This window comes from Rhinolophus hipposideros (genome assembly GCF_964194185.1).
Source record: "Rhinolophus hipposideros genome assembly, chromosome: 6".
Taxonomy (NCBI): Eukaryota; Metazoa; Chordata; class Mammalia; order Chiroptera; family Rhinolophidae; genus Rhinolophus; species Rhinolophus hipposideros.
In genome coordinates this window covers 40,304,548-40,448,726 of record NC_138052.1, presented here as the reverse complement: position 1 = coordinate 40,448,726, position 144,179 = coordinate 40,304,548, and the positions used below count along the sequence as shown (strand labels likewise).

General features: G+C 35.3%; 2 protein-coding genes across 2 annotated transcripts in view; both read left to right on the top strand.

The window, feature by feature from the left end:
• IFIH1 (interferon induced with helicase C domain 1) overlaps positions 1-34,055 on the top strand; it is a 52,625-nt gene extending 18,570 nt beyond the window's left edge. The window contains exons 4-16 of the mRNA XM_081051419.1: positions 5,782-5,886; positions 11,693-11,913; positions 18,435-18,645; positions 19,724-19,941; positions 21,442-21,558; positions 23,256-23,379; positions 23,907-24,182; positions 24,754-25,013; positions 27,630-27,779; positions 29,252-29,413; positions 32,628-32,818; positions 33,335-33,428; positions 33,540-34,055. Of these exons, the coding sequence (XP_080907545.1) occupies positions 5,782-5,886; positions 11,693-11,913; positions 18,435-18,645; positions 19,724-19,941; positions 21,442-21,558; positions 23,256-23,379; positions 23,907-24,182; positions 24,754-25,013; positions 27,630-27,779; positions 29,252-29,413; positions 32,628-32,818; positions 33,335-33,428; positions 33,540-33,719 (2,309 nt within the window). The 3' untranslated portion in view covers positions 33,720-34,055. The remainder of the gene's footprint in view (positions 1-5,781; positions 5,887-11,692; positions 11,914-18,434; positions 18,646-19,723; positions 19,942-21,441; positions 21,559-23,255; positions 23,380-23,906; positions 24,183-24,753; positions 25,014-27,629; positions 27,780-29,251; positions 29,414-32,627; positions 32,819-33,334; positions 33,429-33,539) is intronic.
• Positions 34,056-62,728: 28,673 nt separating this feature from the next.
• Positions 62,729-133,846, top strand: FAP (fibroblast activation protein alpha). The gene is made up of 26 exons (XM_081051199.1): positions 62,729-62,822; positions 63,151-63,235; positions 78,144-78,242; positions 79,200-79,294; positions 80,225-80,299; positions 81,781-81,833; positions 85,209-85,281; positions 85,954-86,074; positions 86,958-87,112; positions 89,173-89,276; positions 91,151-91,286; positions 94,848-94,892; positions 102,389-102,493; positions 102,591-102,661; positions 105,065-105,118; positions 106,811-106,935; positions 110,964-111,011; positions 115,971-116,069; positions 116,540-116,609; positions 117,357-117,551; positions 122,118-122,172; positions 129,878-129,977; positions 131,019-131,083; positions 131,575-131,647; positions 131,910-131,983; positions 133,453-133,846. The coding sequence occupies exons 1-26, from the start codon at positions 62,817-62,819 to the stop codon at positions 133,552-133,554; spliced, it is 2,283 nt and encodes a 760-aa protein (XP_080907325.1). The 5' UTR covers positions 62,729-62,816; the 3' UTR covers positions 133,555-133,846.
• The last annotated feature ends 10,333 nt before the right edge of the window (positions 133,847-144,179 follow it).

The following is a 144,179-nucleotide window of genomic DNA, read 5'->3' as shown; positions in this document are numbered from 1 at the left end:
TAACTCCACACAGTGGCTTCCTAACTCCACACAGTGGCTTCCTAACTCCACACATGGCACCACACTGATAGCCTGAAATCAGCCATGGTGGGAATATTTACATCATGGAGATGAGAAAATACTTTTAAATTGTGGCCTTTTCCCCCCAAAGAGCTGAGTTTTGAAGATTTACCAGGATTCTCTAAAATGTATCTCTCAACATACTTTCCTCATGTCTGCTAAAGTCCACTTGATTTCTACAGCTCTTCCCGAAGGGTGCTTACCAAAGAAGTTTCCAATTTATCTTCCTCTATCTTGCCACCCCTAAACCTTGTTACTGCCAACACTGACTTCCCGTGGGGGTCTTCTGGCTTACCAGTCAAAACTGAGTCTGCTCTAGAAATTTTTGCCTCTATTACTCACTGACAGCAAATGAATCAGTCATTCTAGTGGGTATGGTTATCCCCATAGCCCTGTACTTTAATAACCGTCTTTCTATTTGTGACCCAACTCTGAAGCCTAAAGAGCACAGAGATACAATTTAAGCCAACATCCTTACATGCAATTCAAATTTAATTCTGACTGAAACATTTCAGCAATATAAATTCTATAAACAGGAGCAAGGAGCTCCATGGACAGCCAGTTATGTGGGCCTGTGGTTCTAGGCGAGTTTTTTTTCTCTCTCTCGCTCTTTGGGAAACTCATTTCCTAGAAGCTTGGATCCAGGAGAGAATATGCAAGGTGGGTGGAGGTGGCTTCTCTCCATTCTGTGGGAACACATGTTCCCTGGCACAGAGAGAAAAATCTGACAGACCAAAATGTGAGCGTGTGTGTGCGTGCACACGCACACATCCATATACATGGAGCTGAAAATAAAAGTCATCTATTTCCTCTCAAAAGAAGGTTATTTCAAAAGAAAGTGAAACTGTATTATTAATAGTAAGAAAGCAGGTACCCTTAAGAAGCCCATGCCATGTTTGAGTGTGTGCCCTTATGTGTACATGTGTTAGAAGTTTTAAGGGTCATCTTTAACATTCTAGGCTGTGGGGATTATGCAAGTAGAGAGAAGGTAGGAATCACGAAAGAGGTAACTAAACTGCATCACGAGGTCAGAACTAGAATAAACTTATGGTAACCATAACAAATGAAATTAGACTATTTGCAGACCACGTAAGCACTGCCTCTCAGGAGAAGCAGTTCTGTGGGTGCCCTTCGTCCTCAATACATACAGGGGCCCCTGGCCTGCTTTCTGCTGTACTACAAGGAGAATGTATGGCAGCCTGAGGCAAGGGGTAAAAAAGGAGAAACAGTCTACCGGCTAAGAAATGCACTGAGGCTAAAGATAGGAGGGACACTACCTACAGGAATAGAAGTAAGAACTCATTTGTGTCTTACCTAATGAAGCTTAGCTCTTAGGTTGAAAAACAATACACTGATCAACTAATTGTTAAAATAGCATTTTCCAGCAGAGGGCATACTTTACATTGAAATAGATTTAAAAAGGCCTTTTCAACCAAGTGGTTTTCATTTTAATTTTTTTTAACTTCAATGTTTTTGGTTTCTAAATGGTTTAAAAATATTTTAAAGTATTTAAGATCCAGAGGATGTTAAAAATGAAATTTCTCAAATTCTAGTTAATATTTCTGCCTTAGTAAAATATTCAAGTTGTGATTGTAAAAAGGAGGCAGTTTTTTGCCAAGGCTTATGGACTGGTCTTAGATACTTATTATCATTGAAAGCAAAGCTGTTCTTTTTTGTGTTGTTTACAAAATTATTGCAGAAAATCCTATCTTTTAACTGGATGAGTATCATTTTCCTTTATTCCAATAGAGTTTGATATGAATAACTGCTTTTTTTTTTTAACAGAAATAACCAGCATTTTCTAATTTGTTTAATAGCTAGTGTTGATGTTTTCCCTAGAGGAAATAACACCTATATAAAAGTTAACTGAACATATTATTTAATAAAACTCTAATATTCAACGTCTCTTTAAGCAGCAACTTTATGAAAATTTAAGATTTGTTTCTCCTCAAGTTTCTTTTCCTTGATCTAACAGAATCATTTTCATAATAAATTATAAAGTAGAAATTACTACCTATAATAAATTTAAAAAATGGTTAAATCACTTGTTACCAGTGGCTGAGCATAGACCTCGAGACCTATCTGCCTGACTCCTTAGCCCATGTTTCTTTCATGGCAACACCCAGTCTCCAACTGACTGTTTCAGTTGATCTATTTTAAAATTATAGACACATGACTTTATTCATTAGGACATAAGTTAAGATTGACATACCGTGAAAAGTATGAAGAGTGAAATAAGATATTACTATATAATCAATTGCAGGAATTCTTGGCTTATAAATTCAATAGGTTAATTTAATTTTGGCATTATGAAAGCACTTTCTTGATCTGGCTTTTTGAGGTGTGTGTAACATGATTTTTAAAAATGAATGCAGGAAGATAATCTCTGTGGAAAACATTCTCAATGTTATGGGAGATACAACATATTTTCTTTTATTATTAAAGTTATTTCCTATACTACCTCTATTTCTGTGAAATAAATATACATACATACGATTTGTATATATATATATATATATATATATATATATATATATATATATATATAATGCATAAGAATTTGCTGCCTAGGAAACAAAATTATTTTTGTGTTGAGAAATTCAAGACTTATGCTTAAAATGACAAAGAAATAGACCTGTATATATTCACTTTTGTTTTTGTAATAATCTCTAGCAGAATTATTACAATTAATTTTGTTTAACAAGGATAGAGTGTTCCTCTTTTATTTGTGTACAGGAAAAAAAGTTTCAACATAGTGTGGATATTTAAATGTAAAGTACATAAAAGTGTATGGATGAAATTAGAAATATTAGCAACATAAAACAGTCTTGCAAACTTTCTTTCTTGCAAAAATTAGTGGTTTCAACACTGATAGAAAATTTGACATTATAATGAAAATGTGTAGATACTTTAAACAATTTTATTTCACTTAAACGTATAGATACAGGATTCTTTGCTTCTTTACAAAGCTTCGCACAGATCATCAGCCACGCATGGTGTTGGGTAAAAGGCACTGGGATACTGGACATAGATTCAGAAAATAGGGACTCCCAGCTTTGTCCCATTCTGGCTGTGTGATCTGGATAATGATTTAACCACTCTGAGCTGTAGTTTCTCACCATAAAATTGAGGTGATAATGAATATCTACCACATAGGATGTTGAGAGTTTAAAATGTAATTTACATTACATTTGTGAAAGCACAAAGCTCAGGGTCTCCCTAACATATTACAGATTAATTTGTTAGAAATAATCCAAAAAATGAACTTAATTAATAATACCCTATTTTTGGTAGCAACTTTCTCTAATATTCATTAATTATTTGTGTACATTGAATTAAATAGCTCCCCCAAATCATATGTATGTTAGAAAAAAGCATGGGGAAAATCTTGACTTTGCATATACGTGAATCCGGTTTAGGATTATGGTTTAAATGCTAGTGATTAGAAAATAAAATGGAGATTAAATGTAATTGCCATTTGTATTACACTTAATTGGAAACTTAGAGATATTGTGTTAGATTTTAGATAACATTTGTTAGTATTTCTCAGTATTTTTGATATTTTATTCAATTCTCAGTACCACATTTAAAACAAGAAATGAAAAGCATGTCAAAATTGACTTTTTTTTTGCCTCAAAAATCTTGGTCTATATTTCTAGATCCAGAATTATCCTTGCAATGACATTTTCCTGATCTCATTTTACACCTTGCCTTTTTCTTACAAATCATATTCTCTTTTCATCAGTACATCTGCCCAAAACATTCTTCTACTTGACAGTTCTATCCCACATTCGCCTCTGAGCTTCTAACAAGGCATACCTCTGGGAATTGCAAAGTGCCATATTTAAAATCTCTCAGTGAGATGTATAGATTTTCCCATGTGATCATAAGGGAGTCCTCAAATCTGAGTTTTAGAGCTAATCTACAACAACTGATAAGCACAGTATTTTCACATTAGTGTATTTATGTTGTGCTAATGTACTTAAACAATGTGTGTGTCCACTGAGAATTTTTCTACAAATTTCTTATTAGCTTTCTTTTAACTTTTAAGAAAGTTATCTTACATATTTGACTGTAATTGGCTATAATTCCATTTTTTCTAAGCTAAATAGGCTTATTCAGATTGAAAGAAAGATATCGTAGACAGATGTCATAAATCCATTTATATGACATTCTGGAAAATACAAAAGTATAGGGACATAAACCCAGTCAGTAGTTGCCAGGGCATAGCATGAAAACTGACTACAAGGGGGTTTGAGGGGACTTTTGAGGTGATGGGAAAATCTTCATTGTGATGGTAGTGACAAAGCTATATACATTTGTCAAACTCATCAACCTATAGACCTAAAAAGAGTCATTTTTACAATGTATAAATTACACTTCAATATACCTGACTTTAAAAATATAACTGGTTAAAGAAAGAGAAGATACCTGTAGTTTTAAGGAGTTATACACTCTATTTCCAGAGAAGTCTTATTGATAACATACTATGTATCTGTTTTTCACCCATTTCTATTTCCAGTCCTAAATGTGTGACACCCAGACTAGTTTTAAATAAAGGCTACTTTAATATAATTTATTTAGTGTGTTTGGCAGCTTTAGCATGAAATAATAGTTATCTAATAAGTATTATGAAATGTTATTAATTATAAGAAGAATATTATTAGGTGAAACTCTCACCCTAGTAACGCACCAACTACTTGAATTTTATTTCATTTTCCATTCACCAGCAATTAAGCTAAAGTGCTAAGAGCTTATCATACCTGATATTACTTAACGGTTATCAAATCCTGTGAGGTAAATTATACTAGCCTCATTTTAAATGAGAGGAAGTTAGGGACAGAGCAACTGCAACTGTAATTTCACAATTTTTTCCGATTTCAAAGCCAACATTTGTAACCATGTTTCATTTATTTTTACCAGTTTAGCAATAGTTCTGATGCTTGAGGACTGAATTGCATAAATCCTTGGAAATAAACTGTAAAGAGGGGAGTCTTCCCCTGAGGGAAAGCAGGTTTTCAAAAAGAATTGATACTGAGTACTGGAAACAGGAAATCAGGTAACAAGTGCAGGTTATGCCCTCGCCACTCACACTAATTATAACTCTTTGATAGAAGCTTAGTTTAATTATAGTAAAGAAAAATATTTATTTCCAACCTCACATGAGCTTCTAGTACAACTGCAGTGGCAGGCTTTACAGATAGACTTTCTGAGCAAATTCTTTTTTCATGTTTTAAAGTTATGTTTATCACCAAACTGCTATTTTCATAACTAATCAGCAAATCCATGTACTTTACTACTTTTTTAAAAAAACATTATTAATTCCCTACTATTTTATGTGAAAATCACTCCATAGTTTCTGTATAATATTTCTCATTTAAAAGTCATTCTCAAGCCTATATCTTCTTTTCTGGATAAAATTTACATGTCGGGAAATGACCAAAGTCATAAATCCTTACAACTTTGCATCAGGTCTCGTCTTAGACGTATGGTTCTTTAAGTAGGTATATGTATTTGATTCACCACTCGGCAGCTTCTTAGCCATAGTGAAGTTTTGAAATGTAGCTTGCCAGAAACGCTTACCTTTCATTCATAATTGTCTGGGTGTGCCTTCCCTACTTGCATTGAACTGTACGTACTGTGTGTTGTAGAGGTGTGCAGTTAAAATACGTTTATTCTCAGAAATATTTCTAAAATATTTTAAAATGTTTTCCTTTGCAGAATCAGACACAAGTTTGGCAGAAGGAAGTGTCAGCTGCTTAGATGAAAGTCTTGGACATAACAGCAACATGGGCAGTGATTCAGGCACCATGGGAAGTGATTCAGGTACTGCCTAACTGTTGTGTAAACCTTAAAAAGTGTGAAATAAGACGCCATATAGTGGAAAGCATGGGGGCTGTTCATACCCTCCCTAATGTATTTATGCAATTAAAGCAATTCTTTTCCACAGTTGAAGTTGTTTTGGAACTTTGCCATTCGCTTTCTTTCAAAGTACAACTTACAAAAGTATTAGACTCAAGCTCTCTAAATTTGATCCAGTTCATATCTTTTTGGTCTGACACATGCCATGTTCCATAGAATCATGTCGTCTATTTTATTTATAAGATCTGTTTCAATTCATTTGACTTTTAAATTCTGTATCCAATTTGGCTTATATATTCCCAAATTCTATTTTTTTGTATTAAGATTCATTTTAAATAAAAAATTAATACTATCAATAAGATGAGTGTGACTCTGTAGGTAACTGCAGATAACAAGAGTCCCTCTTTAAATGAAGAATTAGAAATTACACATACCAGTATAGTTAAAAAGTTTCAATTTCTATAAATATATCTTGCATGAGATTAGAGTTTGCAAAATATTTTTGTCACTCAGTAAGAACCTTACTAGGTGTTTTCCAAATTACTCTCCATATTAGTTGAATATCCTACCATAGAGTGCCCCATACTTGAGCAATACTTCTTGTTATCAAATCTCCTAACTTTTGTCAGTCTGATCATTTCAAATCCCTCCTGTCTGTTCTTTGAATGTGCATTTCCAATATTACTGAGCTAAAATGTTAACGTTTTTTAAGAATGGGTTACGGGTCCTTGAATGTCTGTTACACACTTTTCTATGCGTATCTGTATGTTTGAAATATTTCATAATTAAAATTAACAAACAAAAAAATGTTTTGCAATGTGGCCAGTTAAGAAGCAGTAGAAAATGGGCAAGAAACAAATTATTCTTTATTTGTTCTGCGATTGAGTTATAGAAAACACTTAGAAAATATTGTATACATCAGATGATTCTGCATTCTTAGAAGAACTGTAGGAATTTAGATCTACAATAGGACTAATGGGTCAAAATAATTTACATAAAGATGTTCATCTGCCCTAAAAGCCTTACAAATTAGTGAATCACCTTCTTTATTTAAATGTCTTTTCTCTTAGTAACACTCCTGAATCCCTTAGAACAAGTTGGTTTGAGGAAACCAAGTTCACCAAATGTCAGTTATAACTTTAATTAAAAAGCATTAATTCATTTTCTGTTCCATTCAATCAGTGTTTAGTTTATCAAATTCTTTCCATGTGCTTATTTCTGTGGATTATATTTATTTTTTTATGCTTGTTATACAATTGTTTAATTTAATTATTAACATTTTTATGTTGCATTTTTGATGCTGGAACTCAAAATATACTCTAGCTAATATTTAACATTTTTATGGGTTGCTTTAAGCTTCTGGACCTCATCCTAAGTTTTGTTTGTCTACGTCAGGGCTTTTCAACACTATTCATTCATTCAGTAATTATTTAATGGCTGTCCTTTATGTTCAGGGCATTTTGTCTAGTTAGCAAATGTAGCTATTTACTGATTTTCAGTCCCCAATGTGGCATGAAAGACATGATAAATCTAAAAGCAACCTACTTTTAAAAAGCAAATACATTTTCAAAGGCAAATACATTTGAAGGCAAACATGTTTTCCATGGAAACCCACTAACTTTCTAGATGGGGTCAGTGCCTAGGAAAAAGAATTGCTTTGCATAGCGGGTAGTAGAATTCTGAAATAATAAAATTAGTCCTGTCCCTTATGTGCGTGATATAGGATGAAATAGAAATCAATTTAGAAAAAGGTTTAGATGAATTATGAACATTGAATCCCCAAAAAACATTACAATATTTTGGATTATATTTTAACCTTTGAGGTTGCCATCAAAGGCACATTATTACACGTCTTTTGTCCACCTTCAAAGGTTACACAATGGGCCATAAGGATAATGGACATGACCCAATACCATAACATTATGTTCTTTTGTGGAAGTATTACATTCTAGTAAAAGATAATCAGTGATACTTTTCAAGTTTAAATTATTCTAATTGCACTATGGAAGGCTTTTTGTTTTTCTTTTTCTCATTTTTCAAAGCGATATACAGCTTCTCACAAAGTAGCAATTTTTTGGCAATACACATTGATCTGATATGTGAAAAGTGTTTCCTTACTATTTTGAGGTAATAACTATTAATATTTGTCCAGCTGAAATGCCATATTTTTTTAAATTTTTTTTGTGGTTATATACTATAGGTAAAGGAATACTTTTTCAATTTCAAACACATGCAGTGACAGACCTTTTCTTTCCAAGAATAACTCAGCTGTCAAAATCAATGTGAGAATGAAATTTGCCACATGGTGTAGTTCCAATAGAATTTTATTATTTAAGCCCTATTTGATTTCATTTTTTTTGACCATTTGTATGGTATAGTATAATTTTAAGGTCTTCAATCAATATTTGTTGTAGAGGAAGGGCACAATGTTATTCAAAGCCCATTCATATTTTAAATACCGTTTTCATTATTGCATTTAATTGATTTTGCTTTTCAAGGAGAGCCAAAAAGAAAGAAACAACAAACAAACAAAACCCAAACATTTTTTCTTTTTTTTTTTTTATAAAGGAAATTGGCTCCTGGCTCATTGATACCAGTCCAGTTCTCACCTTCTGGTGACAGAGAAGAGAAAATTCTCTTTTCATTGCTTATGTGGATAAATTCTTCCATCCCTGTGTCAGAGGATGTGATAAGGCAAGAATCAGGCTGAATATTTAGCACTCATCCAGCTCTTTTGCTTTGGATGCTATTCTCACAATGAATCCAACTCTAATTTTTTCCATATTCACTCTGTGCTACTCTTTTAAACTTGAGGACATCCATCTAGTTCCTAGACTTGACTCAAAAACGTGGAAGAGTATTGAGCTTTCCATCTAATAGCCAGATATTTTTAGTGGCAGCAGGATAATGCCTTAGACTCTAAATTTGAGGATTAGGACTGTATTCTTAAGAATGCATGCTTATAATAGGCACCCAATAAATACTTACTGCAGAATGAATTAGTGGTACATGGCTAGTTAAGTACGTGGCAGTAAAATGTCATGACTTTGATTCTACAATTAAATTTGAACATGATAGCTTTTTCAACATTCTAAGTCTTCTTAATTTGTTAGTACAATAAATATCTAATATGCATAAGTGATACTGATGTTTGACTCATTTGTCTTAGTTTTAGGTTCCTGGGAAAAAGACTTTGAAAATTTCTCTGAGTTTCTCCTTTCAATTTCTGTTACCCAAGAATATAATAATAAACATGAAAAACAAAAGTGGAAAATAATGATATTTTAAAAGTACATGTAGCTGTTAGGAGGAAAGCAGAACTTTATTCTTTTTTTTAATCTATGCTGTGGGGACAGAGCCCCAGAAAGCAGTTTCCAGGCTCTCGGCCTCATGTGGAGAGGTGCTGGCTCAGATAGTGGATGGCGGTCAGCTGTGGCTGGTTGGCCATCAGCTATAGCCATTAAGCCATTGGTCACTGATATAACTGCTACGGCTATGGAGTGAAGGAGGAGAGTGAAGGAGGAGAGTGAAGGAGGAGAGTGAAGGAGGAGAGTGAAGGAGGAGAGTGAAGGAGGAGAGTAAAGGAGGAGAGTGAAGGAGGAGAGTGAAGGAGGAGAGTGAAGGAGGAGACTGAAGGAGAGTAAGGAGAGTCGAGGAGAGTTGGTCGGTTGGCAGCAAAGCGGACAGCAGGTCGCACGTCGTGTAAACCCAGCCTCCAGTGAGACCATAGTGGTACGACTTCCCTACCTATGGCTCCGTGGGTGTTCCTTTTTGGCCTCACCATGTCCTGCATTTTTATGTGGGGAGCGGGAGCAGAGACCCCGCAGGCCGCCACGCCGGACACCCTGCACGACATATGCAAAAATGTACCTAGAGTGAAATTAAGTAGTTTGCTAATTCTTTTAAACAAACTTCTTAGATTAACTACCAATTTAAAAGTAAAAGTAAATATCTTGATGTTGGTGGTAATTATAATTTAAAATACATATTCCTTTGCAAACATTGTGACTATTTTTGGAAAAGTTATGTTACAAAGGCTTGAAATATAGGTGGAATATTAGGATTTTGACCATCTACGAAAGCCACTTAACAGAGAAGTAATGATATTCTTAAATAAATTTGAACCCTTCCATGAATATAATAGAAGATGAATTGTTCTAATTGCTGTGGAGTTCACAACAAGCAGGGAAAGAAAACGTAAATGTGTATTTTTAAATGCTGGTGATCTTGAATGAGTTTTTTTTTGAAAATCATATTAAATGAATCAGCAGATGATCCAATGATGACTTAAATGTATTGCATCTGTGTTTACTCATCCATGCAGAAGGCAAATTTCCTGCCAGGTGAGTAGATGACTCTTACTAAATGGTATTTGGTGTGAATTTTCCTACCTGTTCAGATCATGCTATCACAAGTTAAAAACCAGTTAAATAGAATCATCCCTTTGCTGAAATGGAATCATCAGCAACTTTTTTTTTAAGTTAATGGGATTATGTTAGTATAGTTTTATTGCGATCGTTGATAAGAGAAAGAACACTTACTTCATGTGTAATGAAATACTGATAAGTGCTGTCATTTCATTTTTTTCTTATGATTACATAAGCATAAGATAGGCTTTTAAATTGATATAATATTTATTTTAATGCATTCCACATCAGTTATACATTTTTAGACCTTTCCTCCTCTGGCTAATATAAATAATATGGTCACTTCTAAACAAAATATATTTAAACTGAGATATGTGGTAATGATTTTATTATTCTAATGTTCATTAAATTAATGTATGTTAGTACTTTATCAGTATTTTAAATTTAGAAATCTAGGTTAATTGGAAATGTTTTTAATGTATTGTGCTTTGAGTTTCAGGAAAATATGAATGCATGGGGACATTCATATAAGGAAGTGATAAAGACCATAATTCAAAACCAAATTTGAAAAATTAGTCATAATTGAGTTTAAAACAACAAGATTGTTTTTCATGTTTTAATGAAAACCTCCAAATTAAAGGCTAGTATTGGAGGAGTTTTTCCCTTAGTCCATAAATATTGCTTCTGTTTAATCTGGTTGGCTCAAATGCCAAGAATAAAATTTTTTGGTGTTTTTTGGCCATTTTAAGATATTTTAGATAAGATAGATAGAGAGACAGACAGACAGAGAGAGAGAGACAGACAGACAGACAGACAGACAAAGACAGACAGAGATATGCTTTTGGTATTTGGCTCTCAGACAAAGTTTTTCAAATGAAGGGAAGTAGCATCAGCCTTATCTTTGCAATAAAAAGTAAAAGAGGATACAGAATAAGGAGGACTGAAGGTTCCTACTTACCCAGTTCCTCTTGATTTATAGGTGGAAAAGCTAAGAGAAACACGTAGGTCATAATGGCTCAACAAAGAAATGGAAAGTCTGGTGCATTAAGAACCAAAACTGCCAATCCTGCACCACAGCCCTTTCCGTAATTTCCGCTTGGCATTGCCCATTCTGTGAAAAGACCCCCTTTATTGCCCCCTTCCAGTTCTCCATCCTGTTAATTTACTCCCTCTGCACCCCCACTCCCCAGGCCACTTCCATGATAGAGTGCCTGAGTTGTATCCTGCAAATACAGAGAGCTGATACCCTTTTGGTGTAGAAAATAGAAAACGGATTGGTTTGGGCCATACATTGGAAAAGGAATTTCAGCCACAGAGGTGTATGTTCAGGCCTTCATTATTTTGTTGTCCATTTCTTTATTTATCTTTTTCCCCTTATGTTTCTTCCTTTTAACTTCCTTTAGATGAAGAGAACGTGGCAGAAAGTGCATCCCCTGAGCCAGAATTGCAGCTCAGGCCTTACCAAATGGAAGTTGCCCAACCAGCCTTGGAGGGAAAGAATATCATTATATGCCTCCCTACAGGGAGCGGGAAAACCAGAGTGGCTGTTTACATCACCAAGGATCACTTAGAAAAGAAGAAAAACGCATCTGAACCAGGAAAAGCCATAGTCCTTGTCAATAAGGTATTCAAATGGCACATAATATAACACTGTCTATTTTCATTTGGTTCTTTTGAAGCATGTGTATAGTGACATTTGTAACAAGGGATCACGCAGATTTAGTTTAATTAGAAAAATGTCAAAGTAAGTATTTTATTTTAAGTTGTTGTTTTTCCAGTTGTATAAAATATCAAAATTATTAGCCTTTAAAGTAGAATTTTTCTATAAAACCAGAACATTTAATGAAATGTAACTGATGTATAAAGAGTATATTTACCCAGATATTCTTTAAGGTTGACTGGTACGAATTTATCATTGCTATAAACATAAATGACCTCAAAATATCACAGGAATCTAGGATCAGATATTGTCTTTAGAGACTCTTTAACTGTTAGTCAAAAGTGACAAGTGCTCTTTATCCAGAAGATATATAATTTGGTTTGGAGATAAAGAGGAAAATTAAGTAAATATTTGGTTGATTTATAGCAAGTTAAATAAATAATAATTTTCAAAGATTTTTTTTTATATAATAGATATTATTAAATGCAACTGAGGTTTTCTTTAATAATTCATATCTTGGGGCATTTGAAGGCAGTCTTCGTAAACAGGTGTAAGTTTCCTTCATTTTAAACAAAATCTAGTGATTTGAGTTTTATTCAGATAAATGAGAGTTTATTAATTTATAAATTTATAAATTGAGGATATTAATATTTACCATTTTATGGAGTAAAAATTGAGTATACTTTTCTATGATCAGAAACAGTCTTTTTTTCCCATTACTTATGGTAACTAGATTCCCAGTTATTTCTTGACAGAAAATGTAGTAATAGACTATACAAGTTTCCTGTATTTTTTGGATTTCTGTTATGATAAAAGGTTTAGGTGCAACCTACTTTTCAGTACTAAAAAAACATACACAGAATCCATGATCTGAATGGTTTCCTTCATGTAGTTCCAAATGAATTTTGAACGTATAAGCTAAGCCTAACGACCTCTCCTTTATATTTGTATGCCCGTTATTAGAAGTTTTATTTCTTTTGTGGTCATGGTACATTAAATTTTTTTCCATAGTTTTTCATATATTCCCTTTATTAAGGATATTATCTTTTGGAATATAATAAATTTAGGTGTGAATATTGTTTCTATCTACCAGTAGTTTGACTTTAGACAAATTTCTTCATCTATAAAATGAATAAAATAATAGTACCCGGTACAGTTGTTCAGAAGTTTAAATTAGATAACCTATCTAAATCCTAGGAATGACTCAGTGGATATTAGTTCTTTCTGCTCCTCCTTCTTCCTCACCTTTATAACTAATGAAATGGAATTCCTTAAATAGTGAGCAGAGTCTTAAGTGTCAGGTCCAGAAAAAAGAACAAAGTTAACTGCATTCAAAACCACTTAAACTGATGTTCTTAATCCCCCTTGGACATTCTCCCATTTCCTTAAATTCATTCTCATCATCTACCCTCCCAATAAGCTCTTTTTCCCTACTTATCAGTCTCTCTGTTACACCACCTCCTCCAAAGTGTGTAGCCTCAAAACATAGGAGTTATTTTTTATTCGTCTGCTTCCTTTGCTTCCCTTATCAGGTGTATTAGAGTTGAAAGAGACCTTCAAGATAGGCTTTTATCCATTGCCAAGTGGTTCTCTCACCTCTGCTGAGTAACTTTGAATATCAAGGAGGTCCCCCTTCTAACAAGACAGATCAATCCATTCTTTGAAAAACTGACACTGTTGTTCAAACTGACATTTAGAAAGCCTTACATGTATTCATCAAAATCTGTTTGTGTGAATCCACACTCATTGGTCAGAATTCTTTCCTCTGTGATAAAATAGAGCCTGTTAAGTTGTAATTCTCTTGTCTTATTACAGTCCTTCACATAGAGAAGGCAGAAAGTGTCATATAGCTTCTAAGTTACTTTTTTGTTCCCTGGGATGAATATCCCCAGTTTTGTTTTTGTTTTTTAAATCTGTTCTTCATATAACATGGTTTCCAGTCTTTTCATCACCCTGAGTGCTAGTAGTTTTCCAGACATTTATCTCAGACCCTCTTAAAACAGTGTCCAGAGTAGGACAAAATACTATAGGTAGAGTCTTATCAGGGCAGAGTTTAGGAGAGATGTGACACAGCCCATGACTGGGTTTGCCTTTCTCACCAGTGCTGTCACCCACAGTCTCATCTGGAGCTTGCTGTAACCTAAAAAGCTGAAATTCCTTTTCATTTGAAAATCTGTTAAACCTCTCAAGTTATTTTTGTGCAGTTAATTTTTGAGCCTAAATACAATTAGTTTATTTCTTCATATCATTCGTGTTAATTGATTATTTCAGTTTTCATATGCATCTAATGCACCTTCCTTTTTATAATAACTTGTCTTCTCAGCGCTATATTCCATTCACAAATCTTTCATCCCATTGGATGTAGGTGATTTTAATGAACCCAAATTTGAAGCCCTGTTTAAATGTTAAATTATCCTCATTAATTACTCATATTGATTGCATTGTTGTGTAGACATTTAAGGACACGAGTCTTATTCCTGATCTGTTTTCCTATTGCTTTTCCTATTGCTTTCCCTAAGAATTACTAGAAGTCCCTTTTCTGGTTCTTCCACCTGTGTCAAATTTTTTACTTTATTATCCCATTTCTTTGAATTTTAAAGTAAATTTCAACTTTAATTCTTTTTGATTGAGTCAGGAAATCTCTGGCCCAGTAAGCGAATATAACCTGCATTCTGTATTTGGCCCAACAGCGAGATATTATAACCCTTTCTTTAAAAGGGAAAAATTCTGTTCCCTAATATCATTTACTTTCACTTCCCTTTCTCCATCCTTTCCAAAGTTATTGCCTTCAAATGCAGAGAAAAATGAAAATACCACCTGTGTTCCCAGACTTTCTATTTCCTATCTAGGGATTCAACATCATGAGAAATAAATCCCAAGTTCCTTCAGATGCTATGATGCAGTCCCATATGATTCAGCAGAAGTGGGTAGCAGTTGGGTTTGATTAGTCTTGGCAGACACTCTGTCATATCTCAAGAAAAGGCTCCAGGAGGACCACACACCTCCCAATTAGCCATATCAGACTTGCATCTGGCTTTCTCTGTATCCTTCAGCAGGAATTCAATACCACCCAGAGTAAATGTCAGGATTTCCAATACCTGCTACCTCCTATGACAACTTCTTTTTGTTTGTAGATGAGAAGATGCTGCTTCTTTGGAAGGTCTTGACTCACCCTTTACAGGCAGAACCTCAGGTCCCTATGTCACTCCATGGTATAAAGACTCTTAAATCTTTCAGTAGCATGAAGGTATTTAAAGATAAATGAAATGCAAAACGTGTCCTCAAGAAATCTACAGTCTAGGAAATGAGAAATGTGTATTAATGATATAATAATACTATGTTGCACTTTACATTATCTCATTAAAACCACACAGCTACTCTTTGAAGCAACAATAATTATCTCCATTTTACCCATCAGAAAACTGAGGCTCTGAGGCTTTAATTAGCCTGTCAGGGATGATCCAGCCAATAATCAGAAAACTGAGACTAGAACCCTTTTCTTCTAAAGTCAACTGGTCTCTTTCCACCATACTTACTGCTAGAATAAAAGGATGGATAAAATATCAGGAAAGTTTTCTGAATATTGGCAATATGTCAGCCTCTATTTCATTTAATTTTCACAACAACCTTACCACATGTTAACATTATCCTAGCTTTATTAATGTAGAGATTGAGATGAATGAGATGATTAAGTGACTTGTCCAAGGTCACACAATAAGCAAGTACCTGAAGTAATTGTTTTCAGAGCTCACTTTCTTTCCTCTGGATCATGCCATATCTTTCCACAACATTAATTTCCATTCTTTTCTTCAGAATACTTCCTTCTTAGATGATCACCTCTGTCTTGTATAAGTGGAATGACAAAAAATACAGCTGACCTGAATCCTTGAAGAACACAGGGTTGAACTGTATGGGTCCACTTATACACAAATTAAATATGTCAATTATCAACGGAATGTGTCAATTGACTGCTTATGTTTTCAGTAAGGCTTCTAGTCAACAGAAGGCTATTAGTAGTTCAGTTTTAGGAGAGTCAAAAGATATATGAGGATTTTTGACTGCGTAGGGGTTCAGAGTCACTAACCGCATTTTGTTGAAGAGTCAACTGTGGTTCTAGAATAATGAATCAGAAATGACTTTGTGGAATCAGAGATGACTTTGTGCTTCTCAAATTTTAAAGACTTAAAATTTCATAGGAAGCTTCATAGAAGTGCACCTTTCTGGACTGTCCCCAGGGATGATCCCTGGTTTCAGTAGTTCTGGAGTGGAGCACAGGAGTTTGCATTTTCCAAATCTCTCAAGTGATTTTGTGGCAGGTAGACCAGAGACTTCACTTTGAAAACTGAAAAGAAACATTAACTCAACATTTCTCTTCCTACCCTTTCTACCCTATGTTATCTTCTTACACTTCTTGATTTTAACTCCACTTTGCTTGGACTTAATTCACTTGGAATTAATTCATGGATTCCATTTTATCTTTCCCCCCTTCACATTCACGCCTAGAAACTTTCATCATTTCTACTAAATAATAATACAAATCAGTGTATTTCATATATTGTTCTCACCAACCTTATTTTGCATCTAGTCATAAGTGGGGCTCACCGCAAGTAAACAAATAAATATTACCTGCTTTGCAGGCCAGTGGGAAGATAACCATTGATTACATTATCTGGTAATTACGTTATAAAAATATAATGCATATTCTTTGATGCTTGTCCTTGAAATTCTTTCTGCCAAGTCTATATGCCATATTCTACAGCCTTGGGTTTCCAAGGATAACCTTGGATAACCTTCAAGATGGCCTGGTTATTCCATTCCCCTAATCCAAGAGGTATTTTGAATGACTGGTAATGTGTATTACTGAGGTATCAACTCATCCACTTTCAGCAGACTCTACAACATACAGAGTCAGTTGATATATATGTGTGTGTGTGTGTGTGTGTGTGTGTGTGTGTATGTGTGTGTGTGTGTCTGTGTATGTATATGTATATATGTATCGGGGGTGCCAAAAAATGTATACAAGTGAACACTTTGGTCAACATTGCTCAAACAGTAGTTCGCCGAAATCAGAAGTGTCTGGACGCTGATGGTAATCACTCTGACACCTCATGTAACTGCAGAAGTCAGACGTGACTTGTATTCAGCTTTTGTTGTCAGTATATATTGAGTATTACAATTTTAATACAATTTTTCCTTTCTTAAAAATGTATATACTTTTTTGTCATATATATATGTATATTGCTATCATGCAACAAAACCTTCTTTAACATTATGAATAGGTTTAGCTATTGCTGAAACGAGTCATTTCTAAGTTTAGTTGAAGCAAATGGCTAGAGTACAGAGTAACACCATCACTAGGCACTGTGAAAGCAGGCCTGAAGAATGTAACGGCCAGCCCTCAGACAGAACACCAGGTGTAAGGTTGACTCTTTCTGAAAGTTGTAGTCTTAAAGAGTGAGACCATCTTCCAGCTGCTTGCCATCAAAAATGAGCCTGTCCTGGACAGGTGGGGAATGCCCTCTTTATTTTGGATCTTGGCCCGCATGTTATCCATGGTATCACTGGGTTTCACCTCCAGGATAATGGTCTAGCAGGTCAGGATCTTCACAAAGATTTGCATTTTGACATGTTAGTGAATGTGAAGATACTGTGAATTGCCAGTCAGGTCCAGTCACCTCAACGTCAACACATGCCCAATAGACAATGCCAGTCTAGAGGTGAAAAGATTTTCACCTCTTTTGCAAAACCTCTTTGTTGCTTTTTTTTTTTTCCCCAGCCACCAAAGCTGTGTCAATGGTCCATTCCTTCACCTCACGAATGCCTTACCCTTTCACTTTTGGCTCCCTGCTCCCTCCATTCCTTTAGGCCTCTGGCCTGATCCCCAAACAAACAAGAATAAATCAACCATAAACGTGACACAACTCCTATGGTCCTATAAACTCCTATACTAAATTTAAAACACTCTGCTTGGTGTTGACAGCTCTTTATAGCCTGGTCCTGTTATACAAATTCAAAATTTATTACTTATGCAGGCTTAGCTTCATTTATCTCTTCACCGACCCACAGCTTACAAGATTAAAATTTCTTCTAAACCCTTCTTTTGAACAGTCAGTTGCTTCTTCCTCTTTGCTGTCACTTTGTATGTTTCCATGGGAGAATTATTATATGGTGTTGTAATAATTTTCTTTGTTTAGTCTTAAATTAGGTGCTCAATTATACTGAGTTCCTAAAAATCATCAAGCATATCTTAAAAATCTTTGTGTCCCAATTACAATGTGTACCTAATAGGCATTCAATAAATTCTTATTTACAGGTGGATGAATGAATGGAATGATGGATAGGTTGTTATGCATAATTAACTGATCATGTAAACACCTCTGTTAACATTTGATACATAGTAGACCTTTGATTAATTTGATCAATACTTTTTTTGTTCTGACAATTCTCTCTCTCTCTCCCTCTTTTTAATTTTGGCATTTTTAAAGGTACCGTTAGTTGAACAGCTCTTCCGCAAAGAGTTTCTACCATTTTTGAAGAAATGGTATTGTGTTATTGGACTAAGTGGTGACACCCAATTGAAAATATCATTTCCAGAAGTTGTCAAATCACATGATGTTATTATCAGTACAGCTCAAATCCTTGAAAATTCCCTTTTAAACTCAGAAAAAGGAGAAGATGCTGGTGTCCAGTTGTCAGGTTGGTTGAAGTGTTTATTTTTGAAAACAGAAAAAGTAGCATTAATATCAATGAGAGTAATGGAGCCTGTATTAATAAAATAATTTTAAAATATTTACTTAAAAAGATTAACTTTGATTTTTATTGTCTTTCATTGCTTAAGTTTTCATTAAAACTCTTCTTTCCTTAGGGGAAAAAAACAAAAAAAATGAAGTTTTTAATTAGATCACTATTCTGCATAAGAATATCATTATTACATCAAGCAATCCCTGGACTTTTCACTTACTTCTTAATTCTAGGTACTGACAAGTTTTTATATGCTAGTGTATCCTGTTACACCTGCCTTCTTCTTCACAGAACAAAAATGCAATCCTTTCTGTTTTGTAGGAAATGGGAATAGAAAGTAGGAAAAAGGAAGAGAAATAAGTACAAATAATCATAACAATTAAATGCAATGTTAAAACAAGGCAAAAATTTAAAGACTATACCTCTTTAAATACTATAGTTTTCATTTGATGTAATAAAAGTAAAATTCACCCACTTAAAACTAAACATTTTATTAAAGAATGAAAGTATAACTCCTGAGAGTTATGGGGAATAAGCCTGGGTTTGAATTCCATTCCATAACACATTTTAGATCTATAAACTTTTCAAAACTAATCTATTAAATGGGGATAATATCTAATAGGGATAGTTTCATGAACTTTTGTATGAACAGCTGACAAGGACAGTTGCTTGTCCTTATATTATATAAATATCTATATATAATAGATATTTAACTATTTTCCTCTTAAAAAGTAGAAAGAGGGCTGGGCCAGTATTCGGCGCAAGGAAGGACATACCCATAGCAACGCAGTTTACTAGGTTAAAGGTATCTTTTTTTTTTTTTTTTAACAGCACCTTGCTAGTATGGACAAATGAACCATTTGAATTCTCTATTTTTTTTCCTTAATGAGAATTTATTGGGGTGGCAATTGTTAGTAAAGTTGCATAGGTTTCAGATGTACAATTCTGTGATACATTATCTGTATGTCACATTGTGTATTCACCACCCAGAGTCAGTTCTCCTCCCATCACCATATTTTCGATCCTTTTTAAGATTTTTCCCTCATCATCATTGATGAATGCCATCACACTAATAAAGAAGCAGTCTATAATAACATCATGAGGCGTTATTTGAAACAAAAGTTGAAAAACAAAAGGCTTGAAAAAGAACACAAACCACTGATTCCCCTACCTCAGATACTGGGACTAACAGCTTCACCAGGTGTTGGAGGAGCCAACAAGCAAGCCAAAGCTGAAGAACACATTTTAAAAGTAAGTCATTAACTTTATGTACAACCAAAAAACCCAAAACTAAAATAAAAAGAAAAAAAGAAAGAAAAATGCCACTGCTTCTTGGGTTTTTAAGGAAGGTCAAGTTCAAGTGCCATAGAGTGCATAAAAGAAGGCATTCCATGATCACCAGTTAAGTGAAATCTAATTTCTTTAATTAAAGTAAATATATTCAATCTTCTACAAAACAGTAATATGCCTTAATAAATTAGGATACCGTACAAAATCTTTACAACACTGTTGATTATATTCCCCAAATAGGGTGTCAGATGGGCACTTGTCTTAGGGAGACCACTTCATTGACGGTGTAGATGCCTGACCACTGCACTGTACACCTGAAGCTGAAGCTGAATAATAATGAATGTCAACTATAATTTGATATATAGATAGGGATGTGGAGTACAGCATAGGGAATAGAGTCAATGGAACTGTAAAAGCTATATATGATGTCAGAGGGGTAGTAGATTGGGGGAGCGGGGTTATCACTTTGTGATATTTAACTATTACATTGTTTTGTACACCTGAAACTAATAAAAATAAAAATAGATAGTTATGACAGAACGAATCACAAAAATTATGAAGAGCTGATATAATTAATGAAAAGGGGCAAATGAAATACCTTTTTTTAAAATATCTACTCCTATTGCTAACTTAATGACCTATTTGATATAGAAATATGTATAAAAGTATGAAAGTTTCTAATTTTTATACTTCATGAATTTCAAAACTGCATATTTTATACTGCCTCCTCTTTTTTGTTCAGTGTAATTCTCAGATTCTGGGAAATTCAAATTAAATGGGAAAATAGGGATATAAGAATCTTTAAGTAAAAATGTATTACTTGTTAACTGTCCCCAAATGGTAACAACAAATAAAGTACTGTTGTAATGTCAAGTATTAAATGAATTCAGAATAACCCAAGAAATCCATCAAGGCAATTGCATTTGTACTTTTAAGTCTTTTACTTTAAGTTGAATTCAATCAAAATTATGTAGAGTAGACAGACAGAGGTATAATTATTAGTTCCAAGATACAATTTATTACTGGGATTAAGGATAAATTCCAATCTAGATCCAGGCCCATGAGCTTTGGCTTCTCCTAGCCTCACACTGTCTTCTTTTATGTGTAGAAAAGAGTGGTAATATGATCCATGGATCTCAAAATGAACTTTAAAATGCCTCATGTAATATGGTTTTCTCATAACCATTCTCTGCTGATCTGCAAGTTTCTATACTATTTCTATGTCAGCTTTTCCAGGAAATAGAATTAAAGAAGGGAATTATGCACCAATTTGATTTAGAAGTTCATTTTCACTCCATCAAGACAAATGTTATTGGTTATTGGATCAACAGGAAAGCAATACTAAAATACTATATTTAGCAAGTAATGCTACTTATTTCTTACATGAAAAAAAAGTCTACACTGAATCGATTGAAATGGAAAACTAATTATTTAAATATTTTAAAAATGTCTCTTTTCTAGATATGTGCCAATCTTGATGCATCTACTATTCAAACTGTGAAAGAAAACATTGGTCAACTCAAAGATCAAATAAAGGAGCCATGCAAAAAGTTTGCAATTGCAGATGACACCAGAAAAGTACATGCTTGAAATTTTATATTCATTTGATTGAAAGATGAAAAGATTGTTCTATATTGGCTATCTAAACGATATTTTTAAAAATTTTTAGCAAATGAGTTGTAGTTTTATAATTTTTTATTGATAGTGGGCCACAAAACACTGCTATGAATTCTCTCTCCCATCCTCTTGTTTTCCAGTTTATGGTAAGAGTACCTCAGTAACTGACTTCATGAGCCACGGCGGGTGAGGGTAGGGAAAGTTGCATAGCTAAACTATAGAAATTATACCATAGTTTGTTTTATCCTTTTTCACTTTCTCAGTGAATTCAGGATTAGTTTTCAAACATTCCACAGAGCCATTTTGTTGCTATCAGATTACAGTTGTCAATGATAATGAAAATTCTACCTAATTTGTATATTTACTTTCTTAGGAAAAACATTGACATGGTGAGAAAGAAATGAAATACTTTAATAGTACTTTCGAAATGGATATTTTCAGATAATAAATAACAACTGATAGTTTAAACTTTATGACCAGTACGTTATGTCAATACTTCCTTTTATAAAATGTATAAAGCATGCTAAGCTTTAGCTATATGTACTGACAATAAATGTAATCATTGAAAATCTATCTCATAAGGATGTTAGGATTAAATAATATGAAATATGTATAATAGATAATATTGTGTTTGAAATGTAGTAAGCACTAAACCAATGTTAGTGACCAACCTCCATAGATTGTGTTTTTATAAATTCTGGAAGAGTACTATCTACTCCAGCTAAACTAGCACATTTGACATACTTTATTTTTCTTCAATTTTTGTTACTTATTCAGTTTTACTTGATAAGTTTAAATGCACGTTTCTACTTATAATCATTAATAAATCAACTTTTTAAGGATATATTATTATTTTATTTATTTATTTTATAGGGAAGAGGACTGGGATTAAGTCACTGGGTATAACTTAGGCTATTTTAAAAAAAAATCTTTCATCTTACTCTTGAAATTAATTTTTAGCATACTTGTTATTGAAGTATAACACACATGGAAAAGTACAAATTAATAAGTGTACAATTACTGAATTTTTATATACTGAATGCCTGTATAACCCAAATCCAGATCAAGACACAAAACATTGCCAACACCCCAAGAATAAATATTTGCCCCTCTAGTCACCATACCCCAAGGACAAATATTATCCTGACTTCTAACACAAAAGATAGGTTTTGACTGATTTTGAACTTTATATGAATGAAATCTCATATTATGCATTCTTCTGTCTCTGGCTTTTTTCAAAATTCTCTTAGCTTTCTATTTTGGTATAATGCTGAAACCAGTCTGTCAAAGAGGAATGTTTCTTAAATTAGATTGTAGGCTTTCTAAATAAGTGTAACATTACTTTGATATTTTTTAAATTTATTCTTAGCATTCAAGATTTATGTCATTCATTAATATTTCTTTTGTAAAATTTTTAAATTGAAAATTCCAGAAGTGGTACATGGTGTTGGTGTGGCTGTGTCTTAAGGGTAGAGACTCTTAAAAGAAAAAATGATAAAAAATAAATGTACAAAGAGGTAATGAGAGATTAACTTATTATTTTGCCTAGACAAAGATTGTGAATCAAATTTATTATAACACAAAAATTATTTTCAAAATATAATGTTATTCCTTTAACAATATAAACATGTAAGAATACGTGTTTAACTTATTTTTAGGATCCATTTAAAGACAAACTTCTGGAAATAATGACAAAGATTCAAACTTTTTGCCTGATGAGTCCAATGCATGATCTTGGAACTCAACCCTATGAACAATGGGCCATTCAAGTGGAAAAAAAAGGTAATTTGGGTTTTGACCTGACACAGTCTATCCCATGTCTATGCCCAGATTTCAGATGACTATATTGCATAGTCCCAAGCAAAGTGAACAAATGGAAAGTCGAAGTAAGACAAGAATCAGCACATTCCAATTCTTTATCTAAGGAAAGAGGTACCAATTACTCCATTTTCTCTTTGTCTCCAGAGTCTTTCACTTATTGTATATTTAAAATATTAAAATAAATATTAACATCTCTGTCTCCAAACGCAAACTCAACTAATACATTTTTCATGCCATTCTTCTGACTCAGCATGGATCGGGCATATGTTTTTGCTGAAGCAGAACTCAAGCCCTAACTAAGTCAGGGAGTTGGAGAACTTGGCCCCTTTTAGAGCTTATGGCACATTTTGAGTCTTAACTTGCCCATTTCAAAAACAAGGTGAAGCCTATTGTAGAATCTGTATTGCAAACATATTCAGGTCCACAGCGCAATATAAAGGGGGCATGTTCAATCATTATTGCACTCTATATAATATATTCTTCTATAGCTGCCAGAGAAGGGAATCGCAAAGACCGTCTTTGTGCAGAACATTTAAGGAAGTACAATGAGGCCCTACAAATTAACGACACAATACGAATGATTGATGCATATAATCACCTCGAAACTTTCTATAACGATGAAAAAGAAAAGAAGTTTGCAATCCTAGATGATGATAGTGATGACAGTGGTAACGACGGTGGTAATGGTGATAAAGATGAGGACGATGGAAAGAAACCTTTGAAACTGGATGGGACAGATAGATTTCTCATCACCTTATTTTTTGGTAAGAAGCAGTGTGACATTTATTGCGTAGTCTCATTCATTTACCGCTTTAGCATGAACCTCAGCTTCTTTTTTTTATCATTATTATTAGTTTCAGGTGCACAAGACAAGGTAATACTTAGACGTGAAGCTGAACAATAATGAATGCCAACTATAATTTTATATATATAATGTGATGGCTCGGTGCGAGGTCGGAGGGATAGTAGAAGGGGGGATGGGAAGGGGGGTTCACAGTGTGAGGGATATAAATGAACCCCTGCTTCTTGAGAGCTCTCCAAAAGGTCCTTTAAAATAATTTTTCATTTTGAAAGAATAAACTTCACTCATACTGGGGCTATTTCTAATTGATGTGACCAGAGTAGCCATGAATTGGATGATCATAATCAATCATTTGGTCATCTGTTTGTTTTTGTCAAGATGACTGCAATAAATTTATTTATTAAACTAGCCTGATCATTTGGCATAAGAAAAGATTAACTGTAGTGGAACTACGTCTCAGTGCATTATTACATAAAATATTCCACTGTAATTATTCATATAGTTTACTCGTTTAAACTACTTATGTCTTAAAGATAACAAGAAAATGTTGAAAAAGCTGGCTGAAAACCCAGAACATGAAAATGAAAAGCTAATCAAATTAAGAAACACAATAATGGAACAATATACAAGAACAGCGGAATCGGCAAGAGGAATAATTTTCACGAAAACACGACAGAGTGCATATGCTCTTTGCCAGTGGATTACTGACAATGAAAAATTTGCAGAAGTAGGAGTCAAAGCCCACCATCTGATTGGAGCTGGACACAGCAGTGAGTTCAAGCCCATGACTCAGGTATAAACATCTTTTGGGAGTTTTTTTCTTATACTGCTATTGCTCTTCACAAATCATACAATCTTTTTTTCATCAATTCTCTCACCACCCCACAAATGATCTCACAGAATGAAGTACTTGTTCTTGAAGCAAAATGTGAGTTTAGTAGCAATCTAATCTGTGATACTTGATAGTCCAAGAGTTGTCCCAGCAGTCATTTTTTTTCCCCCACATACTTGAAGGAACGTTCTAAAATGAGTTTCCTTTGCAAAGTCATTGACATTTAAACTTAGTAACAAAATGGAAAAATGGTTGCAATATAATTATCAAATGGAAAAATCCAATTTCCACAAAAATGTGTGCAGTACAATTAGAATTATGTAATATACGTTTGCATAGCATGAGATCTGTAGGGGAATTCAGAAAAATCAAGACACTTTATATGTTAGAGATTTGAGATTGTGAGAGATTTTCTTTACTTTTTTAGGATTCTTTGTTTTGTTTTCATTTCATTATACTACTTATCATGTGTACAGTAGAAAACACGTGGGAGAGAAGAAAGGCACTTGTAGACATTACAAGTGTGGGTGAAACACTGTGGCTTGTTAGAGTAAAATGTTCTTCTGAAGTCATATTGATCCTGAATACGGTTTCCGGGCAGGATTTCCTGCCCATTCTCGGGGATTTTTTTTTACTTTCCCATTCCCAAATCCTGAGAAAAGTTGGTCGGGAAATTGGGAAAATCAGCTTCTTGAACCCAGATGATTGGTAGTATTGGCTGTCACTTTGTGGACACGATTCATCGTGGAGAACAGAAAACAGTTTGTATCCCAGGATTCGGGAATGGGAAAGTGGAAAAAAAATCCAAGAATGGGTGGGAATTCCTGCCCGGAAACCCTAACTGAGTCTTGCTGGACACAGGGATGCTTCAGTTCTGTTATGGTCACCATCATTTGGTTCAATGGAGCAAATTAAATCTGTTTTAGTATTTGCTGAAGGGAAATAGTTCTCGAAATTGTCCACTCTCTCAAAATACTCTCTACATGTACTTTCGTTAAAGTTGCCTCTCAAATTGATGCCAGTTCTCTGGTTTTACATGGTGTTTCATGGGTTCTCAAAGGAGTTGGCTTCCTCCTTTGTGATGAAAACTAGTTTACATAATGTGTTCTCTTGTTGTCCTAGCTTCTAGGAAGCTCTGTGTTAATCTCTGTGTTAATCCTTGCAAGTAATACATACATATTTTTTCACTCGTGTTCCTGTTTTTAAGTTTCCATTATATTAGCTTTAGTGTTATGACTTCGACTGTATTTGGCCTCAGTTCCTCTTTGGAAAAAAGCTGGGGTACAAATGGAAAGTATGTTTTCAAGATACTTTTTGCTCCTCGTCCATTTCAGACTTTGGGGTTGCATGCCACAATATAGAACACACCCCTTCCTTATTTCCTGTATCCTCACCTTATAATTTGAGTTGGACTGACTGGGAGAGGAGTTTGGCATCTAGGTAGTTGGTATGATTTAAGGGTCTGATACTGTGTCTGAAATTCTTATGATTAAAGTTAGTCCTTTGAATTAAGGCACACATTTCTTCTGCTAAAATCCAAGGACATGTAAGTTTTTATCAGTGGAGATGAGCACAAGAAGAAGTTATCAGAGTACACTGGAGAGGGGGCTTTCTGTAGGATTCTCCAACAGTTAGGAGTCAAATAAAGACAGATGCTGGCTCTGAGAAGAAAGGAAGTGGATGGGAGAACACACTGTCAATCTGACGTGTTTTTTTGATTTGTTTAATGTATGGGGACAAAAGACAGTGTGAATGTACATCAAAAGCCAACTGGACCAACGGCTTTGATGAGAGTGGTTATGAAAATAAAACTATACTCAGTTTATACTCACCCATTCCTCTGATGCAAGGGCCAGAGAGCATATTTAATTTCCCATATTAACTTTCAGAATTTAGAGGGTTTTTTTCATTTAAATATAGTTGTTTTAAATATGTTCTTAATAACTTTTTTATTTGTACTTATATCATCCCTTTGGACAGATAATATATTTATCTCTTTCAAAATTAATAAGGCACAGAACCCACGCTGTCCTTTAATCTTCTAGCTCTCCTCCCTGCAAGCAGCCAGTGTTTCCAGTTTCTCACATGTCCTTCCAGGAATATTCCATACATTTCTTGCTTGAATGACTCTTAAAGTGACCAAATGTGTGCAGTGTGTATTTTCTCAATGACTCAAAACTCAACAATTTTTAGAAGTGTCAGTGCATCTTATTCTCTGAATAGTAAAATTCTGAAGTTAATGTAGTGAAAAACAAAGCCCATTTACGTTTCTCATCTTCTCCTTTCTTCCTCCCAAGTTGCCCATTAATTTATTTCCTTGAGATAAATGATGATCTTTCCACTTCCAGACTAGAGGATGGAAATATTTTTGTTATTGTGTGATGATCCCAGATTGGAAATCAAATGTCTCACCATCATGTCTTTGTTCAATGACAAAAACAGATGGCACCAAATCCGTGTATGATCTAATCCTTTGATTTACACTGACCAGTTGCAGTTTGTTATTTCTTTTCCTAATTAGAAGATTTTAATGTGTTTAGCATCACAAAATTTGATGTATTAAAATGTTTTTTGCAGAATGAACAAAAAGAAGTCATTAGTAAATTTCGCACAGGAAAAATTAATCTGCTTATTGCTACCACAGTGGCAGAAGAAGGTCTGGATATTAAAGAATGTAATATCATTATTCGTTATGGTCTCGTCACTAATGAAATAGCCATGGTCCAGGTACATTCAAATACTCGAATATGTTACTTTTTTTATTTCGTGTCCTTATTTTAATTGTTTTATTTTAGTAAAATAGTACCCATGGTTCTTAAAATATAGCTGTTTTCCTACTAACAGAGAAATCATTTCACAATTATACAAATATTGAATTATCATGTCTATTATGTCAATTATAACTCAGTAAAAAAAAGAGAAATCTTGAAGAGCTGTGCACTACTGCCTTTTATAAAATTGTTGTTTAATTCATATGACAACCAGATACCTGTTGTATTTTTAAACAACTCTTGTTGTTATTTCTGTGTCCAAAGACTTTTTAGGAACATGACACTGACCCCATCTGTAAGAGTCAAAATAGGCCTCTTTATTCCCGAGATGTCTGTGAGTCCCCAGGTGGACCAGGAATCTACAGAACAGCATCCCACAAATATCTGACAAAGTAACACGCCAAACCTTAGGACGGGAGCCCTGCTATTTCTGCAGTTTCCTCCCTTATTCTTTCAACTTTTGTTATGTTTGAAATTTTTCATAATGATATAGTGGTGGGTGGGTGCGGGACAGACATACATACACAAAAAGAAAAATATAGTGAAATGTTGCAGTTTTCATTCAATTTTACTTTATCTCTTACCTACACTATGTTAACAATATAATTTTTACCTTTTGTTGCACATGTGCAGGAGTCGTGCTGATTAATAGATATACTATTATTTCTATAAAATTAACTAAATAATTTTTTTTAATATTTTAAATTACATTATTGAATGGAAGGCAGGTCATGGAAGACCAGGATAACCAGACTGTCACCAACTTAGGAAGTAATTGTATTTCAAGAGTTGATTTGTTAATTGTTTGTTACTCAGAAAGCATTTTTCATGAAGATATTATGGTTGATAGTTAATTTCCTGGGCCAGGCCACACAATTTTGTGTTACTCAAAATGTACCTAAATATCACTTTATAAAGAGAACTATAGAAATTTATTACCATGGTGAGCATGTTTTCATGGGAAAATGTGCTGAAAATCCAATGTAGGATGCCCGTAACAGAATTGCACTCTCCACAACCCTGGTATCAAGGTCAGAGATGCCCATTCTCCCCATTCATCACTCCTAGTATGTGGGGGTGGGGTCGGGACCGTGGGGCTCCCATAGTCCAAATCACTGATGATGGTTCCCAGGATTTGAGAGAGGGGCCCTGGGGAGCAAAAAGGCTAGACAGGATAGTATTGTGTTATTGAGGCTTTTGAGGGCTGGTGTGAGGGCCTGACCATCATCACTCAATAACATGCATTAAAATGCATTTTGAATTTTAAATGACTGATTTATAAGGAATAGATACTAATTAACTTTACTGAGAATAAAGAGATCATTTGAAGCCTGGGACACGGAGCAACAGATATCATTCGAGGACAAAAATGGGAGAGTTCACAGCAAAGAACAGCGCTTCATTTACATGATTTCTTTCTGTTCTTAGGCCCGTGGTCGAGCCAGAGCAGATGAGAGCACCTATGTCCTGGTTGCCCACAGTGGCTCAGGAGTTGTTGAACGTGAGATAGTTAATGATTTTCGAGAGAAAATGATGTATAAAGCTATAAACCGTGTTCAAAATATGAATCCACAGGAGTATGCCCATAAGGTATTGTTTTTGGCTGTCTGAATTTAGTTTTCACTTTAAAATGGCTGCATGTGGTTGCCATTGATATCTTTGTGGCTGAGTCTGTCTCCAGACAGAAATTCTACTGAAGTATACGTATGTTCCAGTTTTATGAGCTGTGCTTAGTTCAGATTCACATACAAAGACTTAAGAGTCATAGCAGGCAGAAATGATCAGGGAGCAATTTCAATGGAACCAACCATGAACTTTGATAATATAGTTTAAGCTGCCCTTGATCTGGAAAGATGAGTGCAACTCACCTAGTCAACCCAACCTGGTAATTTTTGTTTGGTCCAATCTGTTGGTACAGGCACATTTTTATTATTATTATTATTATTATTATTATTATTATTCCAGAAATATTTATGAAATGCATCCTGTGTGAGATGGAATGCTCTAGAAACAAAGAATATGAAGGCAAACAACACAGATAGACCTCTGCTGCGTGAAGCTTATATTCTAGTGTGTACACGGTGAGATTTGAGGAAAAGAAACAATAAACAGAAATAAAGCAAGAAATATATCACATGGAGATAAGTGCTGGAGAATTAGAATAAGACGATGTGGAATAAGTCACTAGAATAGTAATCACTAGACTGTGTAGTTGGGAAGACCTCTTAGAGGGGGTGACACTAAGAATAAATCTGGGATGGAAAGAAAATACATATTATGTCATCTAGCTGCATCTCAATTTACTAACATAAAGTTATTTGAGTGATGAGAAGAATGCAGTGAAGGAAGAAAGTATTTCTACAATATTTAGGAAATCCCCCATACCATTGAAGTAAAGCCTGTAAGTACTATAATAGCAAACAATCCATTTAGAAGAAAATTCACACCCTTGCATATGGGTGTGAATGTTAGTTTCTTAACATTGGAATTGGCTGTACCCTAAATAGAGTTTCATGAAAGGGATGCTTTCAAATTGGTGTGCGTTGTGCTATAACCAACTCCAAGGTTTCCTGGCCAGGTTTCTATACAAACTTATTTTTTAAAACCCCATTTAAATATAAGGCAATCTAAACATTTTGTGGTGTCAAATCAAACATGTGTGGCCAAATAATGACACTGGAAAGTTATTGCCTTACATTTAATGTTCTAAATGAGTGAAATCAAATAGGTGTTTTCAAAAATTGATGTTTCAAAACTAGTTGTATTGGGTAAACTCTTGAAAAATCGCTGGAGTTTGTGAGTTCATTTTTTCCAGATAATCTCTAGAACAAGACACAACCCCTTTGGGGGACCCAGAATGGACTACCTTTTCAGGTCTCCTTTGACTGAGTGATATGCCCTCCTAAAATTACTCCAGGTGGATGAACTCAGAGCAAGGCTGGTAATGACGTGGGGCACATGCCACTCTGTTCAAAGCCTCCAGCAGACATTGCTACTAGGTCACAGCACTCCTTTCTTCTGATTTGAGAATCCTCATTTACTCAATGTTCAGGTAACCACAAATAAATGGTGAGAGCTGACATATAGGTGATCTTAAAATGAAGATCTTAAACTGTTTCCCTGACATTAACTCAACAATTTTGCTACATTATTACATTTTATTTGGACTTAGACTGATGTAGCTGTGCCTTCTATCTATTTATAATAATTTCATTTCATGTTTTTGTTCTTCTGTTTCATATGCTTTACAATTTTAAAGCCAATCTTTTAGTTTCTGGTGTCCTGGTTACATATTCATACTCTGACCTGGGTTTTACTTTTATTTTTCCTGTCACACTCATAGGTGTGTCTTAATTGTCCATATGTAGTATGTGAATCTAGGCCAAATCATCTTTTAATCAGTTCACTAAACCATAAATATCTTACAAGAACAACCTAATTAAACTGTTAGGGGAACGAACACTTCAATTTGTTGTATTGTTATAATTTACATAAGAAATTAGACTTTGTACATCTCTGATTAAACTATTCGATAGCTTGTCACTTTGCTTGCAAGGTTTTGTTCTCTTTTCAGTGCTGAATATGGCTGCCCCGAATCAAGGCCTAAAACAGAGAGGCAAGAGCCAAAGATGGGCCATTCAGCTTTGGTCAGCACTGATGATTTACTTTTACTGAAAAATCCCCCAGGTCTTAAGGAAAACAATGGTTTCCTCCACAATATACCATAACTGTCATTTACAAGAGTTTTAGTTTGGAAGTAAATTATTCAAGAACCAGGATTTTCTACTGTGAAGTTGGATAGGTGTGAGAACTGGCCAGTCGCTAGTTCATGTTTTGTATCTTTCATGAACTAGTTTATTTCTGCTATGAAGTAAGTTTTGCCTCTAGTCACAGAGTCTGAATACATGGAGTAAGGGCCTATTCTCTCACATAAAGAATGCGGGCAACCTAGATTCATATGATAGTTCCATGAAGTCACGAGGACCCCAGGCCTCTTCTCTCTCGCTTTCTGCTCTCTGCCCTTTTAGTATTTGGCTTCTACTCAGAAGGTCAATGATAGCTTTTAGAATTTCAGCTGCCACATTCCCATTCTAGGCAGGAAAGATGAAAAAGATGATAAAAGCAAAACGTACACATGCCAGCTATCTGATATGTAAGGAACCTTTCTGGAAATACCACTTAACATTTTCTTAAGTTTCATTGACCACTGGTTTAGAAATATATAATCATTTAGCTGACATATGTCTACCCAGAATAAAATTGTAGTTCTGTTCTTAGGAAGAATGGATAATGATGGGAAACTCGTAGTTTCTGCAATAAACGTGAAGAGATTTCATTGAAGAGATTTGTTAAAATAGCAAAAGGTCTGGAAATTGTAACATATGAGGAAAAATAAAATAAACGGGGGCTTAGCATAGATAAGAGAAGACTATGAATACTATAATAACAGTGTTTAGTTCTTTAAAGAAATTCATATGGAAGTTTAGATTTATTTTATGAGGCAGAATTAAAAGTAGCAGGGGGTAGTTAGAGGGGGCGTTGTCTTGTTGAATATTGCTAAGGACTTTCTCACAATAGAACTTTTCTAATACAGAATGGGCTGTTATTTGAAGGTTCCACATTTCCATGAATATCGAAAGGTTTATGTACTAAATTCTTTGTTGGCCATTGCCTCATTATTTTTATTTCTAGACCATGGGCCAAAAGTATATTTTCCTGACTATCTAAAGTCTCTGAACTCAAGGAGATTTACTTAAGTGAAACTATGAAAAAAAAAACATTGAATATTCTTTTCTCGATGCAGATTTTGGAATTACAGATACAAAGTATAATGGAAAATAAAATGAAAATCAAGAGAAATACTACAAAGCATTTCAAGGACAACCCATCATTAATAAATTTTGTCTGCAAAAATTGTAGTGTGCTCGCCTGCTCTGGAGACCATATCCACGTAATTGAGAAAATGCACCATGTCAATATGACACCAGAATTCAAGTACGTCCAGGAAGACTCCATTTTAAGTTTCTTTATAAGAGCTGAACAGGTTATACTAAAATGTTCTTCCAAAATAGTACAAATTAAATTTATTATTTTTCAGAACTTCCCCTCTTTTAGCTCCCAATTATATCTCTATTTCAAATGTCTATTTTTCAAATATACTGCACTGAGGCAGGGAGGGAGAAGTATAAGACCCAAAACCATTTTGATCCAAGGCACATCAATTTGTGTATGCTCATATTTCTTCTTAAAGTTTTGAACAACTTAAATCCAGTTAAAGTAATCGACAAGCTTTAAAGAAGTTATAAAACGCAACATGCCCTTTGAGAAGTGCCCATGAAAGGGACATCTGCCTGAAGATCTGCAGAGCCGGGGGGAGGAGGGAGAGAAGAAAGAGGTGTGGGATAATACATGCATGTGGATGAGCATCAAGTTCAACAACGTACCCCCATGGGCTGTGTATTGGTTCTTTGCTAATTCTCAGGAATGTTTCTTACTCCTTGATAATTTTAGGGAACTCTACGTTGTGAGAGAAAATAAAGCACTGCAAAAGAAGTTTGCAGACTATCAAACAAATGGTGAGATTATCTGCAAAACTTGTGCCCAAGTAAGTGAGTTTTGGATTTATTCTTACTTGGGTTATTCTTACTTTGACCAAAAGGAATTCTAATTGAATGTGCATTTAATTTTTCCCCTCATTCTCTCTTTTGTTTTCCAGGCTTGGGGAACAATGATGGTGCACAAAGCCTTAGATTTTCCTTGTCTCAAAATAAAAAATTTTGTAGTGGTTTTCAAAAATAGTTCAACAAAGAAACAATACAAAAAGTGGGTAGAATTACCTATCACATTTCCTGATCTTGACTATTCACAGTATTGTTTCTATAGTGATGAAGATTAACATTTGGTTCAAGATTCTTTTAAAATATTATCAACTTAACACTTAATATAATTTGATTGATGTTTTTATTATACTAATGAACTGATGTGAGAATAAAATAATTGCTTTACTCTGAGATGAGTTGTATAGAGGATGACAGTATATCATGCTTTCAATTATTCATTTTGTTTATGGGTAGGGGTAAAGAAAATCTACCAATACCTAACACTCATTCATGTGGAGCAGTAATGTGGAGTACTGTGGGAAAAAATGCTGGAATATAAATAAGAATCTAAGGTACTACAGCCCTGTCACCAATTTTCAGAATAAAATTAAGCAAATCAATTCATCTTTCTGAATCAGTCTCTTTATTGGTGCAATGGTTATAATATTATCTGCCTTTGCTTTTATTAGTTTTCTATTGTTGCATAACTAATTATCACAAACTTAATGGCTTCAAACAACAGCCATTTATTATTGCACATATTGTGTAGCTCAGAGGTCTGGGCAGGGTCCTTTCTCAGGGTCTCAGAAGTTAACATCAAGGTGTCAGCCAGATGATTTTCTCATCTGGATGCACTCAGAAAGAATCACTTCCAATCTCTTTCAGGTTGTTGGCTCTTGTTTCCTTGCAGTTTTAGATTGGGATTCCTGGTTTCTTGTTAACTGTCCACTGGGGATCACTGGGGTCCTAGGGCCGCCCTCACCACATGGTTCTTTCACAGCACAACTATTGCTTTTTCAAGGCCAGCAGGAGAATCCCTCTCTCTCAAGTCTGCTAAGATCAAACTCTTAATTGTAATCACAGGGGTGACTATCTCATCCTGTTCACAGGTCCTGCCCACACTCAATGTGAGGGTAGTTTTCAGAGCATATACAGCAGCAAGCAGAAATCTTGGAGGCCATCTTAGAATTCTGCCTCCCATACCACTTGCCCAGTTTTTGCAACTAAATGATATATATACATATATATATATATATATATATATATATATATATATATATATATATACATATACATATATATATGCATATACACACACATATGAAAAATGAGAGCACTTTGAAAAATACAAAGCACTATAAAAGGCAAGATATTATTAAAAAGCAGCATCAGATGGCTTAAGCTTTCCTTCCATGAACATAACACCATGTTAAAAAGTTACCTAACAACAGGAATGGTGGCTAAATCCAGACTAGTTATTAATACCTACAAGATTACCTGTGTCAATGGAGATGTCCAGCGTTCATATAGGATTTAGCAAGGAGCAGATGCTGAATGTTATTAGAGAATAAAGAAGAAATGTCTGCTTTTACTCCTTCCTAGCAGCAGGCAGAAGAGTAACCTCTTTGTGGGCATGACATTTTCAGTGTTTCTGAACTAAGTTAGACCATTTGGAGATAGATACAGGGTCCAGCACTTCAGAACATTCTCACAGTAGACAAGAAGCCTCTTTTGGCATGGAAGACCCACGTGATTGAGACAAAGCCACAACTGATCATTTTAACCCCCACTCTCCAGGTTCACAGATGTTCTGGTCTACGGTAACAGTTACCTCCTATGACTAAAGAGAAATAAAGTGTTGGAGGGAGCAAAAGAAAATCTTCTGTGGTTTTGATGAATTAATTAAATTCAATCTAACAGTCACTTTAAATCTTGGTAAGTCTAATCAAAGATAAATATTAGCCAATCAGGGCTCTTGGGAATGCAAGAAGGCAAAAGAAGATTGTGGTATTCTTAAAATACTTTTTAAAACTCCAGCTGATGCCACATAAAGTATTGCTGTCTTCTAAAACATTTGGAAACTATGCAAGAAACCAAATGCATAAAATAGCTAACTGTGCTACCGGAACACATGTAGACTGTTTTTAAGGTGTCAACAAATACCAGGTTTTTTCATCATGTTTTCCAGTATTTTTTTTTAATAACAAAGTGCTACTTTTACTTCAAATTTTTAAAATACATGTTTCAAATAGTATAAAACTTAATATGTGACAGTACCTAAAAACTCAAACTGTGGTACATATATTTCATTCAAAAACAATTGTAATAATTATTGGATTTGATTGATATTGAACATTTAATACTCACAATATTTTAGGATCATTTACAGAATACGCTCGTGACATGTATACATCGGCCTGAAGTTGGAATTCCTGAGTTTCAGTACCTACAAAACCTTTAGTTAATTGGGTAAGCTCATCACATAGGGCCTGTGTTTCCTATCCTGGAAAATGAGAGATTGGATTAAATGATATCAAAGCCCTCTTACAACTCCAACATTTTCATAGTCCCTGCATCTGGCTCCCTGGCTGCTTTCATTTTCAGACCTTATCTAATACTTGCTGAGTACGTTACACCTATGAATCAGGTAGCTCATATCTGTTAAAGGACATTGCAGAGGTCTCATAGGACAGTTACACTGCCTACAGTCATATGTTTCAAGGCAGGTTTGAAGGCCTGAATTGTTAGGAAATTTTAGAACATGCATTTTCAAGCCAACCTGTGGATAAGACATGTAAAATTTTATATCAAAAGTTTGAGATCGTTTCAAACCATAGGAAATTAAAGCACGGTAACTTACATTTTATACAAATATCTTGAATGTAAGACATTGAGGCAACGCAAAAATGAATAAGAAATGGTTTTCCAAAGGTGATTAGTGCATGCCATAAGCAATTGCTGAAAATGAAAAACCCTATAAGAGTGGTGAATATTTTTTTCTCTGCAACTTAATAGTTCCTATATCAGAGTGTTGTGCCTTAGGGAAAAGGTGTCTGGTATTTTCAATTCAATTGAACGTAAAACCAAAAAAAATTTGGAGTTTCTCATCAATATTGCTTTTTAAGGTATAAGAGACTCTGAATATACTTATGGGGTGATGGGACAGAACAATTAGAGAGCGAGAAAATATTAGCAGTGTTCAACCCCAAAGTGAATTGCTTAGTGCATATTATTGACATTTTCTGCCATATGCTCTTGCTACAGTCTTTTCTTGTCACCTTGATCTGTTCTCAAACATGGGCCTTTGCACATGGTTAGAAGGCCTTCTTTGCCACCTCTTCAGCAGACATCCTGTATGTTCTTCAAAGACAAAACCCATGTGTCACTTCCCAACAGCTCTCATATCATAGTTCACGTTTTCAGAACTAGAATGGAGAGAACATACAGGGAAAGTAACATTCACTCACGCTGAGCATAGTAAAGTACATGTTTCCAAAATCTGGTAAACAATTACATGAGTCATAGCAATAAGAGAAAAAAATAAAATTATTTTATTCCCTTCTAAGAGTTATGAAGTTAATTTGGAATGACTATAAATTTCTGTCTTCTCCAGTTTGTGATTTTTTAAAAAATTAGTCATAAAAAAGATACAATTTTATATTTTTGTTTTTATGGGTAGACAATGAAGTGAGATAAACTTGGGTTTGTATCCTCACTGGCTTTGTAACATGAGCAAGTCACTTAATCTCTCTAAAACTATAGGGAATTAATACCGACTTGAGGGACTACCATGAGAATTTGGATATTGCATGGCACATACCTAGCAATTGGCACTTGGTAGGAATTAATACACAGAGTGTAATAATAGGAGTTGACAGAAAACAGCAGCAGTTCTAGCACAGCTATAGCTATAGCATAACAATGGGAAATTTTAAACTTACGTGTGTGTGATAGTAAGTAGGATATATACAGTATTGGAGCCTCACATCCAATGTTTAGCATAGATGGCTTATCCCAAGAAATAAGTAGTAGCTGTAACAAAACATGATCACCATAAATATGTATTCAGTGTAGCTAGAGGGAGGATTTAATGTCTAGATCTTCTATAGGCACAATAAAAACATAAGTATCAAGATAAATACACAAATCAACACTTATTTATTAAGTGAGTATAAGACTTAACTGGGTCTACTATGTAGATACAATTTTAATTCCATTCTGTCTTCATCTTCAAGAATGATATACAGTTGTGTCCTGGTCAGCAATTGAGAGAGAGAGAGAGAGAGAGAGAGAGATAATTTTTGTCCTGCATAAATAGTGGTTGTCTTTTATTTGTTTCTAAATCCCTAATTTTTTTTTATTTTCAGGTCATGGGTTATAAAATATGAAATACATATAGAAGGCATGAGAGAAAATTTTTATAAGTTTTAGATATTTTCTATACGGTATACCAAGTGCCTCTTTACATGAATTTAAGCATTCCATAAGCATCTCATTTAAAGATGAAATTGGACAGTGGTGAGCTCTATTAGTTCATAATTTTTAAATCTAAATTAATGATTAAATTAATGATTAAATCTAAATTAATCTAAATTAAAATTAATTAATTAAAAAGATTCCCGAAAATACATAGACAAATGAGAAGGGAAGAAGGAAAAATAAATTTAACTGAGTAATATACATACATATAATAAATGACCAATTATTTCCTTCGTATTTTCAATATTTGATGAAAAACATAAAATATTTTAAAGTCCTACTATTTGTAAGGTACTGTTTTTTTATGCGCAGAGAGCAGTGAGTAAAATAAGGATCTTGCCCACAAGATTTCTTACTCAATAATAAGGATCATTTACTCAATAATGAGTAAAATAAGGATCTTGCTTTTAGGATTCACTTACAGAAATTAGCCATGCTCATAAATATCAATAATATATGGAAGATGGTGATCAGTGCAATAAGAGAGGGATGGAGATATCACTTTCAACAGTGATGGACAATAGAAGATTGCTTTGGATTGTGTCCAGGAGATTTCTCAAAGTCTTTTCTGGGGTAATGCCATCTTGAGGGTTGGGATGTCAAGGATGAAGAGTGTAGAGATTTAAAAAAAGGATAACATGTGATAATCCATAAAAGAATTTCACCATAAAATATGGTTGTGATGACTTCTAATGAGAAAAGGAAAAGTCATTCTATGTTTAGAATAAAATATTTTTTGATGTAAAGTGTATAATAAGGTTGAGATAATTTTGTAGATATCATAATATTTGATTGTAATAAAATATTACAAATTCTGTTTACCTAAATAATCATAAAATAGTTAAACTAGTATTAATAAGATTCAACACCTCTGTAAGGGTTTTAGAAGGAAATAAAAAATGGACATGGGGACATAAGGAAAATAATAAAGATTTTTAAACATGGTTTGAGGAAGGAGAAATGATTAATTAGAAACTAATAGGAGAACTTCTAGGCAGCATTAGGACTGACTGAATTGGAAATGATAAATGTAGAACCAATGATTTAATAAATATTTATGTGTAAGATATTAGACTAAGTTTTGTTATATTTACTTTTTGGTATGTAAAAGAGAAAAAATCTGAATGTTTAAAAAATTTGATGGACTTAAAAAAGCTTTAAAATGTTATGGTCAGTGTAATCCAAATAAAGCTGGTCCTATTTGTGGCTTCTTTCAGCATGGGGTTGTATTTAGAACAAACCTCACGTCAACATCCAGATTAATTTAAAAAGTAATTTAAATATTTGTGACATGCAGAAGTTTAAAGGGAAATTACATATTATACAAAAATTTTCAAGAATTTTTGACTCTGTCTTTCCCAAAGAACTGTTCATGGTGTATTAGAACTACTTCACAACCTCTTTTACTCTTATCAAAACTCCTTAACATTACCTCCCTAAAATCATCTTGTGTCACTTTTTATCTCTCCTACTCTTTCTTCCAGTCTCTTCCTTTTACAAAGGAAATCAAGATGATTTTACTGTGTTCATTTCCTTTTCTCTCTGTGTTCCTTATCCCAGGCTTGATGGATGCCTGAACCACAAATGATTTTTCCACCTTAGAAATGTGCATTGGGAAGTGGGAAACTTTTGCGAATATGCATACTAACATTTTTAGTCCCTGAAACATCAGAAAATAACAGTGCCATTTATCAATTTATTGCCTCTAATCTTCAAATTCAACCTTTTCCCCTTTTCCTTAAGCATGCATCTGGGCCCTTTAACTATTTTTGCCTTGTTAGCATGGCAAACATGGCATGACATTAAAAAGTCCAGGTGCTAGAGAGTGCAGAAAGAAAGAATTTTGCCTCCTGTTTCTGGTTTGCTTGTTTGGCAAGCTTCTGCAGTGTTGGTTGTTTCTCTCCAGCATACAGTCCCTATAGTTCTTGTGGGTTTCTCCAGCACCAGGGTCTTGCATGGCAGCCAGCAATACTCAGTGGCCAGCAACTGCATCTTCTCAGGAAGTGAGGTTTTGTGTAGAGTGCCTCCAGGAAGACACCTCCTGGGCAGCTTTCCTTGCCACCCAAAGGGCACATTTCTAGCAAGCTCCAAAAGGCAGACATCTGGCAAATTCTGGAGGCACCACAGCAGTATCTGTGCTTTCAGTAACCTCTGATTGTCCTCTCTCACAAGGTCTGATTCTCAAGTGCAAGAGAAGTGGCTGCTTCGTATGCCTGCTGTTTCTACATTCTTTTATTTTTTGTTTTCTTTTATTTTATTTTACTGGGGAACAGTGTATTTCTCCAGGGCTCATCAGCTCCAAGTCGTTGTCCTTGAATCTGGTTGTGGAGGCTGCAGCTCAGCTGCAATGCCAGTTGCCGTTTTCAATCTTAGTTGGGGCACAGCCCACCATCTCATGCAGAAATTGAACCGGTAACCTTGCTGCTCAGAGCTTGCGCTCTAACCAACTGAGCAATTTGGCTGCCCTCTACATTCTTTAGAGTTCTTTTTACTTCTTATTAGCTAATCCTATTACTGCAACACCATTATGGTTAATAATTACTTATACTAAATTTACCTATTCATATTACTTTGTGGTTTCTCCCACCAGATTGAACTCAGGCTCACACAATAATATCTAAAGAAATATAAGGGTACAGAAGAAGTTGTAATTTTCAAATATTCAACCAATCTTCTGTGTAAGTACTGTATTTCACACAAGGCATGACTCACATGCCTTTGACCAATTCTGTAACCAAATAATTTAGAAACAGGACAGAATGTATTTTATAACTAGATGGTTTCATTTTCTGAATCCAAACAACCAATTTTATAATGCCAGTAGCAGAACCAAAAATTTCTATCTCATGTGAGAGACCATGAAATGAATTGCTTAGAGGATTAAACGAGAATATATATATATATATATAGAGAGAGAGAGAGAGAGAGGATTAAACGAGAATATATATGTTACAGAGAAAATAGTTACTTAAAACTGGAATACCTCTCAGAGAGAGAGAACCATCTTTGTTTTGGAACATCCCCCCACCCGGTGTGTTTGGTTTTGAATATGAGGCCTTTTTAGGGCTCCATGGGTAATTAATCAAACAGATAGCTAGACTGTTTTGCATAAAACAGGATCAGTTAGAAAGAGCTAGAGAGGAAGGGAGAAAATGTTGAAGAGAGAGAGACAGTCTCAGGAACAACACAGAAAGCTGCAGCCCAAGTAGAAATTACCCATGGAAATTCCACCATCATTGTCCCCAAACACCAGTAAATCTGCAGTTTGCATACTTGAATTGATTGTTATTTGGCATCAGGTGTCAGGGCGGTCTGGCGGGACAATATGGAAATGATGAAGGAAAAGCACACACAGGAAAAGTGGATGCAGAGAATTCCAGAAAACAAATGTTAAACATACTTTACAGCGACTGGCACAAAGAAAGTGTTCAATAAATATTAATTTCCTTTTCTGATTTGAGGTATAAGATGCAGTCTCTGACCTTGGGGAGATAAATTTATTGAGAAGTCAATGATTGTAGGCATAAAATTATCAGAAAATAAATAAATAAATATACAATTGTGTTGTATACAAATTGTAGGTATTGTATCATGAGAAAATCAGGGATCAATTAAAAAAAAAGCTTCTGAAGTAACGTGAATAAGGAATTTGAATAATACTTTGTGTATATTAGATATTCAATTTATATTTCTTTAAAATAATTTTAAAAAGATAAAAGAGAGGAAGTGTATTTTAAATGGAGGTAATGAGGAAGAAGGAAGAAGAAAAATAAACATTTTGCTTATCTATTGGAATGCCATACTGAATCTGAGCTTGACTGTGTAACCAATACAAAGTCATTCTAATTTATTGAGCAGTGGAGTAACATGTTTTAGAAAGATACCTATAAGGAGTTAGCAAGCTAAATTATATTAAAGAGTAAAACACGAAGCAAAAAGATCAAGGAAGGAGCTGGTTGCAGTCATTCAGGCTGAGGTGATGAAAATCTGGATTTGGTTATTGGCAGTAAGAATGGAAGAAATGAATGCTTCTGGATGAAATAAAATCACAAGCTGGGGAAAATATGGCTGTCATGGAATTGATGGCAATAAACAGAATAAATACAAAAGCAAAGGACAGTTGGTGATAAAAACAAATACAAGTAATTTCTTTACCTTATTTTTGCTCTCAGTATGACTCATTTCTGCTTGGTCATCATCTAATGCCACATGTGGCCATGTCCCTGGCATGTGGGAGTCACCATTTCATTGCACCCAAGAACTTGATCACTGGGTCCCAGCTGTTTCCTGGTCCACCCACACTGATCACTCAGCTGTGGTGAATACAAGTCCTTTGTCTTGAGAACAAGTTTTAAAATGAGTCAGAATCTCTTGATTTGTGAATAAAGTAAACCTTTAATTCCCAAATATCCAACCAATCTTCTGTGTAAGCACTGTGTTTCACACAGGGAATGACACACATGCCTTTGACCAATTCTGTAACCAAATAATTTAGAAACAGGACAGAATGTATTTTCTATTCTATTTCTATTCTAGAATGTATTACCTTTCTAGTCAGGGAAAGGAAGTGAGTTTCGGAGAATATGAAAAAAATATGAAAATATTTCTTCGCTCCCCCTTCTATGGCCTTTTCCAGTGCTGCTCTTTCTTAGGCTATTATGGCCTAAGATAATGATATTTTTGTCAGACTTTAAGATTATTCTAGATAAACTCTGTCCAATAAAACTATAGTGTGATACATACAACCCATTGAAAATTTGCCAATAGCTATATTAGAAAAGTTAAAAGAAACAGATGATATAACTTTTAATAACTTATTTTATTAAACTCAATATAATAAAAATACTGTATTGATGTTATCAGTACAGTAGTACCTCGGTTTTCAAACATCTCTGTTGATGAACATTTTGGTTTATGAATGCTGTAAACCGTATGAATGCCGTAGGAATGGAAGTAAATACTTTGGTTTTTGAACACGACTCAGAAGTCAAATATCTCACACGGCTTCGCCTGAGTGCAAGAGCCTGAGGCCTAGCTGTTGGCTGTTTTCGAATGTTTCAGAGCTCATGGATTACATTCGAAGACCAAGGTACCACTATTTAAAAATTATTAATGAGATTTGACATTATTTTTTTCCTATTAAATCTCCAAAATTTGGTATGTATTCTATACTTCTACCACATCTCAGTTTGGACGTGCCACATTTCAAATGTTCGATAGACACATAGGCTAGTGGCCACTGCAATGGATAGTGCAATTCCAGTCATTTTATTTTTTAAGAAAGACATAGATAAAATTAGGTCTCAACATAAAGTTTTAATTTTCTTCTTTCAAGTTGTTACCTAACTTTGAATTATCTTATTTTCTCTTCATTCTCTGACATCTTTTTACCTTCCTGGCTGTGCATATGTTTATATCTGATAAGAGAATTACTTGTGAGAATACATAATGGACACCCTGGTTCTCTGCCCTAATTTCCCCTGCAGAGCCAAGACCCCACCCCCTTGTGCCTGGGAGTATGGCTGCTGACAATTCACAGCTGCCTCTCTTGCTGGGTATTATCATTAGGCTGTGGGAAACCGCCACCCCTAAAGCATGCCCCCTTGAGAGTGGCCCAAAGCCAAATGCCTGATGAAGGGATACAAGCTTGTCCCCCTTTACTCATTTAGGATGCCGGTGAAGGACCATCTCAGCTCTTGAAGTTCCTGTAGGGTAGACTGAAGTCTCCTACAATTCTACAGTGGGTCAGCATCTCCCTCTGCCCCATCCTGCCTCCTCCACTTCCCTAGAGGTGTATCTCTTGAGAATAATCTCTTCACCCTCCTCTGTGATAGGGCATCAGCATGAGCCTGGCAAAGAAGGGCTCCTCCAGCGTGAAAGGGAGAACTTGGTGCATTAGAGTTTGTGCCGATTAGAGGAAACACCAATCCCTCAGCTGCCTAATGGTCCACATAGCCTGTCGTGCAGGGTGTCATACGGAGTCTCAGCTCTCGCTCCCCGCACAAGAACACAGGATATGGTGAGGCCAAAAAGAAACACCCACGGAGCCATAGATAGGAGAGTCACACCACTATATTCTCACAGGCTGCCGGGTTGGAGACACAGGAAGCAGGAGCCACACTATCTGCAACCTACTGTCCACTTCTGTCTGTCAACCAACCTCACTTGCTAGCTGCAATCCGCCATACTAACTGCAATCCGCGCTTGCTAGCTCAGCCACCATCTTCTTGCTAGCTCCCATTTGCTGCTAGTATAGCCACGGCAGTTATATTAGTGGCCAATGCCTCACTGGTTACAGCTGACTGCCAACTAGCCACAGCTGATGGCCATCCAATCACAGTTGATGGCCATTTACTACCTGAGCCAGCACCTTTCCACGTGAGGCCGAGAGCCTGGAAACTGCACACCTAGCTCTGTCCCCACACAGCCCCACAGGCTTTTCAGAGCCCACAGATTCCCATACAGCTTCTTGATTACATCAGCTTAGTTTTGCCATTCAAATTGATTAGTACACCAGGTTATCTATCACCGTAGATATACGTGGGGACAGAGTCCCAAAGGGCGATTTCCAGGCTCTCAGCCTCACGTGGAAAGGTGCGGGTAGTAGATCGCCATCAGCTGTGACTAGTTGGCCATCAGCCATAACCATTAGCCACTGATATAACTGTCGTGGCTAAGCTACAAGTGTGGATTGCAGTTAGCAAGAGGGATTGGTTGGTTTGTTGTCAGAGAAGCGGGCGGCAGGTTGCAGACTGTGTGGCTCCCACCTCCTGTGTCTCTAACCCAGCCGCCAGCGAGAATATAGTGATATGACTCCCCTATCTATGGCTCCGTGGGTGTTCCTTTCTGGCCTCTCCATATCGTGCATTCTTGTGTAGGGAGCAGGACTAGAGACCCTGCATGACAATATATAAATCTACCATGAGCATGGCAAAACACTTGTAAAAAAATAGTTTCACAATTCTGACACATGAACCTCACAAAGATTTTTTTGCTAGATCTCTAGTATTTCTAAAATTTAATCAAATTATTGCTCTTATAATTAGTTATAATATTCCAATATTTATATACAGTATATTTTAAATTACAAGTTGCTATAGAAATTATCAGAATGGGACACATGATTGATTAGATTATGCATTCATTGAAATTTCATGAATTAGAATGTCAAAAGTAGACATGGAGTTCAACTAACTCTCATTTTACTAATCCATAAATCAGATACTTTTCATATATAGCTGGTAATCTTTCCTCATTTCTCAGGAAAAACTGAATAGCTGCAGTAAAATTTCTCCTATTACTAATTCCCCATTTATAAAGAACAAAACTTGAATTCATGTTGAAAGACACCCTGAAGCAGTAGCACAAGGATTAAATGACCATTGTTAAATAACAATGGTTAATATCTAATTGTTCAATAAAAATAAGCTTAGCACTTTAGTGGTAACACCTGGAGATGCTCTCCTTGAGCATCATCTTATTTGGGTCCATAGTGAGCCAGAGGTGAGCTCCATACCTCTAGATCCTCCATTCTTTTTCCTTCCTTCCTTCCTTCCTTTCTTTCTTCCTTCCTTCCTTCCTTCCTTCCTTCCTTCCTTCCTTCCTTCCTTCCTTCCTTCCTTGCTTCCTTCCTTCCTTGCTTCCTTCAATTATTCCTCTCTTCCTTCCTTCCTTCAGACAGCAATATTTATTAAGCACCTATTTTATGCCAAGCATTGTTCCTATGTCCTTCTGATACATGAGTGAAATAAGCCCTAAATGGAGCTCTATGTGGGTAAAGAAGAATAAGCATATCCACAGACATATGTACATATACAGAAGGTGCCAAAACAATGTATACACATTTTAAGAAAGGAAACTGTATTAAAATTGTAATACTCAATATATACCGATAACAGAAGATTAATACGAGTCACATTTGACTTCTGCAATTACAAGAGGTGAGCAAAGTCGTTACCATCAGCGTCCAGACGCTTCTGATTACGGCAAACTACTGCATGAACAACATTGACCAAAGTGTCCACTTATATACATTTCTTTGGCACCCCGGTGTACATAAATTAATTAATATTACAGGATATTGGGAAGTGGTAAAATCTATAGGAAAAAGGAAGAGTAAGCTAGGAAAACTGGAGGTTGAGGGGGGGTCAATTTTAAATGAGTGATCAGCCTCATTGAAAAGGTGACATTTGAGCGAGGACTGGAGCCCATGTTGGTAATTCCCATTTTCTCATCCATAAATCTTACTTTGCTATCATTATCTTTTCTGATGTCATTTACTAGACACATAAGAAAAATTATTAATGTATTGGCTTACGACTACATAGATGTTAGGTCAGTGTCAGTTGGCTTTTTCATGGTAGCATGATTTATCTCTTGAAAACCTAAAAGGCCTCACTTTATTCTTGGTTGCATTCGGTAGGTTCCTAAATAATGTGACGTGTGCAAAAGTTCTCTGTCCTCCTCTGAGTTTTAAAATCTACTTTACTGTTTTAAAATCTACTTTCTAAAGAAGTAACATAACTTTCCTATCAGTTAGCCAAACTGCCTTAACTCACCACCACTAAGATACTCATTATGTTATAGTATTATTAGCAATTTTCTTTTAAACTTCAAATTTGCCATGGAAATAAGACTCAAGAAAAAAACATGTGTATTGATGAAGGGAAAAGACTGTGTCTGTGTCATGAGCTGGCAAATTTATCAACAGAAGATTCCAGGCTTACACTTGTAGACCAGGGGCCAAATGGGGGGTGGGGCAGGTGCGGGAGGAGTAGACAGTACTGATAGAGACCGGACAAGAATTGTAAGATCTTAAACTTGGCGTCATATACCTTGTATGCTGGCATACAACTTTTTTGACGTTTTGGCCCTCTCATCTAATTTTATTTTCTCACTGGGATACTACTTTTTGATCTTTGATGAAATGGCATACCAAGGTTGGGGTATGGTGGGAGTGGAATGGTCTTTTTCAGCAAGAAGGAGTGTTTTAAATGGTTCAGAATTGCTGGACATGGTGATAATAAAAAGCAGACTGATTTTACTGGGTTTTATTATTGTTTATAAACATGCTAAAGATGATGTACTCCCTTCCAGGAAGACTTAGCCACCACACCCTGCAATACCCAATGCTCTGAGGCATGTATTTCCTAAGTTTCTACTCAGTGTACACTTATTCGTACATAAACATTTTTTCTTCCCTCCACTAAAATGTGATTACATTATACATACTAAGCAATAGATTGTGGATGTTTCTCTATGTCGATAAATTTAGACCTACAACATTCATTTACATATGTTCCATAATGGATTTGTCTATTTCTCCCTAAATGGTCTTTTAGATGGTGTTCAGTTTCTAGATATTATAGGCCGAATTTCAACAGTACTCTTGTATTTACATCTTTGTACCCCTTATCCAATGTCATCCTTAAACTATTATACATTTGTAGAGGTAGAATTGCTTCCCCAAAGAGATGCATAGTTTTAACATTTATTCCTAAAGTGTCCTCCAGAAAGTTTGTAGTACTTTTCTCTACCATCAGCTGATCATGACAGTCCCTGTTTCTCTGCACTCTTTCTACCATTTTTAAAATCTCTGCTAATCCAATAAATGAAAAATATATCATTTTGGTATTTTATTTTGCATTTCCTTGATTTCAAGCAATACTTAACATTGCTATTTATATTTTTGTAATAATAGTTTTATATTTTTATAATTTGTGGATTTGCCTGGGTAAACTGCCTATCTTTGCCCTTATTATTTTTTTTTTTATTGTGCAGAGGAGTAAATTTTCAAAAGAAGGAGAAAAGATGCCCAGCACAATGTTACCTATTGTATGAGAGTACTGAGTGGAGAACACCTGCCAGTATTCATCATACGAATTTGTAGCTTTATTTTTTTAAACTTCTGAAATTATATGAAAAATCATATGGTTCTATTTTTCTACTAATGTAAATAACCTCCCTACTACAATGTGTCCTCAATACCATTTGGAATGACATGACAGGGACTGCTATGTGTACCTCCAATTTTTATTCTATTCCTAACATGAGATCTCTTGACTGCCTGCTTTGGGAGATGAGGGCACAAGTTTTTCTACCCTCTGTCTGCGTTTACCCCCTTCTACTTTCCAACTTCTGTTAGGCGTAAGTTTAATTTTTTCGATATGTAGATAATGACTAAATAATTAATAATTTCTGACTGAAAAAAGTTTTTCATGATTTGTCCATAGTGGATTATAAGAATTTAAAACTTCTTAAACTCTTTGACTATGTAAATACTGCTTTTGAGTGAAGTAGTTTGTTTTGATTACATTTCTTTCTCTGTGGGTTCTATAGTACTTCTCATTGAATCCATGCTCCGTAGCGATGCTCTTAAGATTCTACTTTTATGTTCCATCAATTATGTGACCATTGAGGCACTTGTTTACAAGTGGCATGAAAACAACCCAAATTTAAAAACAAATGAGTTACTCAAATGAATAAATCTGACGTAAGCAATGGCTGGAGACAAGGGCTCACACAATATTAACATCTGGTTTCCAGAAAACGTATTATTCACTTCTTGGCTCAGCTTTGCTCTCCTCTGAATGATGTCTCCAGTACTTGGCTACCTCATTTTGCTGAAAGACATCTTCAAGTTCCTTTTTAAGAAAGGATATTTGGGGTCTCAATTTTCTCAGTTCTCACTCATCTGAAAATGTATTTATTTCGTCCTATATATTTAACAGGCTTCTTGGCTAAATAGATTTTAGCTTGACAAGCATTTCCTCTCATAACTTTGAAAATACTCCGTGGTTTTACAGAATCTAATTAGCAGGTGGTTAAGTTTGTCGTCAGTCTAATTCTTGCTTCTTTGGTTGAGGATTTGTTTTTCTCTCAGGAAGAATTTAGAATTTTTTATTTGTAAATAATATTGCAGAATTTCACAATTATGTCTAACTGTGAGTCTTTTCTCATAGTCTGTGCTGGGAAGTTTGTGGGCCCTGAAGATGTACTTCTTTCTTCAGCTTTGGGAAATTATCTTGCATTCATTCTGTAATAACCCTTAACCTTCTGCTTTCTTTAACCTTTCTTCCTCAAACTCGTACTAACTGAATGTTGAACTTCTTTTTATTTTATATTTTTATTTAAAAAAATACAGCTAACATACAACATTATATCAGTTTCAGGTGCATACCATAATTGTTCAACATTTAAATATCTAAAGCAGTGATCACAATGATAAGTCCAGCAACTATCTAACACAATACCACGCTATCACAATGTTATTAACTATATTCCTTATGCTGTATATTACATCTCCAAAACGTATTTGTTTTACGTGGAAATTTGGACCACTTATTACCCTTCACCTTTCCCCCCTTTTTAAATTTTTCAATTAAAGTTGACATTCAATATTATTTTGTGTTAATTTCAGGTGTACAACATAGTGGTTAGACATTTGTATAATTTCAGAAATGATTCCCCTGACTCGTCTAGTACCCACCTGGCACCATACATAGTTATTACCATATTATTGACTATATTCCTTATGCTATATCCTACATCCCCATGACTACTGTGGAACAACAAATTTGTACTTCTTAATCCCTTCCCTTTCACCCATCCTTAAACCCCCTCCCATCTGGCAACCATCAAAATGTTCTCTGTATCTATGAGTCTGTTTCTCTTTTGTTTGTTTCTTTTGTTATTTATATTCCACATACAAGGGAAATCACATTGCATCTGTCTTTCTCTGCCTGACATCCTCCACTCAGCACAATATCCCCTAGGTCCATCCAGGCTGCTGCAGATGGTAAGAACCCATTCCTTTCCCTGACCGAGCAATATTCCATTTTATATATGTATCACCTCCTCTTTATCCATTCATCCATTAACGGACATCCACTCTTCCTCCACATCTTTGTTATTTTAAACAATGCTGCAATGGACATATGGATGCACACATCCCCTTGAAGTAACATTTTGGGTGTCTTTAGATAAATACCCAGAAGTGGTATTACTGGGTCTTTCTTTGTCTCTTGTTAAAGTCTTTGCTTTAAAATCTATTTTGTCTGGTATAAGTATTGCTACCCTAGTTTTTTTTGTATATTTCCTTCCATTTTCATGAAATAACTTTTTTCATCCCTTTAATTCCGTTCTGTGTGTGACTTTCAATCTGAAGTCTCTTATAGGCAGCATATGTAAGTGTTTTGTTTTCTTATCCATTCAGCCATCCTATGTTTTTCATTGGAGCATTTCTTTGATTTACGTTGAAATTATTAATAGATATGTAGTTATTGCCATTTTATTATTCATATGTTTTATCTTTTTTTCCATCTTAAATTAGTCCCTTTGACATTCCTTGTAATACTGGTTTAGTGGTGATGAATTTCTTTAGCTTTTTGTTATCTGGGAAGCTCTTTATTTGTCCTTCAATTTTATATGATAGTCTTGTTGGGCAGAGTAATCTGGGTTGTAGGTCCTTGCCTCATAACTTTGAGTATTTTGTAACAATCCCTCTGGCCTGCAAAGTTTCTGTTGCGAAATCAGCAGACAGTCTTATGGAAGCTCCCTTGTAGATAACTAACTGCTGTCTTCGTGCTGCTTTCAGGATTCTCTCTTTGTCTTTAAACTTTACCATGTTAATTATAATGTCTCTTGGTATGGACATGTTTGGATTCAGCTTGTTTGGGACTCTCTGCACTCCTTGGATTTATATATCTATTTCCTTCACCAGGTTAGGAAAGTTTTTAGTCATTATTTCTTCAAATAGGTTCCCAATCCCTTGCTTTCGCTCTTCTCTTTGTGGTATCCCTATGATACAAATGTTATTATGCTTGATGTTGTGCCAGAGGTCTCTTAAACTATCCTCTTTTTGTTTTTTCTGTTCTGATTGGGTTTTTTTCTGCCAGCACTCATGGTTTGGCCTCTGAAAAATCCTCTTGCAGTATGGAGTTGGGTGTGGAGTGGTCTCAGTGAGTCACCACAGTGGAGCAAACAGAGCTCATAAGATCAATTTAGATTCAGATTTGGCTGTAAGCATGGAGGGTTGTGGGGTGCGGAACTGAACACAGGAAAGATGGCATCCACCTGCCAGCTGCGCAGGAGAAGAACCCAACACAGGGAAAATGGTGACTGTCCCTCCAGTCCTTGCACCCAAAGTTGTACAACTCAGTCTCTCCCTATATGTCTCTAATGCCCACAGAGTCACTGTCCTCTCACCAGAGCCCAGGATGAGTGCCTTTGTAGTTCCTTTAAGAGTATGTGTGTGTTTCCCAGCAGCCTTCCATCCCACTGGAATTGTCAGAATCCCCACTGTTTTTCCAGCCAAATGTTGTGGGGGCTCCTCTTGCTGACACCAGTACTTGGGGCTAGGGAGGCTTGTTTGGGGCTGGGGTCCCTCATTCCTCCATGAGGAACGTCTGTGGCTGAGATTTCCCTCCTGGTTTTCAACCACCACATGTGGGCATTGAGACAAGCCTGTTTTGAATCTCCACCCCTCCTACAAGTCTTGACACAGCCTCTTTACATCCTTAGTTATATAGCTTCTGTTCAGCTAGACTTCAGATGGTTCTCCATGTTGATTGTTCTATAATTTAGTTGTAATTTTGATGTGTTAATGGGATGATGCAAGCACAGTGTTTACTCCATCATCTTGGTTCTCTGTGAATGTTAAACTTCTTGAGTTTATATTGTATGTCTCTTGTCTTTTCCATATATTATTCATCTTTGCTTTTCTGTTCTGAGAGATTTCGTTATTATTTATCAAAACCTGTATTGATTTAAATAAGTTTGGTAATCAGATTTTTTTAAATTGAGAATTTTGTTTATTAAAATATATCATAACAAATGTGATGTAACACGTCATAAACCTGGAAAATATATTTGCAAAGTATATAACCGACAAAGAATGTGTATCCCAACTTTACTAAATTCAAAATATTAATAAGAAAATGACAAAAACTATAAGGGAAAAGAACTAGAGGACTTTCCTAAACAAGAGTATCATAGATGAGTAAATATATAGATGATTACTTAAGAAGATTCAAACTCATGTAATCATGAAAATGCAAAGGAAAACCAAAGGAGATATCTTTTGTTTGTTTGTTTGTTTGTTTGTTTTATTAGTTTCAGGTACACAAGACAAAGTAATACTCAGACGTTTATCATTTATATCCCTCACACTGTGTGAACTAACCCCTCATCCACTACCCCTCTGACATTGCACTGAGCCATTACATTTACACTGTCTCTATTCCTAATGCTGTACTCCACTTCTTGTAAGTATATACATACATATATATATATATACATATATATGTGTATATATATACATATATATATATAAAATTATAGCTGGCATTCATTATTGTTCAGCTTCAGGTGTACAGTGCAGTGATTAGGCATCTACATCATCCCTGAGGTGGTCTCCCAAATGGGACATGTGTCCATCGGATACCCTACAAAATCTTTACAACATTATTGATTACATTCCCCAAATTAATTTTCAAAACTCCGTGGCCATCTTGTGGTAACCGACTTTTTTCTAATCCTCTCACCTTACCCCTTATGCCCACCCCACCCCGCCCATCTAGCAACCCTCAGTTTTTCCTCTATGTCTCCAAAACTGTTTCTGATTAGTTCATTCACTTATCCTTTTCTTTAGATTCCACATAAAAGTGAGATCATATGGTATTTGTCTTTCTCTGTGTGACTTATTTCACTTAACATAATGTTCTCTAGGTCCATCCATGTTGTTGCAAATGGTAAGTTTTCTTTCTTCTTTGTGGCTGCGTAATACTCCATTGTATAAATGTACCACAGTTTCTTAATTCAGTCATCTACTGATGGGCATTTCGGTTGTTTCCATGTCTTGGCTATTGTGTATAGTGCTGCAATAAACATAGGAGTGCATTAAGATTTTTGAATTAGAGTTTGGATTTCTTCGTATAGATACAGAGGAGTGGAATTGCTGGATCATAAGGTAGTTCCATTCTCAGAGTTTTGAGATACCTCCATGCTGTTTTCCATAGTGGCTGCATTAATCTGCAATCCCACCAACAGTGCACAAAGGTTGCCTTTTCTCTACATCCTCACCAGCACTTGTTGTTTGTTGATTTATTGATGATAGCCATTTTGACTGGGGTGAGGTGGTATCTCATTGTGGTTTTTATTTGCATTTCTCTGACAGTCAGTGAAGTTGAGCATTTCTTCATATGTCTGTCATCTGTATGTCCTTTTTAGAAAAATGTCTCTTCATGTCCTCTGCCCATTTTTTAATTGGGTTGTTTGTGTTTTTGGAGTTGAGTTGAGTGAGTTTTTTATAAATTTGTGATATTAACCCGTATCAAATATATCATTGGCAAATATCTTTTCCCATTCAGTAGAATCCCTTTTTGTTTTATTGATTGTTTCCTTTGCTGTGAAAAAACTTTTTAGTTTGATGTAATCCCACATGTTTGTTTTTTCTCTTACTTCCCTCACGCAGGGGGATATATCACTAAAAATCTTACTCTGGGTAATGTCTGTGAAGTGTCTTCCTATATTTTCTTCTAGGAATTTTATGGTTTCAGATCTTACATTAAAGTCTTTAAGCCATTTTGAATTTATTTTTGTACATGGTGTAAGGAGGTGGTCCAGCTTCATTTTTTTGCATGTGTCTGTCCAGGTTTCCCAGCACCATTTATTGAATAGACTGTGTTTACCCCACCGTACATTCTTGCTTCCATTGTCATAGATTAAATAGCCATATAGGCATGGATTTATTTCTGAACTCTGTATTCTGTTCCATTGATCTATGTGTCTATTTTTATGCCAGTACCATGCTGTTTTGATTACTGTAGACTTGTAGTATAATTTGATGTCAGGTATTGTATACCTCCCACTTTGTTCTTATTTCTCAAGATTGCTGTGGCTATCCGGGGTCTTTTATGGTCCCATATATATTTTAGGATTATATGTTCTATTTCTGTGAAAAATGTCGTTGGCAGTTTGATAGGAATTGCGTTGAATATGTATACTGCCTTAGGCAGTATGGACATTTTAACTATATTAATGCTTCCTATCCATGAACATGGTATGTGTTTCCATCTATTTGTAATTTCTTTCATTTCTTTCTTCAGTGTCTTATCATTTTCTGAATACAGATATTTTACTTCTTTGCTTAAATGTATTCCCAGGTATTTTATAGTCTTTGGAGCAATTGTAAATGGGATTTTTTTTTTTAAATTTCTCCTTCTGATGTTTTATTATTGGTATATACAAATGCAACTGATTTCTGAATATTAATTTTGTATCCTGCTACTTTACTAAATTCATCTATCATCTCTAATATTTTCTTGGTGGAGTCTTTAGGTTTCTCTCTATATAGTATCATGTCATCATGTCAGTATAGTATCATGCATATAATGATAATTTTACATCCTCCTTACCGATTTGGATGCCTTTTATTTCTTTTTCTTGTCTGATTGCTGTGGCTAGAACTTCCAGTACTATGTTGAATAGAAGTGGAGAAAGTGGGCAAACTTGCCTTATTCCGGATCTTAAGGCGAATGGTTTTAGCTTTTCCCCATTGAGTATGATGTTGACTGTGGGTTTATCATATATGGCCTTTATTATGTTGAGATATGATCTCTCTATTCCCACTATCTTAAGGGTTTTTATCATAAATGGCTGCTGGATTTGGTCAAATGCTTTTTCTGCATCTATTGATATGATCATGTGATTTTTGTTTTTCATTTTGTTAATGTGGTGTATCACATTAATTGATTTGCGGATGTTGAACCACCCTTGCATACCAGGGATGAATCTCACTTGATCATGGTGTATGATCTTTTTAATGTATTGCTGAATTCTGTTTGCTAATATTTTGTTGAGGATTTTTGCCTTTATATTCATTAGAGATATCGGCCTGTAGTTTTCTTTTTTGGGGGTGTCTTTGTCTGATTTTGGGATAAGGGTGATAGTGGCTTTGTAAAAACTGTTTGGGAGTCTTCCCTCCTTCTGGATTTTTTGGAAGAGCTTGAGGAGAATAGGTGATATTTCTTTTTTGAACGTTTTGTAAAATTCACCTGTATGGCTATCTGGTCCAGGGCTTTTGTGTGTTGGTAGATTGTTGATTACTGATTCAATTTCCCTGGTGGTAATCAGTCTATTCAGGTTTTCTGTTTCTTTTTGAGTTAGCCTTGGAAGGTTGTACACATCTAGAAAATTGTCCATTTCTTCCAGATTGTCAAATTTGTTGGCATATCGTTGCTCATAGTAATTTCTTAAAATTTTTTGTATTTCTGCGGTATTTGTTGTCACTTCTCTTTCATTTCTGATTTTATTAATTTGGGTCTTCTCTCTCTTTTTTTTTAATGAGTCTGGCTAAAAGTTTGTCAATTTTGTTTATCTTCTCTAAGAACCAACTCTTGGATTCATTGATCTTTTGTATTGTTTTTCTGGTTTCTATTTCATTTATTTCTGCTCTGATCTTTATTATCTTCTTCCTTGTGCTTCCTTTGGGCTTATTTTGCTGTTCTTTTTCCAGATCCCTTAAGTGTGAAGCTAAACTGTTGATTAGTGATGTTTCTTGTTTCTTTAGGTAGGCCTGCAATGCTCTTAGGACTGCTTTCACGGCATCCCATAGATTTTGGGTCGTTGTGTTTTCATTTTCGTTTGTCTCAAGATATCTTTTGATTTCTTCCTTGATCTCATGGTTGACCCATTCATTATTTAGTAACATGTTATTCAGCCTCCATGAATTGATGTGTCTTCCAGTTTTTTGTTTTTTTTCCTATAGTTGATTTCTAATTTCATAGCACTGTGGTCTGAGAAGACAATTGGTATGATTTCAATTTTCTTAAATTTATCAAGACTTGTTTTGTGGCCTAACATATGGTCTATCTTGGAAAATGTTCTATGTGTGCTTGAGAAGAATGTGTATTCTGCAGCTTTGGGGTGAAATGCTTTGAAAATATCGATTAAATCCAAGTGGTCCAATGTATCATTTAAGGCTGCTGTTTCCATATTTATTTTCTGTCTGGAAGATCTGTCCCTTGTTGTCAGAGGTGTCTTGAATTCCCTACTATGATAGTGTTACTGTTGATCTCTGTCTTTATGTCAGTCAATATCTGTTTTATATATTTAGATGCTCCTATGTTGGGTGCATAGATGTTTACTAGGGTTATGTCCTCTTGTCAGATCGATCCCTTTATTATTATATAGTGCCCATCTTTGTCTTTTAATATATTCTTCATTTTAAAGTCTATTTTATCAGATGTAAGTATTGCAACTCCAGTTTTTTTCTCATTTTCATTTGCATGAAATATCTTACTCCAACCCTTCACTTTCAGCCTGTGTATCTTTTGATCTAAGGTGAGTCTCTTGTATACAGCATATACAAGGGTCTTACTTCCTTATCCACTCAGCCACCTTATGTCTCTTGATTGGAGCATTTAATCTGTTTACATTTAAAGTGATTATTGATAGGTACATAGTTATTGCCATTTTTAAATTTGTAATTAGATTGTTTTCATCTTTCTTCTATTTACAGAAGTCTTTTTAGTACTTCTTGCAATTCCTTTAGCTTATTCTTTTCTGGGAAGCTCTTTATCTCTCCATCAACTTTAAATGATAGCCTTGCTGGATAAAGCAATCTAGGTTGTAGGCCTTTGTTTTCCATTACTTTGAGTATCTCCTGCCACTCCCTCCTGGCCTTCAATGTTTCTGTAGAAAAGTCATTTGATAGTCTTATGTGAATTTCCTTGTATGTAATCCTCTGTCTTTCTCTTGCTGCTTTTAGGATTCTCTCTTTGTCTTTAAGCTTTGCCATTTTAACTATAATGTGCCTTGGTGTGGGCTTGTTTGGGTTTATCCTGGTTGGAACTCTCTGCACTTCCTGGGCTTGTATGTTGGTTTCCTTCATTGGGTTAGGGAAGTTTTCAGACATTATTACTTCAAATATGTTCTCAATCTTTTGCTTCCTCTCTTCACCTTCTGGTATTCCTATGATGCATATGTTGTTGCGCTGGATGTTATCTCAGATGTTTCTTAAACCACCTTCATTGTTTTTTATTCTTTTTTCTTTCTGTTTAAGAATAAGAGATCATGAAGCCATTATGCTGGAAAACTAGATTAACTCTGGTGCACCGAATCCCAGCTAGCTCCTCTAGTACTCTCCATTAATAGTTTGATAATAACTCTTAAAATTTAATACCCTGTTTTTTTTTTAACCTGAAATAAATGCCCATCTGCAGACAGTTCTGCATCCAGACATGAAGAATTCATGTATAAATGCCCATCTAATCCCTTATTTTTCAGCCCATTTCTCTCTCCTACCATCAGTGGTAAATGTCTTCTCAGTTCTGGAACTGGTTTATGCAAGTTCCTTCCTAGTTGTGTCCAAGGCAATTGCTGTTTCTTTTCTGCTTTATCCACCGATGATACTCTCTCCATTCTCTCCATTGTTATCTGTGTTATCTTTTTCCTCTCTTTACAAGGAGCATAATAGAGTTTCAGAAGGCAAATAAATTTGTATGTAAGTACAGTCTACCACCTTGAATTGGAAATCTCTCTACCTCTTTTATAAAGAATTTATAATGTGATTCAGGTTATTCCTTACCCTTCCCAGGTAGTGTCATGATTTAACAGACATCTCAAATGACACCCTAGCCCTCATTGTCTGCCAACTAAATATCAAGATACTATCTCTTCTTTCCTCTACCTCACTTACCCACTGCTGGATCCATCCACACCCTAGGCCTCGCACTGAAAGCTTAAACCAAACCTGCTGCTTTCTGGTATCAACTTATTTTACTTCTACTCTATCACTCAGTTACTGCTACAATGCATGCTTTTGGACTCCTCAAGATATCTAATAGCCTATCTAATCTCTTTCTTCTTTTTCAACCCCTCCTAGATCCAGCCTCAGTTACAAGTCCCATTGCTGTACTTATATATATATAGCCTCCTGTCAGAACCTAAGACATTGACCAATCAAATTGTGTTATAGAATAAGACTGTCCGCATTCATGTTACATCTCTAGCACCCACATAGTTTATGAGCACATAGTCATGAGGATAACAATAGTACTGATGTTCTTAGGATAAAATGAGATAGTATATGTAAAATGCTTAGGAAAATCTCAGGCTCAATAAAAGTGTTCAATAAATATTAGCTAGCAGTAAAAATATTCCCTAATCTAAAAATACTAATAAAATAGCAGTGTGCTTTAATAAATTATATCAAAATATATGAGGTGTTTACAAATTCATTTTATACCATTTAATCAATCTTCCTATTGATTAACCACTTCTAAGGAGGTGTAATATTAATTTTTAAACTACATTGAAGCACCCAAAGGAATAGGTTGTTTCTCTGATATTTCTTTTTAAATCCATCTTTGATAGTTAACTCTCTATACCTCCAAGGAGAACTTACCCTAATTATTATAAGATAACGAACCACTGACATCTAATTATAACACTTATTAATGTAGAAAGTACCAGTTACAAACTGGGGAGTATGTTGCTTCATATTTGCCCTTATGGGACGAATAGAAAATAGACCAGTTTCAATAAGTACATTAAACTCTGTCTTTTTTCACTGATGCTATTATGCCACTTCTTCCAGATCTATAAATATCTGATAGTTATTATGTGCTTTGAAGCTCTTAGGACTCTACCTAGCTTGGATCTTAAAATATCTTTGATGATGGGTATTATGATGAATCCCTTAATTTAAACAAGTCCCCAGACGAAGACCTTTAAACCCCAGGCTCCATGTTACTATTGTTCTGATTACCAGATCTAATTCTAACAAAACTCTAACCAATGTTTTGGACACTGTCCCTCTAGAATGAGACTGTGCTATTTTGAGACATGTATAGCAATATCCTCTGAAGATGTAAGGGTTATATATATATTTTGGTTCTAGTAATTCTACCATCGAACCCTTAAGATGTCTCTCAATAGAACAATCAGTGAAATGTCAATTACTGTTTTTTGTTTTTTTTTAAAGATACTTTTTACTTTGGAATTAGTTTCAGGAAGTATCACAAAGAAGTAATATAATAGTAACACTGGGTCGTGTTTTAATCATGAAAAAGTCACCTAATTTTTCTCGGCTCCATTTCCTAATCAGTAAAGTGAGTTTTTGTATGATTTAAATGAAATAATGTAATCGAGCACTTTCATTTCATGTATATGTGGGATATAAAATTGTAAGTAACAAACAAACAAGACAAACAAACAAACAAAAACTCATAGACACAGAAAACAGTTTAGTTGTTACCAGAGGGTGTGGGGTAAGGTGTAGAAGAGGGTAATGGGAGTCAAATACATGGTGAGGAAAGGAGAATTGACTTTGGGTGATGAAAACACAATGCAACATAGAGATGCTGTATTATAGAACTGTACACTTGAAACCTATAGAATTTTATTAACCAATGTCACCCCAATAAATTCAATCATAAAAAATAGGAGAGTTTGCTAAAATCAATGGATACAAGTTTGGTATGCATAAATCAATTATATTTCTATATACTAACAATTAACATTTGGAGATTGAAACTTGAAAGGCAGTACCATTTATAACAGCATCAAACAATGTAAGATAAAAAAAATAAATAATGAATAAAGCACTTTACATATAACAGTAAACAGAAAATATGTGTTGAATGTGATAGATCAAATGGGTAGCCATGGTCTTCTTAGGATCATACTCTTATTTTAAAGAGTATAAAATCAAGGTTTATGTTAGCTCTATTCCTGCCCTCATACCCCTTACTTATTATTTGTCCTTAAATAATATATCTTAGCTTTTGGTTAATAAATTCATTTTCCTTTCTTTATCTCCCTACCCCTAAGTAAAAAGACAACATTCTTATTTTTGCTTTCAGCATGATATTACCTTAACACTTTAGGAATGTACAGCTGAATATGTTTGCTGGGAAAACATCTAAATCAAATTTTTTTTGTCAGACACACAATGGCTATCACTAAACAGTTCTAGAAAGCTCTTTTAGAAAGCTAAGGATTTATGTTCTAGTTATCTCACCCAGTGGACTGACCAGAATGTAGTCATATTCTAAATTCAGCCTTATAATGTCCATCTCTAAGAAAAGCTCAGTTGAGCATCTACTATCCTAATACTTGCTCTTAATTTCTACAGGCTGAATCTGTACTTCCCACTTTTATAGCATTAGATTAGATCCACAGTTGCTTTATGAGAAAAGTCCCAGTCCTGACAAAAACTAAACTTGAGTTAAGGATTATAAACATGTGCTGTGTGCACTCTCTGTTTTTCTCCGTGGGTGGATACAGAAATCAACCACTAGTCAGGGCATACTTTCCTACTAAGCACAAACCCAGCTTCATGTTTGTTCTCAGCAAGAGCTCCAGGAAAAGAAAAGAAACAAATATGTAAGAACTTAACCTGCCATGCTTGTCCTAGAATGTAAGCTTCCTGAAAACACAGACTTTTCATACTTGTTTCATACTTGTTTTCATACTTGTTTCAACTTTTTCATACTTGTTTTCTCAACAAAAATTTTAACTGGATGCTAACTAACCGTGTAAACTAAGAATAGTAGTCAGTTTGCTTAATGTTTAAAAAACTGTCAGCATAAGCATTTTCATTTTAACTCTAAAAGGAGAAAAAAACAGTAAAGATATAATAATTTTAATTATAATTAAAGATGTTATAATATTCCTACAAATTTTTGTAGGAATGCCTGCTTGGAGAAAAATTAAAATACATTATCTCAAAAAATGCATATGTGCATAGCTCTGTTATAAGCAATATATCACTTACCCATGAAATCAAACGGAAACACTCTTGAAATCTTTATTTCTGTAGTTAGTCTCATTTTTCTCAAAACAGTTCAAATCAGTAAGTTGTAGTGTTAATCACCCCCAAATAAACCCCAAAACAAAAATAAATAAACATGTTTCAGATTCATAATTTTCTCCCTCACTAAAAGTTTCAATTTAAATTTGTCCCTCTTAAAGCACCCCAATATCTCTGTAGATCCTGCTAAATATTCATTTAACTGTGGACACCCACACTTGTGTGCAATCCTAAGTGGTACACAAACCAGTCACATGTCAGTGCAATTTTAATTGCTAAAGCAAATACTATATATTTTAATTACACCCTAATCATTTATTACAGTCAGTTTTTCTTAAGAGCTTAAAGTCTTAGAAATAACCCACTAAAAAGTACTGGTGTGTGGGGCTTTGGCAGGCTGAGACAGAACTTCTGAGAACACGCTGTGTGAATTTCCCAAAGAAGGCAATTAATCTGAGGGGACCCACATGGGAGCAGTTAAGTTGGGACCTCTCTGGTGGCTTTTATCTTAGATTTTAGGATCTTACAATCACATGGAGATGCATGCAGTTGTATAAGTTGGACATTACTCTTAATGATTTCTTCAGTTTGTAAAGAGCTGGCCCCATCAACTGCAAAGGAGGGGGACACATCTAGGAGCGGGTGACTACATCTCTCTGCCAGTAAGTGTTTAATGACTCATTTTCCTCAACAGAATTTTCATAAGGCTGGAGTTCAGGGAGGGTTGTCTGGAGAATGTCTGAGAGGAATTTCACAAGCCACCGTCCTGCTGTTTGCTGGAGAAAGCTTCCCATGATAGCCAGACTTGTTGACTAAAGCAAACAACAACAGGTTTTGATAACATTTCCTCATTACTTTTTATGAACAGTCCATGAAAGGTCACCATGAACTTTGTTTTAGTCAGGTTGAGAATGTTATAAACTTGTAAAGAAGAAAAGTATTGGTGGAAAAACTAAAGACACAGTAGGTTAACAACTGTGTTTACGTGGAGCCACAGACTCTATCCATGTGAACTGCATTGAACCAGCCAGAATACTCCAAGAAACTGTTGTGTGTATGGTTTTCTTGTTTTGTCTTTTTTTTTTTTTAATTCAGGCAACCATTTTACATATCTGTCAATTTGACCAATTGCTTTGGAATTATGTGAATTGAGCCAAAATGAAATTGTACATAAGACTTCCTTCTCTTTTCAGATGTTTTTGTATTTATTTTAAAGGCTTTATAGTTACTAAATGTTCTCTCTCAGAAGATATTCTAAAATGAAAGCAAAAATATCACTTTTGCAAGCCATTTCCATTCTTCCAAAGGACTACTGGTAAATTATTCTTACTGATCTTTCCATTTTTCTGGCCTGTGCATACACACCTAACCCATACTAAATTTCACCAGATGGCATTTTATTTCTTTCAAGTAAAGCAGTCGTGGGTTTAGACAGTTGAATTTTTAAACTTCTGTATTTACTGAAAGTGCATATGGTGCTATATGGACAAAGAAATTGTGCTGAAAGAGAAACATTTCTGTCTGCAGTACCTCACAATCTCTCAGAGGAAGAAAAAAAGTACAGTTATGTGGTGTATTCCTTACAAAATTTTTGCGGCTTTAATTTTCCTCCTCTCCTAAAAATTATTTATGTATATGTATACTGTACACACCTGGAAGTTTGTATTATTTTAAATTGTTCTTTTGGTTGCAAACAGAAAGGATATACAAAACTTAATAAATTGCCAAAGTCATCCGTGAGTGATTTCTAGAAGAAAATGAAACTTTAAACTTGAAAAAAATATGTTTGAAACCTCTGTACGTCATCATAAGCAGATGTTGGTGTAGAATTTACAAGGATGAGAAGGCTGTAAAACCTCCCTTGAGCCACTCACAGTTCATTTCAAGACCAAGAACGCCCCCAAAATCTGTTTCTAATTTTACAGAAATCTTTTGAAATTTGGCACGGTACTGGAAAGTCCGTGGAAAGAAAAAAACCTTGTCCTAGCTTCAGCTTCCAACTCCGAAGACAGACTTGCTTCCTTTCAACGGTTTTCACAGATACAGTGACCCACACTCTGAAGTCAGAATTAGCTAACTTTCAAAAACATCTGGAAAAATGAAGGTTAGTATGCACAACTTCAGGTGTTGCTAAAGAATGAGGGCCCGCTGAAATGAGTACGATCAGAGTTTTCTATTGTTTAGAAGGTGAGGATTTGTACTTAAGTATATACTTCCTGGAGTGGGTTAGGAATGGGAAATTGTTCTAAATATATTGTAGAAACATTTGTCCTTGCAGAACTGGAAAAATTCCAGCAATTAGAGCCAGATCGGTGGAAGACAATCAAAAGTTTTGTGGGGAAGGAAAAATAGGATTTAAGTGTAAAAAACATCTTGCCATTTCTACTCTTTAGCAGAAATTGTGTATATCTAATTTTCTTTATTTTGTGTAGACATGGTTAAAAATTGTATTTGGAATTGCCATCTCTGCTGTGCTTGCTTTATTGGTGATGTGTATTGTCTTACGTCCTTCAAGAGGTAAGAATTTTCTCTAATTTTCTTTATCTGCCTTGGCAAATGCACTAACACATGGTCATTACTGATTGAACATTTCCTAAGTGCTTATTTTCCAAAGTACTTCTGTTATTTCTAAGAAGACTTATAAGCTCACCGATATGTTGGTGTGCAACCAGAGATAGTGAGGAATTCAAGGCAGGGGTAGGAAGTGATTTCCAGCATTATTTCAGCAATAGAAAAACCTAAGCACTATTCTGTATCACCCCCACATCTCCCCAAAATACTATATGCTAAATTATAAGTTTTGACAGGCCTTTAGAAACAATATTTTTAACTAACATTACTTTTCATTATTGGATTGCCTCATGAAAAGTGAAAATGAATAAAAAGGGAAAAGTTAAAACAGAACCTATGTTTTATTATTATTATTATTATTATTATTATTATTATTATAAGTATTTCAGAAAATTTAGGGAGGCAGTCTAGAATAGAGATCTTGAGAATAATTGTATGGAAAAACTGAAATTGTTGTCTAAATGTAGTAGCGACGAACACTCAAATTAGAAGATAAAATATTATTAAGCAAACATTATGTTTAGTGATAGATTCTATTATAAAGGGCTTAGATTAACATTGATCTTCTGCTATTGAAAATTGGAAGATACTATGGACTGATAATGGCGCTAGTTGGAATTTAAATTAAGACTTCATCTATAAGTAATTCAGTAATATTAGAGAAACAGGTTTTGTGAAACTATTATGAAGAAAAGCTCAAGTTCTAAACAAGAAAAGAAATATAGTAATAACAGGTTTGTGTCTTGGGGTCTAGGGAAAGAGGAAAAGTTTGTATCAACAAATATTAAAAGCTTATGATAGCTAAGGTGGGAAATATCTTTGGTTAAAAATTAACTGTCAATAAAGGAAGATCAATGACAAGCCTTTAGCTAAAGAATGTGGGAATCCTAAATGATTTGTTGCTTTAAAAAATTAAAGTACAGAAAATATTTTTTAAAATTCAAAATGCTCATGGGATTTTTCCAGAATTACAAAATGAAGAGGTTAACCAATAAGATGAAGGCAATGTTCTTGTATGTTCAGTGTTGATCCGTCCTTATTCCTGCTCTCTGCTAGCACACGATTATTCTGAGACCATTAAGATATATTGTGTGCAACCGTTTTTTTTATATTTTTTAAGTTAAATTTGTTTTCAGATCTGTGTCTCACCTCTTTGGTTTGAGGGCCATATTTCCTTCACACCAGCAATTGTCAGGTGAGAGATTAGGTCCTACTGACTTGTGGAATGTGAACCCATTCAAAATTAGCTCCTGATTTTAAAATAAATTCCCCAGTACTTGAAATTGACACTTTGCTCCCTCAAAAATAAATGTTCTAAGGACAAAAAGTGTATGGACTTTATGGTGAGCCTTATTCCATGTCCACCAGTAAGAATCGATTCTTTGTACTTTGGAATCTGAGCCATAGTTTCTAATAAGAAATGTAATTACCCAAATAGCTAATAATTATAATTATAAAAATATCTATGTGTGCATAAGTATATGCACACATAGATATTTGTGTAATTATATATAACTCCAGTCTTGACCTTCTTCCCAAGTTTAGACATGTATAATAGGCACATAAATGCGTGTTATAAAGTACATATCTTATAAAAATCTTATGCCATTTATAACATAGTTCTCTGTTTCAAATAACATAATTCCCAGAGCAAAGTAATTTCCTGATGGAGAGAGGTAATCAAGTTAAACTGTAGGTGAAATTTTGTTACTCATTCGTAAACAGAAAAATGATGATAAAGCTGAGAACTATATGTTTTGTCCATATCATTCTCTTTCTATTCTAAATTGAAGGAAGAACTCGGAATGTCACTTAAAGGACTTGTACAGGGGACTATTCACTCCCCTACTTTCCTGGGCAGGACCAGGGTTGAGGCCCCCTTCCCTTGGAGTCAATGGTATAGATAGCCCTGATGTTACGTGGCTCCTTCTGACTTCCTTTCTTCTCACATCCCACTCTTCAATCATCTTCAGTTTGGAGCTTCAGGTCCAGTTTTCTCTCAGGTCTGCCCAGTGCCTAGTAAGAATAGGATCTAAAATGGCAAGTCAGGAGAAGAGAAGAAGGAAGGAGGAGGAGGAACAGAGTATTCAAAGCCAAGTGAGCTTCTAGTTACCTTTCCCTAGAAATCCTATTACCTCACATTTGCATTAGAAGCCCTTGTATTCTTAGCCCAGGATTCGTGTGTCAGCAGAATAGTCTTCCTTAAGAAACATTCATTCATGTATTTATGTCGTAATGAATTAAGTTCCACTACCTACCTTCCCATCATTGTGCCAGTTGTTGATGCAACAAAGGTGCAGCAGTCTAGATTACCCCTGAAAGGCAGATTGACAACCCAGTATGGAAGCATGGCCATCACCACAGTAGGGGGTCAGGGTTTATGTTGTTTCCCACCAAGTCTAAGTGAAAAAATTAAAGAAAGGGGCTTTTCCATGACGGTAGAGAGTCCCAAGGACACCAGCCTCAGGATTAAAAGAGCTGTGGAGGATTTAGGCAGGATTTTAGGAACAAATAGAAAAATGTGGTGGTGAAATGAGAAAGATCCATTTAGATCAATCCTATAATAATAAAAATAAGGGACACCTTTTTTTGAAACTTTCAAAATGTCCCATGTTTATTTTCGCCAAATGGAAAACATACATGGGTTTCTACCCCTTAGTCGCAGCCTGTACTCATTAGCCACAGCCTACTCCCCTTCAGCTGACTCCTTTTCTAATCTCCTGCCTCCTTTCACTTTTTCTTTTCTTCCCAAGCACCACCACTTTTCCTGCGTGAAGATGCAACCAGGCTGACAGTGAAAATTAAGCTCCACACCTTCCCCTAATTTTCAACCCCAAACACACAAAACTTGTTTCGAAAGATTTACAGAGGTGACAGAAACTCCAGAATTTCAAAAGTAAATTTTATATAGTCTTGTTTCATGATTCATACTTTCTGAATTCCTGGACCTGAAGTTGTACAATTCATTTGTTAAGGAAAATGTTGCAGTTATCTGCCCTCTCCCTGAATTCTGTTGAGTGTAGAGTTCCTCACATGGTGATGAGGAAACAATAAGTATTAGCTGTTCTTTTTCTACAATTTCTAACATTTAGTAGCTACTTACTAAATGATAGCTCGAATTTGATTGTATTCCTCATCCTCATAAACATACTACTATATACACAAAGATTATAACTAGGCGCTTCGGTGTGGTGTATTTCAATTTTAACTATGTTCTTAATTCTGAGGGGAGGAGGTCTTTATCCTTGGGTATAATCCCTGTTCCTATCCCCCACCTCTTTGGATCAAAAACAACAATTTTTCAGAAAATTTTGTGTGCACAGCACTGAAACAGGATATCAGCAGCTCTGAGGCAAGAGCAAAAAAGTAGAAACAAAGGGGCAAGATAAAGGAAGTTGGGGGAGGGGTAGAGTGGAGAAGAAAGCAGAGTGAAAGAAAAAGAGAGTGGGTATGCAATGTGGAGAAATTGTAAGGTCTTCTGGGCAATGTCTTCAGTACCTTTCAGTGAAAGGACCGCTTAGTCTAGCCTCAGATATCCATGAAATCCTATCTTTAAATACTTTTCCTTTTATTGTTGTTTTGAGCCTGTTGTGTTTTATACAAATTTGTATTAGTTGCAATTTTTACAAATCAGAAGATTTCACATAAAAATTTAGATTTTTGGCTTTCCTTGAAATATTAGATCTGGCAGTACCAGGCCCATCATTATAGCTGAGAAGCAGTCATTTTTATGTGGGCAATGCTTTCTCCAGTTTGCTAGACATCACAACTTTCTATTTTATTATGCATAACATACCATATTCATTTATAATATCTGCCTGACTTTTATAAACATTGGATTTTTAACCCTTGCACTGGAGAAAAGTATAAGATGCCTCTTGGGATTAAAAATAACAACCTACTGAATATGAAAAAACTGAGATTAGCATCCCACAGTTATCCATTATCCACCAGGTCCAATCCAGTGCGGCTTCTGAACACTTTGTTTATTTGTCCAACAATTATTTATCGATCAAATATCAGCCAAATATCAGCCACTGGTCTAGGGCATGAATCACAAGGTCTCTACCATTAAGAAAGAATGGTTTGATTATAAACAAGTAAACAAAAAATTAACAGAATATTTCAAATTCTTAAAAGTGCTGTTGAGAACAACTGGAGTGAGGGTTGTGTTAGATATCTAGGACTGCCATAACACAGTACCACAGACCGTGTGCTTAAACAACAGAAATTGATTTTCTCACAGTTTTGGAGGCTAGAAATCAAGATCAAGGTATAGGCAGGTTTTGTTTCTCCAGAGACTTTCCTTCTTGGCTTATAGATGGCTGCCTCCTTGACTTGTCCTCATATACCCTTACCTCTGTGCACGTGCACTCCTGAAGTCTCTTCCTTTTCTGGTAAGGACACCAGTTATATTGGATCAGGGCTCCACCGTTATGAGTATGTAAACTTAATTGCCTCCTGAAAAGGCCTATCTCCAAATACAGTTGCATTGAGGGTTAGAGCTTCAACCTATAAATTTTGATGGGGCAAAATTCAGTCCATAATAAGGGTGATTAATGCAGGCTTCTCTAAGATGATATTTGAGCTGAGACCTTAAGGACAGGGAGGACACAAGCTGTGGGGTAAATCCTCAATGCAGACAGAAAAGTAGGGACAAAGGCCTAGAAGCAGGAAAGTGGGGAGTTTGAGGAACCAAAAGGGGACTGATAGCTGCGAGGTCAAAATTATGTAAAAAAGTAACAAAGGAGAATATGTATATACATATGAATTTACGATTATACACACAAACATACAAATTGAAATGATTGTATACTTAGCTAAGCAACGCGTTATATGATTTATTTCAGAAGGTATGTGAAATCACAGACAATTGAGATAGAGCAGAAAACAATATTTTGTAAGAAGAAATATCATTTAGAATGTCTGTATTTTAGGCAGAAATCCATTGTTGTTATTGTTATTATTATCATTATTGTTACTATTGCTACTACTATCACCTCAACAACCCCTTTTTGTAAAATAAGGTATATGTCAGATGAAACCGTCTTCAAAGGAGATGTGACTACGTTTCTGTTTTTAAGGCTTGAAATTTTCCCAGTATAAACATTTAGAACTGTGAAACAGATTCCCTCAAATATCTTAAGAGTTTTAAGCTTGTTATTCACTGTTCTTTTGGAGGAAATATGGGAAAGTCTAAAGGTTTGAAGAAAAGATTTAGAAAGTTCATGAACATAAAAGAGCTTTTGAGTTGAGTGTAAATAAATCAACTTTGCAGATTATATTTCTCTAATGTGCACTTGGATTTTAAAATCACAGGGAGTGAATCTTGGCAAATTTTCTTTGGGTTTTGCCAAATTCTAAACAATTTAGAAAATAATCCAAATCTTTGGATGTTTCCCATAATGCAGAGGAGATTACCTGTTTCTGATTTCCAAAGCAAATTGTGTTACAACTTATACAAGAATATCTAGTCATAGATATACCTTGAGAAAAACATGTTCTAAAGCTCAAATCAGGGATGTGGAATGACGGCAAAAAAGTTTTAGAAAACCAGAGACAGTACAGTAGGCACAAATTGAGATATTTTCATAGGACAGTCAAATACTTATCAGCCTTTTTAAACTCTATCACCTATTATATGTAGAACAAAGAACTTTTTGTTCATTTCAGTATCCTCGTGAACTAACAAAACTATGTAGTAAAACAGACTAACTTACAATTCTTATTAATCTTTATTTCTATTAATAATAGAATAATAGGATTTCTTAGTGTCTAAATTAATTTTTTTTAATGAATATTATGATTTTTGTGCTTGGTAGAAAAACTGGTATGACACGACTCTATGAAAGAATAAAACAGAAAAACTATGCAAAAAATCAGATAATTTAGATGAAATGGACAAATTTCCAGCAATATATAAAGTACCAAAATATACTCAAGAGTAAATAGAAAACATGCATAAAACTATAACAACTAAAGAGATTGATTTAGTGATTTAAAAATTTCCCACAAAGAAAATCCCAGGCCCAGATGGCTTCACTGGTAAATTCTAACAAAGATCAAAGACATATTATTAGCAATCTTTCACAAATTCTTCCAAAACACAGAAGAGAAGAGAACACTTCTGAACTCATATTATAAGGCCAGTATTACTGTGATACCAAAACCATGCAAAGAAATTATAAGAAAGAAAGTTATAGACCAATAGTAGTTACAGACCAAAATCTCTAATGATTATAGGTGAAAAAATCCTCAACAAAATACTAGCAAACCAAACCCAGCAATATATAAAAAAGGAATATACATCAAAACCAAGGGGATTTATCCCAAGAATACAAGGTTGGTTTAACATCCAAAAATTAATAACTATAGTATTAGGTTGGTGCAAAAGTAACTGCGGTTTAAAAGGTTAAAAATAATTGCAAAAACTGCAAATACTTTTGCACCAACCTAATAAATCATGTTAATAGAAAAAAGGACCGAAAACCATATGATTATCTCAACAGACATAGAAAAATGATTTAATAAAATCCAGCATCCTTTAATTCTTAAAACACTCAGCTGACTAGAAATGGGAATTTCCTCCATTTGATACAAGGCATCTACAAAAAATGCACAGCTAGCATCAGACTGGTGAAAGATTCTGTGCTTTTTCCTAAAATCAAGAACAAGACCGCATATGTACTCTCACCACTTCTGTTCAATATTTTATTGGTTGTGGTATCTAGGGCATTTAGGTAAGGAAATGAAAAAGTATCCAGATTGGAAAGGAAGAAGTAAAACTATCTCTATTTGCAGAAGACAGGACTGTATTCATAGGAAATTCTAAAAATTCACTACAAAACTTTAGAACTAATAAACAGGTTCAGAAAAGTTGCAGGATACAAGATGAATATATAAAACTTAATTGTAATTCTACACATTCGCAATAAACAATACAAACAGAAGGTATAAACATATGGAAAGAAATCCAAAGTTTATAGATCAAATAGTAATATTTTTAAGATGGCAATACTTCTTCTATCATTATATATTTGATCCCTTTTACCCTCTGAAACCTATGTAACTTTACTAACAATTGTCATCCCAATGAACTTTAATTTTAAAAAAAAGAAACTATAAAAAAAGAAAGATGGCAATACTCCCTAAATTTATCTACAGGTTTAATGCAATCCATATCCAAATCCTGGATGACTTTTTTGCAGAAATTGAAAAGCTGATCCTAAAGTTCATATGGAAATGAATAGCTATCTGAAAAAGAACAAAGAGGAATCATACTTCCTTATTTCAAAACTTCCTACAAAGTTTACAGAATCAAGGCAGGATGATACTGGCATAAGTATAGGGTGATGAAATAGAATTGAGAGTCCAGAAATAAAGCCCTACATATATAGTATATTGATTTTCAACAACAGTACCGTAACAATTTAATGGGGAATTTTTTTCAACAAATGGTGCTGAGTGAACTGGATATCCACATGTAAAAAATGATGTTGGACTCCCTTTTTCACACCACGCATAAAACTTAGCTCAAAATGGGTCAGAGACCTAAATGTAAGAGTTAAAACTACAAAAGTCTTAAAACAAAACACAGGAATAAATCTTCATATCCTTGACTTACGCAATGTTTTCTTATATATGATCAAAAGCACAAGCAACAAAAGAGAAAGTACACAAATTAGATTTCATTGAAATTTAATAATTTCAGATGGCAAAGGATATCATCAAGAAAGTGAAAACAATACCTACAAAATGGGAAAAATAATGCTTACATATGATATACCTGGTAAGAGACTTGTATCCAGAATATACAAAAAACACTAACAAATAAATAATGAAAAGGCAGATAACCCAATATAAAATGAACAAAGGATAGACATTTTCCAAAAGCAGATATACAAATGACCAATAAGCAGATGAAAAGATACTCAACATTATTAGTCATTAGGAAAATGTAAATCAGAACCACAGTGAAATGGGAGGAATGAAATTGCAGGTGGAGCAATTAGGTATCCATTGTGGCCTACCTCGTGAGAAGTGGATTGGCCTGGGGATGCAATAGAAATAGAGAAAAACAGAGTAGGAAGAAATTGTGGCAGTAGAGTTGTCAGGCTGTGGGGACAGAGTCCCAGAAAGCAGTTTCCAGGCTCTCGGCCTCATGTGGAGAGGTGCTGGCTCAGATAGTGGATGGCCGTCAGCTGTGGCTGGTTGGCCATCAGCTGTAGCCATTAAGCCATTGGTCACTGATATAACTGCCGCGGCTACAGAGGGGAGCCGAGGAAAGTAAAGGAGGAGACTCAGGAGAGTAAGGAGAGTCGAGGAGAGTTGGTCGGTTGGCAGCAAAGTGGACAGCAGGTCGCACGTCATGTAAACCCAGCCTCCAGTGAGACCATAGTGGTATGACTTCCCTACGTATGGCTCCATGGGTGTTCCTTTTTGGCCTCACCATGTCCTGCGTTCTTATGTGGGGAGCGGGAGCAGAGACCCCGCTGGCCGCCCCGCCGGACACCCTGCATGACACAGGCCTAGGTGTTGAAAGAAGGTGATAAGGAAAGAGGGAGGTCAAGGATAACTCTCAAGTATTTGAAATGAGAAACTTCATGGATGATAGTGCCACTATTTGGAGAAATCTGGAAGGGCAGTAGGGATTCTTTTCTTCTTAGCTTTAATGATTTTGAAGTGCTTATGAGATAGACAAGTGCAGATGTTAAGAAGGAAATTTAATATATAAGGCTGGAATTCAGAGAAGAAATCCAGTCGGGGTCAGGTGTGGCAGTGGTGGTGGGGATAAGTCAGCCTAAGGATATGTAATAGAAACCTCAGGAGAGTGAGATGGCTAAAGAAAGTCACTCTTACTCAGGCCCCAAGCAACACTGATATTTAAAGTAGAGATTAGAGCAAGATGAGCTGGCCAAGGAGACTGAGTGGACCTAAATTTTGAAGTATAATCATTGTATTGTTTGGTTCTTGATCTTATTTTTTGTTTGTATTGTTGTTGTTTTATTAAGCTTGTGCTTTCACTTTAAATCTTAGTATAGTGAAAAAGTGCCCAGCCTCTAAAATCAGATGGAGCTGTGTTTAAGCTCCAGCTCTGTTACGTATTAGGCAAGTTCCTTTAGCTCCATAATTTCCATTTTCTACTCTGTAAAACGGAGTTAATAATAGTACTTATCTTAGAGAGTACCTGTTAGGCTTTAAGAGTATATAGAGTGTTTAAGTGCATATAGAGTGTTTAGTACTTATAAAATCTTGATAAATTATAATTTTTCCTATTATTGATTTAAAGTTACTTCAGATCCATTTTTCTCAAAGTTGTCGGCCTTTGCCCAAATATAATATTAGTTGGTAAATAGTAGATTCCACACCCTAATATTTCCTATATTTGCCCCTGAGTGCTCACTCCAGACACAAACATGACCTGCAATGGCTGGAGAGCCTCATAGACAGCATCTCTGCAGAGCCAATGGAAAGACAAACGCCGGTTACCTGGGAACCCATGTCACTTTCTTTGGGGTGGCCTCATAAGCATTAGTTCTGGATCAAGTACAAAAATGAGAACAAAGGGATCCATCAGTCATTTGTGTGCCCACTTTAATAAACCCTATTTTCTCAGTTAGTTTGTGATGACAATTAGAGCTAACATCACATGCTTCTGCTCTAACACGTATTCCCAATTTTTCTGGACTAGAAGATGAAATGGCAGAAATAGAAATAGAATCTTAATGAAGAATAAGCCCAAAGTTTTAAGAAATAATTAGAATACTGAATCATTGCTTACTTGTGAGTTGTTTCTGTGAATTGTAATTTCTTAGATTCATAATTGAAATAATTTTCAGCTTTGCTTTAGTAAGTGAAAAATGCAAATAATTAAAGTATGGTTAATTAGAGTGTTTAAGTAGTGTATGAGTAACTGTTAAAAATGAGCCAAATTGAATATAAGTGTACTATCAAGAATTAAGTGTTAATCAAGTAAGTGTCAATTACGTATGGAAGAGAGATATGCTTTCTGAATTCATTTCTACTTCTGCTCGACTATTTAGAGTTTAAAAATTGTAGATGTGAAAATGAAACTTTCAAAATAATCAAAAGATTGTATTTCAATATTAAAACATTATTTGGAAAGGGGCATGAAACATATTTATTCACTCAATAGTCATTAGTGGAATATTTTTCAAGGGGCTGGAGCTTGTTTAATGTGATTAATGCCAGGGAGATACATTTTTATACTGATTTACACACACACATATTCTAGAAACTAGAAAACAGTGACCCCCCCCCCATGCTTTCCCAGCAGTCTTAAGTCTAATCTGGGATGGAATCAGTCCCCTTGCCCTTTCTCATTCCTCAAGGATCAACAGAAGGAATGTATTTAAGGAAGAATCTATTCGGACATAGCCTCAAAAGGGTGTACGAGAGGACTAAATAGGGCCATAAACATTACAGAAGACCATTATCATTTCTTGAAGGCTGTTATCAAACTTAATTGTGGGGAGTGTTTGTCCATGATGTATGAATTGCTAGCAGGCCAGCCCCACTCACCTACCTGGAGTTTATAGGCAAGGAGCAATTCCAATGACAAATACAGAGTGCGGGGGAACTAAATAGATTCAGTGAAATCACTAAATTCGGATTTTTTGCAGAAGAATCACCTGGAGGACTTGGTAAAATGAAAACTACCAGGGCCTCATCCCCAGAGATTCTGTGAGATAATAACTTGGAATCTGTTTTTCAAATAAGCACTCCAAGTAACTCGGAGGACTAAATTCTGATACCTATTTAACCGAGGGTATGTCCAGGTAGAAGAGTGTACACATGAAATTTATAACATGAACAAGGAGGCAGAGAGTAAGGACAGACATATATTTCAGGAAAAATTAGTGAAAATGAGTTAACATAAAATCTGTCTGGTTAATTTAGTGTTTTTTTTTTTCATTTAATAAATATATGTCATGCTCCCACTATATGCCAAGCACTGTCTTAGCTGCTGGGCATATAATAGTGAGAAAAATCACTCTGCCCTCAGGGATAAAGACCTACACCTTATACAATTCACATAAATATAGAGACAAAAAAGGTTCACGTTCGATACATTGAGGTAAGTGTTGAGATAGCAATAAGCCAATGGCATTTTCACAGAGCCCAAATGGAAGGTCATTTCTGCTGGTGGCTGATATAGGGGTCGAGCCTGATAGTGTAGTGAAACATTATCATGTTTATAATCTTCCTAGATGTACAACGAAGCAGAGCTTGGATTAGAAATTCTAAGTAAACTTTATAACCGTCAATATGGGACCAAATGCAACATATCAAAGCACACACATCACTCCACTGCATTTATGAACATGTGGTCATTTTCAGCAGAAAGAGAAGAATGCCTAATTGTAATTCTTCCCATCTGATTCGGTATCTCTCTGAGCCCGGCCTGACTTCAGCATAACACACTTTCTGAGCTCTGGCTACACCACATGTGAGGTTAGAAAGAAACACCTACCCCAATTCTGAGCATGAATCTTATTTCCACATAAATATAGCTGGCTCCTCTGGATGTTTTCTATACATTGACTCATTACCTCTTAGGTTCTGGTGGGGCTTAATATCATCATGGTAATTAGTAGTACAATTAATACATGATAAAATTGCCAGACAGATATTTTGAGTCATAATGTGACATATGCTAAGTTCTCTGTAAATATTATTGGCATTTATAACTACTATGAACACATTTAAAATAAGTGAATAACTAGGAAGTAATATGAAATATACTCTCTTGTAACTTTTATGTATAATCTGAGATTCTAAAAGAGTAAATAACTAATCCTTGAAATCTTTTTGAGAAATCCGATAAGGATCAGCATGATCATTAATGATGTGAAAAGAAGATGAGTAGAAATTTAAAAAATAATTTGAGACTCTTGATTTTCAATAAATTTTATTTTTCCATATACACAGTATTAGTGAAAACTGCTTATGATTATAATTGTGATATTTCAGTTATAAACCCATACGATGAACAAAATATTCCCAATACAACCAAGTTTCACTGTATTAGAATAAAAGTAAACATTAACTGTATATGCTAATAGCCTAATCTGAAACTGTTTTTCCCAGTAAAACTGGGAAAAAACGAAACATCCTATTGGTCAAATTAGTTTGGGAATCACGGATCAAAAATATTTATTTGAAGAATACTGATAAACTATGACAATCGCAAAAGCTGACATGTATTGATGGCTTGTCATGTGTCAACTATGGAGCTAACTGCTTCACTTGAATTAGCTCACTGATTTTAGCTATGACTTTCTCAGTCAAACATAATTGCAAGTAAGGAAACTTATATGCAAGATTAAATAGGAAAATCTATTATACAAGTCATTAGCCATAATCAAAGCATTATTTATGCTGAAAAAAACAAACAAACAAAAAAGAAATCACCAAGGTTATCCTCATTTATTGAATTAATATCATTTTTTAAAATACCTAGTTTTAGGGGGTATTCGCAATAAAGGGATTCACTAAATTTTAAATCTATATGTTCATGATTGTGTAGACACAAATTAAATGTATCTCAAAAAGAAAACAATTTCCACTTGACTAGAATTCCCCCTTGACTACATTAGAAATTGGTTGCAATTTGCTCTTAGGAGAGTTAAATAAAATTGAATTAAAATACTTTGCAATTATTCTAATGCTGTTGTAGTAAAATGGTATTTTATTCATTAGTTGGGGCTTATAAAATAAGTGGTATGAATTCTGCACAAGACTATTTAATTAAATAGAAAAAAATTCATTATAAGTAAATGTATGGCATGCACAACCTTACTTAGGATTCTAAGACAACATAAGAAAATGATCATTTTCTAAAAAATAGAATAACCTAATGTTATTAAGTATTTTGTGTGTCTGGTTGCAAAGGGATTCACCAGTCACTTGTGTTTTTATAGCCACCAGAATAATTTTTAGTAAATTAAAAAAGTAATTCATTTTTTTAATCAAGTGTGTGGAGTATACATCATTCAGTGTGAATCAGTTAAAATAGCAGACAATGCTATTATCCAGTTAGTCAATTGGCTCTTATCACATGGCAGTACAATTTATGTAACTATAAGGTTAATAGAACATGCTGAGTGTCAAATTTCAAAACTTACTGTGATAACCCTGGAAGGTATTATTAGCATTTTCTAGTCTAGTTTTTTATATTATAGGTAAAAAGGCTGTGGTGTCAGAGATTGACTTACCAAAGCCATATAGAAAATTAGTAGTAGAACCATTCTGTAAAGAAAAGAGCACAAATTCCATCCAGCCACCCATCCGCCATCCTTCATTTTATGTGTTCATTTATTCAATAAGTGTTGGTTATATACCTATTATGTGCTAGGCACTAGGGAGGTGATGGTGATCAAAAACTAGATGTGGTCTCTGACCTTATGGTGACTTTTATAGAATACGGTGGGAGATGGAGAAATATTAATAATCACTCAAATATACACATAAGTACAAAACATGACAAATGCTCTTTAAGAACATTGTCTATGACAATGAATAACAAGGGAGCCAGACCTAAACCAGAGAGTCAGGAAGGGTTTCCCAGAGTAAGTGGCCCCTATATTGAATATTAAAGGCTGAATAGAAGTTAGGAGAAGAAGGGAGAGAGAAAGAGATACAGAATCCCGAGAGAAAGAAATGAATATTTGGGGAACAGAAAGCACAGCATGTTTGGAGTCTAAAAAATAATGAAAGAGGAGCAAGATGGGGCTGGAGAGATAGGCCATCCATACCAGCTAAGGCACACAATCTAGACTAACATTTTTGGTCTTTATCCTAAGAGTCATGGAAAGCTATGGAAGCGTTTAGCAGGAAAATAATGCTCTCATCTTCAACAGTTTTATTTTTACAATGGAAATGCCAGATTCATAAAAGCTATTCAAGGTATAGGACTTTTTTTTTTTTTTTTTAAGTTTTGGTTCTGTAAGTGATGACCTGGAGAAGGGGTAAGTTGGGAGGGATGGATAATAGCAATATGAACATGAAGGAGGATTGGAAGTTGGTTGCCATACTATCCATCTGGGATATCTGTTTCAGGGCTCTATAATGAGTGTGTTCTGAGAATAGTCATGTTTGAAAAACACAGTTGTTTTGGAGGATTTACATACAGGTGAAATTTGCTTGTGGTTTATGAGCCACATTAGGTTAGCTTTCATATGGAAAACCTCTACTCTTGAAATTTCTAAGATTATTTGTCTAGATGATGTGGTTTTCTTTTCTTCTGGTCTACTTTCTGTTTATAAAAATCCCTAGTCAGGATAAGCAATTCACTAATTCACTCATGCCTCTCTTGTGACATCTGAAGGTAAGGATTCTGGCTGATCTCATCTGACTAACTGGAGTGCAAAAATACATCATTGATAAATCAGTGGAAATTCAAGCCAAGTGTATGTGAGAAAATGCAGTAAAATGCTTAAGAGGCTAGGTATTTAGTCAAACCCACATAGTTTGCAATCCCAGCTTAGCAAGGCCTAGAGTTGTTGGAACCTTATTTAATTGTCCTTCTTTAAAATCTGTGGCAATTCTTCACTGCCTGAAGCATAATGCCCCTGCCACTCATCATGGTCCTTGTCTACACCCTTCACTCAAGATTTCCCACCCTTCCAGGCAATCTAACTACCTCTCTAAGCCTCAGTTAACCTGTCTTTAAAAAAGAAGATAGTACTTATAGCTATTGAAACAGGAGTTAAACAAGTGTTTCACAAATGGCAGATCTTTTCATTACATGATAAAGAACAGATGAGAGAGGGGCTTAGTATTTATTGGAGTTATTCTTTTTAGTAATAACTTGTTTCCTCTTCCCCCAAAGTTCATAACTCTGATGGAAATACAGCAAGAGCACTCACATTGAAAGATATTTTAAACGGAACATTTTTCTATAAAACATTTTTTCCAAATTGGGTTTCAGGTAGGTAAATTATTATTATTATTATTATTTTACCTTTGGGTTTTAAAATGTATGTTTTATTTTGCTTTTGCTTTTAGTGCCAACACATCTCTGTGGTGACAGAAGCTGAATCAGTTGAAATGGAAAAAAGAGCAATTATTTAGATAAGTCAAGTGGTCAGAAAAGCATTTTTGACAGAACCATTTAGACTGGATTTCCTAGTAGTAAAGGGACCAATAGGAGTGTATCAGAAAAGTCAAAGTTGAGAATGTGTTGTTAGACTTCTCCGAGCATATGGTACAGGTATTCAGAATGAGAGATAAACACCTATTTAGGAGAGGTCATTAGACTTTTACCAAAAAAGAAATCCATCATTAATCCGGATAATGAAAGAAATAGACAAATCCCACCCTAACAACAAATTCTTTAAGGGCCATAAAACTGATTATTTGCATACGGTTTTCAAAAGGATGTTGTCATATAAGTCTAATCAAATAAATGGTAAAGTCAACTAAATCGTTTATGACATTATAGTTGATCTCTAAATTGCCACTAAACAAAATTGAATATTTTCATTTTTCTCTTTAGAAAATAAAATGCACATAAAATAAGTTTTAAATTAAAGTGAACATTACCCAAAAGAAATGTATATTTTTATTGCAAATAAACCTACCATTTAAAACTAATGTAACCTTTTATAACAGTGAAAACCCAATTTTATTCCTAAGCACCTTGGACTAGTTAGAATAAGGTTGCTAGTAGCAAAAATGGCATTTTAGTGGAAAGTAGAAAAAAAGTATCCTTTCCTTCCTTCCACTATCAACTTACTGTTTTAAATATGGCAAAGCAATATGTGCTGGACAGAGAGGAAAAACAAAGTAAGTCTGTGAAATGAGAGATGTTTCTCTCTGTTATATATGTATTTCCTGTGAAGGGAGGTTATTTCAAGTTGTTTTTGTTTTTCCTTCTTGCTTAAAGGACAAGAATATCTTCATCAATCTACAGATAATAATATAGTATTTTATAATATTGAAACAGGAGAATCATATATCATTTTGAGTAATACCACCATGGTATGTATCCAACATTACCTTCCTCCTCAGAAAACTTTGCCCGCTCTTCACTGACCAAGAAACAGTCCAAACACTTACCAATGGATCTAAGTGCCTGCCCTCTCAGCTCCACCCCCACTATAGTTTTCCTTTCATCCTCTCTTCTAGTCGCACTAGACTACTGCCCTTGCCTCCTGTAAATCACCTATCATCTTTCTCCCTCTGTAGAAATAGTATAGTATGAGATAAAAATTAAGAATTCAGTCAGGTAAACTGAGGTTCAAGTCCTAGCTCTGTCACTTACTAGTTACAGAAACTTGGCCAAGGTTCCACACTACACCAACCTCGTTATGCCTTAGTTTCTTCTGAAAAGTAGGAATAATAATACCTCTTTAAATTCATGTAAGAATCAAATGAAGTAACATTTGAAAGTGCTTGGGACACTGCCTAACATCTCATAAATGCTCAATACATGGAAGCGATGGTACATAGGCACACACTACTCTGTTCTCCTGGACTCTCAATCCTCCTACGTTTTCTGCCCTCAGGAGCCCACTAATCTTAAAGCCTTCCTCAGATGACACTCTCTTTCTCTGTGCAAGCAATGATACTCTCATTTGGATTCAATCACTTCTTCCTTAATGTTTTTGTTCTTCTATATTTATATCTTTTTTATAGAACCAATTTGTAATATAAGTTACTTATTTATAAGTTTAACAGTATAAGCTTCTTGAAATCACAAAATATATCTTTTTTCTCATGGTGTCTAGACACCCATAGTGTCTAGTAAATTTCTTTATGTACAGTAGGTACTACCTAAACATTTTTAAATTGCATTGAAGATATATGTATGCAGGAGTATTACAATGATATGATATTCTTTTAGAATGACAAATTAACATGGTTTGGCTAATTTTTTCTACATTCTAATCAGCTTCTTCGTAATTTCAGAAAAGTGTGAATGCTTCAAATTATGGCTTATCACCTGATCGGCAATTTGCATATCTGGAAAGTGATTATTCAAAGGTATTGATTATTTAATTTGGGTATATCTGGTAATATCTCCTACTAAGCCACAGTTTGGCCTATAAGTGTATGAGGAAGCAAGAGTCTATCTTTATGTCTAAAGAGTCAAGAAGTTAATCTGGGTTCTAGATGAGCCCAAAAAGCATAACTGAAACATATACAAATAATTTAGAATTGAGCATACTCGTCTGGTTATGATCAAGCAGCAGAAACTACTTTCCTCTGGGGAAAAAAAACTTTGTTTGGGGGGCACCAATATTCATCAGAAAAGGGAGAATCATTCTCGTATTTCAAGAGCTATTTAATATTATAAATCATTAGTTAATTCTTACATTTTAACCTCATAAAGTTTGTTATTAGTGAAAGTGGAAAAATCAAGATGTAGCTTATTTAACTCACTTACTCAAGCAAGATAATATACAGTCAGTGGCAGACCAGTTTAAATCTGTCTTGGAAATCCTACTGCAGAAAAATCCCACCAAACCAGACCATATACCTTTATTTAATGTCCCCCACCTGATGAAGTTGGCGAAGTTAATCATCTTATTCTTTCTATTTATACATCTGCAAGACGATTTTCTTTTTTTGCAAAATAGCAAAATAATTTACTATCAAGTTAAATATCTAATAATTACTTTTGATCAAGAATCTTTTGTTTTAACTGTCATTTTTCATATCCTATTTGAGATACAAAACTTGCTTAATATTCAGAATGAAAAGTCAACCTTGACCCTCAGTACTTGTTCAGTTGGCTGATTATTTTCCAACAGACCAGGTCCTAGTACCAGCAATCTTCATGAATACATATTTCAACCTGCTGGAGCTTCTTTGACAAGAGTTTGAAAGCCCTTTTAAGAAACAAAATCCAAAATAATAATTGCATTATTCACTAACCACAATACAAATATGAGAAAAAGAGTAGTTTTTTTTTTTTAAGGAGATGAGCTATATCTCTCCTATTTACTTTTTCAGTTTCTATTATTCTTTTTGAAAAAAACAACATACTCTATTAAAGAGGGGCAAGCATTTTGCAATAAAACTATATGTTGAATGAAATTCTTTTTACATAATTTTAATGGGCATCATGATAATTGCTCAGGTGCGTGGCAGTCCTTCTGGGCCATGGAAATCAGTGGTTTTACTTCAATCAAGGTAAAGTATAAGTGGAAAACTCTTAGGACAGAGTGTGTCAAAGAAAAGTTTGTTATATTAAGAAATGTCTTTGGATGTGGTTTTTATGGAGTGAGGGTTGAATTGTTGCTGAGATTAGTTCTGGAGCTTAGACAAACAGCACAAAAATCCATAGTAAAATTCTTTAAATGAAGACTCATTGGGAATTGAACATGTCCTTCCTAGTGTCTTGTGAAAATAGTTTTTTTTTTATAATTCTGAACCTTGAGTTGAATGATCTATGATTATGCATTACTGATATAAGCTTTTTAAAAATCATAATTTATCTTTGCCTCTCTTCTTTTTGACAGCTTTGGAGATACTCTTACACAGCCACATATCACATCTATGACCTTAGAAATGGGTAAAACTTTATGTCTGTTTATTAATACTACTTAAATCTAATACATAGACTTTTTCATTACAAACTCTGATTTGAGGTTAAGACTATGTTACCTTGTTACTAATCTTAGTTTCTTACTTCTTTACAATATTTGTACACCCATATAAAGAGAAATTCAAGGAAATATTTCTATGGAATCTTCACCTCTTTTTATCATTTCCATTAATATTTTTATTAATATTTGGCTAATATTTTGCATTTTTATACACCATATATTTTCCCCTTTAGTTTTGAACACCAAATTATAAATATACTATTTATGGAAATAAACATGTAGTAAAAGTACAAAAACATTCATGGGAATGATACAGTATTTTTAGGAGAGTAGTTACATCATTGGAAGGAAACAGAAAGGAGGGAGATGCAGAATTCCTTGTATGTGAACATATATTCCACTAGTCAATTTTAAACTAATTGTTTTTAAAATGGCAAACCATTAATATTTCTTAAATTTAGATGGTAGATAAATTATCATCTATTACATTATTTTCTTTCTTTGAATGTCTATTTGAAATATTTACAATTTAAAAGAAAAAATAAATGAATGAGTAAGTCGGTGAAGGACTAAGAAAGAGAATTCCTGGCAGAAAGAAAATTATGTAAAAGCACAAAGGGAAGGGAAAGCATGGAATTTTTCAGGAAACTGAATGTAGGTCAGTTGAGTTGAAATTGGAGGAGGACATGCTGACTAGTGGGAAGTGGTGTAAGGTTGAGAAGGTGTTGAGGCCAGGAAGCATGGGCCAAACAATAATGAGGAAGCCATTAAAAAGAGTTTAGATTTCATCTGATGACAATGGGGAATCACTGAAGGATTTTAAATGGGAATGACATGATCAGATTTGTACCTTAGAAAAATCACTCTGACTAAAACTGGACAATGAATTAGTTTGGTCACTCATCTTAATATGATACCCTATTTGCTATTATATAAAAGGAAAATAATTATATGTCTTGAAGAGGTATTGAAAAATCTTACGGCCTAGTTCCCCTTTTGTCTAGTAAGAGCACAAAAATAAAAAATTTTAAAAATGTATCTACTTTTACATTTTCAGAAAAGAATGACGCTGATCTCCTTAAACTGTCAAATTAAGAAATAGGAACCGGTACATAAAATAGAATCTAAATTAATCTAACGTACACTGAGTTTTTCTTCTTTCTGTATTCACTTTGCCACCAAATTCATGAAGTATTTATTGAGTACCTACTATGTGAAAAGCATATATGGGAGGATACAGAAGAGCTTAAGGTACCAACCCTACCCTCAAGAAACATTTAAGACTAGTGAAGTGGAAACCTTACTCTTTCAGTACAGTTTCTTAAGGCTGTAATCATTTTCTTATTTCTCATTTAATTATTTTTGAACTCTCCAAGTCCTACCTATGTTGAGGGTCACCAAATTTAACAGCATTTCAAAAGAATATGGCAATACTAATATTTTAATTATGGTTTGTATAAGCTTTATGGCCTAGAATCATTTTAAATATTTAATTTTTGTGCAGCGAATTTAATCAATTTGCTGTTGTTGAGTTTTTCTTTCCTTTTTGTTTTCTTCACAACTGTTAATTTGTCAGATTGTGTTTTTTTTTAATCAGGCAAATATACTATACTTTAGGAAGTGAGGGGTGACAAATTTGTTGAGATTCAAGACAAGATTAAATACCAATAACTCCAAGTCATCTACGTGCCTCTGAAGAATATAAAAATCTACTACAGAGAAAATGGAGATGGTTCTGGTTTCCAGCAAGGGAAGGAATACTGAGGAGATGACAGCCTTTGTAAATAAAGCAGCCTCCTCCACTTTCTCATACTGTTAATTATTTAGAAAACGCAGAAAATAGCAGCTGTGGTGACTTTCCAGTCATGAAGAGACTATGCCCTGAGGTTTTTTTCATCTTGGTGCTGTCTACATGATTGCATCTATGATTCCACAGCATATGGAAATGTAAGGCAATGTTGCAATGTCAAAGATAACATGAGCACTGACTTGAGACAGAATTGTAAACCAGGTGGAAAGCATCTTCTCTGGGTCAGTTCTTCACCCATGCCCTCGTATGTCTTCAATATGTTCTGGACCTTCCATGGTCCAGGTGCTCATAAAGTGACCTGTGGCAGTCAGCATTCACACTGCAGCACCAATGGTCTTCCTCCTCCAGGGGCATCAAACCTGGTCGGTCCCGTGCCATGTTCCCTTGTTTTTCACTAGGCCTCCTGCAGCATGACCAGTAAATTAAATCAAGGTAATATGTGTTACAAGTCTTCTCAAACTTTATAAAATGAGGAAATTAAAAATGTCAGGAATATGTCAGGTCCAGATATATTTTGGAGAGGGAAGCCCGAGAGTCTTTCTTCAGTCTCCTCATATTATACCTTGGAGGCATGTTTTATTTTTGTCTCCACAGAAACATTCTTGATTAAAACTATTAATATAATCTTAAAGAAGATAATAATGAAAACTTAAACATGATATCCTATGACTCTTCAACACATAAAAATCTGAACACATTCTTGCCGAAGGACTACAAAATCTCTACCGTGCAAGTCAGTCAATTGAGTATTTGCAGGATGACTCCAAAGATCAAAGTGAGATTTTTGACCAATAAGATATTTGGAATTTCCCCATGGGTGGAGGACTTTGCAAGCTTAAGGCATATTGCCCAGTATACGATCTGTTTTTCAGTTTAGCTTGAGATCAGATGTTCCTTTCCGTTTCTGATTTCAAGTCAGATCCCTGGGGAGATTGTCAAATGGCATCTTATCTTCAAAAACTTGAAATGCATATGCATTCACAGAGATGGGGGTTGTGAACGAGAATGTGGAAGAGTACATATTAAAGTTAAGCACCATTATAGAATTTCAGAGCTGGAAAGCACTTCAGCAACCAACTCAGTCTGGTGTGTACAAATTTTAAACTCTTGAGGGTTAAAGACTTGAGTTTAATCAGGGGTCTGCCAAGAACTAACAATGTGGTTTTTAAAAGTCATGTCATGTCTCTAACCTTATGTTTATTTTCTACAAAATGAGGGCATTCCATTAGATGATTTCTAGAGATATTCCCACTTTCACAATATCTAAATCTTTAATCCGTTCACTTCATTCTAAAGGTCAGAAAACAGACGCAGAGAAGTTAAAGACTTCTAAGTAACTAGTGAATTACTGCAAACTACACCCCATGTCTCCAGTCCCAAATTGCCACATTCGTTCTGTTAGGTTTGAAGAAGCAAAGAGGATGACCCTTCATTTTTATTGTTTCTTTATTTTTTTCTCTTTATACAGATTTTTTTTTCATTGAATAACAAGGTTTATTTCATTTTTTCTTCTGTTTTTCTTTCCTTCCAGAGAGTTTGTGAGAAGAAATAAGCTTCCTCATCCAATTCAGTATATATGCTGGTCGCCTGTTGGGAGTAAATTAGTAAGTGTTTAAATTATAGAAGTGTTTAATCATTTCAATAAAAGAGGAGCCATTTGATTTTGGCCTTTGTTAAATTTCCCTGCCCAAAAGGAAAAAAAAATACATTTATCACTATTTTAGTGGTGAAAAAAGAGAAGAGTTTTGATAAATTGAAACCCATTTGAGAATTCCGCAAAATCTCGAGCTCATGGATAGACTTCTTTAAATATCGCAGTCAGAAACTTTATCCTTATACTCAGCCAGAATGCGTTGTGCCAGAAAGCTCAGGAAAAATATGGTTTTCACAAGTTTCCCAGACTAGCTTCAGACAACATGAAATTTTGTCCAAGCTCTTATTTAACGACTCTAAATAAAGATTAGATCTGGCTAGCTATTAATATTCAGAGATTTATTTGACTTTCTGTCAATATACATATTTATTTGGGTAATAAAACAACTAACAAAATGGTAGACTTTATTCTTTATTTGATACAGACTTTAAAAGTCATAATCGATGTTAATGTGAGTTGCTTGGGTTTTTTTGACCTACTAAAATGATATTTTAATTCGGAATCCTTTTTGCATCTGGATTACCATTCTTTTTAACTAGGTGAATAATTAACACAAATATACAGACTTCATTGCATTTCTTATGGAATTTCCCCTTATTAACTGGTTTACCACCACTTCCAGGCATATGTCTATCAAAACAATATTTATTTGAAACAAAGACCAGAAGACCCACCTTTTCAAATAACATATAATGGAAGAGAAAATAAAATATTTAATGGAATCCCAGACTGGGTTTATGAAGGTAAGCTATATACTTTTTCTACTGCTGCAGTTTGGGGCTTTTAATTGACAATAATTGCATACATTTTGATGAATGGCATGTTACTGAGATGAATGGTGGCATTTCTGAAAGCTGTTACCCAGGTTATTAACAGGATATAAGTGTTCTGAAAGAACAAAATCTTGTTGTCAGGCTGATAAAATTTATTTTTATGAAGTGGTAGTGATCATTTATATTCCAAAAAATATATGGTTCTTAGATGCTGTGTTAATACATCTTCTCAGGTTTTTTTTTTTTCCTTGAGAAATAAATCTTTTTTTCCCAACTAAACAACTGAAAATATTATTATGTGGGAAAATATTCTTAGTGTTTTATACTTTTGTGAATTTTATCCTCTTTGTAGGTAATGTAAGATGAAGGACTTCAGTGGACTTTAATAAAAGGCCTTCTAGTCCTTGTCTAGTAAAAAATATATAACTAAACTTTTTTTTTTTTTTTTTTTTTTTTTTAGTATTGCCAGGAAAGAAAGTCAACTTTCAATGTTTAAGTCACTCTGTAGTATGATTACAGTGCTCCTTGTTTTGGCTTTTTAGATGACTATAAAAAAACAGAAGCTGCCACAAAGGGAAAATTAATTATTGTTGATATGTTTATTATTTATTTTAAAAATTATGTTTCTGATCAATGTCAATTCCTAAGGAAACTAACTGATGTTTGATAAGGGATATAAGGTTAAACTGCTCCTCTAAACCCAGACTATTTATCTTTTAATATTTAAGTATGTCACATCCACATCAAAAAAATGATTTCAGTTAATGTATATATACAATGTATTTTGAAGTATATAGAATGATTTTAAGAGTAAGCTGTAATTGTAATTAATATGCTAGTGTTTATTTTTCAGAGGAAATGCTTTCTACGAAATATGCTCTCTGGTGGTCTCCTAACGGAAAATTTGTGGCATATGTAGAGTTTAATGATACAGAGATACCAGTTATTTCCTATTCCTATTATGGCGATGAGCAATATCCTAGAACAATAAATATTCCATATCCAAAGGTATGTAGAATACTTTTAGCAGATGCTTCTCTTTCTTTGGTGTCAAAATGAGCAACCAATACCATGAATAGAGATGGGATCAACAAGTTTGGAGAGCTTTTTATCCTTGTGCATTGTAAAGCAAACATTGTACTCTGCTCTATTATTTATGTGGACATCTGTTGCTTTGGACATCTGGTTGTGCTGGATGAAGTAGTCTTTGCTAAATCCATTGCAGAATCTTTGAAAAACATATGGTCTAGATATGGAGGAAAAACAAGCTTATCTTAATTTTAATTTTCTCATATTTCACGCTCCAAATTCAGGGAAAAGTTCTCTTTTCCAATTCCCTTTTGAATTCTCATGTAAATGTATCCTAGAATGGGAAATACACATTTTGAGCTTGATGTTCCTGTCCGGTAGAAGCAGGCATAAGTTATGATCTTTTCTGGACATATGAGGCAACTTGTGTTCGTGAGCCTAGTTCCTTCGTTGAATGCATTAGACAGGGTGTGAGCCACAAGTTTCTTGCATAAACATTCTAGCACTCTCACTGTACATACTTATTCATTCCCATGTCTGAAAAGGCCTGTATGTGCAGTTGGAAAATAGCCAGGGCGCAGTGGGGAAGCATCATATCTTAATTTAATTTAGTCAAGAAATCTGAAAGGGGAACAAATCATAATTTTCCTCTTGTACAAGGAATGAAAGTAATTTTAGAATGCAGTTCATTGTCCTTTCATCCCCATTGTTTTTACTTGCCAAGGGGAAAACTGTCATGGATGGGTACAGTGGGTCCCTATATGTGACAAAGATGAGATGGCTGCACACACATACACACGAGAGGATTCCGAAGTGAGCCAAAGTAGCCATAGTAAGAGAAATAGAAATTCCAGATAGTCTAAAATGTATTTGTAAAGCCATTTGAGAGTAGTCAATGGATAGGAGATGAGTGTTTAAGTAGGAAACCCCTCAAGGGCTGTGCATATGTCTGAAAGTTAGAGATGTTTGGAAGTGAGAGATGTGATACGTGGGACCCAAGATGTAAAAGGACTTGGATAATTTAGGAGAGCATAAAGGAATGGGAAGAAATGAAAAAACCCAGAACTGAGGGGCAATTGACACTGACAGAGAAGTTGGGACCAAATTTTCATGTTTCTTTGAAGACCGAAGTTGCTGAACCATCTGACATTAGCCTAAGACAGGAGACTACTTGGAAGAAGTAGGAAGTCCCAGCTAAATCTTAAGTGTAATAAGGAGGAGAGAGCCTGGACAATTCCTTAGATAAATCCAAATAGCACGAGGAGCATTTGAGACTACTTACCTAAACTTTGTGGATTTAAATTGTTTGATGAGTGTAAGATTCTCTTTTTCTGTGGTAAAATAACAGAGAAACTCTAAAAAGCTGTCTGGGTATGAATTATACTGTCATGTAAATTTAGGGAATATAATAATGAGTAGAAAGCACAAAACAAGAAAAGTGTAAATCCCATGGACCTTTATTTGTAGGTGAAATTCCCCTAATTTGGGAGTGGAAGTGTAGAGTGGGGTGGGAAGACCATAGCAGTAGTAATGTGACCAGCTAGGAGACTGAGTGATGTTTGTCTGATCAAATTATAGGGTAAAAGCAAAAAGCGTTTTTCATTATTTATTCTTTACATTCCTCTCCCAAAACCAATCTGCCTCTGCACTCTCCCTTGCACATAGATAGATGATTATCATAATTATCTTAATAATAATAATAATAATAATAATAATAATGGGAACTGTCTGTCTTAAAACTCAGAAAAGAGAATAGCAATTACAGAACAACATTTTCATATCCAAAAATTTTCTCTGGGAATCAAAACTCCCTCACTAATGGCTTAAAATATGTTTCACTCTGGTTGACACAATATTTGTAATTGTCCTGCAAGTAAAATTGAAATGAAAGTCCTGATCATGTTATAATTAGAATGTTTTCAACAGTAATATACTTAACGTTTTTATCTTACAAAAATATGCTAAATTCCTAAAGTGTTCTTAAAATGTTGGTGGTGATTACAATGTTATGAGCTGATATACCTTCATTTTCTTGGCAGGCTGGTGCCAAGAATCCTGTTGTTCGGATATTTATTGTCGATGCCACTTACCCTGAACACATAGGTCCCAGAGAAGTGCCCGTTCCAGCCATGATAGCCTCGAGGTATATTAATCTTAGATGCTTTCCATATTTTAAACTGAATTTTAACACAAACTCTGAATCAGTGTTTACATTTCTTTTCTAGTGAGTTTTTGATGAGTAAACAAGAAACAAAAGTAAACAAATTAAATTGGTCGGCAAAGCTAAAAACAGACAAAAGTAAAAATCAAAAATATGTTTCTTAAATTGGCTTTAAAATAACAGTTCTTTTCACATGTATAAAAATGACCATAGTGATCAATTTCAATGATAAGACCCTCAGATACGTAAATGTCAACCTGGGAGCAATAGCCAGGTAGTAAAACTTACGTAATTTTCTCAGCCTGGCTTTTTTCAAGTCTGGCCTATTTTCTTTCCAACCCAGAATTTGTAGATCACGCTTGTCACATGTGCATGGCAAACAAGAGAATATAAACTAACCCTCTGCGTTTTTCACTAAGATGCAGGCTATTTGCAATTACTGGTTGTAGAATTAACTATTTGGGGGTTAACTGTAGGCAGACAGCAACACGGAGCATTCTCCCTTCTCCAGCATGGTGTCCTGCCCTGTGTACATCTTTTCTGATTAGTCCTGATTATGGCAACGTTCTAACCCTCCATCAATCCTTGTGGTCATTCTGGGTGAAGTGGATACAGGGAAGGGGTCCCCAAACCCTGCATGGTGGGCCTCCTCACCACTTCCCAAAGCCTACCAGACCAAGGCTTTGCTTCCCTCCTCCTGTCTCATGAAGAACAGTCAGCCAGGACTGAATGATGCATCACTAATATGGAAAAGAGCCTCGTCTGAGGCTTCTGCTGGGTCTTGCCAAGGTGGATTTACGCTTGGATAATCAAAAACATCTGTATTTTTCGAATTATCTGTTATTCCCCACTCTAATCTAGTTGGTGAAAACTTGACTAAATAAATCTCTTTTTCGAAGTGTCATCCTCTGTAGGAGGCAACTAAAATGATGTAAAGAGCACCATAGAAAAAGTCAAGAGGCTTGTTTGACTATTTGTAAAATACTAACAATATAATAGTAATAGCTGACATTTTTTGATCACTCACTATGTAGCAGGCATAGTTCTTAAATTTTTAAGTGCTCTTGACAAATCTTTATAGCAACCTTTAAAATTGGTAATATTATTATTCCCATTATATATAGAAACAGAAGCACAGATATGTTAAATAACAAGCCTAAGGTAGTATAACTAGTAGGAGAGAAAGCCAGAATCTGAGCCAGAGACCCATTCCAGCTCTGTGATTTATTTTACATCAATGTCCAAAACCTGTGGTTCATTTACATTGATGCTTTCTATCTACAAGTTCATCCTCAGAGCCAAGTAATCATTGCTGCCATTCATTGAAATCCACTATGTGCCAAGCACTATTTGAATTACTTTGCAAGCATCACCTCTGATTGGTATACTCATCTGAATTTCATCTCCTGCTCATGGTCAGAGCTGAAACTTGGCTTCCAACACAAACCTGCCTGGAGAGAAAGATGACCTCTCACCATGGCCCCATCTCAACCAGTTAAAAAGTGAAAAATTGAATTCCCCTATGCAAAATAGCCAGTATAATGCTTTTTCCCCTCTAGACTGACCAGTAGCTTTGCCCTGAAGTCTTAAATTCTTTCCTAAGATGTAATAATCCAAAATGGGGAGAAAACTCAAGTATAAGATAATCCCATTAGATGAATGAACTCTCTTATAAATATTCCTTAAAAGTCAGCAGGTATATTTAAACTTTCTCTGCAGATAAAGTTTTGAATTCTTTATCTAGGAATACATATTTTATGAGAATAAAATGCATCCTTTAGGAAACAAATATTAATAAATTATTTGAATGTGATATTGGTTTATGGTTGTGACTGTCTGTTTTGATTTATTTGCAGTGATTATTATTTCAGTTGGCTCACGTGGGTTACTGATGATCGAGTATGTTTGCAGTGGCTAAAAAGAATCCAAAATGTTTCAGTCTTGTCTGTATGTGATTTCAGGGAAGACTGGCAGACATGGGATTGTCCAAAGGTAAGTTATACTAAAACCACAGAGGAGTATAGCTGAAGATGAATGTATACGAGTGTGGTTTATTTATAGCTGGCATTTTATATTATAAAGCCAGAATTACTGCATTCAATTCCTGATTGCTTTGCGAAACAAACAAAATCTCTATTCACAGGTTCATTCTTTTTATTAAATAAATAAGATATCTCTTGTTTTCTTGAGTGATTTTAGCATTGGTTTTGAATAGAGAAAAAAATAGATCAAACAATGTGACATTGGGAAAATCAGGTATCTATCTGGTTCTGAATTAGGATGGAAAATCATCCTTTTGAGATTATAAAACTGGCCATCAAAAAAAGCAAAATAATGAAGATGAAATGATAAGCTGGGTCTATTAGGGAAATAGATGTGCTCTATTCAAAGAACCAGAGACAATATGTAAATGACAGCATGTTCTATTCAATGTTAAAATTGAAAATTAAAAATTCAAAGGAAATGGATATTATCAAAAGAAAGCCAAATATTCCCATTTTAAATCAAAAATAGATAATTAAGAATATAACATAAAATATTAAATCGAATTAACCTGCTATGCTATCTTAGGAGAGTGCCTCATGCTAAACTAATTTTAGAGAGAAAAAAAAACAAACTTGAAAACTAGGTATAGATTTATTGTTGAGTTTTAATTATTTTTATTGCTAAAATCCAAATATAATCCGTTGAATGAATGAGTCAGAAAATTGCTTCACCGATCTAAAAACTTAAAAATAAGCCTGTTTATAAGCACACACATTAGATACTAAGAAATACGAAATATTTTCTTTAAATAGGAAATTTGATGGGTATATTTCATGAGATTTCTAATTATGAAGATATGTCTCATTAAACCAAATACAGAATAAACCTATTTCATAAAGTGAAAAAAGCACAGAGTAATCAAAGTAAATCACTGAATTGCATCTAGAAATTAGGACATTATGTTTTGCAAGGAAGAAGTCATGTGAATCTGTTTGGAAATATATCAGGACTATAATAGTCAACATTACTCAGGCTAAAAATATATTTTCTTTTATATCATTACTGTGTCTGTAACAAGCTTGACTAATTTTGATGGAATATGCTAGAAGCTTATTTTTATCTTATTTATATTTTGATATGCAAAACAGAAAGATGTTGGCTTTAATGCAGAATCATAGGCAGAAAAAAAAGAGGATAGAATAAACTTGATTGTGTTAGCTAATTAGAAAACACTGGTTGGATTAGTCAGCTTTGAGTGAACATGTCTTTAATGTTTTTGTTTAATCTGGATGTTAGAAATGATTGCTTTAATTTTGTTAGTTTAAAACTATACGATTGGTCATTTAGATATTGTTTTTAATTCTTAAAAAAATCAGGCATTTAAAAACTATGATTTCTTTGGAATCTAAAATAATAATTTATCAAAACCTAAGACAACTTTAATCCAAACTGACAGAATATATAAGATGCTCATTCAATGAGATCTGGATTATGGACTTTAATTTTATGGCAAAAAAAAGAGTGATTACATTTAGGATACCAGATTAGAATAACCTCAGGATTTCAAAACAACCTCTTTTTCAAAATAATCTGATGAATACATGGAACATGTTTTCAGATTTAAGAACAACAGAGTATTGAATTTTCCAGCAACCATACTCATGATTGATGTGTGTGTATTTTGAAAACAAATAACATTTAAGTTAAGTGACCTGGCAACATTTTATTCATGTTGGAAGTCATACTCAAAATAAAGAAGCAAAGGGAACCGGCAATAGTTACTCATAATATAATTATATTAATGAGATTTATTAAGAAATTTACAACTTTAAGAAGAAACATCTTTCATATTATCATTCCTTCTCTGAAGAAGGAATTAAAATTAATTTTATCTTTCTGGCTAAAAATAATGAATAAAAAAAGTTTCACTATTTTTTCAAGTCTTGTCATGTTCTCTCTAAGGAACTGGCCTGTCTATAGGAGAAAATCCATACTATGTTTTTAAAATGTATCATTCCCGTGCATTTTTTGACAGTGTTTTGCTCATGGTTCTCTTTCTACTTCACTGACTGTTCTTTTCCTTTCTAGCTCTTCTTCTGACTTCTCTAGAAATCCTATTATTCTCCAAGTTAGGCTAACAAGGTAGGCTAACTGCTGTAACAACAACAAAAACCCTCTAATAATTCAGTGGATTAATACAATAGAAATTTTTTGCACATTCATGTATGTACTCATCCAATAGTTAGTCTAGGTAAGCAGGAAATGATGATGGGTGGGGAATAGGGTGCTCTGCTCCGCACAGTCATTAAGGAACTCATGTTGATGGCACTTCTGCTATCTTCATCCAGCGGCATCCAAAGCTAGTCCAAGGTTGTTCTAACCTGACCATCAACATCCATCTGGGGAATGGAAAAAACAATAGAGGATCGTGTTCCAGAGGCTTTTATAGGTTAGGCTTAGAAGTAGCATGCGTCAGTTCTGCTCTCACATCTTTGGTTAGAACTTATCACATGACCACATCCAACTGGAAGGCGCCTTGGAAAATGGAGCCTTGCTGTAATCCTTGAAAAAAGAGGAAAAGGTTGCCAATTATTTTACAGTCTTTGTCACAACTCTGTACTTACTCTCTTTAGGTAATTTGTATCTATACCAGAGGTTTTAGTTACCACTTGCCCCTCTAATTCATTTTGAGGATTTGAACCTTTAAATATCTCTGGCTCCACCGAGCTTTCTCTGCTCCATCCTCACTACCACTACCTAGATTTGGTTGGGTCTTCATCACCCTTTTCTAAACATTACAATAGTCTTCCTACTTTCTGCCTCCTACCATCTTTCCCACTTCTAATCCAGTCTCCGTATCATGTTCATAATTATATTGTCCAAATTGTGATTTTGAAATCCTCCAAAGGATTTACCTACAGGAGAAATCCAAACTTCCTAGGGTGACAAAATATTTCTCCAACATCTTGCTGATACTTCTGCATCCTCCCTCATCTTCTAACTCTTTTCCATAATCACCCTTCTCTCAACATACTGAGCCACCTGTAGTTTTCCAAGCTGACCTGCTCTGTATGCTGTTCATTCTACCCAAAAGCCTGTTTATCCTTTTATGCTTATTAAATACTTGTTAAATAAATGATTGATTGTATTAAGCTAAAATATACACCAAAATAAGATTCAGTACAAATTTTAAGATTCCTAACAACTTCATAAGACTGAGAATAGAAAAAAATTAACCTAAACTTCACTGTGAAATGCCTTTTTACCTATATGACACTAAATGCTTGAGTGGTGCTAGGCCTCCATTGATGTGATAATTTCATGAAAAGTTTAACCAGAATTATGAAAGGTTTGCAATAAGATCCAGACCTTAGATTAACCATATTATTCAATAGTGCTGTTGTATAAGACTTTGAATATAGTCATCTTAAATTCAGGTGTGAAGTTAGTTGACTAACAATAGTACATTCTGATGAGGCAGCATGACTGGTTCAAATGTCCAGATTATATTTAAGAAAAACTGTCCTCCTAATACTATGTTTGACATGATATATATTTTTTTTCTAGGCCCAGGAACATATAGAAGAAAGCAGAACTGGATGGGCTGGTGGAGTATGATTTTGCTATCTTTTCTTTATATTTTAATGAAACCTTGACAGATTCTCAGATATCAAAAAACTATTTGAAATATTCAAATTGGCACTACTTGTTTTAATAGAAAAAATATCCAGGTAAAAAACTCAAAGGTAGTGGTCCCTGCAGCAATAATTTGCTAGACAATTTTAATGTTTCTATACTTGGAATTCTATTAAAAACAAGTTATTCCTCATGTCTCAATCAACTTTTTCAACTGACTCTCTGATATTCATAATATTACTTCTTAAACAAATACAATAAAGTTTATTTTTTAAGGGAACAAAATCCCTGATCTGCTTAAAATAATCTTAATAATCATTTGCCATTTGAATCCAGGAAAAATAAATACATTGGGTATCCTTGGTAATTTAGAGATAATCTACCTTAAATTTTATTGTTCACTGACATATACACATTCATTCATTCTAGTTTTTAAGTAAAGTGGTATCAAATAGGTAAATGTGTATTTTGTTATGGTTTGTGATCACTTATACCTGGATATTTTTGTATAGGTTTATTCAATGATTTATGAGGATTTTTTTGTGCAAAAATTACATTTTAGGAAAATATCAATTGCATCTTAAATTCTATATGAAAAATACAAAATAAGACAGAGAATAAGTGGTGTATGCTTGTTTCCACTTAACATAAACATATGTTTGAATTCAACAGCATGGGTGGATAGGAGGGAAGGCTCTTTCTCTGAGATTTGGACACATGCAATGAAAGAGCAAATGCTTAGGACTTGGTTTAACACATTAACTCATGATACGAGGACAGTAAAGAATTCAGAAGTCAATTCTAAGTGATAAGTCTTGTAAAAATTCAGAGTTAAGATTGGTAGGGAGAACATAAATTATGAAGTAAAAATCTTCAGATATTAAAAACTCTGTGGTACACTTTTCTGGATCCAGTGATTTTATCTTCCATATATTTACTCTGCCTTCAGTTGTACTCATTAACTAGAGAATAGCTGTTACTTTGTTAATTATATACAGTAAATGTAAAATATGTTCTAAATTAGCAGGTCATAAGTGAGTAATTCAGAAAACAATAATGCGGAAGTCCTATTTGAACTTCTTCTTTGCCACTGTACTGAATAACAGAAAAAATTAGGAGTGTTCAGTGAAAGAACAGGATTTTCTGAGTTTTTTTGATTCTTGGTCAATCAGAAGCTCATCTTCCAAAAAGGTAATTCCTATATCAGCATTTGAAAATTTGAAGAAAGGGGACAGTTAATCTACGAATTCACTTCTATTATAAAGATTTCCAGTATAGAACGAGGGGAAGAAAGAATACTTAAAATGTCCTTGAGTTGTTGCTCTCCATGATGATAATATAACTAGGTATACATAAAGTAACATGTATGATGTGATTTTACAAATAGATAAACAATGATACCAATCACCTTCTTAAAGACATGATCTTAAGAATCTATATACATTTATTCTGAAAATGCTACCAGTGTTCAAAACACTTTGAGACATTTTAGAATGGGCATCTTTTGAAATCTCCTATTTATAAGCATCTTGAAGTCAACAATTTCATCTTATCAGTTTTCAATCTGTGTAGCAATCTTAGTAAACATAGCTGAATGAATGGGTAAATGAATAAATTAGTTAATTAATTGCCTTCAAAATCTGTAGAAACTGCTTTTTAAATACCCTCAGTGGAGAAACATATTTGTCCTTTGAGGGAAAATGAGGTCCCTACGTTAAATCAAAAGTCATGCCAAAAGAAATCTAGTAAATAAATGAATTATTTATCTACAACCCATGATTTTATGCTAGATGATTTTAATATCTGTAGCTTTAGAATTCGTTTGGGAAACATTATTTTTCTTATGTATTAATCTCAATCTCTTAAAATTTGTCCAATAGTCCATAATCTTTCTAAATACAAGAAAAATTGTCAAAATATTTTGCAACGATAGCTTTCAAGAGTAAGATTATATTTTCCCAAAGAAGCTGCTTTGAAGAGGTCATTCATTAGATTTTATAAGTTCTGACATGTTTTTTGAAAAAGTCAGGCCACAGCTTTATATAGTCATAACCCCTATTTCATAGTATGCTGTATAGCTCCCTTTGACTAAAATTAAACCAATGACTTAATAAATTTACCCAAAAATAGGTCTTTCAGACATTTGTTCAGGTAATATTTATAAGGTATGTAGACAAAGTATACAGGTTAGTCATATTAGTATAAATTTAAAGAGAAATTCTTCCTTTAGAATTTATCAAAGAGATTTAAACTGAAAAGGACCTTCAGAGATTACCTATGAATCAGAAAAGTGAGATTAAATGACTTGCTAAAAGTAATTCACCTGTTATAGGCACAAAACTAATAAATAGTTTCTGGAGAACTTTACCTATCACATGCTTCCCTCTATCATGTGATAGTCAGCGTCTTAATTTGGGGCCAATAGCCTAACTTTTTCTTTGGTATTCTATCAAAAAGATAACAACAAATTCACTTCAAATAAATTTCATTTTGCCCTATGGAGAACAGACAAAAAGGAGGATTTACTCAATTTTAGAGAACAAACACAAAAAGCATAATGTTTTACGCTGCAAAGCCACATTTAAATTATTTCAGAATAATTAAGCAGTACATTACATCTCCTTTCGGCTGTTAGTGAAATCTTTTGGTTCAGAAAAATAAATTTTCAATTTGATCCTTGAAAGTCTGTGCTTCTGACTGAACATGGACCCAGCTTAGGCATCAGCTTTAGTAGGTAGGACCTCAGGTCATTTGCCAACCATGGCAAGAAATTATCTGGTGGTAAATAATCTGACTTTCCAAATAAAATATTTTAAATGGCTTTGCATATAGAGATGAGCAATTTATCAGAAAATCTTTATGTAGATAAAGGGACATGTGAAGAGGCCTGGTTAAAACTGAAGACCACCTAATTATGTGATTATCAAGGGTACATGGGATTTGTTGCAAGAAGCACTTATCTCAGAATGCATTATGGACCTAGCTCTGGCAAAGTGAATGAGGAAATATTTCACACTCTCTTTACTTCACCCAAGTTACCTGTTCCTCTAAAGCAGCTGTCTTAGGTGTGTGCAATAAAAGGGGCAAAGATAACAGTCTTTGCTTAGTAAAAATATTCTTCCTGTGTGCCTTTCATTCTAATAACTTAAAACACAGCACTCTGCCTTGTTATTCTTTTTAATTTTTCAATGAAATGAAATTTTAAGTTTTCATCTAGAACAAAACCTTTTTAAGAGTTTCTTAACTAACTGCAGATGGCACCTTAAAACATTTTGTGACCCCAGTTCCCTTTTAGCAGTTAAGATAATGTACAGCTCGTTTTCATCTTTCACCTTGAGGAGTGAGAAGGAGCCATTATAAAGTGGTTAATAGTAAGTAAGTATATCATCATTTGGCAAAGGGGATGCAGTGTCATTCTAAAATGAAAGAATGATTTGTCAGACATACACTAATGAAATTCTATCCACAAAATTGCTAATCAGTGTTTCCTCTTCCTGGTACTCTTGGCTCTCAGTTTCACATAGAGGCATCCATCTTAATGAACAAAATCCCACCAAGACTGGTCTTATTAATGAAACTAATAGGGGAGTCATGCAAGTGGACCGAATGTTTGAATTATTCCATTTTTCATTTTTTTGAAGATTTATCATTTCTATGCCAAAATGAAAGGACTTAAGACACTGTATTAGTTTTCTAGGGCTGTTGTAACAAATTACCCCAAACTTAGTGACTTTAGACAACAGAAATTCATTCTCTCACTATTTTGGAGGCTAGAAGGCCAAAGTCAAGATATTAAAAGGGCCACATTCCCTCTGAAAGCTCCAAGAAAGAATCCTTCCACGGAAATCGTTAGTAAAAGGCGAAAGATTTATGCTATCTGAAGAGAAATCGGAGTATAGATGATGTAATACAGAATTGTACATGTGAAATCTATGTAATTTCACTAACAATTGTCATCCCAATAAATTTTTTAAAAAAAAAGAAGAAGAAAAAGAATCCTTCCTTGCCTCTTCCAGTTTCTGGTGGCTCCTGCCAATCCTTGGACTTCCAGAGCTTGCAAATGCATTTCTCCAATGCCTGCTTTCATCCCCACGTGGCTTGTATCTCCACATCTCTCAGTATCTCTTTATGTGATCTCTTCTGATGAGGACACCAGTCAGTGGATATAGGGCCCTTCCTAACCCAATATGATCACACTTGACTCTTACTTTGATTACATCTGTAAAGACCCTACTTCCAAATAGAGTCTTGTCTAAGTCCGTTTGGGCTGCTATAATAAAGTGCTTTTAGACTGAGTGGCGTATAAACAACAGAAATTTATTTCTGACAGTTCTGGAGGCTGGAAGTCTGAGATCAGTGTGCCAGCATAGTTAGGTTTCTGTGTAAGATCTCTTCTGGGTTGCAGACTGCCAACATCTTGTATCCTCATATGGCAGAGAGCCGACCAGAGGAAATAGACTCTCTGGTGATTTTCATAAGGCTACTAATCCCATTCCTTGGGGCTCCACCCTTATGACCTCATCTAACCCTAATTACGTCCTAATACCATCTTATTTGGGGGATAATGTTTCAACATATGAATTTTGGGGAGACACAAACATTCAGTCCATAACAGTCACCCTCTGATATTCTGAGTGGAAATGAATTTAGGGGAATATTATTCAGAATACTACAGACACCACATCAAATAAACTGCATTTTAAAAATTATGCAGTCATATTCATCAATTTTATGAAAAAGCATCAAGTATCAGATCACGCATGGGACCATCACTAAAGAGGCTGACAGCACTTTGCTTGTTTTCGCCTTGCTCAAAAGTGGGTCTCAGCAGTCTATTCAATGAATGGTGCTGGGAAACCTGGACAGAGACATGCAAAAAAAAATGAGGCTGGACCACCTCCTTACATCATATACAAGAATAAATTCAAAATGGATTAAAGACTTAAATGTAAGATCTGAAACCATAAAATTCCTAGAAAATATAGGAAGAAATTTTACAGATATTACCCGCAGTAAGATTTTTACTGATATATCCCCATGGGCAAAGGAAGTAAGAGAAAAAATAAACATGAGATTACAACAAACTAAAAAGTGTTTTTCACAGCAAAGGAGACCATCAATAAAACAAAAAGGGATCTTACTAAATGGGAGAAGATATTTGCCAATGATGTATCCAAAAAGGGTTTAATATCCCAAATTTATTAAAAAAACTCACTCACCTCAACTCCAAAAACACAAACAACCCAGTTAAAAAATGGGCAGAGGACATGAAGAGACATTTTTCTAAAAAGGACGTGCAGATGGCAAACAGACATATGACAAAATGCTCAACCTTACTAATCATTAGAGAAATGCAAATAAAAACCACAATGAGATACCACCTCACCCCAGTCAAAATGGCTATCATCAATAAATCAACAAACAAATGCTGGCGACGATGTGGAGAAAAGGGAACCCTTGTGCACTGTTGGTGGGATTGCAGATTAGTGCAGCCACCATGGAAAACAGTATGGAGGTATCTCAAAAATCTGAAAATGGAACTACCTTATGACCCAGCACTTCCACTCCTAGGTATCTATCCGGAGAAATCCAAAATTCTAATTCAAAAAAATTTATGCACTCCTATGTTTATTGCAGCCTATACACAATAGCCAAGACATGGAAACAACCAAAATGCCCATCGGTAGATGACTGGATTAAGAAACTGTGGTACATATATACAATGGAGTATTACGCAGCCATAAAGAATGAAATCTTACCATTTGAAACAATATGGATGGACCTAGAGAACATTATGTTAAGCAAAATAAGTCAGACAGAGAAAGACAAATACCATATGATCTCACTTATATGTGGAATCTAAAGAAAAGAATAAATGAATGAACTAATCAGAAACAGTTTTGGAGACATAGAGGAAAAACTGAGGGTTGCTAGATGGGAGGTGGGTGGGGATAAGGGGGAAGGTGAGGGGATTAGAAAGCACAGTCAGTAACTACAAGATGGCCACAGGGATATGAAAGTCGATTTAGGAAATGTAATCAATAATGTTGTAAAGATTTTGTAGGGTATCCAATGGACACTTGTCTCATTAGGGAGACCACTTCAGGGATGATGTAGATGCCTGATCACTGCACTGTACACCTGAAGCTGAAGCTGAACAATAATGAATGTCAACTACATGTTTATTTATATATATACAGTTATAAGAAGCGGAGTACAGCATTATGAATAGAGACAGTGGAAATGTAATGGTTGTGTGCATGTCAGAGGGGAGTGGATGAGGGGAGAGGGGTTATCACTTTGTGAGGGATATAAATGATAAATGTCTAACTATTACATTGTTTGGTGCACCTGAAACTAATAAAAAAATGTTAAAAAAGTAATATGGAATAAAAAAGCGGTTCATGGAAAAAAAAATGGGTCTCAAACTGGGTGTCAGCAGGATCTGTGTTTGTAGCTAGAACATACTGGTAGTATTTTCATTGCTGTTGCTTCATCAGATCTAAAGTAGCACAACATCTTGGTTCACTGTAACATAGAAGCACTCCGATAGAAAGAGCTGGTTTGGGATTATTTGTGGGAATATCGACTCTGTGTAATATAGAGTAGCTCTTTCCTCAGGTAGCTCGTTCACCACTTTACTGTCCTTTAGAAACCCGATGACCAGCATTGTGAAGAAGCCAGCAAATGTAAGATGAGCCTATATCTTTTAACGGGAGAGACTACCAGCTAAAATTGAGTGTGAGGACACTGGCAGGGTTTCCATTATCTGTACTAGTCAAGATGTTGAGATGTGGCTGGCTCTGCTCCAGGGCACACCAGCTGAGTGTCAGGGACTCCTTAAGTCATGGAGCAGTTCCCAGCAGGGACCCTGGGGAGAGGTCAGGGATGGGTAATGAGGTCTGCTCTACTCCCTGAGCTCAAGGAGTAACCTCCCTTGCTTGCCCAGGGTAACATTTTCTCTCAAGTCCAGAAGTTTTTCCTTACCGTTGAAAACTGTGGCTAGCATGTCATGATATTTTCATCTTTAAAATGCCTTCACTAAATAAATCATTGGCATTAGGTGCTTCCCATCAGACAAATCAACAATTAAAAGGACCATCAACTTTTATTCGAGTCACACATTGGTCAAATACCCCATATTGTAGTTTGACTTCGTTAAATATCAAGATTCATGTGTAATTCCTTTAACTCTATTTCAAACCACAAAATCTCAGAACATAGAAATTCAACCAAATTAAACATTATAAACTCAGGGTTATGTAGTAACAATTAAGTAGTAATTGGAATGTGTCAGCACCTTTTAGAATCACTAGAAAAGCTGTCTATCTGAAAGGATGGAATGTCAGATCTGAGTGATGGAAGGTAGGAGAGGCAAGGCATTCTGGTTCCTATACACATTGCGTTTAAAATATCGATAGTTTTAGTTTGGTTTGTCTTTTGAACATAACCTGTTTTTTGTTTTTTTTCAGTTCTTTGTTTCAGCACCAGTTTTCAGCTCTGATTCCACTTCATACTACAAAATATTTAGTGACAAGGATGGCTACAAACATATTCACTATATCAAAGACACTGTGGTACGTTCCTTCCAACATTTATCTCCTCAAAGATCATTCACTTGAGGTTGCTCAAATAACGCTCAGCTTCACACAACATAATGTTGTCTTTTTATAGGAAAACGCTATTCAAATTACAAGTGGCAAGTGGGAGGCCATATATATATTTAGAGTAACACAGGATTCACTGTAAGTATTGCATGAAGCATGTTGCACCATTCAGGGTTTAATTGGCACTGATGGACGTACAAATGATACTACACCACCTCTTTTAGTTAGGCGCATTTTTGTTAGTTATTCTATAGTTTAGTTCAGACAGCTGTGATTTCATTAAGACTGCACGTTCCTTACTAACTAGTGAACATGAGTTCCTTTTGGAAAGACTATCTACTAGGTGGTCATTTATCTTCTGACACTTAGTAATTAACTGTACAATTAAAAAAATATAACTGGTTCTAAGACAAATTTTACTCTTTAGCACTTGAACAATGAACAAGCTTGAAAAGTCTGTTGAGTGCAGCCCAGGGATATAAAAAATTTTCATAACGATTCACTGTTATATAAATTTAAATGATTATCTATAATAGCTATCATTTATTGAGCAATTACTGTGTACCACATACTGTAAAGTAGAAACAATTATTCCAGTTTCACAGATAAGAAAAAACAATATTTGGAAATTTAATTAACTTGGCAAGGTGACATAATTGGTTAGTGGCAGAATTAGGATTCTAACTTAAAACACGTTGAATCTAATGTTCTTACTGGTTATGTTGATACAGGACTTCTTCCTTTCAGTTCTTTCTTTTTCAGTCCATCCTGTGTGTTCTCTAAATAAACTACTTTAAAATAATCATTTATGATCAGACTTCTCTAATCAACAATGTACAGTTCTGTTACTCCTAATAAAGTTCTCTTACTCCTCACTCCTAATAAAGTCCAAATTCATAGAACTCTCTTATAATCTGCCTGCCATTAGTTGGAATTCTAAGGGCCAAAGAGGAGGATCATTAGTCCAGGCTCACTGGACAAAACCTATCAGAAACCCATTGCCAATCCACGGAATTCTTTGAACAGTCAGCAAAGGAGTTTGGACATTGTGTGTAGCAGCCATTAAAATCGCCTATGTAAGAGTGACAAGATAAAAGCAATGGGAGATTTCAGACATAACATGTTTAGGAGGTAGGAGAAAACTGGATACAGGAAGCCCCAGCGATAATCATAATCTAGGCCTGAGATAATAAAGGCCTGAACCAGGATAGTGGCAATGACATGGACTCCTTGAGGGAAAAACTATGCCACGGGCTTTTCGCATCCTTGGCCCTTGGTATACTGCCTGACACAGAGCCAGAGTTCAATAAATAACTGCTAAATGAATGAGAGCAAAAGTAGATAGACAGTGAAGACACATGGAGGCTGAAGAGGACTGGTGAATTAGTGGCTGTGAGGGAGAAGGGAAAGGAAAGAGAAAAAGTGAACTCGGTTACACGTGTTAGAGATAAAGACAATAGTGAAACCTTAGGCATAAGAAAACTGCTGGGGGCTGTTTGGAAAAGACACTGAGTAGTTGATTCTCAGGTAGTTTGAGATGATGTGGGAAAGAGGAGCACAAGTGATGATTGGAGTCATGTGAAGTTAGTGAAGACATGTAGAAGGATGCTGGTTTAGAAGATAAATTTAATACTATAAGTGGGTTATATTCTGCTGCCTTTTCCTTTTACTTGGGAATAGCAAGGCTTTTATGACAGTAGGGCAGAGAAGTATTAGGGCTGGTGGACAGTCCTGAGAATTAAAAATTGGTAACCAAACCTTGGTTATTTCAAACTTCTCACACCCTGTAACGCTCTGCCAAGAGAGACAGAAAGAGAGAGACAGAGACATAGAGAGAGAGAGAAAGAGAGCATTTGTAATATTTAGATGACTCACAGAGGAGTAAAAATCATGCTGCTAAATTGGATTTCCCACTCCATGGCGGATTAAGACAGATTAGAACAGGGACCCGGACACTTAAATAAAAGTATGTTCTCTTGTGACTTGTTTTGCATCTGCGTAATTTCACATGCCCCTTGGTGTGGATGAGTTTCCTGATTTATAGCAAACTTATGTACTGTCAGAGCATCTATAAAATAAACACAAAATGTGTTCAGAATCATAAACAAAATTAAATAATGTATCATAGAGAAACCAGTAAGCTGTTAATCATTGAAAAGGAAATGGGTCATATTAATTATTTAAATATTCTAGTTTATTTTGCATGGCTCATAACTAATGAATCAGAATATAATATTCCTATAACAAAAAGAGCACTCTGTATAATTCACTCTCTCCTATGATTTGAAAGTCAGAGGAAGTATCCAAAATTCAGTTATAAACAGCAGTGATTTATGTACATAAGTGCCAATTAATAAATAATCTCATGAACTATTTATTAATAATTTGTTAGTTTACAAAATAATAGTTCATTTATTAGCTATTAATATAGTAGTTTAGATGAACATTGGACTATATTTTTAATATATTAGTAGTATATCAGCAATCCTATCACCATTTAGTTATCAATAATTATTTAATAACTTCTGAATATATTTTCAGGTTTTATTCTAGCAATGAATTTGAAGGCTATCCTGGAAGAAGAAATATCTACAGGTAATGTATGTCAACTCACTCTAACATTTTTATATTTTTATATTTGTATAAAAATCTTCAGAGTCCTCAGGATATAGAGAATATTTTTTAAAGTCTGAAATACAATAAAAATAATTTATGAATTAAAATAAAACATTCAGAGACTGTTGTATATTACATTAGTATAAAATTATATACCCTCAAAATATTCACTAACTCAATTTTTTTTCCAAAAAGAAAAACAAGTAAATTCTAATGCTGATATATAAACATGACACTGAATAATTCAACTAAATTTAGAGGAAATTGAGGATATTCATCATTTACATTTATTAAGTTCCTACTGTGTACCAGGCATTGTATTTAATCCCATAGTGGGTGATTGCCTTTAATACTCAGATGACTCACTTTGTCATAAGCCTATTATGATTGGAAGGAATTTATCTCTGTTCCTAAATTAGTGTTTAAGTTAGCACAGTGGTCTCCCAGCTGATTGGAATGGTGCCCTCAACAGCCACTTTTGGATGAAGGAATAAAAACAATAGTTACCGTAGGCTGGTAGTCTACTATATGCCAGGTATCTTTTTATCTGCTTTATATATTAATGTCATCTAATTCCCACAACAGCTCTATGAGGCACGTGTTATTATTGTGACCCCTTACTATTTATTAACAGCCTACCTAACATTTCCAAGATCACACCAAATTGTGAACATGAATACTAACTGTAACCAAGAAAGGAAGACATTTTCACTCTGCTGCATTCCTCTGTTCCTCCTTGGATCATGGATCCTTATCCGGTGGGGAGAATCCCTCTATGGGGCTAGCAATGTGTACGGCCACCCTCTACCATGCCGAGGGCAAGGTCAGCAGCAGCAGCAAAAGGAACGCTGCAGTGGCCACAGGTAACCTTGTCAGCCACAGTGTGTCTCTGACCCTGCCCCCGTCCTGACATAGTATCACCTAGTCTACCCCAAAAGAGATTCTGATTCTCAAGGTTTGGAGAAAGGTCTGGGAGTCTGTATATTAAAGCAAATAATCCCATTCAGGAACCACACAGGGGACTCTGCTAAGGAAAGAACCACACAGGGCCCTTTGCTGAGAGCCCAACATGCTAAGTATAGGTTGGCTTGTGTAGGAATGTGCGGAGGGAGCATTCCCAGGAAGAGCTTACATGAGTCCAAATTTCCTGCCAGATGGAATGGAAGGCACAGGAGGCCCTTAGAACCATGGTTTCTTCTTTCCAATTTGCTTATTACTAATTTCTTCTCCCAGATATGTAAGAACAACGACCTCTTTCCTGGTGAGACTGCCATATTCTCTTTGTATGCTTTCCCGGTGGGAGTAAAAAGAGAGATGGGAAGAGGAGTAAAAAGAGAGATGGTTGCATTTCCAACCACTTTGTAAAGTATAAGAGATGATTGGCTATGGGAAGTGATTACACCATGCCCATTCGAGGTGTTAGATACTTTTCCACCCTAGGAAAACTGCAGAGGACATCTCCTTCAAGGCTTATGCCTATTCAGGCAAAGATGTTTTGAAATTCAGGCTACATTAAATTACTGTGATTCCCCTTCACTTTACAAGACACTGGCACCAGAAAAATAGAGTAGGTTTGATGTCAATATGTAAATTAGTCATTTTACATGGAGTAGTACATTCTGAGAAATACAATCTCAAAATTTGAACTTTTATTTTCTTTTTATTTTCTAGAATTAGCATTGGACGCTATCCTCCAAGTAAGAAGTGCATTACTTGTCATCTAAGACAAGAAAGGTGCCAGTATTACACAGCAAGTTTCAGTGACTACTCCAAGTATTATGCCCTAGTCTGCTATGGTACGTAATGGACTTAACACAAGCTCTGCCACTTCACTGCCACTCTTGTCACCCTTGTCACCACCACCTGATTTACCCTTAACTACAGATTATTGAGCATTTGTTATATGTGAGGATCTTATCTACATTATCTTATCTAATGCTACGGAAAAACACCAAAGGAAGGCATTATTGTTGCCATTTTTTGCAGCTGAGAAAACAAAGCAACTTGCAAAAGGTCCTCACTGATGGAGCTCTGCTCACTGTAAATCCCGAGCCCTTACCCACCACGTGCCATAGCACCATCAGGTTGTATGCAAACACTATGTACCAGCTATCACAGTAGGACTTCACCAATATCATAAAAAGAAGCATTCTTTGATAAAATGGTTACTGGATTTTGGCCCGTTTACCCAGACAAATGTCAAACTCCTACAGCCAGAGTAAAGAACAACGAACGGCCTAGAAACCCGAGCTCTCCCCTTGGAGGTCAGTAATTCTTTGAACTGTACTTTCAATGGCAATGGAAAATGAACTTTTGTCACCTAGTATGTCTTTTCTAAATTTGGGCAACAAAATAAGTATCCATTCATGTATTTAAAAAGTCATAAATAATAAAATAAATAAAACATTTCCAAGTTGTTTAGGCCATGTGTACATTTACTGGATAATTTCTATCCAAATAATTTTATTTTATGCATAACATTTTATACCTTGAATATGTGACAAGCAATAAAAAAAAGGTGAAATTAGGCAATCAGTAGACCCATGAAATGTGCTGGGGTTTCGGTAGTCATCATGGAGAGTTAGAAAACAGACTGGGAAATGTCTACTTCTTCATTCTCTTCCTGTCCCTCCAGTTAATCCTAGTGGGGGACAGAAAATAGAGGAGGCTATGAAGAACACATGTCACTTTCCTATTTCTGGTATGAACTTCCCATGTGGGGGGTAGGTGACTCAGAGAACAAATGGAATCTGACTGGTTGAGATTCTTGCCCAGTCATAGAGAACCCTGAGGTTCTCTTTGCTTCCCAGAAGAGAAGCCATTCTGACAGGCCACTTCCCATGTGGGGGGTAGGTGACTCAGAGAACAAATGGAATCTGACTGGTTGAGATTCTTGCCCAGTCATAGAGAACCCTGAGGTTCTCTTTGCTTCCCAGAAGAGAAGCCACTCTGACAGGCCACTTCCCTCACCCCAATCACATGGCCTCAGAACCTGAGCCCCAGCTCATTTGACTACATGGAAATGAATACGCTTTTAACCCAAATGCTCCCTTCAAGAAGTCAGTTTGATACTGCTCTTTCACAAAATGTTTGGTCAATCGCATCTTTGAAAAGTCAAGAGATTGTTGTTTGACACCGTATGTGTGGTTATAGCACTTAAAGGTATATATTAACGTCCCTCTCAAGTTATATACAACATTTTCAACCCAAGCTATATACAACATTTTTCAACCCAAGCTATGTATTCATGCAACATATATTGAAAGCTTATATGCTAGGCATATAGTGTCACTGAACTAACTGCACTGAATCATCCGTTTGTCTATCTTTCTCTCCTTAAGGCAGAGCCTGCTATCTTTTAATGCTTATATTCATAAGGCCAAGAAGAATGGCTAATGCATAATAAGCAGTGAATGCCTGCTGAATGAACATAGGTGTTAGAAAGATCAAAGCATTTCTGCCTTTGGCAAAGTCTACCCAAAAACTCATTCTTATGCTGATATATTTACTGATAAAGACATCAGTGAGTGACCTTATGCATACATATATACATTTATATCTATATGTGTTCTACATTTAACCCTTTTTGAAAACACTACATCACTTTTTATACCACTTTGTCTTCTTAATATTTGCGGAAGCCTGAGTGCCCACTGAAGAGATAACGAAGCAAAGACTAAGCTCTCATCAAAAGTTGGTGGAAGAGTCCTTTCTAGAACTTGAATTGCCTGACTTTTCCACACTCACTCTTGCTCGGCAGTATGGTAATTTCCCATTTAGCAAAAAATATACTGTGTGGGAAGCATCACATCGTCTGGTGTTTTTGAAGCTCCAGTAAAATGAGTCACTGCGCCATCATAAGAAAAACCTTGAAATCTTTCCCTTTAGGATTAAGAGTAAAGCCTCATTATGTAACTTCAAATTTTCCAAGAGAGATGATGAGTAAATCCCAGATAATAGGATTAAAATAGGTAAAATCACATTTATGATGTTGATGGAACAAAAACAATGCAAAGGAGAAAGTCTAGACAACCAATGCTTATGCCACTAGGATCACACCATCAGGCCATTTGTGTCAAGGGCACTCAGCCATTAGTTTGTCTCATAGTTTGGGCAAAAAAGACATGCCAGTTGTCACTTCTGGAACTGCATACCCATGAAAATTCCATAAGGTGCATGCTGATTGACTAAAGTCAAGAAATTCAGATATATGTCTCATTTCCTTACATCCTGACCAAAAATATAATGTGTGCTTGTTCCTTTTAATAACTTTGAAGAAAAGCTGAACAAAATGAAAATCTCTGAAATTAAATTCTATAAAATTCCGAAGCTCCACACAATGAAGAACTGCTGGTTTTTGAGGGATGCTAATAAATAATATCCCTTCTCCTTACTCCTAAGTTACACTGAGGCATCAGGAAGGAAGTCAAAATATTAGCTTTATTACCTGTAAAGGTTAGTTGGAAAATGTGGCTAAGTTGTGTAACTTTCTAATATTGCACCCCAGAATTCTAGTTATTCACACAAATATGGGTACAACTGGACAACCATTGGCTTCCCTCATGGGGCCTGACACTGTCACACTTACAGCACTTAGGGACAGATCAAAGCATGTTCTCTGCAGGCGAAAAGATGCCAGAAAGAAGGCAGAAGATGGAGTTACTTATTCCTAGGTCATTTCCCTTCTGCTGGCTTGAGACAAAGGGTGCTACTCTAATGACGCTCCCTCCACAAAGAAGGAAGCAAGCTTCTGAAGTTCAAATGCACCTCTACCCCTAACCTCCATGTTTATTGCTTTTAACTCATTGATTGCCTAAGCAAATTTATCCTTTCAAAGTCTATTTCCAGGTATTATTTAATCTGTAGTTTAAGAAAGTAATATGTAGATCTTGTTAAAATAGCCAGTTTCTGCACAGAGAACCTGAATTCCATGTTGGAGTATAGGTGGACACTGTTGTGCCACCCAAACCTCCCAACTTCAGGACTGAATCACTCATTTCACCAGCTACTGAAGAGTTCTGGTGGCCGACAGCCCACAGCTCACAGCTGAGCCCACACCCAACCTGCAGGGATTGCTCTCATCCCAGGCTATAGCCACTGGCTGCTCCATTCTGGGGTGTCCAACCCAGCCCTGTTATCCCATTTGAGACAACTCTGCAGGCCATCCAGCTCCAGAGCTTCTTGGAGGGTTGGCTGAGGTCTCCTTTCTGAGAGTACTGAAGACCACCTTCCCTTGTTGCCCCAACTTTCCTCCCCTCTCCCACAGGTGCACATTCTAATACCACCCCCAGTAAATGTCTAGCTCACAAAACTTCTTCTGGGTCTGTTTCTAATGAATGTGACATTCCACAGCATGTTTGAACGGGCAATACATCCTATATAAATTTATTTCTTCATGTATTAGTTACTTTTAGAAAAATGCTGTATTCTACCCACCAAATAAACTGAACGACGAAGCCAAACTGAAAATACAATCTGCACACTGGTGAAAGTTACTGATAATAAAGACAAAACTGGCCAATACGGCGTGACATCTTCCCAGAAGGCCATATACCCCTGCAGCTTCTGGGGTCCCTTTGTGTAATTAGATCCAAAATATTCAGCACCAATATTGGAAAAGTACACAGGCAACTAACTCTTTCACATCTGGTTTTTGACGGGGCTCTGCTCTCATGTGTTGCTTAAATGTAACTTAAAGATGATGTTTACTTCTCTATGGGAAAAATAGCTGCAGAATTAAAAGATGTACTTGAACTTGACACTAATTACAAATTAAGTGTTATTTTAAAACTAAGCCATGTTTTTGTTTTCCCCTTGTGCGCAGGCCCAGGCCTCCCCATTTCCACCCTTCATGATGGCCACACCGATCAAGGTATTCTCTCTGCCATGCTGTTGTCTTGTCTGCAGAAATCCTGAACCCTCAGTGACACTACACTAGAGGGAGCAAGACAGTTTCCCCACACCAACATGGGGAAGTGTCATGGAATCCTGTTATCTTATAACTTATTATTACACAGATTTGGACAGTTTTTGAGTGAAACCTGATTATAGGAAATTTAATAATTATTTACAGTATGAACCTGGCATAACACAGATGAGTTTTATCAGAGGGATTAATCCTATCTTTCTTAATCAGCTTTATGAAAAGCACAGAAGCTTAGAACTAGAAGGAGACAGGATATTTAGTACAACCTCCCTCCCAAATAAGAATTCCTGTTTTTTCTTTTTGTTTTGTTTCATTTTTTATAATATCTCAAACTGGAGACAGATTCCAGCCATAACTCCAGTTCAAAGCAGAGGGTAACTACCACGCTAGCTTTTCTGTTTTAACAGCAACATTATATTGTTGCCATGTATGAATGCCCTGAAATTTGGAGACTCTTTCCATTTTCAACTGCTACCAAGATAGTCCTCGTCCATCCCGTATTTGTGATATTGGTTAAAAATATTAGTTCACGGATCAACGATAATCGTTTTTGCTCTCAACAGGATTATCCAAGTGTATAATTGCCCTGAAACTGTTCCTGAGGTTCTTCATTATCTTTTGAGGTACTATTAAAAAATGTCATAGGGTTGAAAGTTGATGGTGACTAGAGGGACTTCAGCACTCATGCCTGCAATCATCCCTGGACAGCTTTGGTGACAAGTCAGGAGACTGTTTCGGGATTAGTTTGGCAGCCAGCTCAATGGCTCAAGGATAGGTGAAAATAGGTACTGAGAAAAAACAGCATCAGTTCAGGAGCTCTGGACAAGACAGGCACTGTAACAATGAGACTCTGAATTTAGTTTCATTTTGAAGGTTTTGGTTTTGGGGTTTTTTGTTTTTGTGTTTTGTTTTTTGTTTGTTTTTACTTTGTGTCTAACAATGAAGTACTTTTAAGACTAAGCAGATTATATTTCTCAGTTTGGTTCATCTCAATCTTCAGAACCTAAAGCAGTTCTACCCTCAAATCTATGACTTTTTGTTTTAATGGAAAACCACCATAAATATCTAATTCCCATTTTACTGTGACTGCAAAATAAAGGTCGGTTTTTCTTTTCCCGGACACCAATTTCTGTAGGCCTTATAAAGCTTTATTACTTCACCCAATACTTACAAATAGGTACAGTGTTCATGTCACTCTCACATGTGTAATATGTGTTTATGTTTTATAACTTGCCAAATAGAATGCAAATTCTTTTAGAGCGCAGTTCTGCAAACTTGTCTAATGATAAAATTCTCTGGAGATGTTTATTATAAATACTCTGAGACCCTTCCCAGAAATTTCATTTCAGTGGATCTTAGATTGGGTTAGGGAAACTGTATTTTTAATAAATTCTTAGATAAGGTTTGGAGCTACTTTTTAGAGTAGATGCTATGTCTCCCATTTATTAGTAGTTTTTACCCATTTTTCCATTGCATTTAGTGGCAGAAACCTTCATTCAATAGACCTTGGTTAGGAACCTATCACATTAAATCAGACAATGCTGTATAATAGATTCTTAAAATGACCTGATACTGGGTCAGATATGCTCCCTGTCCTAAAGGAGACTATAGATCAAAGAGGAATGCAAATGTGTAAATACGCAGTTACAATACAGTGGGGTAAAGTATTAAGATAGAGTAAATAGAGCACAGAAAGCAGGGCATATCATCTGAGTTTTGGGATTAGGAAATGTTTCCCAATGAAAGCTACATCAAACTGGTGACTTATAAATATGAGGGAGAGATTGGTGCTGCTTGTCTGGCTGGCTGGTCAAGGGGAACAATAGTGGTACTTTTTACTGAAAAGGGGGATTCACAGTGGAGAGAACATTTTGAAGGAAATGATGAATTTTGTTTCAAATGTTGAGTTTGAGGTACCAATATGGAATATCCAAGTGGAGCCACCTGGAGTGGCATAGTTTTCAATCTGGATGTTAGAGGATCAGTTTGGACTGAAGATGATGATTAAGAAGTCACTGATTTATGATCATTAATGACATGATTACTAAGGGCATGGAAGTGGATGAGAAAGCAGAGTGGGAAAAATTAGTGTGGGTGGAGGTAGTGGAAAGTGAGCCTAAAATAAAACTGTGTGGCACACCAATACGAAAACTGGAAAGAGAAAAGTGAACCTGCAAAGGAGACCAAGAGGGAACAGAAGGGGGAGGATAACCTTGAAAGGATGGTGTTGTGAAAGGCAGGGCAGGAGAGGACCTGTGTCAAGTGCTACAGAGAGTGATTCATGAGACCTGCATGAAATCAATGAACTTAGCAAAGGGGAAATTAGCACTGGTTTGATCAGAGTCATTTCAGTTGAACAGTGGAAATGGAAGCCAGATTGAAGTAAATGTATGCCTGCATAGATAGTAGAGAAAAAGAAACAGTATTTTCAATAGGCCTGACTGACCAGAGAGGAAAGAGATGGGATGATGTCTGGAAGGGATTGATAAAGGTTTAACTTTGTTTTTCAAAGCTGATGAACATTTGGGCATGGTTAAGTGCTGATGGAAGAAATTAGGAGACCAAAAGGGGTTGAAGACATAAAGGAGGCAGGTCCTGAGAAGTTGGGAAAAGATGGAGTCCAGAGTCAGGTGAGGGGATTATTCTCTGGTATTGTGATGCAAGAGAATGAAGAATTTTTATATGAAAGAATAATTATATGAAAGAAGTAATTATATGAAAGTTTGAAGATATTGCAGAAAACAGTACAACAACTTTAGTTTCTCTACAAAGTGGGGTAAGATCATTTGAAAATAACAAATAGTACTTGAATCAGATGCCAGAGAAACTCAGAAGAATTGGCACTTGACATCGAGGACCCCACTGAGGCTTAGTTGCATAGGGCACAGAAGGTGTTCATTAAAATTACCCAATTGATTGAATGACCTCATTTGTCAGCTTTTCTACAGATTCTTCACATAATTTAATTAATGAGCAATATATTGTTGTTAATATGATCTAAACAAAAATCTCATGCATGAGCCATCATTCTTACCACTTGGTTTCACCATAATAAAGTGTATAAATATATATAGAACACATACTAAATGTCAGGTACTAGACACTGAAGGTGCTGAGTACTGAGTATACGATGATGGTGAAACAAGCTAAAAGATTCAGTCTGGACTGTAGCATTCCTCTACCACGTTACAGACTTTCAAAGCAAAGTCACCTAGGAAAGCCCAGTTGCCACCCCTCTCTCTCCTTGCAGCACTATGCACTTCTATTTTGCTCCAAGTGACGGAAAAATTGCCCACTTATCTATCATTCGTAAAAATGCAACCCTGGACTGGACAAACATTAGTAAGCTTTTAAACTAAATTTAGCATTTCATTAAGTCATGAATCAGAAAAGTTCAATAGCTAAGAATGGAATGGAGAAGGAATGAAAGTCAAACCAATATGGCAATGACACTTGTGAATTGTCTCTGACTTCCAGTACCTGTTGGTAAAATGATGAAAAAAATAATGACAAATAAATAACGCAGCCACTCTGTGTGCATGTTCCACACAGAATTCCCTTTATCCGTGATAGCTCCACATACAGAATCCACATAAGTACAATGAAGGGCTGTAAATACATAGAATTGCATATTACTTCTATGTATATATGCATGTATGTATGTATATATGTATGTATATGTATGTGTGTATGTATATGTATGTGTTTTGGGTTTTATCTTTTAAGATGACACAAGTATGTCTCCCAATGGATCATCCAAAGTTAAAATGAAATTTACTATGTATCTTATACAACTTATACCAAAACAGATATATTTTGTTCTAAGATTAAATATACTATGCTGGAGCAAAATGCCATGAATATATGAAAACTAAGTTACAGGGGAAGTGGTTTGGCAAACTTAGTATAGTTACAAGTACTCCTCTAGTTCTCCATCTTCAAGGACCACTTTTTTAAAACGCACAAAAACAAGAAGTCCACAGCATGTCTATTGTAGAAACCTCCGTATTTCAGAAATTATTTAGACTCCTTTTTAAAAACTAAAGCTACAAACTCTACATTATATGTGAAAGTCTAACTTTTACAAGAAGATGCCCAGTATCAATTCCAGTTCACAATAAAACTTACAAAAAGCCTTCTATTACTAGAAATGTATTTGCATATACAACCGATCTACAGCATCAGGAGATGAATGGATTTGTTCCGTTTCAAAGATTGAAACATAACTAAGCTGAAATATAAACAGCAGTTTTTTAAAGAATATCTTTAAGACAGAAAGAGATTATAGTGTGCATATATTGTTGTTGTTTTAGTAAGATGTATAACTAGCTTGAGAAAGAATTTGAAGAAATAAGATGCACAGTAAGTCAACACAAAAAAAGGGAAAAATACACTATATTAATCAGGTACAATAGCAAAATGTTCAGAAAGAAATAGATATTAAAATATCACAGAAATGTATTTGAATTCACACACTGAAAATTTTAAAACAAACTTTATAACTACATAAATAATTATTTTAAATTTGAGTTTTCAGAAACCGATTTTATTTCTACTACTTTTTTTTGTGAATGATGAAATAAAAATAGTAATGTCACTCGTCATGACTTTACGTTAAAAAAGAGAAGTTGGAGATGGGAAAATATGGCTTAATAAAACGCTTTTGTTTCTGTGATTCTGCTCAAAATGTGTTTTGATCCCGCAAGGATCAGTTTAAGAGATAACAACTGCTGTCCTTCATAATATCTGTTTTAAAGCCTGGATTAAAAATATACTTGCCAGTATGAAACTCTTTAAACAATTCTTATAGCTTTTCAGTTTCATCTATATTAAAACCAAATAAATTTTTAGAAATTTTCTTATTGATTTGCTACTAATTAAAAATGAACATTTTATTTTTTTAAGAAATTAAAATCCTGGAAGAAAACAAGGAATTGGAAAATGCATTGAAACATATCCAGCTGCCTAAAGAAGAAATAAAGAAACTTGAAGTGGATGAAATTAGTAAGATCTTTTAAAAACTTCTCATTTGTAGGCATGCCGTTGAATATTTGTGTTGCTTTTTGAAAAATCTATAGGGTAAATATTATAGTGCAAATCCCACAATGTTACAGGATCTTAATTAAAACAATCTTACTGTAACAATAGAGTTTCACTAAATATCTTTAATAACTTTGTGAATAGAGTTGATCTTATAGTTTCCCATAGCTCCATTTCAAGTCTGATACTTTCTAAAAAGAGCTTGTCTAATTTTAATTTTAGAATATGCTTCTAGGAAAAAATAATTCAAGATTTCCAAAAATGTGTAAATTAGACAAAAATATGCAATAAAAATCAATTTAAAACATATTCTTTGTTCTTAACAATTTACTAGTTATAAATTGATTTTATGTTATATATTCTTATTAAAGAAAAGAAATACTGCTATGCATATAGTGGAATAAAGATTTTTCTTCTTTTTTTTTCTTTCTAAGCTTTATGGTACAAGATGATTCTTCCTCCTCAATTTGACAGATCAAAGAAGTATCCCTTGCTAATTCAAGTGTACGTAATGTTTTCTTTGGTGTGAAAAGTGTTTACTGAAAATATGTTGAATTAAGTACACATTTATGAGATAGAATGAACCATTCTCCTTAGTAAATTTCCTACTGGTGCTGTTTTTATATATTTATCAACTAATCAGAGTAAATAAAATATGGCTATTTAAAATAGATTGAGGAAATTTTGAGAGTTTAGATGGACTTGCTTGCATTTGCTGTGTTGAATTTCCTTTGTATGGCAAATTGCCGAATGTGTCAGAATACCTTTGAGATAAATTGCAGCCAAAAAAAAAAAAATGTATTGTAAATCATCTTAACATCTTATGTAATTGAGTTAGAAAGAAATAAGGGAATGGAATACATTTAGTGGAATCACACCCAAAATCAGTGCTGACCTACACACAATTTGCTTAAAACACCATGCATTTTTTTAGTATATCTTATGTCTGCTTTTAGCAAGTGGCAGGTGGCAGAAATGACGAAAAACCCACACATATTCCTTGAAATGCCAACCCTAGATGTATCCGTTTTGGGGAATGGGAGAGGCTGTGTCCCAAAACAACTTCCTTGTAATAAACCTCTGGGAAAAGCCTGGTCCCCTCTTGATTTTGAGCCAGTTCTAATGCCACTGTTATAGAAATTTTATCATACAAATGTACTGGGAAATACTAAAAGCAATTCTTGGCCATGATGGGAAGTTGAATTTTACAAAGGAATCAGAGATTCCATATTTTCTTTTCTTTGTCTTTAGGTATGGTGGTCCCAGCAGTCAGAGTGTAAGGTCTGTATTTGCTATTAGTTGGATATCTTATCTTGCAAGTAAGGAAGGGATAGTCATTGCCTTGGTGGATGGTCGAGGAACAGCTTTTCAAGGTGACAAACACCTGTATGCAGTATATCGAAAGCTGGGTGTTTATGAAGTTGAGGACCAGATCACAGCTGTCAGGTGAGCACCTTTGCATTCAAACAGAAATTGACACGCAACAAAATCACACAACCACTATTGGGTTTCTCATCCTTAATGACTTAATTCTTTTTAGAATGTCTATTTTTCTAACTTCATCTAAAGCTATCATTAATCTTAAAAGGCTATTTGTGCCCATTATGAGAAAAAAATATTCATGGAAAAGAGCTAATAAATGTGTGGAAAACTGATTTATAGTGATAAATTACAAAGACTCTCTTTGGATGTTTCAGTCTTTGTAATATCCTTTCATTTATTAACATGGTTTACAATTACCAAAATATATATATAACTCTAGGGATGGTATTTAGGAAACCAAACAGCTGAATTTGCTCAAGCATTGTGGGTTTTACCTTGAGCCTTAGAAATGGTTCAAGGTTTCATTAGCACTGTATACTCATTGATGTTAAGCATTTATTTGTAATTAATCTAGTTGTGAAGCTTGGCTATGTTAGCATGAAAGTGTTTCCCTATTTTCATTTGACAAAAAAACAATGATTTTATGTAATATAATTTATATTATGAAAATATTTAGAGGAAAGACATTCAAAATCTGAGTTCTTCCCAACTACATTCTCAATCACAATTTATGGCTCAATCATCTTTTCCTAAACCAAAAAGTTCATAGTCACCAAAATAATTGCTTTTTTGAAAACACTATTCAGGACTTTTCAGGATTTTTCTGTAATTGTTGGGTTTCTGTTATGGTGTGAGTAGACAAAGTTAGAGACTAGTACTTTATAAACGTAAAAGCTAACTCTGGCTAATTACCCTCTTAGTCGTGGATGTGGATGTTTGAGTGACAGCTAAATGTCAAACCTTGTTTCACAGCAAAGAGCAATTTAGAAAATTCAGTGGTACATTTTTTCTATCATCTTAATGTCATTAACAGTTACTGATTTCCAGGCAGTGTGTACAACACATACTGTATTTCACAACTAGGAGCCAGGCCCAGACAACACTTCTCTGTATTTTTTGTCTCTAATCAAAGCAAAAGTTTAGACTCACAGTAATTATTTTTAAAAATAGAAAAGTAATCATAGCCCGTATGTTTTCAAGTTTTTTCTTCCATTCTGTGAACCGTGATATAAAAGCACACAAAAAATATCTGATTAAAAAATCCGTTTGAATAAAAGATGATAAATCAATAAGCAGATTATCAAATAACACTGCACAATCTGTAAGCATCATTCACACCTAACTTGTAGGAAATTTCATCTTTCTTACTGATCCAGACTTTTGACCTTTCCACTAGTAACATGTTTGGGAGAGTCTTCTGCCTGAGGGAGAGATAGTTCAAAGAAACACTCCCCCATGAGATCAATTTCTCATACAAAGACTGAGCTGCACCTTTTTGGAAATGTTGAAACAATTGTTAGACTTAATCATTTAAGGATTTTTTTTTGACACTGTAGTCACATCTATTTGTATTTAAACCATGCAATAAACACCAAGGACATGTAATCCTGGGACTACATCAAAAGACAGAGATATACATTATGCCTCATTTGTAATTCAATTACATCTTTTCCAAAATACATAGAGCTAAAAAGTGGTTTGCTTTGGCATTGGTTTAAAAAAAAACTACCTCATCATCATCATTTCATCATCACAACTTATCAATAACAACAAAATATGACAATATGATATTGCAATACTCTGTATAAAATCGTGCGGTTTACAATCTCTACTCTCAGTGTACTTACAATCTTTGTAAAGTGGATAACCCACCTGCATTCTGAAGGGACAGCACTGCTGTTCAATAAAACTTTCAGTAAACACCCTAGCGAACAAGGGGTGGCTATGTGGCCCACACAAAGCACATATGCAACAGTGAAGATGCCAGTTGAGGCTGGCCTTGGCTTGCTTAAAACCATTCTGCAAAAGTGAAGGGGAAGTCTTAGAACCCCGTGCTTTGAGAAAACAAAAGCTAAAAAGAATATATTTATAATGATCATCCTAGGAGCAATTCAATTACATCTCCCTAAGAAGTGTTTTAGGACTTTGTGTAGTGAACACAGAGAATGTATTATAGAATTGTACACTGGAAACTTACATAATCTTATTAACCAAAGTCACCCAAATAAATTTAATAACATTTAATAAATAAATACATAAATTTAAAGGGGTACATTTTGGGAATCAGACACTAAATATCTGACCTAGGAAATTAGGATTGTAATCCCTCTGTAGTACCTTTTAAATTACCTCCCCTAAAAGAATGAAATGTGTCCCCTTGAATCTCTTATAAAAAATGCAATCTGGCTATATTTTTTACATGCCAAAAGAAAATCATACGTACATGTTTGGAAACAACAGTAAATACTAGGTTAATAAATAGATTCAGACAAAGAAAAGCAGAATAAACAATAAAAAGAAGCCACACAATCTCACAACTTTTGACTATACAAAAGAAATGTTTCAAAGGAGATGCTTGTGAGGTCAAAGAATAAGTGAAACTAGGACCTGCTTTCTTTGGGCTTCTCTGAAAGTGGTACGTATGTGAGACCAATAAAACTATAGTAGTTATGGGGTCAACTCATTTGGGGTATATTTGGCATTTTTGACATTTCCACAATTTTTAAATTTTATATAACTTGAGGGTTAGTGGTAAGGAAGAATTATATGAGAAAATATATATATCACATCATACATGGTATCAATAAGAACATCTCCAAAATAGAATAATACATGATCACTAGAATTCTAAGTTGACCTTTGGTCTAGGGCCATTTTTATGAGAGAAAAGTTGTAAAGTTCAGTCCAGCATCCAAAATGAGAAAAACATGCTTTTCCATTTCTTGCTAATATTTTGTTGATTTAACCACATTATCAACAGTATTTCTGATAACCCTCCTGGAAGCTCTTCAGAATTTGGAGGTAAATTTTATAGAGCCTTGTTTGTTTCAAAGTGCTCAGGTAATCTAGGTAACCTTTAACCTAGTCCTGCCACATTAAGTGTTAATGTTTCATTTCCATGTTAACTATTGCACTATCACTTCCTGTAAATGTCATCATTTCAGTATAAACCTAGGAAGGGCGCTGTTAAGAATTTCCTGTTCCCATGTATCACCTGTTATTTGCTTTTACCCCAGATACAAGGCAATATGATTGCTAGTTTCTGGGAGATCATAAAATCACGATTGATTTTATGGCTCAGAACTGTCTTCAAGCACTAGCGGCAAGCTTACTTTTATTAACAAAAAAAAGGGAACCTTTTCTTCTTTCATTTGGTTTTTGAAGTTTGTGTAAGAATTGCCGAAATGCCACACAATTTGCTGCACATTTTCTCTGCTTTGCCATGAACGGCATCCACTCAGGTAGCAACTTTCCATGTGCTACTGCATTTCTTCCTTATAGACTCCTCAATGTTCCTCAGAATCAGTGTGGGGTAAGCTGTGACTGATTGGACTTCTTTCCATTTGTTTGTCCCATGCATTTTCCCAACTTCTGTATAAATCAGAAACATTCACGTCAAATCAACGGAATGAGCAAAATGGTTGCTGTGGAATCCCTTTAAGAAACTCAGTCTTTTAACTAATAAACATCACTCTGTCCTGCTTCCAGAGACAAGTCAGAAAGAGCATTAATATAACTGAAGGGAACTAAAAAACAGTGTTTTTTCAGGGCCTTGTCATTTTTGTCTCCTCCCTTCCTGGTTGTATGCAGGCCTGTTACTGTTGTATGCAGACCTCTACTTTGGTTTTGTCTTCTACTGCTTCTGTTTGTCTCAGCGTTTCTTGCGTTTTTATCAAACCTTTTCAAAAATAAATCACAATGACTCTGAAACACCAGCCTTCGAAGGAGCATGGAATCAATTAGCCTAAAACACTCTTGTTTTGTACCAACTTTGCGAAGTTACACTTCTGAGGGCTTCCCATGACTTTTTAAAGGTTGCCCTTCAGTGTGGCCTCTTGCTTCTAAAGAGAGATTTATTTTCCAAATAGTTTTCAAATGGAGACTCTTCTGTGATTGTTGAATCATATCTGTATCCTAAAAGAAACATAATTGTTCGTACCATGATAAATTGAGGGTAACTGAATATGAAATCGGAGAGGGATAGATGTTTTTCCACGGATGGATGTGACCAAAAATGAGATGGTGATTATCATTTAACATCTAAGTAAACAAGGTCATGAGAAATTAATAAAATTTAAAACAGCAACAACAAAAACCTTTCTTTCAAATGCTGGGGATTTGGGAATTTGGCCCTAGTCCTGGTGCTATTACTTCTCGTCTTTCTATGAGCCTATGTCTTGAGCTGTCTTGGTCCCAAGTCACTCACCCACACAATTAAGATAGGAGGCCTTCCAAGCCAGCAAAGCGTTATTCAATAGATATATAGTAGAGTCTAAAGGATCCTTTTATCCTTTGCAGCAAACATGATAATATTATTTTAATTATTTGTAAATGTAGTGTGATTATGCATGTGTTTAAACAAAGAAAATACAGCATTTCTATTAAATCTTTGGATTAAATATGCTTGTGTAATGAAGTAAATGTCATGTGTACACACTTAAAATTCTAAAAATTTGTTTTTTACTTTAGAAAATTCATAGAAATGGGTTTCATTGATGAAAAAAGAATAGCCATATGGGGCTGGGTGAGTTGTTTTATATGTTTTATATCTGTTATTCATTTCAGCAATCATCATTTTCTAAATTGTTCGCTTATAAGGTTTCTCATGAAATGTTAATGTTGCAATATAATTGAATTTGTCATTGGAAACAGTCAATTTGAATAATCTGGGCTTTAAAGTGATGGCTATAAGTGTTTCTTTTTTTTCAATCATTTAGTTTCTTTTATAGCAAATTAACTCTTAATTGATACATTTTCACTTAATTTTTTTGTATTAGATTATAGTATACTGAACTGAACCATATTCATCAAAGGTTTAATTTCCTTTGTTATTTTAGAGTTAATATATATCTTTATATTTCATCATTTCATTTTTTATGAAAAGCTAAATTAAAGTTTGAAATTGCAGAAACTTTCAGAATATAAATCCCCTAGTACCTAGCCTATCTCAATCATATGTTAACTGTTTTGATTTTCTTTTTTTGAGAAGGTGAATCAATTTTTTTTAAATTTTTGAGCAGACCTAATGTTAATTTGTGCTAACTAAAAAGAGGTCTATTTAGTTTCTTAGTTTTAGTTCATGGAGATAATTTCCCATGTCTGAGGAACTGTGCAGGTCTTTAAAACACACATTAAAAGGAAGTAGCGAAAGGTATCAGTCATGGGCAATAAAAAATCACTGGAAAGTTTAGAGAAATACTGGAAAGGATTTAGACTTGCCCATTATAAATTATGATAATTACCCTTCAAGAAAGATTTCCTGTTTCAATTTTTGGTCTGAATTTGTACATTTGCAAGTCAATTTGCAGCCATTTGTGCTTGGGTTGTTTTTCTTGGCTCTTGTCTCTGAGGGCAGTCTGCACAAAACGGAGGGAATGAAACCCAATATTGAAGGGAATCTGCAGGATTCAGCTCAACTCTCAGCTCAGTGACCAGATGAAGAGCTGTTAGGAATTTGTGGAAAGTTGTTACTTCAAGCCATTTGGTCCTTCTTAAAACTATCAAATATTAAATATCTAAAACAGAATGGAATTTAAAGGGTAGAAAGAAAATGTTTTATAGTGAAATATTTCAGATAAGACTTTTCCTACAATCCCTTTTTATGAAATTTCCTAAAGTAAATCCTTGAAAGATTCAAATTTCAAGCTGAACACTTACATATAAGCATTAACATTTCTCTTAGAGATTTTTTACTTTGCTTTTCCTGCAGGCTTTGAAATAACCATAAAGTGGAATTTTTTTATTTCATTTTTGGAACATTCTAAGTATTAGTTTGGTAGAGAACCACCTAAGTGGGATGATTTAAGGAACCTACTCATCACCCAAAAATACATCTATATCAGTCTGAATTTTTTCAATAAGAGATTCTCACCATGTCTATACAATTGCTTCTGGAAGAAATAGTATTTTAGGCCCCCTTTATTGCTTACTTTCCAGCATGGTGGTGATTGGGAGGTAAACCCTGAGAGCATATGTGGGAGAAGAAAATAATAAATGAACTCTAATGGATACAACACTTGAGCAGCCCCTATATCAGCAGAAGAACCCAGAAGGTCCTGAAGGAAAAAGACCTTAATACTGTCCTGTTTTTATCAGTTCTTTAAGACCAACCCCTATTTATTAATCCATTCATCTTATCATTGGCTCATTCATTCTTTCATCAATGTACAAAATTTTCATCCATGTACAACTAGGTTTTATGTTAGGTTCTTTAGGAGATGAAAAGATGGGAAAGTTGTCACCCTGGACCTCTAGTAGAGAAAATAGACAGCAAAAAAAGGAATTTCTCATGAAATGTTCTAAGTGTTAAGAGAGATGTTACTTGTAGAGAGCACCAGGGAGAACAATGGTTAATTCTGTCTGTGGCAGCTAAGGGGAGATTCAGAAATGAGGTAGCGTTTGAGCTTGGTGAAGAGAGGTTAATTAAAGGGCACTCCAGGCAGAGTGAAGACAACATTGCCCAGGTCCTGAGGTAACAAAGAGTGTTGCATGTGGGGAGACTCTGAGTTGACTAAGAATGTCAAATTTCAGAAGTATAAGCCTATGGTGAAGAAGGTATAGGAAATGAGTCTGGGTAGGTAGGTATCCAGGAAACAAGAGTCCTTTTAGGCCATAAAGGAGAGTGGGCCCTATCCATGGCTCTGTGACACGTTTCTCTTCTCATTTTTCTATGTCTCTATAATCATTACATTCCATTTACTCTTTAAATATCAATTTTTCTGGATCTTGCCTTGGCTCTCATTCCTCCTCATTTCCTTGGGGAAACCCACGTGGTTTCAAGGCTATTGATGGCTGCCAGATCTCTGCCACTAGCCCCAATCTCTCTTCAGAGCTCCACCTTTCAAATGCTTCCTGATCACCTCTTCCAAATGTCTTACAGGGGCCTCAGGCTTAACTTGCACAAGCTAGGCTTGTCATAGTTTACTTTAAAACACGTCCTGATCTATGTTAAGAACCTCACCACACACCTAGTCACCCAAGGTAGTAAGTTCAGAGCTATTTTCAACTTCCTCTGCTCCCTAATTCCAACCTTCTGTCGGTTAATACATTCTGTCAATTCTATCTTCAAACATCGAAATCCATTTTATCATCCCCATTGACATTACCATAGTTCAAGGTTCTTCATATGTAATTTTGACCATAGTTTCTCAGACTTTTGCTTGTATAAGCATCACATGGAGAACTTGTAAGAACACCATTTCCAGTGCCCTATCACCCAGGATTCGGAGTCAGTGTTCCAGGGTGGGGCCCAAAGGTTTGCATTTCTAGCAAGAACCCAAATAATGTGGATTCTTTTGGTCCATGGACCACACAGGTTGGGTAGTACCTGTTTAACTATTCCAATTGCCTCTTAACTAGACTTATTGCTTTGGCTTTACAAGCTCCAATGTTACCAATGAATATATTGTTTCAGAACACTGTTCTTACCAAATTGCTTTTCTGCTAATATATTTTATAGGGCTACACATTAACCTCAAACTAATGCCCAAACATATTATCTTGCATGAAAGGCCCTTGGCAATCTGGTTATAACCTACTTTTCCAGTCTCATCTTTCTCTACTTTTCCCCATATCTTATGAATAATTTGACTGCTGTCTGTGCTTCCTTGTTCCCATGATTTTGTAAATCCTGGTCCCCGAATCTGCAATGTCCATTCTCTTCTTCTATTCCCTACCTCTTTCTCACTCCACAATGGAAAATTCCTACTTGTTCTTTAAGACCTAACTCAGATATGACTTTTTCTGTGCTCCTATAGCTCTTTATACTGCTCTTGTAGGAATTACAATGTTTTATCTTGTCTATCTGTTGGTTTCTCCCACAAGAACATAAGCTCATCAAGGGAATGAATGGACTTTGCCTTTTTTAAAAACTTTGTTTCTCAAATGTTTAGCACAATACTTGGCCATCTCACACATCTATGATGTTTAAACTGAATTTAACCCTATAAATCAATAATCCCCCAAATGTGTTCTATTGGTGCCAGGAAATTTTTCAAGAAAATGTTCTCTAGTCTAATAATTTGGTATATCATAAATTCTACATGATAGTATATATAGGATCAATGAAGGAATAGTAAAGAATCCTGTTAAATGTTTTTACAGTAAATTTAATACAGTACTACCAAAATGTATTTTGAGTCCATGGATAACTCTTTGAGAAGTATTCTGGAAGTCAATAGGGAATGGAAATGGTGTCTTAGAAAGATACTCTTGGCTGCTGAATAGGGGAGGGAGTAGGCCAAAGATCTAGAAGAGCAGAAATACTGGCAACAAATACCAAGGGAATGAATTTAGGCACTGAAATATGTGAGCAGAAGTCATAGCTCTGAGTGCTCCTTTATAGTATAATAAGCAGGGACCTATGGGAAACTGGAGAGAGGAAAGAAGAAGATATTGAAAATGACCATGAAGGTTATTCAGCAATTATTGTGTTCCATATCAGGGAAGAAAGTATCTGTTTCCATGAAGTGTTAGACACATTAGTGGTCTGAGAAATACATTATAGCTAACCACACATTTTTTTATGGTCAATAAGCTGCCGATCCCACATTTCCCTCCATTATCCAGATTAAGAAGGGGAGAGCCGGCATTTTTATCTTACCTTTTCATTTTCCAGCTCACACACCAAAGTTTAGTAGCCCTGTTTTTAGCAGCTTGTTCAATATCCACTGTGCACCCAGCACTATGCTGAGTAAGTGTTTGTTGTGACAATGGTTCTTAACCAGGCAATTTTGTCCCTCAGAGGACGTTTGGCAATGTCTGGAGACATTTTCGGTTGTTACAACTGGGGGAGTACTACTGGCATCTAGCAGGTAGAGGCCAGAGATGCTGTTAAATATTCCATAGTACCCCCCCCCAAAAAAAGAACTATACAGCCCAAAATGTCAATAGCACTGAGGTTGCAAAACCCTGGTTTAGGGTTTTTAGGTTTAGGGAAGTAAAATTGAAGCAATTATTTTCTGACAATTGAAGAGCAGTGGGGGTTTTGCCTAAATTATTAGAATAACAACCTCATTTATGGGCTTTGCTTTGTTAATATAGGCCTAGCCAGGTGGTGTTGAATAAGCATTAGTTCATGATTTAATCTTAGTTCCTTTCTCCTCCAGTGACTAATTATAAGCAATTTGAATTGCCATGTGTGATCAACTATGGAAAAGTAGGACAAATGCACCTCTAATGAGACTATATTAGACTCAAAACTTAAAGTTCTCCAAAGAGGTTGCTCTCATAGAGGGATGTAGAGGATATTGCAGAGGTTGCAGAGTTAGATGTCCTGGGGTTGAATCCCAGCTCTTCTGCTTACTGACTTTGTAAATACTCTAAGTTTACTCTAAGCCTCAATTTCCTCATCATGAAATTTAACCATAATTTCCTCACTAAGTCACTATGAGGGGTTAGATGAGTTAATAAGAAAGCCATATGTTAAACAAATATTTATGCTATTCTTACTGTGTTTCAGGTCATATTTTCAGTGCTGGGGATACATTCATGAATGAAACAGATAAAAATCTCTATGTTTATGGCTTTGGGAATGGTTGGGAGAAAGACAATAAGCAAGATAAGTAAAATGTTTAGGGTGTTAAACAATGATAAGCACCATGAGAAAATCAAAACAAGAAAGGAACATGGTGCAGGGTTGGTGGAATTTTTGATGAGAAGGACAGGTGAGACTTTTTTTTTTTTTAATTCAGACTTGAAATGAGGAGAAAGTAACCTATACTGATTTCTGGGGAAAGAGCAATCTAGGCAGAGGGTAGAGGCATTGCAAATGTCCTGAGGCTAGACATGCTTGGATTGTTCAAAGAAGTTCAAAGAACAATGAGCAAGGCAGAGGTGTGAGGTAGAAGAAGGATGACACGTTGCATGGGACCACAGAGACCTTTGCAATAACCTTGGCCATGCAAACACTAGCTCCTTATTATTACTGCCTGTAGGTAAAATGTTCCAATGTGCATTACAGCTCATATAAGAGTGTTCTATAAACCCCTCAAAATTCTGTGCCCTTCTAAAAATGTTTTTAAAGATATCCTTCATTTAAGCAAAATGGCAAAGCGTCTAAGTGCAAAGGACAAAATTCTACAATTCTCATGGCCAATCTGCTCCGTGGGTTCTTTTCTTGCGGCAGCCACCCACTCTGCCTTGGAGCCCCACCCATGGGAGAGCAGAAAAAAGTTAACTCGGGTGCTTTTTTTCCCTCTTCGTTTCTACAATAGGAATAGCTTTTCTAAGCTTCCTGAGTATTTAAAGTACTCTTTCCTTTGTTGTGCAGCTGCTCCAGCAGTGTTGTTCTTACAAATTCTCGGGGAGAGTTTGTATCCATCCTGAAAACATGAAAATTTTATTTAGACAAAGCCCTATTATCTAATCACTGAGAGGTTACAGATTAATAATTCCTAAGATTTTGAACAGAAATGTTTAAAAATGCTCTCAATTTGAAATCTCACTTTGTGCTATTTCGTTTTCTGGAGCATAGGAGAAGAGAAGGAGGATCCAGTATTGTTATTTGCAGTAAACACACTTTTCCAATAAAACCATAAACAATAAGAATTTTTTTAAAAGACTCAAGCTCCCTCTACTCTCCTTTGAACCTAACATTAAGAAGAAAGGAAAGATCTTCTGTTTCGGTAATAGTTGTTGCTAACGTATTTATCAGAACAAATTATTTTGACATTATAGGTGAAAGTTTGAACCTGACAGAGAATTTTCACTCACTAAAATGATTTTGAAGCCCAAATGTTTCTTCTGTTTCTAAAATGTATTTTTCCTCTATCAAAAAAACGTTTTCGTTTTCCTCCAAGTGTAACAAAAAGTTCACGGTATAATAATCCAAGCTGCCTCTTTTATTCTGTGTTTTGGGGCCAAGGTCCTCAATAAAATCCCCCAGAGCTGGAAACATAAAACTGTAAACTAGTTAGAGAATTCTTCCTTTAACTGTTCAATTCAGCAAGATCGTTTAACTTATTCCCCCGTTTCCTGTATTTCATGGATTAAGAATAGACCCCTGCCACTGACCTGCTGCCATCACCATGTCTGTCTGTCTGTCTCTCTTGCTCTGTTGAGCTCTCCTTCGCACTCTCACTCTTTCACTCTCTCTAAAGACTGACTTTTCTGTTTCAAAAGGTGATATGATTTCTCCTCACTTGAGGGAACTGATTCCCACAATGTTGTGGTACTAAGATTTTAAAAACAGGACTCACATTTAATTGGAGAGTCGCACTGTCATTTATAGGGCTGCCTCCATGTTAGGGCAAGAATAGACACTTCCTAATCAGAATCACTTCCTAGTCTAGCACACACTCTCGGAAGTTTATGTCCCAGAACACAGCTTAATCCATGTTCCCAGGAGAAGCACCTCTCTCCTAGCATGTTTATACAGACCAAATATGCCTTACAGGGAAAGATGCAGCCTTTTTGTGATGCTCTGTTCCTTCCTTCATTTTTAGGAAAAAGTTCAGATTTCCAAGTGACATGGGCAGGCATCTCCTTTTGCTAGTAGGGTCACATTTCTGAACTACCTATCGATCCTAGGGGAAGAAAACTGGTGAAAGCTAAACCTACCCTTGATTTTACAATTTGTATTCCCTTTTGTATTTCTTTGTTTTTTCATTCAATTTGTGGGATGGTATGTAATTTTTTAGACACCAATGGCTTTTCCTCCTTTGAGCGGCTTTGCCAGAAATCTTTAAAACACAATATGTAGCACTGCATTATACAAAAACCCTGGCCATGTCTTAAACTATCGAGAAGGTTTTTATGTCCTTCCCTTGATGTTCTGTTATGAAAATAAGTAAATATACAGATACAAGTTCTGCCTCATAGGACTTTTGCAAACTGTTGGAAGTAGTTTGCATTTACATTTTGGGAATAATCTCCTTTTTTTGGTACGTTTCTTTCAAGTAAAATCCTGTTTTTGCTCTAACAAGGTCCTGGTTGAAAAAATATAGAGGAGAAAAAAAAAGATAATTTTTTGTTGAAAAATTGCAGTTATATCCATCTCTTAAACTGTTCCTACCATGTTCTGATCAGCACACCATATGTTTATACTTTTCTGGGAGTGGAATTACTATTACGTCTGATGGAGCTTGCTGCCAAGGGTGCAAGGTAGACATTTAATCTACCCTGTGTCCCCCATCTCCCATCAGCCCTTATAGTGAATCAAGTTGCTGTAAAAATATGGAGAAGAGTTATTAAGGTAAATGTGGGACTAACTCATAACAATGTCTCTACAGTCCTACGGAGGTTATGTTTCATCGCTGGCCCTTGCATCCGGAACTGGTCTCTTTAAATGTGGGATAGCAGTAGCTCCAGTCTCCAGCTGGGAATATTACGGTATGGAAACATTTCATAAATGTTGCTGTGAAAACATTTAACACATAATTACTTTATATTTGAGGTTGCTAGGAAAACAAATCATGCAGTAAAATTCACCCCAGAATCAGTGGGGAAAATATAATCTATAAACGAGTCTATTTATATGATTCATGACAATCATGTTGTAACAATCAAAGAAATCTTAAGAGTGAGGAAGGATTTTTCCAAAATCCAGTATATCTTATTTTCTCCAGAACCCCTGCTGAACCGAACCTTTAAAAATCAGAGCTAACTCTGTGTTTCTGCAGGTACATCTTTGCAGCACACCTGGCTTTTAAACACATCTTATGCAAAGTCAGACCTAGGCCAAGTAATTTGCCTCCACACCACAATTTGTAGCTGCCAGATCCATTGCTCCAGAGATCAGAGAATAAAAAAATTTGTTGAGAAGTACACCTCCCCTGGGTGCCTATTTATGATTAGCATCAACGCAGGATGATTATTTGGAATTAACTATAAAAATTGTACAAAAATTAGCTTTCATCAGATCCTCTTCGCGTTCCCTTTTGGGGAGTAGAAACGAGACAATTGTAACTTGTAGGGAATCTTTATTCAGGAAAAAAAAAGTTTATGTATGCTAGGGGAGGAGCATTTGGGGGATATATTTCATCCCAGATTAAGACACCAGTGAAATTAACACAGGTGGCTGCCTTTGTGATTTCTTTTAAAATAAAATGAGGTCATTCCACAGGGCCATTCTATCTCAACATTCCTTCAACTGAAGTGCTTTGGGTAGAAATGAAAAAGCTACAAATCAACACTTTCTATTGACAGTTGCTCCCATTTCCATAATCTCCTTCTCCATTACTTTTCTAGCCCTAGTGAGGCAAATTGCAAAGCAAATGACTTGGATGGAGCATTACAGTAAAGGAAAGCAAGGACCTTCCTCAGCAGCTGCATGGGGAAGAATTGAGGAGCCGTTATCAATCTAGGGGGTCTCCTTGGTTAATGAGATGATACATATTATATGCAAACAACCTATTCTTATATATTTTATAGCATCTATCTACACAGAGAGATTCATGGGTCTCCCAACAAAGGATGATAATCTCGAGCACTATAAAGTAAGCATGTTCTGTTCTATTTAGGTCATTAATTTATCTCAAATGTGCAAAATAATTTTAAAGCAGTCATGCAACTTTTTTTGTGTGTGTGTGGGGGGAGGACTTTTGCTAGGTTCCCAAACAAATGTGATGATCTTTTGTTAGCTGTAAAACACCTCACTAGAAACGAACTTACTCCTTTTGGATTTTATTCTCTCTTTTTCCTTCCTTCTTCCCACCCCCAAACCTTACACAGCTTGAGCGGGCATCATTTATGCCTAAGGTCTCACTCATATGTAACATATGACACATAAACTTTCAGTTTTTCAAACTAAGAATCAGATGGAAGTAATGCAAATGATGAAGAAAATGTGTTGCTTTGACTCTTAAATATTTATCAACCAAAGCAATACATAATTTCAGTATTGGTGCTAAGTCCATTACACAATGATTTAGCTAGTTTTCTATTAGAACTTGCAGCAACTAAAATGTTAATTTTTCCTCTTTTCCAGAATTCAACTGTGATGGCAAGAGCAGAATATTTCAGAAATGTAGACTATCTTCTCATCCACGGAACAGCAGATGGTGAGGTTTAAGCAAGACTCTTACACATAAAAATACTGAGCCAGCATCACTTTGTTTAAGAAACATTAAGCTTCCTCCTATGCCTGTACTCAGGGTCAGTACCTAAGAGTCAGGGACATTTCCATAAACGAGTGTGATTACTCACTGCTGACAATGTCAACGGCATGACTAGATAATTGTTGGTGTTCATTTCCAGGCAGTACATTGTCATTCCATGCTTTCTGGTATTTAGCAGCACTTTAACTCTCTCTCTTTGTTGCAGATAATGTGCACTTTCAAAACTCAGCACAGATTGCTAAAGCTCTGGTTAATGCACAAGTGGATTTCCAGGCAATGGTATATAATTTCGTTTTACTCATGTTCTCGGCTTTAGAACCCTAAACTAAAAAGAGGACTTTTTAAATTAATTAATTAATTTATTTATTTATTTACTAAAACCTGACAAAGAGACTATAGAGTACAGTAGGTATACCATGAGCAAATGAATCTTGATCTTTTGTTAACTCCCTGAAGGACACTAAGCAAGCCATGCCCCCTCTGGTGATTGCAGTTGAGTCGTATATGAGTATAAAATAAAGGCATCTATGAGATTAGATGATTTTCTAGCTCCCACATCCAATAGTTCTGTGACCCAATGTATGTAAGTATAGCTGTGTGCTAAGAGTCCCTACAAAACCTGGGCATCCCAAAGTAGCCAGAAAATTCCGTTTATTCAGTAAGATGCAATTGCAGAATGTAATCTGTTATCAGAGACCCCAGCGGCTCCCTGAAGTCACACAGTCCCACTCAGAGTTACAGAATCCTTTCATCTATATGTTCTCAGTGCCTGGCACATGCTTGGTCCACCACAGACTCAACTATTTGTACTGAGTGAATGAATGAATGAATGAATGAATGAGCTAACTGTAAAATCCAGGTTGCATGAGGAGTGGGAAATGAAAACAGAGGAAAATGCGTCAAAACCAAGGTAAAGGAGACAGTCCCTAATAGCTACCTTCCCTCCTCTTTGGGGAGCATAAATTCCCCCTCACTTGCTTATGTTGAGCAAGAACTCAGAAAAGGAAACCCCCATCTTTTTGAATTTTTTTTTTTTAGAACAATGTACAAAGGGTCAGGTGAAATTTTTCTGGGTTTCTATTGATTGTGACCCCCTCAAAGCAAATACAACTTATAAGTTTATAGAGTTACATGATGACCACTAGCCACTTATTCAGTGAAAACAATAATCTCACTGATCTCTCCAACAATACAGTTTAAATCTATGATACCATATTCCTGTTGTTTTTTTTTTTAATGATACTATATTTAACTCCTACAAAGGATGTTTATGGTTTTATGTGCTGTGGATTTTTTGCACCAAAGAGGAATTAGAGTCAGAGGCTAAAAGCCTCATGGAATGCTTATGCTAGAAGAAACCTTAGGGAAAATCAAAATCAACCCCCTCATTTTACAAATAAGGAAACCAAGCTCCAGAGATGCAAAGTAAAAGACCCAGCATATGAGCTCTGGAACCCATGCCTGCTTCCTGATTCCCCAGGATGATGGCTGCTGTGAAAACTTAGCCACCAAGAGCTAAAAAATAAGTTGAAAGACTATGAAAGAGCAGTGAAGGTTAATTGAAGATCTTTAAATCTTCCTGCTCCAAATGTTTACATGTATACTAATGTGTTTATTTGAGTGTTCTTAGGTAGAATTTCAACCATAATATTAGAAAAGTTATCAGGTCCTGAGCGCATAAAAAAGTCAAAGACAGATGCATTGTGTGGCTGCAGGAATAAAGCAGGTTTCTTCCCTTTGTGTTTCAGTGGTACTCTGACCAGAACCATGGCATATCCGGCCTGTCCACGAAGCATTTATACACCCACATGACCCACTTTCTAAAGCAATGTTTTTCTCTGTCAGACTAAAAACCATGTCCATGTAAGTCTGTATCACAATCTGAACACTTCAGATAAATGCCTCAGACTGTTTGCTTGTTTTACTCTTTATGCTGTTAAATGTTGGTATAAATAAACAAAGGAATGTTGCTTGAATGGCTGGCAAAAAATTAGGAGGAGAAGTTCAACCAAAATATTGTTTACATTTTCTGGTACTCTGTGCAAGAGAAAAGAGAGTCATGCCTTTTGCTTTGGACATAATATTTTATCACCTGTTTATTTGAGGGGAAAAAAAAACAATAAAGTCAGAAGTTAAAGTGCTATTATTTTGTCTGTGTTCATTGATTTCAGCTTCCAGAATCTATCACAGGAAGAAGTATGTGGGCTAGGCAAGTGCATGAATAATATTAGGGTGGTCATCCAGGAGAAGAATCTAGAAGCAGTTTGGGAGTTTTGTAATTAGAACTCCAAATCCTGGATCAAAGTACGCAACAGAGTATTCAGAAATCAAGTCTGAGATGCATTTTATAGAGACACCCTGATGTTTGCACTCCATGCTGTCCCTCCAAGAAACGTTTATTAAATTTCCCCCAGATGATGTCTTCAGCATTGCCAAAAGCATTAGATAATGATAAAGTCAGAATTCAGGCTCCTTTCAAGAAATGCTTCAGATTTGGAAATGTTCCTATTTTATGTCCCTTCTTAGAATTAGTAATGGTAACTGTTTTCAGATTGCTAAGCCACACCAAATGAAACAAAACAAAAAATATTAATAAATAAGATGGACATCCATAGCTGGAAAGGAAACATTTTCTATCTATGAGATTTGGGGAAGAGGGGGTTAGTTCTACATTATAGAGTTTTATTTTGAAAAAGAAAAAAAAAAGGCATAATGCCTGCAATCCCAAAGGTGACGCTTTGCCAGTAACTGTCCTCGCCAATTAGAAATTTATGGGCAGGTAGCCATTTCTGCGGTTCCCACAAAATTAAAAAGAGCCACTCCAGGTCACCGGAAACTATTTCTTAAATAAACGTTGGAAGTATCCATGAAGCTACTGCCAAGGGGATTTTTCATTGACATCCTTCCCAGCACTGATTGCCCTGGATTTCTCCCCTTCCCTAGCTTGATTCTTCCCAGGTGCAGGTAGAGACCTTCACGTCTTCTCTCATGCTCTATAGCCAGAAGAACCAACCCATGTATGGAACATTACAGCAGGAAGAGGCCTCAAAGCTCATAGACTACAGACTCCAGAGTTTTCAGACATTTCTCAGTCCAACACTCTTGTCATTATTGCTTTCTGAAATCATGCCTCCCACTCAGGCCACATAGTCCCACCTCATCCCTCAGGAAGGAGTGCTTTGTGGTGGTCAGGGAGCCTGGGCAACATCCACCCTCACAGATTCAGGACTGACCACAGCCACTCCTTGCCACATCCCTGCAACTGCTGATGTCCTGTGGGTCCGAGAGAAGCTGCCACCTTCCCTTTCTGTTCTGCATGGAGCAGCCTCTGATGCAAGCCCAGGAGATTTCCTCTTAATTTTCTCATCATTTACTCTCTCCTACGATGGAGAGGAGAAGAACCAATCAATAGTCATTTCTTAATACTCTCTCAAGGGAGACAACAGGGCAATTGAAAATAATAAGAAAGTTGTGTTACTCCCACCCTGTTTCTGCCTTTGTGAAATGTGCAAAGCTGGTGTTTAATATCACCATGCAGTAAGTGGTCTCCAGCCTCAGGCCTCTGTTCCCACTGTCACAGAGGCAACGCCTAGCAGACAAATCTAATTGTGTCATTTCCCCATGAAAAATCTCCAGTGATTCTCTATGATCCGCAAAACAATACTGTGTAGCTATTAGATGTAGAACATTGCCATCAACACAGAAAATGTTGGTAGATTGTGCTATCCTAGAGGAATCTTCACAGACCAATCTAACCCATAGTAGAAGTTCACGGATTGGTGAATGAATGAATGTCTGTTCGTGGGAGAATCAGGATTTCTACACTGTTGATAACGCCTCCCCTGACCCCTGCAGGTAGAATGACCCAGATGCTCCTCACGACTGTCAGCATGTGTTTATACATGTATTCATTCATTCAACAAGCATTTATTGAGTCTGTCTGTATACTCAATAAACACACAGACACTGTGCAAGACTTTGCGAATATAGTGGAGAAAAAGGCAGCAACTTGAGAGGCGGGGTGTTTGGTTTTGTTTTTTGTTTTTTTAACGTTCAGATCTTTTTGTTCAGCTTTACTAGATTCTTCTCTTGGCTTGGAAGAGAAAAGGTACATAAAGTACAAAGGGGAAAAATTTTAGTAGAAAACCAAACTACACAGAATGATGAAAAACACCTCTTTCCTTTTATATTTGTAGGAAGCAAATTGTAATAACTATCTTTTACCACATTTTATTCTTGCACATGAGATGTGGGGAGGAAGGTGAACCAACACCCTAATTAATGTATAATTCTCTTTTACCTACCATAAGCTTGAGATTTTCATTCATTCATTCAACAAATGCAATTGCAAGACGTTATTTTAGGTCCTATAGGTGACACCCATCCCCCTAAAAAAGACATGTACATTAAATAAGATGCATGTCTAGAGGCAATAGTTTAAAGTCTTGTAAAGGTGAGAAATGAATATGAGTAACTAGAAAGAAAGTTCAAATGAGATCCGTTCTCTAGGGGTGGGATTCTAGTCTGTGTAAGAGGGAAACCATAAAAAAATTATACCACCTCAATATAGTCTCAAATCTTAGTCCCACAATGTGGGCCTTGGAGCTATTCTAAAAGGTTTCAAAATTCCAAGTGTCCATCTAATATTTCTTAGAGTGAGAGAGAAAGAAGCAGCAAGAAAATGGGTATTTTAAATTTAACACAAATGAAAGAATTTTGATTGAGGTTTTAATCTTTTTAAGATTTATTTCTTCAAAAATCATTTTTGGTATATCTATGCTGTGCTTGGAAGTACTCTGGGCACTGCAGGGGTTACAAAAATGAATATATGTGACAATTTCTTCATTTCTGGACTGTTTCAGTAAAGGCGACTTAACGAATCTGATTTTCCCAACATTTGAGCATTTTTCAGAAACTGACAGATCTTTATGCAAATGTTGTTGCCAAGCTGTTTGTAATGGTGAAATTATACTTTGACAGTAACTCTTTAAAATATATTAAACCCAGCTAAGGTTTTTTTGGAAATGTTGCCAATTAAGTGACTTTAATGAGCTTCTTGATGGTAATGTAATTAAAATTCAGATGTTCTAATTGTAAAAAAAAAAAAAAATACAGTTCTGGGAAAGTTAACAGTAAAATAAGCAAATGTAAAATGAATTAGGGCTCATTTAAATAGTGATTATGTGGTCTTCTGAGAAGATTCTACCCAAACAATGTTTTCAATTATGTTGTTTGTAAAGAAGAAAGAAGGTACCTGACAAATATTTTAAATTTATTCAATAGAGCATATATTTTGAATTTATCCAATAAAACAGGTCAAAAAATTCTGAACACAGTAAATCATTCTCAGCTTGTGAAAGAACTGCTAAAACAGTTCTTTCCTTGGCATTGTGCACAGGTACCTTGGCAATTTGAAGTGGAATAATTTCTAATTCAGGGAGAAATAAGTGCCTGGACCTTACCAAGCTCTTCATGGGGAAAATGATCTGGCTCCTAGCAAAAGTCTTTAATAACCACCTGCTCAGATTATTGGCAGGCACTTCCAACATGCTCGTCATAAACACTTCTTTTTTGACACACAGGTAATATTTTTGGCAAGCTACAATAGCATGATTTCATTCTATTGGCCTCTAATTAATATTCCATTACTCTACTTAAAAAATTGCTTTGGCAGTATATGTTTTCACAAATATTCATTGGTACAGCACTACATCCTTCACTTTGTGGTTATACAGAGTCTGTTTCCTGTAAGAGAGAGCAGTAGCCAAGCTCATGCCACAATGGTTTGACAACTCAATTTTCTTTCATAATTACTGTTCATTGACAAGCAAAGATGGGAGCATCTTTACTAGCCATTAAATATTGGAGGCAAGAATTTTTTTCATTGTTACAGAAGGTGAATTTTTGAAATAAATGTCTTAATTAAACATTTAAAATTATGTGAAAAGTATTTGTATGTTAAAAAACTACTACCCATTCACACATATTAGTTTGTTATTAAAACATCCTTTTAGATATTCATGGACATAATAAAAATTTTAGATGTGTCACAAAATTTGCTTATGTTACACTGACACTAAGATAAATTGCCAGCTTTAAGAGATGATAAAAAGTGATGATGCTTTAATATATATAAGTGCTTTACACACTAACAGGAAACAATGAGGTTCTCTCATTTTTTTTTCAGAAGATTAAAGTAATACTTTGCAATGTTGCAAATTCCTCCCATTTAAATGAAATGCATAAGATTGCTTATATGTCAATGCTTTTAAATGTAATATGTTCATTATAGCTTATCTTAGAGATAGTGAATGCCATAAGTAAGGGCACAATTCTAAAGTCAGACTACCTGGTTTGAATCCCAGCTCAGTAGCATACTAGCTATGTGATTTTACTCAGTTTTCATAATTTCTCTCTGCTCCAGTTTCCTCATCCGTGAAATGGGGGATAATAATAGTTCTTAATCCCTTGGGTTGTCTGAAAGTTTAAATCAGTTGTTGTTTGTAGGGCTAACAATCTCTGGCATACAGTGTTATTCTGTAGGGGGTCTAGAAAAATGCCACTTTTTAGTTAGCATTTTCAAGAAATTCTCAAGAAATTAATAATATGATTCAGAAGCCAATAGTTGTTTTTTTTTTTTACCATATCAATGAATGTAATACAAGGGTCAGAATCATCAGTAACTTATAAATTAATCTCTATCTTATTCTGAAACAACGTGGGCTTTTAGGAATAACCAATATAAAAGTCATGAGAGTCCAACAAATCTCATCAACCTTGAATGTTGTTCATCCTTTGAATGTTGTATCTCGATACCTAGCTGAGGAGTCAAATATTTGATAGTAGTGATGGAAATACGTTTGGGGAAGAAGGATTTCCAGGGAAATATGTAATTGAATTCACTCACCCAGCTTCATGCACAACCTACAAAGCATCACACAGGTGGTCCTCTATGGCCCTATCTCCACCACTCTCCTGTTATCCTCCCAACTTCAGCCACACTGGTCTCCTTTCTGTGTTTCTGTGCAGGCCAAGCTTATTTGTTTCAGGGCCTAGAATGTGGTTTTCTCAAATGTTCACTAGACTGTGTCCTTGTCACCTAGGTCTCAGATCATGTGTCCCCACATTAGAAAATTTCTCTGTTCACTGGATTTAACATTGCTTCTACCACAGCCAGAGACTTCCAACCACATTAGCTAATTGTGTTTTCTTGATAGTACTTACAAGCATCACAAATTATTTTGTGTATGTATGTGCTTGTTTGTTACCTAGTTCTTCCATTCAAATATTAGCCCCCTATGAGCAGTGACCCCCTTTGTTTTTCCCATCTCTGCACCCAGGGCCTAGGCAGTCCTTGGAATAAGTTAGAAGGAGTTTGATACATATTTGCTGAATGTATTCCCATTTTCTGTGGATGGGAGGGCCCATGAAACTAGACTCCTTCTGTGTGATCTCATGAGGGAAACAGATCTCGCCTTTTCTGGAACTTAATACATAATAGGAACTTGCTGGCTCCCCCTCAAAGCAAAGAGAAAGAAAAATCCTTGAGCAGCAGGTGGCCCACTGTAGGAGAATGGTTTTAGGAAGGACATGAGTCTTAGCCAGAAATCTAAAAGAAGTTGGTCTTTTAAACAAAAATAATTTGGGATAGGGAATGACAACACAGCCCATTGTGTTGTCCTACTTCTGATTCTTGTTGCTTCTAGATGAATCGCCAGGACAACACAAAGTTTAGCAAAAATACTGAGACTGGAAAAAATCAGATAAATCTCTAGAGTGCTATTGATTACTCTAGCAGCTTTTATTAAAACAACAACAACAAAACAGTTGTTTTTAAAGTACATTTCACTTAATAAATATATTTCAAGTACTAACGGTTTCTTTCACATTATAAAACATGCCTTAACACTGTCATAAGTTAAAAACCAAAAGTTTGCCTGGTTGGTTCTTTTAAATTCAGATTATAACCTTGAAGATATAAAAAATAAACCAGTAACAAGGATGTGGAGAAAAGGAGAAAAGGGAACCCTTGTGCACTGTTGGTGGGATTGCAGATTGGTGCAGCCACTACAGAAAACAGTATGGAGGTATCTCAGAAATCTGAAAATGGAACTACCTTATGACCCAGCACTTCCACTCCTAGGTATCTATCCAGAGAAATCCAAAACTCTAATTCAAAAAAATTTATGCACCCCTATGTTTATTGCAGCACTATACACAATAGCCAAGACATGGGAACAACCGAAATGCCCATCAGTAGATGACTGTATTAAGAAACTGTGGTACATTTATACAACGGAGTATTACACAACCATAATGAAGCATGAAATCTTACCATTTGCAACAATATGGATGGATCTAGAGAACATTATGTTAAGCGAAATAAGTCAGACAGAGAAAGACAAATACCATATGATCTCACTTATATGTGGAATTTAAAGAAAAGAATAAATGAATGAACTAATCAGAAACAGTCTTAGAGACAGAGAAAAAACTAAGGGTTGCTAGATGGGGGGGATAAGGGGGAATGTGAGGGAATTAGAAAGCACAGTAGGTAACCACAAGTTTGCCACAGGGATATGAAAGTCAATTTAGGGAATATAATCAATATTATGTTGTAAAGATTTTGTAGGGTATCCAATGGACACTTGTCTCATTAGGGAGACCATCTCAGGGATGATGTAGATGCCTGATCACTGAACTGTACACCTGAAGCTGAACAATAATGAATGTCAACTACAATTATATATATATATATAGTTACAAGAAGCGGAGTACAGCATTATGAATAGAGACAGTGGAAATGTAATGGCTGTATGTGATGTCAGAGGGGTAGTAGATGGGGAGGAGGGAGGTTATCACTGTGTGTGGGATATAAATGATAAATGTTTAACCATTACATTGTTCTGTACACCTGAAGCTAATTTAAAAAAAAAGGTAAGCCAGTAAAGAAGATATATATTTTTTTCTCAAAATAACTATCATCACCAACTCCACTCACTGTCTTCCTTGATGAGACTGATTTTAAAAAATGAATTAAATTTATAGCTGAGAAACTTGTATTAAACAAACGTAACGGACGCCTTGGAGTAGAGTTCCCAATCTCAAGTAACTGCTGAAGCCAGCCAGGAAATCAGAATGAATGAAGCAAACCAAGGGGCGGGTCAGTCTTTGGTAACTCAATGGCGGGACACCAACGAGCTGGTGAGCACAACTATGGAGGTAACAGCTACTGGTTCAAACTGTGGCCATGTGGAAATATGGCCGTACTGTTTTCCTGGCCCGACTTCTGCCAAGAGAAACAAGAAAACTAGATTTTTAAATGTGAACTCTTTCTCAATGTTGAACGCTTGATAGATAATTTATGAGTAAAGAAAACTCATCTGTGTGCCAGATTTGACCTGTGGGTATCAATTTCTATTTTAAGTAATAATTAAATCTTTTTGGATGTCAGTTATATACCAAGTACTCCATATACATTGTTCCATTTAATTATTCAAACTCTGTAATTAGAAATTAAAACGTGTATTTCTGATTAGGAAAATGAAGCACACATTATGGAATTTACCTAAGATTCCATAGGTTCGGGTTTGTTGGACCACGGTCTTCCTACCACCACCATACCTCCATGTAATACAGGTAGTGCCATTTGTCAAGTATTCCAGAAAGAATATGTGGAATGCCTTTTCAGATGGCTTTGTCACATATTGCTGTCAATAATCAAATATTCAATAGAAAGCAAAAATTTAAAAAAAAAAACAAACACCTAGTAATAGGCCCTTATCAGACATTATTAGAACTTAAATACAGTTAATGAAGTAGCCATTAAGTGATTTGCTTAAATAAACATTTGCAGGGTAGCTTTGAAAACAGAGTTTTGTACCTCCCTTTATAGCTTAGTGATGCTACAGGGTTTGCCTCTTTTTTCTGGCCTCAGCAAAATACTGTGTATGTACAGGCGAGCCATCCAATATGTAAATCCAATTCGTGACTGGACTCAAAATAACATTAGCTTTCCAATTTCCCATCACCTCTTCTCCCCTCATCAGTATTTTCTCTTGATGTCTTCTCTCTGATGTTACTCCTGCTCTGTGTCTTCCCACACCTGTAGTCCTGCCAACTCCCACACCCTGGCCATGGAGCTACAGAAGGAGGCAGGATGGGGGGAAGCTACGAAGGTATCATGCAAGAATGGTCCCCAAATTGGCATCGGGTGCATCTTCCCCACAGCACTCAGGCTGCCAAAGCAGCTCCAGAAATAAAGAACAATGAAAGTGTAAACCTGAGGTTTTATTCCTCCAGATTAGGTTTTTAGAAAAACAAAAAGTAAAATTTTTAAAATGCATGTGAAAGAAAGTATTTTGTATTTCTTCCCTGTTTTTAGTTAGTGACTGTCAATGTAGGTTTAAAAAAAAAAAAACACTTGTGCTTCTAAGTTGCCAAAGCACTTTCAACATATCCGGAGTACTTTTATTTACTTTTACAAATTACAGTATCAGGAGCCATAAAATACTGTTTACACAATCTTCTTTGGTGAAAAAGCCATGCCCAGGGAAACCTGCTGTAGGAAACCCTACTATCAGTTCCTTGATGTAGAGTCTTTTGCAAGGTATTTCCTCTTAACAAATATTGGGAATTTATCATTACCGAAGTGTTAAAAATTTGTGGTAAACTTTATAAATAGCTACTCAGTATTCACATTATGCTTGTGTCATATTTCCCAGAAAATAAGTAGTCATGGAAACATGAATGCAATTTTAAGTTGCGTAATTTGTTAAAATATTTGAAAAATAATTTCATATATATTATATTCATATTTTGTATATATGTTTCATATATATAATACACATATCTACATATACAAATGTATATATAAGTGAGTATATATATATATATATATATATATATATATATATATATATATATATATATAACTTTATTTGTAGGGTCCCAGTACCTAGAATACATAAGAAACTCTTAGAATTCAACCACACAATTAAAAAATGGACAATGGACTTAAACAGATATTTCTCCAAAAAAGATATACAAATGGCCAACAAACACATGAAAAGATGCTCAGTATCCTTAGTCATTAGTCAAATGCAAATGAAAACCACACTGAAGTATCAATTTATACCTATGAAGATAGCTATGGAAGAAAAAAAGAAGTGTTGGCAAGGATGTAGATAAATTGGTACCCTCATACATAGCTGGTGGAAAGGTAAAATGGTTCAGCTGCTGTGGAAAACAGTTTCGCTTCTCTTCAAACAGTTAAACATAGAATTACCATATCACCCAGCAATTCCACTTCTAGATATGCCCCAAAGAATTGAAAACAGGTTCTCGAACAAATATATGTACAGGCAAGTACATAGCAGTACTATTCACAGTAGTCAAAGAGTGAAAACCTCCCAAAGGTCCATCAAAGGATGCATGAATGAACAAACTGATATATAGACATACAATGAAATATTATTCAGCGATAAAGAAAAATGAAGTACTGATATATGTTACAACCTGAATGAACCTCCAAAACATGCTAAGTGAGAGAAGCCAGACACAACATGCTATTGTATGATTTTATGTATATGAAATATCCAGCCATAGAGATAGAATGCAGACTCGGGTGCCAGAGGATGCAGGAGGGGGAGATGAGGGGAAATTGCTTAATGAATAAAGTATTTTATTTTGGAGTGATGGAAATGTTTTGGTATTAAATAGAGGTGGAGGTTGTACAACATTATGAATGTACTCAATGCCATTGAATTGTTCACTTAAAAAGGGTTGATTTTGTTATATAAATTTCATCTCAATAATTTTTTTAAAAAATCTGTTTTTAAAGACTTCACTGGTAATAATTTTCAGTATAAGTAGTCTATTATAATTATGGCATTATTTCTACAATCAGTAGGCTCAAGCTTTTGATATGAAAGTATATTCCAGGAAATTAGCCTCTTGGGTGCTTTATAAATATATATGTTGACCTATCCTTGTTGCCAATAAAAGAAATATTTTTACTCCTGAAGAAAAAATTAATATTTGTAATATTTATTTTAACCAGTTGTTCATGCCATCACACCTCTTAACACAGGAGAGAGGAAACCCATAAGATTCACCTCCCTCAGTCCTTACACATCCATACTTTACACCTCCTAAGCACTCAAAACAGACCTCTCAAACATTGAAAATTCCCTGTCTGGCTCTTGAATTATCTTCTTCCAATTTCCTGCTCAACTGTACTAGGCACAGCAGCTCTTCCAAAATAACTTTTTTAAATACCTAACTCAGGCTACCTCCTTTGCCCCCCCACCATTCTGTCTTCACATCAATCTAGAGAAAACAGTAAGAATGGACTCTTCTTCTTGTCAAGACCTGTCCACTCCTTTGCCCTACTCTGAATCCTATGTTCTTTTAATGTCGCCAGCTTCATCATCAGAAAGTGAAATTCACAGATGTTTGAAAGGGTGAAAAGTCA

Bases quoted from the DNA above. Each gene is read 5' to 3' on its own strand.
- FAP (XM_081051199.1), top strand. The intron at 85,282-85,953 runs GTAAGTGTTTAA...CACCACTTCCAG, and splicing joins CGCCTGTTGGGAGTAAATTA to GCATATGTCTATCAAAACAA. The intron at 102,662-105,064 runs GTAAGTATTGCA...ATATATTTTCAG, and splicing joins AGAGTAACACAGGATTCACT to GTTTTATTCTAGCAATGAAT.